General features: G+C 39.8%; 4 protein-coding genes across 4 annotated transcripts; 2 read left to right on the top strand and 2 right to left on the bottom strand.

Moving 5' to 3' along the window:
• Positions 1-427: 427 nt before the first annotated feature.
• LOC139724283 (U3 small nucleolar RNA-associated protein 14 homolog A-like) lies at positions 428-15,927 on the bottom strand. Its single transcript, XM_071635430.1, has 13 exons — positions 15,806-15,927; positions 12,946-13,030; positions 11,534-11,604; positions 10,018-10,085; positions 9,292-9,434; positions 8,273-8,428; positions 7,226-7,348; positions 6,621-6,715; positions 5,702-5,825; positions 4,907-4,984; positions 3,253-4,334; positions 2,266-2,365; positions 428-757 (listed from the first exon to the last, which is right to left on the bottom strand). Exons 1-13 carry the CDS (start codon positions 15,829-15,831, stop codon positions 428-430), a joined length of 2,481 nt encoding a protein of 826 aa, XP_071491531.1. The 5' UTR covers positions 15,832-15,927.
• Positions 15,928-16,451: 524 nt separating this feature from the next.
• LOC139724274 (uncharacterized) lies at positions 16,452-64,280 on the top strand. The gene is made up of 22 exons (XM_071635419.1): positions 16,452-16,622; positions 29,216-29,327; positions 32,352-32,430; positions 33,076-33,230; positions 34,413-34,616; positions 35,778-35,855; positions 37,274-37,512; positions 38,240-38,316; positions 40,550-41,222; positions 44,006-44,095; positions 45,374-45,438; positions 46,325-46,541; positions 47,778-47,960; positions 48,455-48,574; positions 49,588-49,700; positions 51,839-51,984; positions 52,270-52,491; positions 53,796-54,348; positions 60,426-60,604; positions 61,484-61,552; positions 62,362-62,512; positions 64,146-64,280. Exons 1-22 carry the CDS (start codon positions 16,592-16,594, stop codon positions 64,278-64,280), a joined length of 3,891 nt encoding a protein of 1,296 aa, XP_071491520.1. The 5' UTR covers positions 16,452-16,591.
• A 15,033-nt stretch (positions 64,281-79,313) lies between these two features.
• On the bottom strand, positions 79,314-81,602 carry LOC139724264 (uncharacterized). The gene has a single exon (XM_071635409.1). It carries the CDS (start codon positions 81,600-81,602, stop codon positions 79,314-79,316), a length of 2,289 nt encoding a protein of 762 aa, XP_071491510.1.
• Positions 81,603-88,653: 7,051 nt separating this feature from the next.
• Positions 88,654-101,750, top strand: LOC139724254 (SET domain-containing protein 4-like). The gene is made up of 9 exons (XM_071635399.1): positions 88,654-88,657; positions 89,240-89,341; positions 91,160-91,197; positions 92,346-92,434; positions 93,423-93,858; positions 98,457-98,631; positions 99,849-100,047; positions 100,556-100,679; positions 101,495-101,750. Exons 1-9 carry the CDS (start codon positions 88,654-88,656, stop codon positions 101,603-101,605), a joined length of 1,278 nt encoding a protein of 425 aa, XP_071491500.1. The 3' UTR covers positions 101,606-101,750.
• The last annotated feature ends 20,146 nt before the right edge of the window (positions 101,751-121,896 follow it).

Here is a 121,896-nt window from a genome sequence, read left to right as displayed (position 1 = left end):
ATGCAGCTATTAAAAATTGCATGCAATAGATACTACTGTGTCCCCATATATTGTAATTGATGTAATTGAGTATAAAACATCGCATGATGGGGTATGCTCTGAGATTACATTACTAGTACTTCTTGCGTACCATTTTGGGTAATATTTCACATTTTCGTTATTCTTGGATTTTGTATATCGAACCTCCTTATAACAAAGTTCCACTGTACATTTAATACATGGCACTCTCTGTTCCTGACAGTCGGGGATGATATGTGAGTTACTCCAGTCTTTGTTCCAGTCTTCACACTGGTGGGTAAAAATGCAACCCTCACTGATGTTGTCATGAATGGTCATCCAAATGAGATCATAAATATATCAGCACTGGTAATCAGTTGTTAAAACTTGTGTACAATGATCTCGTTCACTGTCAAAAGAGTTCTCAGGTTCATTTTCCTTTCCTCTTTCTCCTTCGTCCATGTCCCTTGCTGTGACCCGCACCCCTACTGCCATCTCTACCACTGTCATCGTTAAATACGATGTCAGGGGTGGGTCCCGTCCTCTTGGGCTTCTCCTCCCCTTGTCTCTGCTTCGCGCCCCGCCCCTTGAACGCCTCCTCGGCCTCTATGGGGTCAATGACGGTGCCCAGCCTGGTGGAGATGCGGGGTTTCGTCAGAGCCTTCACAGCCGAGGGGGTGTTCCAGGTACCCCCGATGGGGGCGCGGATGCTTCTCTCAAACTGCTCCGTGCTGGAGAATGGGAAAGGCAGGTTGTTCACCTGTGGGGGAGGAGGGAGCAGACACCAAAGGAACCTTGGATTAGAAAATATCTGTTTCCTAGCCTTTGATGGTTTGGTTCCACAATGTTCCATTAACTGATCTTGCAAAGAAAAGACAAATATCCATTCACCATTTGCTTTGATGATGAATATTGAAAAAGTGACAAGAAAAGCCGAAGTTCTGGGGTCAATGTCATACAAGATTTGGCCTGACCTTCCTTTCAAATTACAGCAAAGATCAATTGGCTTACAGTATTTCTGTTCATTGCTGTAGTAGATTCGATAAATGTATGTTACTTCATGGCAGATCTCTAGTATAACAGTGCCTACTAAACTCTTGCAGGATGAGGTGGCAATATGATATACAAGGCATCCTCCTTAATCCATTGAGGACGAGCTGATTTTGTTATAACACGTTTCCCACAGACATCTGCCTCAGCATACTCAGGACTAGTCTTTGACTGTTTAGAGAAAAAAAAAACCCTTCATCTATGTATTAAATAAAACATTGTAGCCCTTTATGATTGTGCCCTTTTTTTCTGCATACCTTCATGTACTGATAATATACAGCCGTAAAACTGCATATACAACTACCCAATCCAAGCTGCCTGGCAGTTGGCATTCACAAGCAAAAAGATACTTCTGTCCCTTTGTATTTCATACTATTTTGTCACTGACTGCTGACTCTTAGATTATAAAAATGTACAGCACATACGTCAAATCATGAATGGCATGATTATGAAATAAATTTTATGATGAGATTGCACAGCAAAGAAGGCCCTTGAAATAAATCATATTCAACGTATGTGATCCACTGATGGTGTGGAAACGAAGTACAGTTGAACCTCTCGTATCCGGACAAGTCGGGACCGGGGCTCATCCGGATAAGGGATTTGGCTGGATACGGGAGACTCAATGCTTTATACATGTACATATACATACACATGTACTGATGTAGCCCATTGTAGTACCACATGTAGTAATGTGTATACTGCAACCTTTTCATTGTCACACTCAGTAACAGACCCCAAAATAGAGGTTCATGTTTGCAAGAATGAAATCATTTTCTTTTATAAATTCTTGGGATGATTTACCTAAATAATACATTAAGAAATGTATCAAGTATATGTAATTCATGTGTGTTTGTGTAGGAGATCTCAAGGAGTTGGGAATCCCCCTTTCCTCCCGTAATTATTTTTAAAAAATCACGGCGAGATTGCGTCCGTATAATAGAGAGATCCGGATAAAGGGAGGCCGGATAAGAGAGGTTCAACTGTATAAAAACTTTCGGGCAGGAATCACAGCAAGGTGTCCCACTGTAGTGAATTGACACGATCTACTCACACTGCATGAACGGATAATGTAATTTTCTGCCCAGACCCATTTCGCATGACGACAAACTGTATTCCTTCTATACACTATCTACCAAAGAAGCAGAAAAGGAAAAAATGACTTTAGAGCAGAATTTGGATGAAAGACGCATCCTCGGAGCAGAGCTTTCCCCTCACCTGATGCAGGGCAAACTTCTTGTCCCGATTCTCGTTGATGATAACGTGAGGAAGATTGGCGTCCCTTCGTGGTGCTTGGGGCGGAGCTTTCCTGATGAACCTGTCAGGAGGGAACATGGAAAGTTACAACTTTTTCAGCCATATCTTTATAAATATTCATTCATGTACTCATAGTATGAGTAGATTTCTCTTTTGGGGTTGACCATAATAAGGGAAATCTTACCTATTGTATTCAAATTTGTCTTTTGAGTGTTCACGACAACGGGTGAAGTGTTTTTCAACTGTTTTCTCTTTGATGAGTTTGAACATAAGAAGAGTTACCTTTTCCATCTTTTCTTTGAGTGTTCATATGATGGCAATGTCACATCTTCTGTTTTCTGTGTTTTCCTTCAGACTACCAACAAACCTCGTTAAAAAGAGGATGGGCATACCTAGTTACCTGATATAACGAGACGAGTTTTGCATGTCCCATTCCTTTTATATTCTTCTGTTTTTATCCACTATATAATGAGATACACCATAAAACGAGGAAATTTTAGTGGTACTGCACAGCTCATTAAAACAAGGTTTCCCTGAACGCAAAAAGTTGAATACATTTTTTCGTTTCCTCTTCATGGCCCGAATTCAAGAAGGTGGTACAATCTTTGTCCATGGTTTAAACCATGGACAAAGACCGTAGTTTTGTATGGGGCGCCAAGTGTCGGATGGCCTATTTCGTAAGGAAATCAGTCATTCGTTATGAAATGTTAAAATTTCGTCGACATAGTGTTCACTTCGTTACGAAATGTTAACATTTATCGACGAAATGATCATTTCGTTGACGAATGACTGATTTCGTAACGAAATAGGCCATGGGGCACCAAGTGTCGCATGGCCTATTTCGTGAATTAGGGCCCATGGGTTCACAGTATGGCAAATGTCATCTCCTCTGTTTGCTGTTGCTTGTTTGTTTATTTGTTTGAGATTTTATCAGACAAGAAAAATTACCTCTTCCGTTTCCTCTTTGAGGGTAGCACCCCACTTCCTCCCCAGTCGCCCCATCCCGGCAACGTCAGGTCAATGTCCTTTGGTTTGTCCTTCTCCACTCGCTCTGCCTTCTCCTCCCTGAACTCCCCGACCACGTCGTCATCGGCAAACGCCTGCTGGATGTTCATGTGGTGCTCCCTGCGCCCCTTCTCCCCATCCAAGTCGTCCCCTTCCTCCACCAGCTGGGGCGCCAAGGACTTCATTTCGGTGGTCTTCAGGGTGAAGATCTTCTTCGGGTCAACGTTGCCGGATGCCGCTGCCCCCTCCCTCCGGCCCTGGCTGCCAACGGAGTCCGCCGACACAGAAGCGGACAGTGAGGGCGCTGCTCTTTTTGTGCTCTGCCCTTCCTCCCCATGCAACCAGCTCTGCTCCTCCAGCAACTCCTCCGTCTGCCGCCTCTCCAGACCTTCGTCCAAGAGTCCACCCTCTTCCGCTCCCTCCCTGTCATCCTCCCCATCGCTCCCAACCTCTATTACTCTTACTTGCTTCTTCTTTTTCTTTCTACTCACTTTCTTCGCTTCTGCCTTTCCGGCTTTCTCTTTGTTCTTTCCCTTCATCTTCTCTTTCGTCGGATGGACCTTTTTCACCTTAGCGCTTGGCTCATCATCCTCATCTGCGTCTGCTTCACTGTCATCGCTACCATTGGCATCCCCCTGAGCCCACTTCCGCCTCTCTTCCTGGATGGTTTTCAACATCTTGTGATCTTTAGCCAACTCTGCATCCTCTGCATCCTCCTCTTCCTCCTCCTCATCATCATCCTTGGAATTGTCTTTGGATCTGTCTACCCGCACTTCTTCCAGGGCGATGTACCCTTCCTCTTGCCTCTTCTCCTCCTCCTCTTCGCCCTCCTCATCACCTTTACCAACCTTTCCACCAGTGAACCAAGGATTATTGATGTCACTGAGTGAAGGTTGGATGCTTTCTGCTTCATCCTCCTCCTCCTCTTCATTCTTTCTCCCAGCTTCCTCACTTTCATTCACATCTGCGACCTTCTCAGTGAGTTCACGGCTCTTTTGAAGCTGCTGTGCAAGCTCCTGCCTTGCCTGTAGGCAAATGAATGAATTACTATTAACTGCAATACAGCATAACAAATGAAAGGAAAGCAAAATGATGCCATTTTCTTGTCGATACAATGTGAGGTATAATAATCTCTCTTCTCTTTATTGTGTCATAAGTGCATTCTCGATTTTTGCCTGCCTGTACGGGTAGAACCACATTCAGGCTAATCAATGGGAAGAGAAAACTTACAAAGAACGATACAGGAAAAATGTTGTAGTTGCACGAAAATAAAAGAACGAATATAAAAAAATCCCGCAGACAATGTAAACCCTGCTCAAGATCCTTTGATGAGACGTTTTGCACTCTGTCACATTTTGTTCATTTAAATGCATCGGTTCCAATGGGGTTTTCATTCTTTCTCACAGCATATTATGTGGTTAAAAGTACAAAATATGAATATGTTGGTAACAATATCTAAAATCTTCATGCATTCTACACACGTGTGCACAAAAAACCCTAATAACAACAGTGAATTGCACATATCTGCTCAAAAATACCTCATCATGATGAAAATAAGATAAAATTTAAAGACAAAAACAGAACATTTGGCACTTACCGAAATATTATGACGACCATATCTTATCATTGTTTTTGCCCATTTACCAGTGTTCCTGTGTTTCAGACTCATTCTTTCCTGTAGACAAGGAAAGGAGGAAGAAAGAATTGGGAGCAATGCATCCCTTGTGAAACACATATGCTATACCAGGAGAAGAGAAATACATGACCATGACTTATGGTCTCATGTATAAACTTTGCTTCTAGAAAGTTCCAAGCACTTGACATACATTGTCTAAAAACGAACAAACACACACACAAACACAGGCACACAAAACACTATATCGTACTGTATATGCCCACTGCATGGTTAACTCAACGTGTGCTGCAGACAGATGAGACAAAGTACTGTATATACCATATATTTCAAGATGGTTTAAGTTTTGTAAATTTTGAAAGTAAACCGACATTTGCAAAATTATTGATTCACAAAATATTGCCTCCCATAACAAAACTGCCATGTATACAGTTTAAAAGGAGGGGAAATTACTTACTTTTCTCTTGGATAGGAACATTAATTTTTCAATCTGTTGCTGTGGTTCTTAGTTACAAATTCTTACACACTGATGTTGTCAAGTAATGTTGTCTTGAAGTCATGATTTGGAAATATTGTATTGGCCCATGAACCCATGATGGCATACAGCATACTACATTTCGTGAATTGGGGAAAAACAAATTTATCCATTCACTACATGATTCCATCTTGGTCATAACACAATTATGAAATTATGTAAAGTAGAATAATTACAACATCAATGAAGTTTCGGCAATGTGCACTGAAGTAAGAGACTATTACCTGTGCTCTTGACTTCTCCAGCTTGTTCAGCGTCTCCTGGGCAACCTCTGGATCGGTCTTCATCAAGTCTTCAATCTTCTTGCCCTCTTCCTTGGCCTTACTTTTCCTCTGGATACGATGGAACCTGACAAAAGGCAAACACCATGTTCAGATACCAACTCCCCATTCCTTACAGGTCATAGAGGAAGACACACTCCCCTTAAATGCAGATGCAATGTACCTGATATAATCGTATGCTATTCAAAGTTTTATTTCAATGTATCATACAATCATTCATCATTCATAATTTTTTGGTACCAGCATTTCATTAGGAAGCATGAACTAACACATTGAAATCAGCTCCAAAATGGATACCTGTAAATCATTCATGCGTACAAGCATTTCATTAGGAAGCATGAACCAACACGTTGGAATCAGCTCCAAAATGGATACCTGTGAGTCATTTATAACAAACTAACCAACAGAGAAGAACAATCTTTTGTTTATCACAAACAGATCAGATTGTTAATGAATCAAAGATTCTATCACCTTCCATCTTTAGAAAACCTTTTCTTACTAAATACTGCAATAAAATATGACTGGGAAAATATGCAGATGACCTTTGCATCACCATAGAACGTATCAGGGTAATTACCCCCAAGGACAATCAGCCCTGGCTAAATACTGGTTTATAGTGATGAGGTTAGAATAAAGATTAGGGTTAGGGTTAGGATTAGGTTCAGGATTAGGATTAGGGTTATGGTCAGGGGGAAGGGTCTGGGGTGATTGTCCAGGGGGTAATTGCCCTAGAACCACATGGAAACACATATTTCTATTTCATTTATTTATCTTTTTTTTTTTTGGGGGGGGGGGGGTAATCAACAATTTGCAAGAAAATAATGATAAGCTTGTTACAAAGACAATTGAGATGAATACTCACTTTTTGCTTTTGATCTTCTTCTGCCTCCGACATTTTGCTTCATAGTACGACATCAGAGCTCTGTGTTTCTGCAGCTCAGCTCTCCGCTCTCTTGCCTGTGAGCACGGGGGAGGGGAGAAAAATAGCAGCAAACATTGTGGACAGCCTCCTATGCATTTTCTAGGGCAAGACAGCTAGAGGACTGACAAGTTAACATTTTAACAAGTGGTGGAAAGACACATTTGGTTCTCATTTACTGTCAGTATATAATACGGTATGTCATATAAGACACAGTGTTGTTTTTTTTTCCCCAAAAAAACCACTGAAAACATTTCACAAGTACTAATTGATGAAATACATGCCACATGTACCATTTCAGCAAGTAGGGCCTACAGCTGCATTGCTCTGAATGATAATTTACAGCAACCGTGAGATGACAAAACAAAATATCTACATGTAACCTCTTTTCCAGTAAATTGAGTTTAAAGTTTTGCAAATGTTCAGCTCTTTTTGTTTTTGTTACTTCATATCTTACCCAAAAAGGACCATGAGTATCAATAACATATTGACAGCAAATTGATTTGTATTCATTTGCATTGAGGAGGGGGAGAGGGGGCGGGGCTTACCTCTGACAGGCTCATGGCTTTGATAGCCTCCTCTTCAGCCTTTGTTAGTTCCTGGTCCGGCCTCTCAGCAAACTTGCTGCCATGCAGGACCTTATACACTTCCTGCTCGAGGGGTGTACTTGGCTGTTGGAAGAAAGGGTGACAAGCAAACACCACAGAGCACACAATCAACATGATTATTAACACCAAGCTCAGGACACTAACAGTTCATCTCACAGTAGACTATTTTCAGAGTGTCATTTTGTTAATTGTCATGAGGGGATCTTCTCGAATGCATTATGACCACTGCATATTGAATCTAGCTTGAGGGGCATCATGCTTCATTTTTCATACAGTTCTGTGTCTTATCATGTGCAGCCTTCCTTGAAAGGAAGACTTCCATTATGAAAACACACACTCACACACACACACACACACACAGACACACAGACACACAGACACATGCAAATATTAAACCACTAATGTATGATCAGCATTACTCATTTGTGTAAGTTGAAATCACTCTATGGCTCCAACACTGAAACCAGCACTCTCTTAAGCCAAACATTATGCATACACTGTGACCATGTCATCATGAGCACTATAGTTGTACATCTGAGTACACTGAAAAAATATTCATTATGGAAATGATTAATCCTTCAAAGATTAAGAAAATGTTGAACTGTTTTAAACATCTGCTAGCACCAGGACCGCAATGTGCTGCATATGAACAAACCTACATTTTCTTTCCAATCTGTTCAGTAACAATATATCTAAATGTAATATCACTTTTTTTCTCTATAAAAAGTTCATGGCTTGCATTCTCTTTCATGGCTATACAAATGCAATATGGCAGATAAAGGAAAGGGCTTGTGATAGGAATATTAGCCACATGGGTAATTATCCTCTTGTCACCTCCTCTTAGTTTAATTTTTCCCAATATATTAACTTATCATCCTCTCTGTGCATTTGCTCAGAATATCGGTCAAAAATTATTTTCTTGCTTACAACTTACCAAAAAGAATGTCATTCAGAGGGAAGTTCTGCAAAAAAAAAAAATCTTCTCACCTTAAACTTCTTGACAAATTGATCCGTAGTGGGAAGCCCTAGTCCATCTTGACTGAGGGGGAAGGAGAGATGCTCCGCCTTCCTGTTGGTGGTCACTACCTGGTCCCATTTCGACACCTCTTTGCTGACCACCTCATATGCCTTCTTCCTTTGGATCTGCAGAAATGCAAGCAGAGAGTGAGTTAATAAACAACTACCTCTTGAGAAACTCACTTACAGATGAACTACAGTTTTTGTAATAATAATGCATTTTTTCAATCTTTTTTTTTGAGAAAACAATTTCCAGGCTAATTTTTTATTTTTTTTGATTTATTGGAGGGAAGATAAACATCCCACAGCTGTATACAGCATAATGGAACAGGGACTAGTCGAGAAGAGAATCAAAATAAAATAAACAGAAAGAATACAAAATACGTTACTGCAGTTCATATATCTTATGAGACAAAGTATGAACACAGTTTAGCCTACGAAGGGAAATGTCTATTACTTTTTCCAATCTACAAATGGGCCTATTTCAGTTATTTGACTCCTATTAGTCTCTTGATAATTTTGCACAAAACATTTCTCATTTCATGTATGACTGAATTCAAGATACAATTACAGGAGCAATTTTCAAATATTTGCTTTAGTGGTTTTCAAAGTCGAAACAGGCTTCAAAGAGCAGATGGAATTTCTATCTTGCTGTAAGGAACTAAGAGCATGTAACACTGGAATGAGGTGAAAATGGTCGAAAGAAAATATGCCTTGGTTTTGTGTCAACATGAGACATTTCAAATGGTTACTTTTCCAATTTGTCAGTTACACTGAGGCTATTACAAACACTACTGTCATCTCTGAGTAGTCACCTTGTGATGAAAGTCTTGTCAGTGAAAACTTTTCCAAAGCTTAGACAGATGTGTATCTTGAGGGGTACGCATCAACATCTAGCAAAATATTTCTATGCCAAGAAGATGACGAGGCCGAATTTGCTGTTGCAACAACTAAACCTCCCTCCACAAAGGTTTCAATGGCAAGCATACCTTGTCTGCCTCGTGTTGATGGAGTGGAGTGGGCAAAACTTTTCGCTTGTTGATGATGTTCATCTGCTTCTTGAGCGCTGCGTGGGATGGTGTGTTCCGCAGCGAGCCCATTAAGTCATGGATCCACACTCCCTTGCCCTGAGCTGTGAAAGAGAGAGAGGGGAAAAAAAAAAATAAGACTACACACATATTATCTGCAACTAAAAACAAATTGCTCTACATCAACGTAAACACAGACCCAATAGAAACAACTCAAAGGAAGAATTTCATGAATTTAAGCACACATTATCTTCCAAACAGAGTAGGGGTCACTGATCTCTATATAGCAGAATATCTGGATATCGCATTGGCCCATTCAACCCGTACAAACAATTGAAGCCGCTAAGCCGCCAAGCTACTATGTACCACGTACACCCTTATGCCGACATGCACGCATTTTCCAGCAGAGATATTGTCACTGAGAAAAACAAGATGCTGTGGGCTCTCTACACAAGTGTATGACAATGTGCGTGGTAAGATGGCGGTGTGGAGGCTTCAAAGCGATCTGCCAATGAGATATCCAGATACATGTATTTCCTTTGGAGGTCATTGTTTTCATAATTAGTAACATTACATCACCCCCTCAGCTGGAATTGTCATGTGAGTTGCAATGAGTGCAACATCAAAAGAAGTGGAATTAATTGACAAATTTTGACTATTTGTTGGAACAATAGGCAGGGTACTCACCGTCTTTAGTATTCAGTTGAAATTCTGAAACCTCCATGCTTGGCTCTGACCTCTGTTTCACCTTTGACCTGTGATAAAATATCAACAATCCATCCACTCATAATTTGTCTTCGATGCGTTAGATGAGATTATAAAATGGGTTCAAGAATGTAGCCAATTGGAAGCACTGAAATGAGTCACGTGTGCGTGCATTAATTTCTTAGTAAATGCACGGCCGGGGCCTGACGTACGTCACAATGTTTACACTAGCAGTGTGCACTCAATCAGTTGTTACAAGTGCGTCACACGCTACTATATGCGCTGTCAATCCTGTAAACAACTTCTAGTTCGGGCTGCCACAACGGCTGGCGGCCTTTCTTGTGCATAACACGTGGCGTACATATACTCTTATACGTACGTACAGTACTTATGTGCGGGATTTCCGAGTGCGACGTGCGTAAATGTTTGGGACGAACATCTTCGGACATCTTGACTTTTGAGCGAGTGTTACATGTAGCTGACTGGTATTGACCCACAAAGGTACGTGAATAATGCTGTTAGTTTTCGACCCATTTTATAAAACAAATGATGCACAGGAATATTTCGTGGCACACTCTATCCTGTGCATCATTTGTATAACACTGAATCAACCATTCTGGTAAGTTGTACAATCATGAGTTCATGAGAGGGCTTTGTGTGTCTGTGTGTTTGCTGTATGTGCTTGCATGTTTTAGTTTTTGTTTTATAACTAAGGACACCAATAAAAAGAAACAGATTATGACACTATGCTGCTACATATATGAGCTGCTGTTTATCATATTTCAGAGTTTACTCCTGAGTGAGATTTGTACCTGGCAAAATCAATATCATACATTAGTATTTCATCTATCATGCAAAATCGCACAGTTCTATACAACTCAAAGTCTATAACAACACCTTAGCTCATCAGGAGATTAATGAAATTTACAAATCATCATACAAATTAGTAAGCTTCTTCAGAGGATTCTGTTGTTTGTTGATATGCCACTAATCCCATATGCTGGTGGCTGAAATGCAGATCCACTTTGAAGTCCCCAGCTAATCCCTGCTTTATTTCAAAGGGATAGTACAGTACTGGTGGAGATGAGAATTGGGCTTTTAACTTTTTTGCGAGATACCAAGAAAACACTTATGATATAGTACAGAGCATACCATTTTAAGAGGAATTCAAAGTTTATTTGATGAAAATCGGGTTTGGAATGACAGAAACAACCAAAAACAAAGTAAAACAAAGCGATCGTGATAAAGTGTGGGTCCCACACTTTATTACAATCGCTCTTTTTGGATATCTCAGCCATTTCAAAACAAATTTTCATCAAATAAACGTTGAATTCCTCATAGAATTACATGCTCTTTCATATTTCATAAGAGGTTTCTCATTATCTCACCAAAAAATGTTAGAAACCTGAAATTAGGTCTCAACCAAAACTGTACCATCCCTTTAAGCCACTCAACGAGAAGCCAGATGACAGACAGAAAATTCTTTTAACAAACTCACTTCTTTTTTGCATCCATTGAGCTGATGGCATCCAACAAACGAGAATGTCTTGAGTCATCCTCCAGATCATCCTAGGACAAAGTCAAATCAGTTGTGGGATAGGCAACTTTACCTGCAAATCCTTAATACTTATAAATAAACTATATATATTCATTTCATGGGTTGCTCTTAAAAAAAGGCCTAAGCGAAAAAACAAACAAAGAAATACAAAAACACTTTAAGCCCATAATTTACCTAACACAGTAAATTCAAATACAGCCAAGCTGGATTCTACATATTGCAATGTATCTGATTATAACAAGTGGAATGCATTGGTTTTTATTTGGCCCCAAGAGGAAACTACCAAGAAAATTTTATAACATTAACACACTTGTCTACTATACAAGAAGCACCCATGAAACGAGATGGAACACAAATGTTGTGTACACCTTGACGAAGAAGTCACATCAAGCATGGTATGGCAGCTCTGATAAAGATTGTAATCATATTGTGCTTTTAAGCAAATTATAATACTATCACATAATAATGAAATGTCCAAAACAGAAGTTTCAAAGACCGTTTACATTACCGCATTAAATGGCACACTCATGTATCAACTGTACTAGTAGTGACTTTCTTCTAACAGAGTGATTCCTTTTTTAGTTTGTTTGCTTTTGTTTGCTTAAATTTTTACTGGCTTGCTGCTCAAACCTAACTGCCTCTAAAAAGCTTTCATCTAAGAGAAAAATGTCTTTTTCACAATCAGCATTAAAAGCTTGAACATGAACAAGCAATGCTATATTTTCATCTCACAAACTCAGAGTTCTCCTTTTACCATCAGCTACGTCACAATAAGAGATCAAACAGGGAATCAGCAAATGAAAGTATGAATAAGAAAGAAGAAGCCATCTACAACAGAATGCAAAATGCTAAATCATGTGTCTTTATTACCCCATTGAAGACCTATTCCCAGTTTACTCAGGCAGGGGGCTATGTGGGAAATGCGTGTTGTAACAAAATCAGCCCGTCCTCAATGGGTTTTAAAGGTCCCGTTTACTTTTGGGAGCAGTGATCTACAAAATTCTCACGATATCACTTTTTATGCATATTTGTAGATCAGTTATATCACAAAACATCTTAGTATATAAAAATTTTGCAATAAGGCCTAAAAAATAGGGAGATATCACTGCTTTTCTCAATAAACCATAACTGTAGACGGTTTAGTCTGGAAACAGTTTTATTATAACTATTGTTCGCATTTTGCATATATTCAACAATACTGTACAATATCGATTATATCGATTCAAATTTTTACATTGGTTGTTTCTATCCCTATCTCACATTTTAGAATTATTTTGAAGCACTAATGCTGGGTTTTTGTTTCATCTGCAAATGGTAAATTACGACTTTAAACAGGCAGGAGGGAACTTTACCTCTTCCTCACTAGCACTGACAGTTTGCTGAACATCGTTGTCTGGGTCTCCATCATCACTCTCCGAGCCATGGTCGGCTTTGAGGCTGTATGAGTCAATCAACAGTTACCGATAGGTTTATCAAAGTGTATCAATCATACAACATTCCAAGATACTCCCACATAAGAGAAGTAAAGATCATTCAATAATATGTGTGTGTCAGTATGATACTGAGTGATAGTATATATATATGTCAAACCATGGGCATAGGCGGTCAAATCATGGGCGCCAATTTCTTCTGCAATTGAGACTCTTTAAATACCTCGATCTTAATTTCACAAATATTGTAGGTTGGTAATTGGTCAGTATATGAACATACTTTATCTGCATCCATGCATTTCTTATCAGCATAATAGTAACAAATTTATTGCTGTTAAATTTTAGTGTAGTAATACGGCACGGCCAGTCGAATCATGGTCAACACGTTCTAGTTTAAATGAAATGTTTTTTTTTCCTGATTACTTAGTAAATAGTATATGTATCTTAGCTCAAATTAGAATAAAAGTATAGAATTCCTGCTGACAAAAGTCCTCCATCTCAAATATTGCAAATAGATTACAGTATTGTGTGGCTACCTAAAACGAAATCAGAAACGATGATTAATGCTAGATTTCATTGTCACATTAACATTGGACATTGCTCAGTAGATTCTACATGAACAACATGGACCGAAGTCTCCATTTGTTTCTTGATTGATTTAATTGATTGACCGAGAGCATAGAACTCTCCTTTATTTCTTTCCAGATTTACAATATATACAGTTAAAAAAGACAAAATATTTAATTCACTCATAATGCACAAAGGGATGACATAGGTCATCATATAACAAAGTGGTAACAAGTCAGACTTCTAAAGAAGTCAGACTTTAAAAAAAAAGAAGAGAGAAGTGAAGTAAAGTGAAAGAAAAAGGTGTCCCGTAAAAGTCTCAAGGGCTTGCAGTGATGGGTTCACCTGACTATAAGGAGTTGGAAAACACGAAAATAAAAGAAAGAAAATGCAACGCAGGTTTGGGTAAATTATACAAGTGGTGGATCAAGTGTGAAGCAACGTGAAACTAGTATTTGGCGAGGAGAAATATTTTGGGCTGTTTTTTGAACGACCTGTTAAATTGTGAATTTCGAATACTGGGTGGTAGTGAATTCCAAATGACCGGACCAAGGTGGCGAACTGATTTTGAATGGATGTTTGTTTCCATTTTTCAGCCGTGGAATTTGGATGACTGACGGGTGGTTAACTATGTACTTTATCATTCAAACAAAACATTTCAGTGAGGTATGGGGGGAAGACTTTTAGGAAATACCTATACATCAAAGAGGCAACTTGCAAGACATATTGCAATCATGGACATTCAATGTCTGAAAGCGGTGGAACAATGGATTTGATATATCGTTATTAACATCCACTACACTTCTAGTAAGCTTTACTATAAAAAGATTAAATAATATCAGTGTGTGACTTGTGTGCCTGCATGAATATCATTAGGGTCTATCAATTTAAACAATTAATGTGTTAGATTCTACATGTTCAAATATATCGTGGTTAGTTCATTTAGGCTTAATTATACACAGCCCAGTCGTAAAGACATGGCAGGGCTGTATGGTACCAGGAAGGTCCAAAACACAAAGTGAACACGTCGCAATATCGATCGCGTTGAGTTTTGATTCTTGACATCATTTTTGTCACCTCAGACTCATTAGGAACAATCTTCATGAATCAGACTTCATGTTTTTGTTATCGATATTGACGTACATGTACACAATTCACAACTTACTGAAAACAAAGACTTTATGCAGCGTGTGCAAGCGGAAAATCAGTTTTTTGCACGGCCATATTTAGATAATCAAGAACACAATTGGAACTACACTTTCAAAGGTCATGATGTCAACCGTGCTGCGACACTCAAGTGGCGCATGCCACAGATTTTGGTCACACATTTGCGCAGAACTAGTCTGGTTTCCAGACCCTTTGCCAACTGGACTCCTTTTACAAAATGCGCCCTCTGCAGAGACGAAGGCAATGGCAAAGGCAATATCCTGTGTACAGCAAAATAGTACGAGTGGAGGGTCTGGAAGCCAGACTAGCACACAACTTGCATTATTTGTAATTGGCGTAAATACTCAATCTTGAGTGACGTGATACATGCCATTAAAACCAAAAACAATTATTCAACTCTGGTAAATTTTATGAAATTATGTATCTTTTTTATTAGGTTTAATTCTGCAACGGTACTCCGACGGTCAAAGTTGCGCAAGATTGTGCCACTTTTGTTCCATGGAGTTTGTGTGAGTATAATGTACAATTCTTGGTGGAACGTATAAAGGTATTTTCATTAGTTTTGTAGTTGTGTTGCGGTTTTCACTGTGACGCTGATGATGGCGAGGCCTCGTTTGTCTGATTTGACACTGATGCTGTGCTCTGCTGCATAGCGTCTGTAACGTCTGGTCGGGCTAATCTAATTTTAGGCATGAACATTCCTTTCAAATTTAATCTGCATTTGGTAGCTGGCAAGAAGTGTTTTGAGTAGGACAATTTAGGGATTTTGTTCTCATAAATATAACGCATAATGAAAGATTGTACGAAGTGAAGAGCAGCAATTTCTTGACCGACCCTGACATACATTCCAGCACGTGGGACTGTAGTCAGTCCGAACATGGTAAATTGTCATTAGCTTACAAGTATATCAATACACGGGACTGTGTGCAGGCCACGCACTACATACGACGCCCGAGGACCGCGGCGGTAGTACGTGGCTAATTTCTAAATCACGGTACAGATTGATGATAGAGTGAACTAAATTTTAAAAGTTGTTAATCCCACTAACCTCAGTAATTTGTGTACAGATGCCATTTTCTGGTAGCATATGTTAATCTTCAGTCAGCACTTCACTTCACCACTTTAACGTTAGAGGTTGCAGCCGTAAAATTGCCGCGTGGTGGTTCGCATACATACACACTAGACACACACACACACACACACTCCACGTACACACACTTACCACTGACACACACAATCAAACCGGCAGCAGGATGAACCACCCCATAGTCAATAGATAGGCACCTTATTATGAAATTTTATTTACATTACACATTATTGAATAAACTAGTGAAGAGTGAATATTAATCGCATATACATCTCAGAATCTGACGAAATCAATTCCATTTACAATCTATTTTTTTAAATATCATTCCCCGCACTCCCCCTCCCCAAATCTGACGAATTTCCATCGAGTCGTTGACCTCTCTTTGACCTTTGGATGATCGATTCAGCGAGTTTCTCTTCTTTCTCGTTTATCTCGTTCACTCGCGCCTGCCTAGCGCCTAGCGCCTGCATGCGATCGCGACGCCGCGCGCGCCTGAGCTAGCCCCCTATTTGCCTGCATACAAAGCCAATGCACTAGTGTACTGTGTGGTAGCGCGGTGTTCCGTCTGTTCTCTTTGGTTGATGTCCTTTCATCGTCTTATACCATGATGGCTTTCGTCGTCGTCCATCACCTCGATGTAGCTCTCGCAGGTCGAAAACTGTGCCAGAAACGAAACTAACGGCTCGTGAATTCTTGGGCTTGGTTTCAGCGTATCTTGATTATGACAATCTCAAGAGAAAGTGAACTATGAGTTCCAAAGCGAAAGATTTACTGGATGGTAAGGTTCCGATCCTTGTGTTTTTATTCCTGCTATTATTTCATGATTTGTATTAACCAACATTCATTGACTCTGTCCCTCTAACATTCTAGTAACAGTTCACAAGTAACAGTAACTGTGGTAGGCCTAACAGTCAGTAACACTGTTAACCTCTGAAGTTAGCTAGATCTAACAGTCAGTTAGATCCTGAGTGTGAGTCCTATTTTTCATCCTTTCTTCTTTTTCAGAAGATAACAGAGAAATTCGTCTTGTCTGGGATTCTGAAAAATTGTTCTTAATCTTACTTAAACTTAGCATCTTGATACTAAAACTGAAACTAAAAGTTGTGAGAATGCATGTGTCAATGTCATGTGTGAGATGAAGGAATCTACTACGTACTAGACACTCTAACAAGTTACTAGTTCCTTGACGAGTTGTCTGACTGAGATCTGTGACTTACTCGATCTGTGTTATTTGAGGACATGGCCTAACCGCACCAGTGACCCCAACCCGTGCCGAGTCGGGGTCGCATGGCAGCCCTATGGCTATCGAAGAAATGCCTGATATGGCTCAGCATTTTGGTGACCAGAGACCAAAATACAGGGTTTTACACTGAAAATCATAGCCGTACTGTTAGATAAGATACCGGTACTTACAATCAGAGCTGCCGAAATCAATTTACAATACGACCTGTAGAGGACTTTTAAGAGCCCAGTGACAGATTTTATCCGAGGTTTTACTTTTAGTCTTTCCGCACTTCGTATCATAGTACAACTTTCACACTACAGCGGTAATTCCGTGAAGTTGGGGCACAAAGTGTGACATTTTAGCATAATCTCAATACTAATTATGCTATGTAGTATTAGGGTGTCTGGTAGATTTTTGCAACTGGAGAAATACAACTCATTTCACACTAAAACATACATATCCATAATGTCCATAGTTAACATAATACATGTGCAAAATTTCTCACCATAATCATGAATAATGGTGAAGTTATGAGCAAATAAAAACAGGGTATTTTTCATCCTCACGCTGTTAAAACCTTGGCGAAAAAGTGGGTCGCGAGCGTAATGAAATTCACTGTCGAGCGCACTCCAGTGGGCGGTGCTATTCACTGCGTTTATCACATTCAAAGCGCGCGTGTTTCTAAGGCTAAGCGCGCATCCTTGTCAGCTAGCACACACCTACCCAGCCAGCTGTGCGAGGCCCGCTTCGATCCCTCGGCACGCACTTGTACTTGCACTCGTGATCGCACGCACTGGTTGTGATATGTCAGCAATGTGGCAATACATGCATGGTACCGGTGCCGCGCTAATCGCGCTACCTACCGTACTGTACTTAATACAGTTAGCTGGGAAAATACAACATGGAAAGTGAGCACACGAGGTCGTAACAGAGAAATATCTTGGTCCGGAGGAATTTTTATTCATATATTTTTTTACATTCACAGTTCTCTTCCATGAGAAAGGATTCCGTGAAGCTTGTCATACAGTGTAGTCTCCGCGGAACATAACGCCGGCCACAGACCGATTTGTACACGGGTTTACGAGCGAGACCGAACGTATCAAACGTACAAGGTACAGCGCGGCGGAGTAAAAGCGCACACAGTAGTGGTGCATGTGCGATTACTAGTACTTGTACATGGAGACGCGCACATGTACCGGTACTCACATTACGTATCGGCGGTGCGCTATGCTGTCAGTGCGGCGGCTGAACATCGTACCTATGCATGCAAAATCGACTCGATACTGGAGCTTCGCGTAAGTGCGCGCCGTAACCACGAGTCATGGCGTGTAACTACGTGTCTAGACTTGTAGGCCCCGCCTCGCCTAGTTCGCTGATGCTGTTACTATGCTGACAAGGGTATCTTAATCGCTATTTCGCGGGTTTATCCTGGGGAATAAGCGAAAAACCAATGCTATTTTTGGATTCAGCACCATTGAATCCCCCTACACCGGCATGGCCAGTTTCACAGTCGGTCGGAACAGCCGAGTTATAGCGATGTTTAGGCTTTAATCTGAATTTAGGTAGCAATACGTCTTGATATCTGAACTCGGCGTAGGACGAGAAGAATGAGACCACCACAAGCTTTCATATGATACCAAATTTATGGAGATTTGTTCCCAGGATAAACCCGCGAAAATGCCTGAAAGGTGATTTTAAGCCAAAATTGTGGGTCCACTTTTTGACCGAACGCGCGCCCTACGTTTGCCCATTGCCCAACATGCACTGAACGCATCTGGTAGTCGTAAGTTTATTTGAAAATGCTAGCGCTTTTGCATTCAAAATGTGACTTCCGTGATATCATTTAGTATCGAAGATAATATGATAGATTTCTCTTACTGTTAAAAATTGTTTTTAAGTAGTTTTATGTTCTGTAAATGCATAAAAGAGCGTCTAGACCTAGGTCAAAGATGACTTGTGAACTCGCGACTTTTGCGTGAATTTCGAAGGGGATGAAAAAGCGCATCGCGCTACCGATGCCCTAGTAGTATACATATATATATTGTTTATAGGCTTTAAATTTACATAATATTGTATTGAGACCATACATTTTCCTGGAAATTTTGTGCCATTCAGACTCAATTTTGATGAAGTTATTAAAACAATATGTAACAGTGTCCTGTAGCATCGTGACGTGTCCATGTAGCATCGTGACGTGTCCATGTAGCATCGTGATAGTTAAAATCTGGTCCTAAAAGACAAATTAATGCAATTAGCTTGACCAAAATTTGATATGAATAGGGTAACATCCCCAGTATTCGGTCACTTATGCTTTTTTGCAATATTTTTCAAACTAAAATAATACATACATCATATCTACAGCAATGTATGTGAAATATATCAAATTTCGTTAATCTCAACTTTCATTTTGTTAAATATCTCACAGAATTGTACAAAATCCCGAAATATTTCACCTTGAAAATTCCCCAGTATACGGTCATCGGCTCCAGTATTTGGTCACGCGATGTGCGTGTTCAAAGTCAATGCGTGTTCAAGGCAGCTGAAAAATGCGTGTGTGCGCTACCTTGTTGGCGCAAAATTGCATCGGGGACGTTTCGGCGACCGTTGGTGACCGAATACTGGGGTCTCGGCACTTGCATTCAACCCTTGTACATTAGGACACTGTATCGGCACATACGGACATTTTGTTTTTCTTTTGCGTTTTTGAGGATACCATTGCACTCCAAGCTTGCGATAAGCGAAAAATCCCGCGAGAGAACGGCGTATTTCTCGATTTTTAGCGCTTTTTCAGCGACCCGTACTCTTAAAACTGGGCCTTATCCGTGCGCGCTTTTGGAAAGTAGCGCCGATTCTGCACTTTTGATGGTAAAATTTGGGATTTTGGATGGATTTTTGGAGGGGGCTAAGGGAGTTTCCTGTTGTGAATGAGTGTGCAAGTATGTGAATTAGTGTGATTTGCCTGTGTTGTGACAGTTGAACTTACTGGCTGGTGACTAGTGATAAGTGACCGAATACCAGTGGCTGACCGAATACTGGTGCCCTTACCCTTTGCATTACTAGATTAGTCAGATAGCTAAATATCTTAACTCTCCTTTCCACAGTTTTACTTTTACAAGAAAATTACACAATGTGTCACTATGCTACGTGGTGTCCACCAAATGTCACAAAAAAAGGACACTGCATAGCATCGTGATACATTTTGTAATTTTCCTTTAAAATTAAAACTGTGTACAGGAAATTTGAGATATTTAGCTCTCTCATTCATATCTTGTAAATATGCATATTGCATCAAATTTTGGTCAAGCTAATTGCCATAATTTGTCTCTTAGGACCAAATTTTGAAATATCACGATGCTACATCCTGACACGTCACGATGCTACAGGACACTGTTACATATTGTTTAATAACTTCATCAAAATTGAGTCTGAATGGCACAAAATTTCCAGGAAAATGTGTGGCCTCAATGCAAATGTAAAGCCTACAAACAATAAATGTATAGCATAATCAATATTGAGTTATGCTGAAATGTATTTTTAAAATATCACGATGCTACATGGACACTGCCCCAACTTCATGGAATTACCCACAGACTCAGCTCATACGCCAACATCCTTGCTGTCAATCGGGTATGGATAAAACGTAGCACATATTATAATACACAATGTATGCGTGTGGAAAAAAAACCAGGATGGCTTGTTGAGAACTGAAATGAATATTCATTCGGGCATGCGCATATCATTTTGTTTACGTGATATGTTCAAAATGGCAATTCGCATCTCGCGGAGATGGTCTCAAAGATGATGACGATTAATCTTGTGTTCGGTGGTAATGAAGAGTGATACATAGTTGCCTTTATATACCTCATTTCTAGAATCCTCTCATCTGATTGGTTAAAAGGGGAGTCATGAAAATAACTGTGCCCTATTTTTGAGTTACTGTGACCGGGGCCCGGGCACAGCTAGTAAATAGGTTTTAGAGACAGTCGCGACCCCGTACACGTAGATCGCTCATATGTACGCACCAATGATACGACCGCTGGCATTCAATCAGCGTGCTGTAAAAGAGACTAGCGGACTGGTTTGGAGACAATCGCAACCCCGTAGTACACGTAACGTACACTGTACACATCACTGTACGCACCAATGATACGACCGCCGCGCTGTCAATCAGCATTGATTACGAGTGCTGTAAAAGAGACTAGAATCTATATTTTCGGTATCTATATTTCGGAATCTATATTTTCGGTATATAAAACAAATAATGACTGCTTGATATTCTGGGTACAGTTAAAATTATGTAGGCCCTCGGTGATGTGAAAACCGTGACCATGCCCTTGAACAGCTTTGCTTCGGGCATAGTTACGGTTTTCACATCACCTTGGGCCCATAATTTTAACTGTGCCCCTCATAACAGTCATTATTTGTATAATAATATGGTGTTACAACATGTGGCTTTTCGTTGCGAATCCAAGTGTCGTTTTGAACGATGAGTTGTTTAGTGAATTGCAAGCATCGGAGTGCACTTGATTACTTCACTAAATTGCATACAAGTCTTCGAGGCGCTGTTACTGGTTACAGCGCCCTGCGCCGGGGTTAGACATGGCCCAGACATAGGGTGCACTGGCACTGCCACTGGTACTGACTACTGTATGATAGCCCTACTACAATTGTACATATTGACCACCCTCTTTTAAACCGACCACGTATTAATTGGCGCACTGAACACTTAGTACGCACTACACTGTGTGCAAAGCACATAAAAATGGATTGGCTTTGACTGTTGATGAGGATGGTGTGGGAAAACGCGAAAATTCACTGTTCATTAATCGTTTTAATCAAGGACAAAATTTTGAATGAATATTTTCACCGAATTGTAATGTAATGTCTATGGAAGTTTCTAAAAAGCTTCGTACAACACGGTGTTCAATACAACTCGGTTTGCGTGCATAGTCAATGCAAAAACAGCGGTCGATCTCAGTAAGGAGCGTTACCGCGGGGAGCTGAAACGAGGCCACACAAGTTCGACGGCGATATTTTTGCACTGAAACTTTGAATCGAAAAGGGAACAACGGCATTTGATAGAGCTGGATTTTCTCAATCACGTAGGTCAAGTTTTTAACGTGAATTTCAGTGTTAAATATTCTTATCAAGCAACTAAACATTAGGTGGTCAATGAGTAGTAGGTCCAACCATACTGACCGCAGCTCGCAGCCACAGTGCTTGACCGAAAGATTGGTCAGCATCTTGCCGGGGATATGTTCACCGTCTTGATAAAGGCAAGCGGTTTGCAGGTTTCCTAGCTCTACCCACAAGAGTGTGTATGTTCTCTGGTCTTAGCAGCACATGGCAAGACATTGATACTATATGTCAACCATACAGAGGCCCAAAGATAATGACTCTGTGACTGATAATTTTAGATAGTGACTCTGTAGTGATGCAACACACTTTGATTTCATTTCAGCAACTTTCTAACACTTTCATGAAGAAGCTCCAGTGTACATGTAGTACAGTGCCAACACTTCATCGAACCAAGTTTGTTACTCCAATGTGTTTAAGCATGCAAATCAACATGTTTGTACTGTTTAATTCAAATGGTTGTGTTTTATCAAGCCCTTGACTTACAAATGTACGTGTGAATTTCTATATCATTTTCTTATATTTTTGGACTTCTTTTTAAGTAAGTAAAATTTATGTTTGGGCAAGTGTTGTGCAACAATTTGAAAATCTGCTTCCCTGACTGAGGAAGTGGTAAAAAAAAAAAAGGTTATACAGCACCCAACTATAGATTCCTTGTTTAACCCATAATTAGTCAATGAAACACCAAAAATCGCCAATCTTATTACTCCCTAAAATGCCCGAAACCACCTATTCATTTTATGCTTTACCATTTTTTTGGTTTTCTCTATGATTATATAGTTTGAAAAGGGTCAAAGGTCTACAAATGTACATGTACAAGCCTGTATGCCAGAATTGCCTCCGTGACACACCATTCTCTTGGTAAAGCCTTGGGCTTTCAAATAAAGGTAACTTAAATGCAATATAAACATGCAGTGAGCGATTTAACATCATTTAGAATGTTGTCAAAATGAGAGTACCCACAATATTGCTATGCTTTCCATTAAACCATAGGCCATTATGTACGTATACGTACAGAATCTTCAGTTGCGAAAAGGGTATTAAATGATCTCCTGTAGAATTACTCGCTATTAAAAATTCTCCTTGGAGACATACAGAAATGTACATATCACTCAGTGCATGGAATTTCATATGTTTGAATTGAAAAAAAAAATGGTTGATGTGTATCACATTGACACATTTGTTTAATTTTGTTAACTGTCAGAGCTTATATTCTTTTTGTCATATTGATGGGGCATGGTTGATCTGTGGGATTTTACTAGTTGACGGCCTCACAGTTAGCATTTACATATCCCAAGGATCTGTTCCATGGCTGTTGCGAACTAGAGGTGGTACTTTCCACCGTGAACCAGCCCGATGTTTGTACATGCACCTACAGGTGTACATGTATCCTTGTGCTTTGTGAACACTTAAAGTGCATACCGTTTGCATCATGTTCAATTCATGAATAGGGACTTCTAGAAGGCTTATTCAAATATTTTGATGGAAAAGAGTGGCAAAGGTACATGTGTAGTAACCATGTCCAGAAATATCTTAGCATGGAGACATATTTCACTATACAATGACAACCGCTGCTGTATGTTGCAGTACTCTTGTTTCTTTCAGTGTGTCATAACTGGACTATGATATGAGATAAACAAACATCATAGGAAAGCTGAAGTGTTATTGACTCACTATTTGTACCTTCTGTGTATTCTCTGAATTGATAACATGTACAGTACACATCATGGGGAAGTTGTTTGATGCACAGATTGACAAGGTCATCATTGTGATTGGCATATTCTTCATGATATCATACACAATCAAATAAGATGTGCATGTTGGTCCATCTGTCCTTGCGGGACTGCTGTGTCATTGGAATATTTAGCAATCACACAGCTGTATAAATTTACAGTACATTTTATTTATTGTCATATTCTCTTTTAATTCAGTGATATCCTTATTTTAAAGAGCTTTACCTCATGAAGGAAACATCTCCCCCAAATAAGTGAGCATTCAGTGAATAATGAAAGATGAGGCAAACATTCTGGGGAAAGTTTGGGGAAGTTAGACAATTTGTTCAATTTTTTTGTTTTGAAAGTGTTGTTGAATTCCATCTGCAGCCCTCTCCAATTTGGAACTATACACCAATTCATAGAACTGTCAAGATAAAACATTACATACAATACATGTATATCACCCCCCCCCCCCAAAAAAAAAAGAAAGAAAGAAAGAAAAAAGAAAAGTCATTTCTAGGATATCAGCAGAGCCCTTGACCTAAACTCTTGAGAAGTCATTGAGAATAATGATAATACATGCTTGCCAAAACTTATCTCAGTAACAGATGTACTCTCTACAGCATTGTGCGATGTACATATGAAGGTATTATATGTCAAATATATATATTAAGGACTATATAAAACTCTCGGACCCCAGTTTTATGCTCAAAATGAGATGTTTCTGGTCATGTCTGTGCCTGGGTTATTCCAGTGTAAACTACAATTTTGTTTATTATAGGCCCTACTTTATTCAGTGTTTTGCATGTTTGAGCAACAAGAAGGGGATATTACACTGTGGGAAGAAACAGTGTGTGACATCTACAATGTTGCATTTCAAACATGTGCTACCATTGCCTGGTACTGCCAGTAGCATTATTACAACATTTGGGGATGATTTTTTTCTTTACACTTGTAATTGCACATTGCAACACATGGTGATAAAGTCATGTGATAGGGGGACTTGAGCAAATTCTGGCAATCAGTATTTGCAGACTGTTGTACATTACACTGTACCAGCACATGAAATATCAACCATAGCAGGGCATCTTGTACAAAAAAAGAATTCTCACACATATCCAAGTGGCCTAGACAGGCACATGCCTGTCCATTTTACCTGCCAAGAATTGAGTTTTTGCACCACCAGGCAAGTGGGTTACAAGTGTATTAATACCCTGGACAATACACACCTTGGCTGTGTTTATGTTTGAAAGATAGAGCCATGTTCAAAAAGCATTTCGAAAGGTGTGTATGAATAGTGGTTGGACATGCATTTCTCGGGATGCCTTGTTTGAGTCCTACAAGTGAATGTATAAATAATAACGATTTTGGAGTTGTCACTGCCCAGCTGCTTTGTCCTGTTTGACCCATGAATTAGATTTCATGTACAAGGCTCGCGATAATTGTATGTATGTTTCAAAGTGGCTTTGCTTGAAATTCTGATATCTACTTCACAAAAGGCATTTGTGGCTCAAAAGCATTCAAAATTGCTCTTTCTTTTTCATTTTAAATCAACATTTCTAATCATGATTGAAAGCACCATTGCATTTCTCTGTTTGCCGGAATATGCCTCAAATATTGGTGATTAATACAGTATGTTGTATGGTGTACCTCAAAAGAAGTTGAATAAACACACCCCTTGGATTTCACAAAGGTTGTCTTGACACTGATGTTTATTTCCCTTGTCAGATTCAGTGAACATGGCAGTAGCTCTGTTGATGACACAACATTTTGCTCCTGTGACAGCTGCTCCGGTCTTTTTTTCTCCAAGGACTTACATGTAGGGTTAGGGTTGTGATAGGGTTTTAGGTTTAGTTTGATGTGAGGATTAGGATTAGGGTTAGGGTTATGTTTCTTTGTGGTTAATAGAATTTATGTTTGGCTTTAGCGTGCAGATATTTCATGGGAGCAAATGTCGCAGGAGCAAATGTCATGTAACCAGTTCCGTCATCTTGTAGAAAATATTTCTTGACCTGTTTCATGCTTCATCTCATCATGCAATATGCAAATTCATTAAGAGAATGTCAGCTATATTCATTTGATAAATGTTGCTGAAGATGTTGTACGTGGCAAGCATTTCATTGAAACAAGGCTCCCCGGAATATGGGATAACACCGATAGAGATTACATTGCAAAGTGAGGGTGTGTATGAAGATGAAGAAAAATCAGAGGTACACGTAGATAGGATATCCACATTCTGTACATGTATAATTTGTACATTGTTAAAAGCCTGAGTGTAATCTCAGTAATGAAAACATTCTTAAACAGATTGCATGTTCAGTTTGTAATAGTTTTGATTGTACAACGTATTCAAGTTTCCATGTTGTATCACATAATACATACATGTACATTGTGTCTATAATTGTATACATTTAATACTAATGTAGTACAACTAGCTACATGTACAAGAGGCCTTTACAGGTCCCTTGATCTAATCTACATCTATTAAAGTACAAATGTGTGTTCACTTCTGCTGATGGAAACACAACTGTAGAGTACGACTGTACACTGTACAATCTCATGTACCATTGTACCAGTGTACAATGTAGGTGTACTGTCACAAGTTCTGTAATTGTTTGATCAAAGTACATTTTTATGTATCACATACACTTTTGTATATTCTTTCTTAAATGTTCTTATATTTTCTTAATGATATGATTTTTTTTTGTGCACCCACTTTACCTCCTCCCCCAATCAACTTTATTGCCTCTCATAAACAACAAAGTGAGGAGACATCAACATTATGATGCCTCATACTCTCCACTGATACTTTGACTGTTTTACAAACTCACCCCCACCCCCTCCCCCCCCCCCAAAAAAAAAAACACCCGACAAAAACCACCACCACCAACAACAACAACAAAAAAAAAAAAAAACCAAAACAAAACAAAAACAGGTCTCATAGAATGACATTGTGGAACTTTTATTGCTAGAAAATGTTACAGAATTGTGTATGGCAAGAAAAGGTATGGAATATTGTAATGTACAGTATTTTAGATTTGTCTTGCTCATCTGAACTGATGCACCTGGCTTTGGCAAGATGTACAATGTATACTGTTAGGTATTGTTACACAGAGCATGCTTTTATATCAGCTGATTTCCCCATGGGTGACATCACTATAGGCAAGAAGAATGATTTTGAAAGGGGGATAGTAAGTGGATGCAAGAAAACAATAATAAGAAAAGCATGATTAAAAACATGTGATAGATGGAATGATCAAACAACTTAATTTGTGAAGTGAAGACCCATTCACATTGGCAGAAATGATTAAACACTTTGAACACAAGAGTATCTTTTCATATTAACTGATGTCATAGTGCACAGGTTTTGCCCTCTTGGTTCAAATGTAGCTTATGTTGTATAAGAATGCTTACAGTATACCATGTCTTCAGTATGGCTGAAAGAGCTACCTGTGATGTAGAATGAAGTCAGAGGTGGCAAGGTTTCCACTCAACAGAAAAAGGACATTAAAAAAAAAAACTAGGTAAAGAATCGCCAATATTTGGGTTAACTGTTGTTACTTGTTTGAAGACATTTGTGCAGGTAATGTTTAGCCATGAAGTGCATCGTATGCTGCTGTATAGACCAAAGTTTTGACAATCAATTTATACCCACCGAAATATTATGACAAGGAAAAAAAGAGTCATACTCTTAATTTTCCCTACAAAATTCCAGTCTGTGTTGGCAGTTATTTGTGTACTTGGCCTTCTGAAATTTGTTTTTAAATTTCATGTAATAGTTGCCAATCTTGACAGTTAGTGTTAGGCGGAACTTGGCATTATCAACTACTCAGAACCAAATTTAGGCACTTTTCTCTTAAATATTTGCCTTTGCCAGAATTTGTTGGCTCAGATAATGCTTTGGAGGTGTGTGCCAATACTAATGTACAATTGTATGCAATATTCTAACCTACCTTCAGTAATAATGGCCTGAGGTAGTAACTGAATCTGCTAGTGTGGCATTCACCCAAGTGTGCATTTCACCTTGCATGTACATTCATGCCTAGTTCCGTTTCTTGGGAACAGTCTCATGAGATCTTGTCTTTTTCACAACTGACCAACCACATGACTAGTATTGACCGTCCCCAAGCTGCATGGGCAATCGTGGTATGGGCTGTGCATGGGGCGGAAGAGGCACGCCCTGCCATTTGGCAAGAGGTCGCACATTCGCTCATTTGATTAACACAACTGGGCGCTATCATAAACAAGCCCAGGGTCACTCTTCCCTTCAGATTTTATCCCCTAACCTAAAAAGATTTGCGTGGACAACGGAAGAACTCCCCTCGAGCGTTCATGCTATGGTTTTGTTGGGTAAGTCCTGCAGCACTGGTCTTGCCCCTAGACATTACCGTAAAACATGATAAATTCGCTGCATAAAATTTTCGCGAATTAGAGCCGACAGCCTTTTTTGTGGCAAGAAATTTTCGCGAATTGCCACTGGCATTCAATGCATATAGTGTAGACAAGAACTTTTGCACGCATTTTAACTTCGCGAATCTTGGCGCTCGCGAAATTAAAGTGCATGCGAACATTCCTCGTTTTACAGTAATTGCCCTCACTGAAATTTTATTGCCAAAGTTGAAGACTCCAGTTAGGTTCACACGCTGTTCCTAAACTTTAAGTTTTATAGGTCGAAAACTTAACTCTCGATGGTTAGCTTGTAGTTTAGCACCGTATGGACGCACTCGAAAGTTAGCAATCTTAAAGTTTAGTCTATGATTAGAACCACGAGACATCTTAGGGTTTACGCTCTCTTCATGAGCCATGGGGGGGGGGGGGTCCCCACTCGTAGTTTCGCTCCGTGTGGACACAATAATCAACGAGCTTGTGAGTTAGCGTGAACCTCGCTTCTCGTTCACATCTGGGGTCAACCTCCAGCTGTGCTGTTGTATGGGCATAGGGTCATCTAGCAAAGACTCTGCACTTCCGGCGTAATCATCGAGTGGGATTCTCTTGTGAGTTGTAACTTGAAGTTTAGGTGCCCGTGTGAACCCGCATCTTGAATTCACGAGTGGAGGTAATCATCGACAGTTACAATGTAAGTTTTCGGCCTACAGCTGTAAACTTCAAGTTTGGCAACTGCGTGTGAATGTAATTTAAGGCAGTATGATTCTTTTTCAGGCAATAAATGTTGCATTCCCCTCAAGGCCAGCAATATCTGTCATTGTGTGTACATGTATAGCAAATTTGCCCAATACAGTCTAAATGGAATTAATTTATTCACTCAAATCCTTTTCCCCTTTGTCTCCTTCTTAGCTTTGGACGCAGTGGATAAAGATCCGACCCATGGTTTTCAGCAGAGCATTTTAACACGTACAGTGCAGACACCAAACAAAAGAACTTCTGGACAAGAGACCTCATCTACCCAGTAAGTTTAGTTTTGTACCTGGTTCAGGTAATGATGCACAGGACAATATATTCATAAATATACTTTTTTTTCTTTCTTATATCCATCTGTGTAGAACTTCTAAATAATGTATGCCATGTATTTCAGTTTTTAAAGGTTTTGATTTTTGTGAATTTCGTTAGTTGGGCACTATTCAAGAATTAAAGAACATACAAAAATATCAACTCTGATGCCAACATAAATGTGACACGCACTCATTAAGTCATACATGTACAGTGCTGGTGTGCAGTAAACAGTACATGAACAAGGTGCGTAATAATACGGTATTGTTTGATTACGAATTTAGCCACTTGCAAAATTGTTGGGAAGTCCTGATTTGCAATAAATTAGACTTGCTGAATGGCTTTAATATATTTTGAACACTGTTACAAAGGTGACCTTGACATGGTTATACTCTGGCATATACAGGATACAGCTAGTAAGTATCATAGTTTGAAGGTATCATAGCTGAAGTACATTGTATCATAGTTTGAAGTACCATTGTGATGCAGCTCTGAACATGATATATCTTGTAGATCATAGGTCATTAGGTCATATTTCCTGGGTCTGGAGTCTGAGTCCAAAGCATAACATTTTTAGCATTTTCTTAAGCACCAGATGAAAGTCACTCAAACATGAGACTGGAAGAAGTATTTTTTAGAGCTGGTGAAGGTGAGAGGAGAGATCTAATAACGGAAATTTATCGATTTGCCATTAATCAAACATTGAATTCAATCGAACTTAGATTAGGTCAGAAGCAGTGTAGAAATCTTTGAAGGCTTCCATGGTGGTAGAACATTGGGTGGTGGAAGGCTTAATGGTGCACCACATATTCTTTCAGGGTATGTACATGTATTTGGCCCTGAAAAGGGCCTACCCAGTCCTGACGTTTCGGCGAGAACATGCTTGCCGAAACGTCGGGACTAGGTAGGCCCTTTTCAGGGCCAAATACATACCCTAGAAAGAATACGTGGTGCACCATTAAGCCTTCTACCACCCAAGAAGCAGTGCACATTGAAGAACTATCAAAATATTTTCATCCCCCCCCCCCCATACAATATAGATCTTGAATGGGTCACAGGGTTTACAATCACTTTCTGAAACTTTCCTGTTCATGCAAAAATTCAAAATGTACAATGTATGTTATACAGTATTTTGCAGTTGTACCTGGTATCAAAGAAGATATTACAACACGTTGATCACTGATTCAGTAAATTTGTTGAAATTTAGTGATGGTGTATGTGAATGTACATTGTAATATATCATACACCTCTTGTGGCAAGTTAGGTAACACTGAGGCATGCCAATCAACATTATCTTATGGCATGTACAATGTATTGTTGCTTCATCTGTATTTAAAGTCTTTGTTGTATCCCCCTCAAGTTGTAATGGACAAATATTCTGTATACATACAGTAGCAATATGGATGTACATTGCATGTGAACAGAAAACTGAAATGGGATGTAGAGTTCTTGTTATATTTTATTATCAATATTGAATATCTTTTGGATATTTGCATTCATGTTTGATGCATATTGACATGTTATTGGATATCATCAAAAAATACAAGGGAACCTACTGTATATTATAAAGTACCTAGACGCACAAAACTGCAGTAGTCATATCAGTCACTTCTCAAGATCATGTTATAGTGAGGAGAATATTACATTATACATGGTGCAGGTCAAATGAATTGATGTACATCTGATGTATAAAGTACTTACTAGAATGCATCTCAATGGTGGATGGCATCACCTGGAATTCCATATAGTGTAACCAAATGCAGTTCCAAGTTTGGTTCTTTTTGCACATGAAGTACAGGGTAGACTAATGTACACTGTATGTTTGTCTGTAAATCATACCATATGTACAAAATTGTATGCACTTGATCACACAGTACATTGTAGGTGCATGGATTTAGAGATCTACGAGTGTAGCGTGGGATATAGATGTACAGTACAGTGTACATTACATTATGTTGCTGATTTTATTGGAGTGTCTATTGTTAGCACTTTAAATTTACACTTGTCATGGTAACAAAATTGCAGTGAGGAGAATGCATCCTGGGTATAAAAACAAGTAAGACGCAAGTGAATATCAAATCCGTAAACCTTATCGAAACAGCATTTGCTCTGCCTGGCTCTGCCCTGTATTCATTCTCAAATGAGCTCAGTATTTCATTAAGTAGAATTAAATATTAATTATGGAGTATGGAAAATCATGTTTTTCTGTCAAAGATGTTTGACCAAAATGCTCATGTCAAGCAAGTGAAGTATAATGGCATGTCTGTACAAGTGTACATGAATGCCACTATGTGTGTGTTGAACTTGCAAGAGTTTTTTTTTATTTTTTAAGTCTTTTACTGTTAGTCATTTTCAGTTGTATATTCTACACCCTCTGTAAAATTACAATGTATTTTGAAGGAGCATTTTGTGCAGAACACAAGGTATTTGTCAAATACAATGCCAGTTTAAATAATAACAGTTTTCACATCTTGCCAATACATTTTACTGTTTGCATACATGTAAGCAGAAACCTGAAGCATTGGTACAAATGCCACCATGTCGTGCATGACATATTTTAATAGTGATAAATGTGACAGAGAAGAGATACAGTGTAGGGTTGTTTATCAGAAAGGACATTCCTGATGAACAAACAAGAGAAAGAGAGAGAGAGAGAGAGAGAGAGAAAGAAACAAAATCTTGATGGGGAATCAATGGTTGCAAATGTCAGTACATTGTATGTGTACTCTTCTTGGTGTAGTACATGAGGTAACATCATTTGTGGTATCTACATGTGTTATACACATATGTACTGTACTTGTATGTGTTTTGGCTATTTTGCATTATACAGTGTAGATTATTTTAGCAATATCCTTAGGTCAGTAATGTACATAACCCAGCCAAGTGATGTTTTATAAATTTGTGCCTAATTTACAAGTAGACAATATTCCAGTAAAGTGTAGTACATATTGTACATCAAGCTATCTATGTCTTTTAATTTCAGAGATCCAGAAGTGATTGTTATCGGTCCGAACTCATCGGCATCCTCTGCTACGAGTGCAAGCCAGCACCTTAGTCCACAGGTAAACACACTCTCTTTGGTTTGGCCATGTGTAACTGTGATGTGAAATATTGTACCATGAAATGCACATAATTGTATTTTTTTTTTTTAAATTCCTTTCAGCTTCATTGTGAAATTCCTGTGATCATTAGTGAGACCTTTTTTTTTTCTTACCTGTGGCTTTCTGACAGCCCATTATACACTAGAGTATTTCCTCATGTTCGTAAAGTGCTTGATTGTGTGGATCCATCACTAGTCATTTATGAAGGTCAGTCATTGCAGCATACAGTGGTGTACATCCTCAAAAAATCTGTACCTTCCCTATGGTACATTTGTATGACATAAGTACTTGGCAGATACATTATAGCAGACATATTGTATTGTTCCTCATTTACCATTATGGATATCACTGCCCTGGAAATGTAGGATCTGCTCATTCATAAGCTTTTTTGTTCAAACAGATATTCCTTACAGTAATACAAGGCTTGAAGTATTTTGTATTGAGTATAGCTCCATGTCCCTACATCACTTTACTTTGTAGTGTATTAGTACATTAATTCTCAAAGTGTTTCTATACCTTTTGCAAAGCCAGTAATAAGTAGGATTTATTAGTAGGTGCTTACACAAGTTGTGGGTACACTTCTGTTCTATTTTTATGAATATGCAGACATACAGTCGGAAGAACACCAAAACGATTCCGAAGAAGATTTCCGGCCAGGATTGCGTGCATTCTGTAGAGCCGGAAGGGGATCGTGTTAGAGATGGGCATGGTGGAGGGAAGCATGGCATTGGACTGAGAATCCTCTCCGCTGGTGGAGACAAGTGAGTGGACAGCAATATGTACAGTGCACTCCTCTTACTGTAAAAGTGGATATTTTCGCGCAACTACTTTTTCACGCTCGGCCGGGTAAGAAGAGTTGTCACTGGTTTTTAATTCTCCGGGATCAAGACATCAAGTACTGGAACATATGACAAGAAAAAATATTTGTGTGCCTTTATTTTTGCGTTAGTTTCTGGTTTTGCAAAATGTGCGAAAATTTCAACACTGCGAAAATTTCAACTTTTACAATATAACATAGCTACAACAAAATTCTTGAGGCAACTGAGTATATTCAAGCCCGTCAAATTATCATCTACATCATATACTGTATTTCATAAGCTGTTATTTTTTTTTCACGAGGGTTTAATTTTTTGTGAATTTCATGAATCACAGTTTGACCTTGAATTTGACAACACGCAGTGCGCTTATTGTTGTCTTTGTGTCAATTTGCGAAAACAGCATCTTGAGAAAATGTCTGTGACCTCCTCATTCACGAAAATATCTGCACGCAAAAATAACCGTGTCTGCAGTATAACTGGATGCTCATTGCTATTCCGTTATTGCAAAATTTTGATATAAATGAAAGAAAACGGGCAGTCCTTAGAACTTTGTTGCAATGGGAGTCACCTGTTTTCTGTTTCTCTCTCAGATTGGGGGTGGCTATTGTGTCCTTGAAACAACATTTACCTCTGGCAGGTTTGTCTGATCCATGAACTGCAACAATATGGGAAGCATGGTATTGAAATGGCAGATTTGGGTGAAAATGACATGTGGGAATTAGTATACAGTTTTATGTTTTGTTTATATACTTATCTGACCAAGAAGGATAGCACTGTATCTTTGACAATATTTGCAGTATCTTTTAACAACTTTTCTGCAATCAATTCTAAATTTCTTAGTCTTGTTTTTATCTTAGAGCCCTGAAACAATGATTGTTCTGCGTGTATTTGTTCCTTTTATGATATATGCCTTTTAATATGCATGGAAGGATGTCAGTGTAGATTCGCTGATATCTCGTCTAGTGGTAACGTCGCATGTATTAGAAAATTCCCAGTCCACTTCATTATGCATGCAAAATAAAAAAAAAAGCAACAACACAGTCTGCCTTTTCAATATTATGGGCTTTAACTTTATGGTACATTTTACTATGTGGTCTTTATTTGTTTGTTTTTCCTCTTCTGTAGTTCATCTCAGTCTCTGCATCAAACGGGTCCAGAAAGGTGTGCCCAGATGGACAAAACTCCTGAGCGATGGGAAAGGGGGCGGGGCAGAGGGAGGGGCAGGGGGCGTGGCAGAGGTGGTAGAGGAAGAGGCGTCAACAGTGAATGCCGCAGTAGGGGGCGAGGGGGCGGTTTGAGAGGAAACGCCACCGGCCTTAATATGAGTGGGTGAGTACAGACTATGCTTTGAAATATATACTTCAGTTAATTAAGGTTTCATTTACTACACCAAGGGGCTTGGTTGTAGAGTTCCTTTTAAATGTTCACCTGTCAATTTACCTCAGTGTTCTTTTCTTTTTTTTTGTGGTTATACACTGGAAATTTTATGCAATTTTATGCAATCCAACCCTACCAACTACAACTCTACAAAGGAGAACACATTTGTCTCAAGCCTTTGGCTTTCTTTGAGAACTCCCCAGCACATTTTACAATGCATACATTTCTGTTTTTTATAATTATCAATAAAGTGAATTTGATTTAATTTGATTTAAACTGGTTTACATTCTATGCATAGACAAAATGATCAGACAAATAGTTCATGCATTGGATAAACCTGTAATATGTAAGCATACCATTCACTTAATATTTTGCACTACAAATGTTTGTTTTATAGTAATGTAAACTAACTTTGAGAGAGGACGTACTGTAATCTTGCACAAACTGCTGTGGGACATACATGCATGTCTGTCCGTGGGCGTTTCGGTGAATGCGTGTGTTGTGTTATGTTTCAGATGACAATTAAATTGTCAAGCACTTCCTTTGTAAACTGCAACGTACTCGCAGTGGTGAAGAAGTGAGAGTCTCTCCAAGGTTTCTCTTAAATGAGGATGTGGTCTGAAGCCTCATACACTCTCATACACACTCTGTGAGGGATTAGATATGACAAAGCATGTCATAGTCCCACCGACTCGAATACATGTTAGGTTGGTGTTGCCCTCTGATAACACTCTGGCCTTGCTGGTGATATGTTAGTATTTATCTCTGTTAGCATCAGCTCAAAGCAGGTCTAGGGCAATTACCCCCTGGGTAATTACCCTGGACCCTTCCCCTGGCCCTAATCCTAATCCTAATCCTGAACCTAATCCTAACCCTAACCCAAACTCCTAACCCAAACTCCAAACCCAAACTCCAAACTCTGAACCTAACCCTAATCTTTACTTTAACCTTACAACTAACCAGTATTTGGGGGGGGGGGGGGGGTTGGGAACTGCCCTCTGGGGGTAATTGCCTGGATACGGCTCAAAGCAACTATGTCATCATTGCATAGGGGATTGTAATCTCCTTGCACTAATTGTGCCCTTTCTATTGTGTTTTTACATCCCATATAAGGAGACAGCAACAGACAACTCCCTCCGTCGTACAGGGAACTCCATCCACGAAATCAAGGAGCTGGAACTTTGCCAAAACGTAAGGCTCATGCGGTCATATGCCTCAAACCTCTTCTCAGATTTCACCCTGTGGGTCCACCGCTGAAATGGATAAGATTGGCTGAAACACAGTATTGTTGAACTCTTCTGCACATGGCGATTGTTACTGTTGTCGTATTTTTGTCTGCATACAGATAATAACTTCTATTTTATGGCTTGCTATCCTCTAGTGTGTTAACATTGTGAGTTCAGATTTTTCACAGGCAGCCGCACCATTTGGGTGTTACAAGATGTTGCCATGTCTTGAAGAGTGACATTCCTGCTTGTAATAAGCAATAAAGCATGAGAAAAGTACTGTATACGGCATATATTTCGCGAGTCTAAATTTTCGTGAATCGGGAATTCCCGACGATTTCGCGTGTGGTTAAATTCGCGATTATGGAGTCCTGTACTGAACGGAGAAATGTATGTGTACACGTACGTCACATCCACATCAGGATCAGAGTCAATATTTTTGCGTGTCTTTAATTTTGCGAATGGCACCTGACTCACGAAATTTGCAAAAATCAAAACGTCACGAAATATTTGGCGTATACAGTAACCAGGAACTTATGCATGTATGGGACTGAGTATGTTGTGAGTCTTTTCTAATAGAAATTTTAGGTGTTGAAACAGTGAAAGATAGTGAAGAAAAATGGAACTGAAGAGTATGGAAGCAACATGAAACATTGCTAGAGATGTAATATATGTGACATATGCTATATTTAGCAAGCAACAAATCAATTTATGCTAAAGGTCGAGAAGGCTTTTTTTTTGTGTGCAACTGCCATGAATGCAATGGTTACAACCATAGCTGCTGCTGTATATGGCACAAATGAGCATTTTGTGGGATTTGTTCACCAGAAAATGAAACTTTACTGGCAAAGTGAAAAAAAAACAACAACTTTGCATACATCTTGACTTTTTTCCATTTATATTTGAATTCCAAGGCCATTTAACATCCCATTTTGGAAATCTCTTTCTTGTTTGTTTGTTTGTTTGTTTGTTTTTTATGCTAAAATTTTCAGGATGTACAATGTATGCATTGATATTGATTTAAACATTATGTGTAGTGTGTTTGTCAGTGTTAATATCTGTCTAGAAATCTTGTTCTTTCTTTTAAATTCTGAGAGACAGTTGTTTATCTTGGTGTTCAAAGCAATCAGGTAGTTTTTGAATACTTACTATAAACACTTTACACAGAGTGTTGTCATATCTCTCTGACATCATGCAGATTTATTGCTTTTATTAGCACCGGCCTGAGATTTGTGTATTGCTGTCCTTGATCGGCCAATCTCACTGCAACAAAAGCAGTTGGACCATGCTTGATTTCAATGAATATGGAAATGATGACTTTGAATGTGACGTATGCCATTAGTTTGTGTTTTTCACTCAATCTTGGTGTGTGTTCAATCTCAGAGTAACTGAGCCAGTGACTACACCACCAGAGCAGAAAGATGGGGTTCAAAACCCCCGGACCATCTCCATGGTAGTGACGGGGCACCGACAAACACCGCATGCTTCGGTGAACACCACCACTGCTAGCACAAGCAGCAGCCCCTCATTCGTCCCTAGCAGTAGCCAAGAAAGTGACAGCAAAGTCAGTGACACCATGACAGCTCGGGCCTCCAGCCCCAGTTCTGGAGCTGGTGATGCAGGTATGGCTCCGCCAAAATTGGATAAGTTAAGGACAGATGTGACTGTGCATACAAAACCAACAAAAAGTCACACACTTTTATTTTATGTGAGGATTCAAAATAGGTGAAATGGGTCCACCTATTCAATCATCATTTTTTTTTTTTTTTCTAAAAGAGCAAGTCTTTTTCTGGATGATTCTAAAATCAGGGATCATAAAATGAAGGGGGAATTGTGTTTTTTGCAGTTTTTCTCGACACATCTTTGTAGAATATTGTGATAGGCATGTCTCGGAGGCCCCTTTTCATTTCTGAAATACCCTTTACACACTCCTCACTTTCAATGCTGGTACCTTTTGAAAGGATGATGCTACTGCATTTTAAGTTGGTATCAGTTATAGTTAGAATAGGTTCAGTAAGGGAGCAAAATTTCAGCTTAATCTGATGATCCCTTCGTTGTGGTTGTTACAGAGTTTAACCTGTTTTTTGTCCTATTCATTGCAAAGAGCGCATCGCGGTGAGATTAAGTACTTAAATAGACTGAATGTAAAACTGAATGTCAGACTCCTTCAAAAGTTTTCTATGTAGTTCAGGTTGAAAGATATGCACCAGATAACAAGCTTGTGGATATCCTCTTTTTCAATGATGATGAGCTATTGGAAGAATTTCATTATATGAACCTCTCTTAACATTATTCATTTATTGCGATTATGATATTTAGAGGTATGACACTCTTAATGCTTGTTTACAGACAAATCATCATCAAGCCAGTCAGAACAAAGTGATTCCTCCCAGTCAAGTGATACCAAGGAGTCCGGAAAGCATCAGGTATGTCGTCTCATCTATCTCTCTCATCTATTCCATCCAGACTGATCTCATCTACCCTTCATTCCATCTTAGCTCATTCCATCTATCATACCATCTGGACTAATCTCATCTATCCATCATTCCATGCAAACTCATCTCATCTGCCATTTCTTTCATCCAATTTCATCTCATTTATCCATCCAGACTGATCTCATCACCCTTCATTCCATCTAAACTCATTTCATCTATTCATAATTCCAATTAAATACATCTCGTCTATCCATCATTAGATCCAAACTCGTCTCATCTACCCTTTCTGTCACCCAATCTCGTCTCATTTATCCATCATTCCATCCATACTAATCTTATCTACCCGTCATTCCATCAAAACTCAGTTCATCTATCCATCATTCCAATCAAACACAGCTCATCTATCCCTTATTCATCCAAACTTCTCATCCACCCTTCATTTCATCCAGACTCCTCTCATCCATCCTTTATTTCATCCAGTCTCATCTCATCTTTCCATTATTCCATTCAAACTCATCTCATCTACCCTTCATTCTATCCAAACTGATCTCATCTACCCATCATGAGGTGACGATGCCCCCATACACTTAGGCCCGAATTCACGAAGGTGGTACAAATGAAACCATGGTTTAAACCATGGACAAAAACCATGGAGTGCCAAGTGTCGCATGGAATATTTCGTTATAAAATCAGTCATTTCGTCGGTGAAATGATTATTTTGTAACGAAATTACATTATGTAAGTAAATGAACATTTCGTTAACGAAACAGTCATTTCGTCGATGAAATGACCAATTTCGTAACGAAATATTCCATGTGACACTTGGCGCTCCATGGTTTTTGTCCATGGTTTAAACCACGATTTCATTTGTACCACCTTCGTGAATTCGGGCCATTATGTTTATGGTTTCTTCCAATTAATGCTGTATACAAACTCACACAGAAATCAGTCGAAAGAGATACACCTGGTAGTCAATAATTACCACTTATACCTACCCATATAGCTAATTGGCCATTTCATTTTGCCTGAAATGATCATGTTACACTCTTTTGCTCTCGACGATGAACATAATACTCTCCACTTGGATAATTTTTTTTCATTCCTCCCCCTTCCAAGAGGTGATGCTCATTATTCTGCTTATATCTTTTCTCAGAGTGAAGTTGGTCTATGTCACTTTTTGCTCAAAGTCATGCCCTTATTTTTGGCCATTAAAGCCAAAACATCTTCCACCATTTGGCATTTGCTTGCAATACATCAAAAGGGTCTGCCAAAAAACTCTTCTGGCTGATGCAATTTGCCACTATAATGAGTTGTTTAGGAGTATTTTGAGATCAAAAGTATGAAATAATTTTGAGTGTTTGCACGCAACTGCTATTTGTGAAGCGCCATCCCCATTCAGTAGTGAGTATCAGAAATAGAATATTATGTGATTAGCAATTATACAAAATTGCATAACTACAATTACCGTGATCGGGTAAGCTGTGAGACTGTAGTACTTCTGATAGACCTTTTGGGCTAAAATTTTGCATATGAAAACTAGTATGTTTTCCCTTATAAGTTTATCCAACTGATTGCCCATTCGTGGAATACACACTACCCCTTGTTGTAGAACAAAGGAATACAGACAGCTTTGTGTTCATTTCATCCACTGGAATAAAGAATAGTACCTGTCCTATTGATGACTCAGTACAAAAGAGAAACACATGAAAGGATACTAGACTAATCTTGTGATATCGTCAAGTATGCGTACTTTAGTTTACAGTTTGTTTATGTGCAGATCAGTTGTGACAATTCATTGTCCATATTGTCCATACTAAATGTAGAGTTCTTTCAGGGCTGGCAATCCTACAGCCATCCTCCAGTACATGCCTGACTTGCTGTAGTTTAATGATATGCAGAAAGAATGTTGATACGTTCTGAAAGTTGTATATGGCAGAGACTGTTTATGCCTTATATTTCAAGAATTTGGGCATGCAAGTTAGTTTCACTTTTCAAGAGAAGAGTTATCAATTTCCTTTCTCAGAGATGTAAAAAAAAGAAAAGAAAGTGCAATGTATATTATGTTATGGGGGGCAATAATTTTGTGAGTTGTTACTTTGCGAATATTGGTTGACTTTTAAAATTCGTGAAAAATTAAACATGTGCAAAAATGACCATGTATGCAGTGTGTTCAATGTGAAATCTTGCAATTAATGGCGTGGTATCTTCTGTTTACACTTTGCAGGAGGCTCTTTGTGCAAACTGTGGTGTGTGGTCAACAAATGTCTCATACTGCTGCTCCTGCAACAAGGACTTCAACATGGTGAAGCCGAAACGATATCGCTGGAGTATGAGCCCCGCAGCCCCTCTGGTTACTTCGAGACCCACGTATAGGACAGTGCCAAAGCCACAAGCGACACCTACGCGGGTGGTTACATACGAAACACCCAGTGTGGACAAGTCGAAAACAGCACCTACCAATAGGACCAATGCGCCTACACGGGTGATTACATACGAAACACCCAGTGCGGACAGGTCGAAAACGACACCTACCAATAATACCAATGCGTCTGTCGCAGTGCCCATGACAAACATTCAGCAGCAGAGCCCAGAGAAGCAAACACGACTTCTCAGCGTGAAGTCCATGTCTGCGCCCAAAGCTGTGGTCAGTAACAATAACAATAGGCAGGTACTCTCGACAGGCCAAGGGCCAAAGATCCAGACCATCTACGTCACCAGACAAAACATCGCTATCGTACCCAGCACCACATTCCACAATCCCGTGCAGACTGCCATGATAACAGTTATTAACCCAGACAAGCCTGTGATAGACGGTTTCAGCAGAAAGAGAACGTTGAGAACATATAGCACGGCGGCTACCACAAGGAAACGTGCCCCACCCAAACCCAAAGAACCAGGTATGCATACATTCCGCAAATACGCAAGTAACCCGTTGAGGACGAGTCCGGAGTAAACTCGGGCAGGTTTCTATGGGAAATGCATGTCGTAGCAAAATCAGTCCGTCCTCAACTGGTTAAGCAAATTATTTGGAGGTTTTTGTAGGAAGTAAATTCTTATTGTAAAATGGCATGATAATGGTAAACACATGCAGACAAACAGACGGAAGTGATTTGCAACTATAATTGTCCCCACCGAACGAGTTCGAGCAGGGGACTATGAAACGGGCTCCGTACGTGTGTGTGTCTGTGTGTCCGTGTGTCCGTGTGTCCGTCTGTCTGTGTGTCCGCGTGTGATCAAAATGTTCAAAATGCTACTCCTTCGCCATTTCTGACCCGATTTTGATTCTGTTTGCTTTATATGATAGCACTACATGGGAGCTTTGAAACTTCTATACAGAATTTCAGTTGTGACCTTTGACCTTGACCTTTGACCTATATTGTACATTTTGCTTCAAAATGCTACTCCTTCGCCATTTCTAACCCGATTTTGATTCCGTTTGCTTTATATGATGGCACTAGGTGAGGGCTTCAAAACTTCTACACAGAATTTTGACCTTTGACTTCTTTGACCTTTGACCTTGATTTTTGACCTATATTGTACATTGCCTACAAAATGCTACTCCTTCGCCATTTCTAACCCGATTTCGATTCCGTTTGCTTTATGTGATGGCACTAGGTGAGGGCTTCAAAACTTCTACACAGAATTTTGACCTTTGACTTCTTTGACCTTTGACCTTGATTTTTTACCTATATTTTACATTTTGCTACAAAATGCTACTCCTTCGCCATTTGTTACCCGATTTCAATTCCGTTTGCTTTAAGTGATGGCACTAAGTGAGGGCTTCAAAATTTCTACACAGAATTTTGACCTTTGACTTCTTTGACCTTTGACCTTGATTTTTGACCTGTATTGTACATTTTGCTACCAAATGCTACTCCTTCGCCATTTCTAACCCGATTTCGATTCCGTTTGCTTTATGTGATGGCACTAGGTGAGGGCTTCAAAACTTCTACACAGAATTTTGACCTTTGACTTCTTTGACCTTTGACCTTGATTTTTTTTACCTATATTGTACATTGGCTACAAAATGCTACTCCTTCGCCATTTCTAACCCGATTTCGATTCCGTTTGCTTTATGTGATGGCACTAGGTGAGGGCTTCAAAACTTCTACATAGAATTTTGACCCTTGACTTCTTTCACCTTTGACCTTGATCTTTTTACCTATATTGTACATTTTGCTACTAAATGCTACTTCCGGCGGGGACATATATTACGCACCGCGTAATTTCTACTTTTCCTTGTTCTTAATTGTAGAATTCCTTGTTAGCATGATTTTCTCGCCTTCTTTGTAGGATCTTGCTACTTAAATTTCAAGAAGACATTTTTATCTCCCCATTTGTTTCTCTCTCTCTCTCTCTCCACTCCCTCCTCTCTGTCTACATTCTTAACCCGTTGAGGACGAGTCCCGAGTATACTCGGGCAGTTGTCAGTGGGAAATGCGTGTTATAGCAAAATCAGTCCGTCCTCAATGGGTTAAGGAACAAGTCCACCGTTATAGACATGTGGATTGAGAGAAAGCAGGAATATTAGTAGAACACATTAGTGACAGATTGAGGAAAATCAGACAAACCATTCAGAAGTTATGAATTTTTGAAGTTTTAGGTCCACAATCTCTGGATGTGAAGACTACTACAGCTTGTGATGTCATATGTGTAGAATGATATGAAGAAAATATAAACAATATATTTTCACTTTTCTCGCTTTATGAAAAACCCTACGACTTGCCTCTTTCAGAAGGCAGGGGGAGTAACATTACCCTTTCTATGTCAGATACAAAATGAGGGAATGTGCACTTATTAAAAGAATGGAATATTGTCGAATTCTCTTTATATTTTCCTTATATTGTTGTATGCATGTGACATCATACACCGTAGCAGTCTTCTCCCCCAGCAGTAACTGCACAGAATTAGTTTACAAATTCATGAGTTTTAAACTGATTGTCCAATTTTCCTCAAACTTTCATGGATGTGTTCTACTTATATTGCTGTATTATCTCAATCCACATGTATGTGAAGGTGAACTTGACCTTTAAACTTGAAGGCTGTGGGAGGAGAGGTTGTGACACACAACATGAATAGGGCACCAAAGTGTGATATCATAGCCATTCATCCCCATGGAAACTGATTTTTAGTAACCTCAGCCGGCCTGAATATCTCCAAACACTGTTGTTGTTAATCGTGCTGGCATCTGGGGCCTGTTGCATGAAATAATTAATTTGAGAAAAAACTCTGGTAAGAACTGAAAACTCGGGTTGGTGTAATGCTCCCATTGGCTTTAACACAGCAAAAACTTTAAAAAATGTACCCAAGTTTTTCTCAGGTAAAAAGTGTTATGCGGCAAGCACCTGGCTACAACCCAAGCTATAACAAACGACAGACATCATTGCTTCGATACTCTATAAAAGTTGTGTTACAACCAAAATACTTCTGTCAGCACTAATATAATTCCATCTTCTTCAAAGACCTTGATGCAGGTTTCATTGAAGGTTGTAAGACATGGATCTCTCTGCATAAGTGACCAAGTTTTCATCTTTCATGTTTGTTTATTTTTCTACGACATTCGAGCCTCGTACAAATTAAATTTGAACTGATGAGAAGCTTCTAATACTTCTGATAGATAGATCTGTAGTCATTGTCATGCATGTTGTGTTTATACATTTTCCTTTCTTTTTCTTTTTAGAAATTGTCCTCATTTCTGACAGTGATGATGAGGAGGACAGTGCAAGAGAACCAGCAAAGATGCAAAAAACCATAGAGGGCTCACAGGAAGGTACATTACCAATATTCATTTCATTTCGTCAGATATTTTAATGGCAAAAAAAAAAAATGATATGAGTCAGTTTCGAGGAGTGAAAGTGTCGACTTGGGACTTGAAATGGTGATATAGTAACCAGAGAGGAAACTCAATGAGAGAGTTACTGAATATGCCATATATTTCGCAAGTCTAAATTTTCGTGAATCGGGAATTCCCGATGATTTCGCAAGTGGTTAAATTCGCGATCATGGAGTCTTGTACTGAACGGAGAAATGTACATGCGTAAGTCACATCCACATCGGGATCAGAGTCAATATTTTCGTGTATCTTTAATTTTGCGAACAGCACCTGACTCGCAAAATTCGCAAAAATAAAAACCTCACAAAATATTTGACGTATACAGTAAGACAGAAACAGGCAGTTTGCATGTACTGACTTAGATATCAATGCCAGAGTGCTAAGTGTAGCATGTACAAAACTAGAAAAGTACTCAGAGAGTGCAGACGGGTCTCCACTAAGCAGCTCATTTCCACCTGTACCATGCGTGCTGAAAATTGCCCTTGCACGTACATGCTAATAATAGAGAAGATACATGTATTTTTGTTGTGTCTTCCTCATCAGCAGCTTACTATATGTTGTGCCTGGAGTGCGTGCTCAGTGCGCGTATACACACTTCAAATACATGCAGGTTGAACTCCCTCATTTGTTGGCCCTATTTGCCAGTGATAATCTTAAACAAAAAGGTATCTTAGATCATGACGGTTATCCAGATCACTACCAAAATGTAATCATATGTTCCTTCTGTCATTATAAACTTTTCCTGTAAGTTTCATTTTAATTGGAGCACAAATTTTTGAGTTATTCTGCAAACGGACTGACAGACAAACCAACGCCGACAAAAATGTAACCTCCTTGGCGAAAGAGAGTGATAGCGCCCAATCACTATTACCAGTCATAGTATTAGACGTCTTGGTGAGTTTTAGGTTTGATTTACTGACCGGAAGGTAAATGCATGTTTTTAGCTTTGAATCCTTCTCTTAACTGTTCTAGACAATTCTAGTATCTCATTCAAAATTGTGCAATTAGTAATTGAGTGAAATGTGGACCTTTTCTTTGTCTCGAAATTTTGCTGTGGAGATCTAGAGAGAAGCCCTGCACGGCTTCAGGGTGTACAGGAATATTAAATATCCAGTTGTAATTCTTTAAAACCCAGACATGTGTCTGCATTGAGTTGCCACTCCATCTACAAACTGTATTTATATGTCCCCGGTCATAATTTAAACCACTTTGCAGCCGCAGAGTCTGAAGAGGAAGCGACATCATCACACGCCAGCAAGAAGGCCATGATGAGGGACCAGGTGAGAATCTTTGTCCTCTGTCTAATGACCTCCTGACCCCTGTCTAATGACCTCTGACCTCTGTCTAATGACCTTCTGACCTCTGTCTAATGACCTTCAATAAACATGCTCAGAATTGGTTGTAACTGTAAATCACTATAATCTCTGCTTTGAAAGCAGTGTTGTTTTATGTTGATTTCCATTGGTCTATTTTTTCCTGTTTGTTTTGAGTGAGATTTGGCACTGAAAATATATTAAAACACAGAAAAAAAACCCCAAATTGTCAGCCAGTCCTCGTCTGGATAATGAAGAATCTGGTTAATTGATGGCTGTATAAGTGAAGTCGGGCAGTATTGTAAGTTGCAGTTAATTATAAGGCTGATGGGAAATTGTTTTGAGGAGGGCTGACTTTTTACAGAATAAACCAGCAATCATCTGCACAAGATTACATAACACAACCTCAGGTCCATTCAATCCATCAAATCCCAAAGACCACATCTTTGTTGTTTTACTGTGTATTTTTTATTATTCAGATACTTTTCCTTGTTAGTGTTTTGCAAGGTAGAGTACAAAATTATTGAGTTAGAAATTGTCTTTACTCTGAGCTCTCTGTTATATGAGTGTTTGATTGCTAATTTGAGTGCTTGATTGATGAATTTATAACGTGTTCTTCAATTTCTAACACATTGAAAAGAGTTCCTGTTTCATGTTCCAGTTGGCAGTTTCTTGAATACAATTTTTTTTCTGATATTGTGTAGATTTATTGATTAAATCTGCAGCTAATCCCCTTCAAAACTGAGTTAGGTATCTGGATGCCAAAAGCTATATCTGAAGTCATCTCAAAATTAAGCAACAGTAAAAAGTATCATCACATTTGCTGTTTGTTCTTGCTCGTCATTAAATCTAGAAGGGAAACTTTGTTGGCTCTGCACATGAGCAGCCGGCTGATGGGGCGGCAGGATCGCCATCCGTGGGCAGTCCGAAGTCAGGCGAGCGGGAATTGGAATTCGGGGTTTTAGTGCTGCAGTTTGGGTCATGGCCCCGCCCAGCGGTGGAGGGTAGTGGGCAGCCCCCATTGCCTTCGGTGACTATGAGTGCAGAGGGGTTCAAATTCAACTTCCAATGTGAGTAGTGTCTTTTTTTAATTCAAATTATTTGCACCAATTATTTGTTGATTGATACAATGTAACAATTATAAACAGTGACAAATGCAAACAGAAGGAAATGAATATAATTCATTAGTGGAAATGTGAGCCAAGAAAATGGGATTCCATCAGGATTTCCACTAATAAATTATGAACGTTAACAGTTTGATGCAATAATTGACTTGTAATTCATGCATGTGTACATAACAACAAGTTATTGATGGCTGTGGCCCCATAAGAGCACAGCTTTTAATTGGGGCCCTTTAGCATAATAATAAACAAATTATGAAAATTTATGTGTTCAGGGTGCATTCGTGCTTGGATCAAGCTTATCATTTTCGTGTGTTCCTAAATTTGTAGCCAAATTTGCTAGCAGCACCCGACTCGTAGAATTTACAAAAATAAAAACTCTTCGAAATATATGGCATATATTTATTCAGTGATGTTTGCACCATATGATAGTCGTCCCTGTCATGTGACTCAAAAGTTGTTTGTGCAGAAATCCTTTGTGGTTATGAAGCCAAAAGAAATTGTAACATGCGTTTGTGAATTTGCTTGTGTGAGGAATCATCTTAGTCTGTATTTTAGGGTAGATATTTTGCAGTTCTACCTTGGACAGAGTCTTGAGGGAAAGTGTAATATTTGTATGACAAAGTTATGATTCATTGCGAGGTATGTGAGGGCATTGTGCCAGAGATTGTGTTTTCAAATGCCAGTAAAATGCCAATTTGGGCTGCATACTGACATTCCATAGATGCAGCAACTTGAAGGGTTTGTGTAATTGAATTGCTGAAAATTTTAATATTGGATGACGATGTTTTGCTGTGTATTCACAGTATAAATTCATGATGACTTTGTTTATAGGGAAAAGTCTCTTCTAGTGTCTTCCTTTCAAACCCCTCTGATTAGTATAAAAAAACACAAAACAAAACACCAACAAAAGCACACGTCAAAATGTGAAAGGTTTGATACCTTTGCACAGGATATGAGGTTCACATTCATGGAGAATCCCCCTCCCCCCCCCCCAAAAAAAAAAAAAAAAGAAGAAAAAAAAAGCAATACTGGAGCAATATTATCTTGATAATGAATGCAGCTTAGCATAGAATGCGTTTTTTCTTTGTGTGAAAGTAGGAAAAATTCAATGGACATAATTTATTTGAAAGATATTTTTTTGTGTGTTTTCTTTGCTTTTTTCTCCTCGTCTTTCTCACGCAGCTAATATACACAAATGCGGTCAGTTTTCAATGGCTCTCAAGGATATAGTGAATTGTAAGCACTACATCAGCAACTCCGGAATGTCCAGTATATTCATCAGAACCACACCTGGCTTTGCTCAGGTGGTGCGCTCCCGCCTGTACATTAATCGGTCAGAAGCCCACTTTGACCCGGGGAGCAAAGGTCAGTATTGAGAGGAACTTTTCTTTTTGGCAGAGCACCCAGGAAATCAGCAGTGATCATTCCTGAATGTGTGATGCAAGCTTTTGAAACAAGTTTACTACATTGATTTCTGCTGTTTCCAAACCTATAATCTATTTTAACCTGTTGAGGAGGGGCTGATTTTGCAACAACACACATTTCCCATGTGGGGGGGGGGGGGGGGGGGGGGGGCGCTCTTCAGGAATTAAAGTTGTATGCATACAATCAAAATGATTTTACTCTTTTGATCTCAAATACTCCAAAGCAGCTCATTATCCGGGCAATTGCATCAGCCAAGCAAGTTTCTTTGTAGACCCTGTCGATGTATCATAAGCAAATTCCAAAGGTTGGGAGATGAATTTTGAACCCCTATTAAAGAGAACTATGTTTTGGCTCTAAACTACTGAAGGCATAGTGCACACTATCTGTCACCTGTGTGTAAAAAATTGATTCGTATGTTTGTTTTGTCCACCCAGAGGAGCATGAGCGGATAGTAGTGATCCGTCCGTTGCCGTCTGAATTCACTCCGAAGATGCAACAGGAGATGGAGAGAGTCCTGACAACCATGTCATCCAAGGTTGCCGAGACAACCAACAGTAGGTGTTTCGTTTTTATTGCAACCGGTTGACAAATTGCTCCACATCGATGTCAATAAGCACTGAATTGATCAGTGATTTGGATAAGACGCCTGACCGCATATCAGAAGATTGTAGGTGTGAATTCTGCTCGAGTATGTATGCCCATGATTTCTTTTGTCATGGCCACTATTAAAACATTGATCAATTCAATGCTTATTTACTTCGATATAGGGCAATACATGTGTGTCAATCAGTTGCAATATACATGTCGACAACTTGATGGAAGAATTTCATGAATTTGAGTCTTTCATTTTGTTCATTGTTGTATCCCTTCAATGACAGAGATTGCTGAGGACGTTTTAGATGGAGCCACTTCAACCCACTGCAGCACATTCCAATAGCATGCTCTATCGCATGCTGTGTCATATTTCGTGTGTGTGCTATTCTCTCGCCTGATTTTATTTTAAGTTTTCTTTGAAGGTTCACCTGGGGAGTATCAGGCTGCCTCAGTGTTCTCACATATAGCATCCTGACAAATGATACCCCTGGTGTTCCATATATAGGGAATATAGATATAAAGGGAATTCCACAAAAATTCATTTTTCATGAAAATTGCGCATTCCATCAACTTGATACTGACATATGTTAAAGGTAGCAATTATTCCCCCTGCTTTCTGAAAGCGATTTAGTAGTCAAGTGCTTTTTCTTTGTGCTAGAAAAGTGAAATTTTGTGGAATTTTCTTTGTATTTTCTTTATATTGTTGTCCACTCATACGTCATAACCTCTAGTAGCCTCCTCATCCGGCGGTTCCAGCATCAAAAGTTTAAAAATTCATAACTTTTGCATTGATTGTCCGATTTTCCTCAAACTTTCATTGATGTGTTCTACTAATGTTGCTGCTTGCACTCGATCCACATTGCTCATTGGGTTTGGGTTTCCTTTAAGTATTTTATTCAATGGATTTGGCACAATACATGTACAAATTTGATTATTATTATGAGAAATTCTTAATCTTACTGCCACCCTCCAGCTGCCATGTTTGAGTCCATCACCAGAGAGGACGTAGAGAAGCTACTGATGGCCAGCCTACGGCCAGAAATGAAGAAGGTGGGCATCCTGGTGGCCACATCAGGCACCACCCAAGTCCTGTCCAGTACTGGAATGATCACCCTGGCAGGGTCCGTGCTGAACAACCTCAGCAGGCTACAGAGTGGGGTTCATATAGGCCGGCCAGAGACCAAAGAGAGATCGAAGGGCAATACAGAAGACCAGCTGGACAAGTGAGAACATTAAGTCTTCATTATTTTATCAATTCAGTTGTTCATTTGATATACACTGTAAAAGCTACTGTATACGCCATATATTTCGCAAGTCTAAAATTTCGCGAATCGGGAACTCCGGACAGTTTCGCGAGTGGTTAAATTCGCAATCGTGGAGTCCTGTGCTGGAACGGAGAAATGATACACGCATACGTTACATTCACATCAGGACCAGAGTCAATATTTTCGCCTGTCGTTAATTTCGCGAATAGCACCTGACTTGCGAAATTCGCAAAAATAAAAACCTCACGAAATATTCGGCGTTTACAGTATATTACCTAATTATAAAGGAATTCTTTGTTCATTACTGTCATTAACATGTTCATGCACTTTATCATTCTTTGATATAGTTCGAAAGAAAAAAAAAGTTTTTTGTTTACTGTTTATTTAGTTACTCATTTGAAATTACATATATCTTGTAATTTCGTACGTTTCAAAGTTTCTGTGTTGATATCTTTGTTTCTGTCATTATTTGATACATCACAGTGCATGAGTTATAAATGTTGGAGGATGAATGATATGAGTTTTACCTGCATGAGATATGCACAAAAAAAACTGTTGGTTTCTTTTTTTCATACTGTAAAACACAATTTATTCGTGGCATAAAATTTTGGCGAATTGGAGCTGACGGCCATTTTGGCGGCATTGAATTTTTGCGACCTGCCACTGGCATTCAGTGCATATAGTGCAGTTAGGAACTTCCACGTGCATTTTAATTTCGCGTATGTTGGCTTTCGCAAAATTCACGAAATTAGAATGCACGCGAACATTCCTTGTTTTACAGTACCTTTGTAATCTCTGTGTGTTTTTATCTTCCTTGCAGTCGATTGTTTGTATTTCCTCCTCCCCCAACCATTGGTGGCATCACCGTGACAACGGAAGACAGAGCTTGTCTACAAGATGGAGAATTTCTCAACGATGTCATCATTGATTTCTACCTCAAGTACGTACTACAGTATGTCCCCCCAAAAAATGACAATCAGATTTTCGCATTTATAACTCCCAATTTGATTAAACTGTCTAAATGCTACTTCAGGGTCTTAGAATACAACATTTCAGCTCTATTTTGCAGAAAACCCCATTCAATTTGGTCAAGAGGTCACAGAGAAATGTGGATTATTGTAAAGCATGTCATGAGTCTGATTCTTCCAAGTTTAGCACTTGGATGCTCTTGGAACTGCATATTATTGTGTGAACCAATAGACTGAACTTGGAGGGAAGAGATTCCTGACATGCTCTACAAAATTCCTCATTTCTCTTTGACCACTGAAGCAAATCGAATGGAGTTTTCTGTAAGATGTAGGCAATGAGTTATAGTTTCATACCCTGAAATTGTATTTGGATTGATTCACTGTTTTTAAAGTTATAGTTGCAGAGGGTCCCGTTGTAATTTTTTTTGGGGGACATACAGCTGTATGGCATTGTCGGTGATAACAGTTGTGGAGACTGTACCAGGTGTAAAATGCATGAATGCATGCTGCCTGTTATACTAATACTCTTACCAGGGTTGAATACATCCTTTCATCTCATGGCATGGCAGTGAGATGGTATTACTAAATGATAGAATGATTATATCGTGGCTGGGGCGACAAGACCTCGTATCTACAAAATGTCAAATGTTCAGGAGAGACAACAAACATGGCGGCCAAAGCACTATGGCGAATGGGAAAGCCTTTCCTTGGACATGCCGTGGTGGCTTCATTTTTGGAGTAAGACAGTTAGGATTTGGACAGGACATCACTTAACCCATTATTTGACCATTAATTAAAAAAAAAACTCATTTTCACCAAAATTACAGATACAAGGTCTTATCACCCCAGCGACGATATGTTCAGTGCATTTTAAAGAGTAGATTGTTTCAGATGTCGAATTATTTTGCGACACAAATAGAAATGTAATTTCAGGAAGTCGCACAATAAGATTGCAAGTCTTTGGAGGGCCTGCTGGTGATTTCTACTGTAGGCTCAGAAGAGTTTATCTGACAAGCTGTCGCTGTGTGTGACAAACCCGGGTAATACCATAAGTATTCCAAATGTGGGCACTTGGTGTAGGGCATGCTCTCACCTCATGGTTGAAGATGCTACCACTTTGAGGTTACAAGTCCTGCAGTAAAGCAGGGCCTAGTATTATCTGGTATTAGTATTACAAGAGTTGACGAGTATAATTTAACTTCCTTCCTATATAGTCTGCCATAGACTTACAAACAAAATCAGTATTACAATCAATTTGAACTCTTGATAAAGCAGGCCCCTGATTGAACATTCTGTATGACCCTCCCCCTTCCACGATATTTGTTGTCGTATTTTGCCCAATAAGCTGTTGAAGCAAGCTGTTGAATCACGGTTCAATTTGGGTACTAGCTGCATGCTATGCTTAACCTTTTGTCTGTGCAGGTATGTGGTTATGGAAAAGCTCAGCGCCAGTGACCGCAAACGAACCCACCTCTTCAGCTGCTTCTTCTACAAGCGCCTGATGCAGCGGGACACACCCGGCAATATTTCCCCCCAGCTCAACGGCATGACGCCCAAGGAGAAGCGGCACGAGAAGGTCAAGAAGTGGACGCGTCATACCGACATCTTTGAGAAGGACTTTATCATCATTCCCATCAATGATTGGTGAGTTTTCATGCATCAGGTTTCAAGTTTATACAATCAAACCTGTCTATAGCAGCCTCGAAGGGAGACGATAAAAGTGGCTGTTATAGACAGGTGGCCACTATTGACAGGTTATCCAACTGTGTGCATTTCCTACATGTACATGTATCATCGTTGTATACATGTTCAAGTATGTGTGTACTTATGCGCATGTATGTTTCATGCGCCTTTGAATGTTTCTGTGACAGATATATGGCGCCATACAAATGCTGTGGATCATCATCATCATCATCATTGAACAATATGAAATAATTGCACAGTAGCATGTGCTTAGTTGTGAAGAAAGCTTAAAACTATGATTGAATGAGTGATGAATGCAGCGGTGGTGATCACTGAACGTTGCCCATGAATGACTGGCATGGCTATAAAGCAAAAAAAACACGGCTTGGCTACAGCTCCATCGGGTCTGTGGCTGCTATAGACAGGTTAAATTCTACCGTGGGAAACAAAATTTGGGGCCACTGGCCGTGTTAAACAGGTGGTCGCTATACACAGTGTCTCTAACAGGGCTTTTCTCTCGGGGGGGGGGGGGGGGAGGGGATTTCTCAGTGGCTGCTATAGACAGGTGGCCGCTAAGGCAGGTTTGACTGAACTATCTTCCAGTACTTCAAAAAAAATAAAAATTGTGCAGAGAATGAAGAGTTCCACAAGCACTGTACTGCAGGCTGCAGGGAACAGCGAAAGGCCTCTGAGCTTTTGAGTCCTGTATTGTAAAAAAGTGATAATGAATGTAATAAACACAAAACATGTTATAACACAAAACTATGTACTATACTGACATAGACAGGTTAGGAAGTACACAATGCAAGACAAAACAAAACTCACAGTAATAGCTAATTTATGTAACAGTCACAAAGTATGAATGATAGGATACTGAAAAATGAGGAATATTCGTGTGCATTTTAATTTTATTTTCACGAAAATTTCATGCTGAGAAAATATCCCGTTTTACAGTATGACGTTTTGTACACATGTTTCTCTGGCAGTTGTCATGCAGCTTTAGTTGGACCAAGCCAATATTGTGATAATACATCAATGGGTAGTCAAGTCCTACACCTACAGTACTTGGGTCGGATGACTTGAAGTGTAAAAACCCACTGCAAAGTCTACCATAGTTTGTAGTCAGTCTTTGATAGTTTTATGCCCATTTCAGTCCTTTCTAGGGCAACATTTAGCTAATCAGCAATGAGTGATGCACCAGCAACTTTCTGTTATGACATCTGGAATCGTTTCATAGATTTCACTGTTTTTTTCTCCATTTCCAGCGCTCACTGGTTTGTAGCAATTATTTGCTTTGCTGGTCGAGTCCAGCACCTGCAAAAGGGCAGCAAACCGCAGCAGCAGCAGCAGCAGTCCCCTGCTCCCTCTCCATCTCCATCTAACAAATCGTCAGCGAGTGCGCAAAGCTTATCAGCGGCCAAAGAAGTGACCAATCACGGCACGGACGGACTGCAGGCTGTAGGGCCGGATTATAAAGTGAGTGCACCGACAGTGCTTGACCGTGTCATGTTGCACAATGGAAACAGGGGGCACTGTGCCGTCCACCCCCAACAGACCGGTCAGAGCAGGCATTGCCCCAAGGCCGGCGGGGAGGAAGAGGAGGAAGACGCGGAGGAGCCAATGGACACTTCTGAAAGCCCCGAGCAGAAATTTGAGGGTGGGGACAGTGAAAATGACACAAAAACTGATGGACCTGAAAGTAAAAGTGGACACAATCACAGCCAGAACTCATCAGGGAAGCCATCAGTTACCACGTCCACAGCTGCCTCCACGCCCACAGCTTCATCCACGCCAACAGCTTCATCCACACCGTTAATGGTATGTGTGTAAAACAGTGTGCATATTAATGTTTTGCTATCGGTAGGTTAAACGTGTCACATGCGATTCCATTCCTCACACCTATTCACGATACAGCAGAGCTTGCAAATTTCTCTGCAACTTTGCTGCACTGCATCCGTAATATAATTATATGATTTTTAAAAAGTTGCATGACTTCGGAAAACATGAGCTCACGCATTGCTGTCTCAGAAAAATGTGGCACACAAGGTGAACACGATGGCACATTAAGAGTTAATAGGCACCAACAGATCACATTCAAGATTATCCTAAAATGACCAGTAGGCAGTGCATAATGTATCTCTGGTATTAAAGAAAAATATTCAATGTGTGTTTCTGCAAGTAGGCATGATAGACAAGAACATCCCAGTGGCAAGTGGCCTGGCCGGTGTCTATTGGTTGTTTTCTTGACTTTATTTGCATACAGATGAATTGATACTGTCCAGTCTAGCTGGCTTGATCGGGGATGGTATCAATTATATCAGATCATGTATCTAGGCCAGAGGATGTGTATAATGCTGTCAGATCATGCTACAAATTAAGAAGATGTTTTAATGCTGTCTGGCCCATGGTATTCAAGATTTTAATGATCAGCTCATAATAGCAGTTTTCTCTTTTAATAATACCTTATATTATCTTTTTAAAAAACATTTCAAACAGAATTTTGATGAACATTTTAACCCATTGAGGATGGGCTGATTTTGATGTAACACACATTTCCCATAGACACTTGCCAGGGTATACTAGGGACTCATCCTCAATGGGTTAAGCCAACCAAACAGGAAACTTCTGTGCAGACGACAATCCAGCTAGTGACTATGTATAGGCCTTGACGATTTCTTTAGTGATTTCATCTGATTTTCTTCATGTCAATGTGTGTTTGCTTCCTATATGCAGAATACCCAAGGCATGTTTCTATGAAGTGTCTAAAAAGTTGAAATGTGGTGTCAAGTTGAATTTGACTAGATTGATCTGTTTTACCGCTATGGAAGCATTGAGTGCTTATTAGCAAACAACCCCAGAACTGGCAGCTTTTAGTCCCCTCCGAAAGCTTACACAATGAACATAAAATGTCTTGCCCAACGACACGACCAGTGCAGCCAAGAAACCTGAATCAGGGACGTAGAGATTGATAGTTCATTGTCTAATCCTCTGAGCAACAACAGCTCCTCTGAATAAGCTGATAAGTTACCATGCAAGAATGGTGACAGTTTCATTGAAATTGGACTTAAGATATGTGGAAGTTCTTATGGAAGATAAGTGTAATTTTCTTATGTTTTCATGCAACTTCTGCTTGGATCGAAAGCCCCAGGCCCCTTTTGACTCCATTTTGTTGTGTTTGCTTGCCGCTGTTGGATAAGCAGTTTTCAGCATCTTTTTTTTTTTTTTTTGGCTAAACTTATAAAAATGAGACATGATGATGACAGTCAGACTTCAAATTTTCCTGCATTGACCTTGACAGACCAATTCTTCACTTCTATTTGTATGTCATTTTTTGTCCCCGCCGAACGAGTTCGAGCAGAGGACTATGAAACGGGCTCCGTACGTGTGTGTGTCTGTGTGTCTTGTCTGTCCGTCCGTCCGTCTGTCCGTCCGTCCGTCCGTCCGTCCGTCCGTCTGTGCGTCCGTGTGTGATCAAAATGTTCAATTTGCTACTTCTCTGTCATTTATGAGCCAATTTTGATTCTGTTTGCTTTATATGATAGCACTACATGGAAGCTTTGAAACTTCTACACAGAATTTCAGTTGTGACCTTTGACCTTGACCTTTGACCTATATTGTACATTTTGCTACAAAATGCTACTCCTTCGCCATTTCTAACCCGATTTTGATTCTGTTTGCTTTATATGATAGCACTACATGGGAGCTTTGAAACCTCTACACAGAATTTCAGTTGTGACCTTTGACCTTGACCTTTGACCTATATTGTACATTTTGCTACAAAATGCTACTCCTTCGCCATTTCTAACCTGATTTCGATTCCGTTTGCTTTATGTGATGGCACTAGGTGAGGGCTTCAAAACTTCTACACAGAATTTTGACCTTTGACTTCTTTGACCTTTGACCTTGATTTTTGACCTATATTGTACATTTTGCTACAAAATGCTACTCCTTCGCCATTTGTAACCCAATTTCAATTCCGTTTGCTTTAAGTGATGGCACTAGATGAGGGCTTCAAAGCTTCTACACAGAATTTTGACCTTTGACTTCTTTGACCTCTGACCTTGATTTTTGACCTGTATTGTACATTTTGCTACCAAATGCTACTCCTTCGCCATTTCTAACCCGATTTCGATTCCATTTGCTTTATGTGATGGCACTAGGTGAGGGCTTCAAAACTTCTACACAGAATTTTGACCTTTGACTTCTTTGACCTTTGACCTCGATCTTTTTACCTATATTGTACATTTTGCTACTAAATGCTACTTCCGGCGGGGACATATATTACGCACCGCGTAATTTCTACTTTTCCTTGTTTTTTTACTCTTAGATTTTGTATCAAAAGCATGCTCAATTTGAACATTGGTTTTAAAGCATAGTATCATGATGAAGACTGTTTTGTATAGGATATTTCCCCCAAAACTGGGAAGAAGAAGAATTTCTTATTCCCTGGTACACTTTTGAAAAAAAAAAATTTATGTTTACCCCCATAACCCCATTTTCTGAACTTCAGCAGTAACCTCTTGTTGATTGTGTACTAAGACCAGGCGTCCACTAGGGCGCGGACAAGACGCGGACAAGACCCGGAATGCAAATTTTGTGTTCCGCACTCCTTCGGCAACCTGTCCGCACGTTCCTGAACGTGTCCGCTCACTGTCCTAAACATGTCCGGGCGTTTCCGCACCTTCGGGAGAGAGAAAAATTTCCGCGTCCACATTTTGATCGAGACCAAAATTTGGACGCGGAAATGAACTTCCTGACACCTTCGGCGACTTGTCCTGACGATGTCCTGAGGATGTCCCGCTTGTCCGGAACCCTTCCGCTCCTTCCGCACACGCTCCGGAAAGAATCCCGCGGTGTGGGGAAGCTTCGCGAATGAAAGCGGAAGACACCAGGAATGTTTTAGGACAGCGCGGAGCCGATGCGGATCTATATATGCAAGTGTCCGGAACCGATGCGGAAATTTTGTAATCCAGACACGAAAATGTCGACACTTTCCGCGAGCGTAATGCCAATGAAGCGCAAAATGAGTAAGAAGGGAGGCGAGGCCCCCATGCAAATATCCCTATCACAGGCACACCTTTCGTCTAGTGATGAAGAACAGGTAAATCTAAGGAATTTCCGGTCCCAGAAGGCAAAGAAGAAGGTAGTAGAGACTGCGCAAAAAGCAACCAGAAAGAAGTGAAATCAGCCCCCTAACTTCCTAGTACTCAGTAAGTTTATGTTGATTTGATCTTTTCAGAAATTATTTTTCATCTGAGTGACTTTCCTGGTTCCTATTACTTACTATGGTACATTTTCCTTTATGTTGTTTTCGTATTTTATTTGCAAACAAACTAGGTTGTGCCATGTGACAGCCCAGCTGAAAAATCACAAAAGTAGGTGGAAGTACACTCAGAAAAAAAAAACATAGAATTTTTGGCTAAATGTTAATGTATTATATAAACATGACCAAGTTGTTATTCATACGTAAATGCTTTCTAATGATACAACATATCAGAACAAAAGACAAATTCATTGCACTAAAATGCATGAATTCAATTGCAAAGATATACCTGTGGTCTCATTACAATGTAATATCTTTGAAGCCCAAAATAACAATGAAAGCTAAAGATAATACCAATTCAAAATTCAAGTGATATGAGAGAAAAAGCAATAAATCATGAACTCGAAAAAATGTTACATTTCTTCTTTTTTTTTTGCTGAGTGTATATATTTAAGTACACATTAAGCATCACAAAGCATTTCAGAAATATTCTTTACCTGAATGATTTTCGTATTTGTTATTAATTAATAATTTTATCTTCTCTTTTTGTTTTAGTTGCAAATAAACTCGATTGTCCAATTTGACAGCCCCGCTGAACCCCCCCCCCCCAAAAAAAAAAGTAAATTAAAGAGTTATAGGTTAAAATATTTCCCCATTTTTACACTTCATTGACAATAGGCTACTAAGCTGTAAGCATGAAAAAAAAAACATCTCGGACTTGAATCATTGCAAATTGTTTAAAAGTGATCAAAATAAGAGAGAGTTAGAGATGAACAAGGGTAAAAATGAGAGAAAGAAAAAAAATTTAATGATTAGGATCATTTTGGCATGCTCTGCGGATGTATCAGACAAAACATGTATATACTTCACGATGGATAAAGCACAGGTCTAAAAAAAAGGGAATAAAGAATATATAAGTTACAAAACTGCAACAAATTTCATGCTGTATTCACCAACGGTTTATTTCTTGTGAAGAAATAAACCGTTGGTGAATACAGCATGGACTTTGTTGCAGTTTTGTTACTTATCTTTTTATCTTGCCAACATATATATATATATATATATATATATATATATATATGTACATACATCTACATCTTATGTATATTATTATGTATATGGGCATTTTCAAGGTAATGGGACCCCCCAACGTTACATTTGGTGTTTCGGACATATCCACAGTGCTTTACATTCTAAATGAAATACAATGGCTTGAAGTGATTCCTGAATAATATTTTTTTCTTTAAATGAGTCACTTATATATTTTCTTATTTCTGCAAATTGAAGATGAAAATTTCATGTGAACGTATGTAACAGGTGGACAGACATTGGTGTACTAATGTATGACGGTCAAATTAAGTATCTTCCATGGAAAATGATCCTTTCTTTACTAAATGAACTGATATGGATGATAAGAGATAACATCATCCAAAGAAATCAAATTACCTGTGCATTAAGGTACATTTCTAGAGTTTAGGCTGAACGTATGTAACACGGACGGACAAAAATGTAACGTCCACGTCTGTCCACATGTTACATACGTTCGTTTTTTCTACAAGTGTACTATAGTGCACAGTTAATTTAAATTTTGGGGGTGATATTGTATCTTCTTATCCATATCAGTTGTTTTAGTAAAGAAAAGCTCATTTACCATAGAAGGTATTTAATTTGACTGTCATGCATTAGTACACAAATGTCTGTCCACCTGTTACATACGTTCACTATTTTTATGTTTTTTAAAATAAATTTTTATAGATAGCCTGCTTGGAGCAAAATCTGGACAAAGTTATCTCTCCTAGGTGAGCTTTATACAGTGCTAAAGTGTTTGGTGGGTTATTCACATTGGAAACATAAGATTACCTAGTGTCTTTGAAATGGACCCCATTACTGTGAAAATGCCCATATATACATATGGTTCAAAAAGTTTGCAAATATCATCCATGTGACTGTAGGCAGAGAAAAGATTGTTCTCCCAGATGAGACAAATAAAAAAAAAAAAAGAGTCTTCAGCCGACATGCAGACAATCCTATTCTTCGACTTTCGGTGGTCACATTTACAAAATAATGTTGACCAATCATATCAATATAATATCAGCAGCTACTGCGGAAACACAACAAGGAGCATCAATGACGGCTAGCAGTCAAATGAGGAAAAGTCAAAGTCAGCGCCAAATTTATACCTTTCCATTTTCCTGTATTGTCCGCAGTTTGTCCGCATGCCTAACTTGTGTTGTCCGGAAGGCATCCTGATTGTCCGCGTTCATTCCTGGTGTAATCCTAGATGTTTCCGCTCTGCCCGGCTACGATTAGCATATTCCGCGCTCTTCCGGAGTGATTCCTAGGAATGTCCGCAGTCAGTCCGCGGACAGTCCGCGGACAGTCCGCGGACAGTCCGCGGACAGTCCTAGGAATGTCCCAGGACAAGCCGATTCACAAAGTTATTCTGCGTCTGTCGCGGACAGGATGCCGAAATGACAAAATTTGCTTCCGCAACCCTTCCGGGGCTTGTCCGCGCCCAAGTGGACGTCCGCCCTAAAAGGCTGAGTGTCTTTTGAGTCTCCTTGTCCAATGCAGACTTACTGAGCATATGACAGACCAATGTACCCCTCTTCTGTTTTCAAACCGTTTACAGGCTGCCCAAAATTGTGCAATATCGTCAACCAGTCAGCTTGATACGTCAAGCAAAGCGCCCTCTGTGTCCACACGAAGCGCAGCCTGGCCAGCCAAGCCTAATGGGCTGCTGACGACGCAGAGAACATCAGAAGATTTGGAATACCAGCAGTACCATTGCCCCCAGAAACACTTTGAACAGTGAGTTGTGTTGGTATAATAATGCACTAACCTTGTCAGAACAACAACCTTCAATAGCTCTGTGTTATGCAAGTATTAGCAGCAGCTAAGTTTTTGTAGTATCAAATCTGTAGATCTCTGCAAATGCCTTTCTTGTTTTTCCCAAAGCTGAACAATTGAGACATGATGTGGATATGAATAACGAGTCTAAAGTTTCATGAACCGGGACTTCCCGACAATTTCGTGAGTGGGTAAATTCGCAGTTGTGGAGTACTGTACTGAATGGAGAAATGTATACCTGTGCATCACATTCATATCAGGATCAGAGTCATTATTTTCGCGTGTCTTGAATTTCGCGAATAGCACCTGATTCGCGAAATTCGCAAAATATTTGCCGCATACATTAAGTGAATCAGTACTGCCCAACGAGAATTCCTTGACGAGTTGGTTGGATTCTGTAATCACTATAGCAGTACTTTTGCTTGAGCCTGGCAAATTTGGTCTGACTGGTATTAGCTTGTAGTGAATGATTTCAACACTTTTGCATTCAGTAGCAGCTACATAGTAGTAATCATACTCGTTATAATATTCTACTGTGCAATGCTCTCCTTGGGCCAGTTGTATGGAACTTTCCTCCCGAAGAACCCTTGTAAGATCAGAAAACTCGGGTTAGTGGGACTCCTTAAAAAGTATAGTTTTCTCACGTGAAAAGTTTATGCAATGGGCCCCTGGTGAGTTTACATTCACACGTGCATTGGCAAGATAATTTAACTTGCCTCACAGCTACGCAGAGCAGGAACAATACCAGGCATATACTAGGTTTCCTGTGAGTTATCTCTGCCAGTCTGTAAGGATGTGCCTCGTCAGATTTACCTCATTTCATCCTGTATCCCTGTCTAGACCTGCCATTCTCATATTCGACTCTCTAATGGGACCGCCAAGGAGAAACGTCATTGCCAAGCTACGAGAGTGAGTATAGACAAAGCATTTGTTTCATTTTACATTCTCTGTGACTTTAATCAGTGCCACATGGGTGTTGCGTAAAGAAGGGCTTTTCATAATCTACATTAATTAGGTCATTATCCATTGATAATTGCTTGCTGTAGCAACTGATTTTTCATGCCTCTATATCTTCTCCAAAGGATGTCAGGCAGTATAAAATATGCACTATATTCCTTAATTATCCCATATATGCTATGCAAGATGAGATATATTTAGACCAGGGCTTGACATTAACTTTCTGATGACCCAAAAAACAAATGTACTGCCCCCCAAAAAAAAGAAAAAGAAAAAAGAAGAAAGAAACATTACAATCCAAGTTGTATCTTAGTTTGCTAGATTGGGCCATCAAAATATAACCTTGTTGGAAATTTGGTGGCCTGACATCAGTATTTGCATGAAAAAGAAATGGCTGTAAACTATTGTGGCACAGTCGTACATGAAAGAAATTGGTAGAAATTGGTTGAAATTGCCGGCAGTAAAGGAGCGATGGAGTATGTGCTGCAAAAGTGTATATATTGTGACATTAGAGGCGTGCAATGGTGCAAAACTAAAGTTGAGTATGAGCTTATCATAGGAGTAAATGGAACTGGGTCACGTCAGCATGCAATATCCGAAATTGATTGACGAAAATTGCACGCTCAACAGCAACAGCATGAAGTGGTACTTTTAGCTGCATGTCATGTGGTGGGCAGTCGACCAATCAGATAGCTAGAAACATTTTTGGGGTTGTGTGAAAGCCTAATGTTTGTGTCCTGTCATCCGCGTTTTCCGTGCAGCTACCTGACAGTGGAGTGGGAGACTAGGAAGGGAAGCAAGTGTGAGTTCAACCCCAACAACACGAAGGGGATCAGCCCAAAGGTGCCCCAGCAGAACAACTTCAGTGACTGCGGCCTCTACGTCTGCCAGTATGTGGAAGCCTTCTTTGAGGTGAGGTCTGGTGCTGGCCCCAGCCCTGGTAGTTTTGTGGGAGAGACGTGAATATTTGATTGCATATTCAGGAGATAGGAAAGAGTGCTCCAACCCCCCCCCCCCCCCCCCCTTGTGTATGTAAATCTTGTGTAGTTTTTTCCACGACACATGCTTGCAAACTGAGAGACTTTGTGTATTTTAACCCTAACTAGGCCGGGGGGGGGGCCCCCCCCTTGACGTTCCGCGCGATGTATCGCAATCGCAAAAAGCTATCGCCGCGACGTTTCATGACTTTTTTCTTTCGAGTCTCCCGCATCTTTTGACACCAAATTTGCGACGCCCGGGCGCGCGGTTCCGAAGTTACGCATAAATTTGTACATGCATGTCAGACCAAAAATTGTTCAAAAACGTGAATTCGTGTACAATTTCAATGCAAACTGTGCTTGCAGGCAAATTTCATAAAAGCATGATTATTTTGGTGTTTTATTGATTAAAATCAATGAATAACATATTTTCTTGTTCGGAGCGATGTCGCGAACAAATTCCATCGAAAAAACAATGAAAAACATAATCGAAAAAACAATGAAAAAACATAATCGAAAAAACAAAGAAATACATAAGAAATTCAAAAAACAATAAAATGCTTAAGAATTTTTTCTGATATCACAATTTTTTTTTATTACATTTGCTAAGGACACTAAAAAGAATATTTACACAAAAAATGTGCCTGTTTTGAGCTTTATTTTGTGATTTATACCAAATAGTCTGATTTCATGCATCATTATGCATAAATTAGCATAATTTAGCATAAATTATAATTTTTTGAAAAATTAACTTCATGATATTTTAGATTACATCATAGGCAATGTGTGTGCCAATTTTCGTCGCGATCGCGCGGTCGATGGCCGAGATCTGGAGGGGGGGCCTGGGAGGCCCCCCCCCCCTATTGACATTACTCATAATATCTTATCATTACCACTCAGAACAATGTTTTCTATGGAGAAGAAAAACACTATTATCTGTTTGATACAAGTGTGTGTATGTCTGTGTATATAAACTGAAATGAAATGATTGAAGACAGCACTTTAGCCTTTCTTTATTGTTCATGGACAAAGGAAACTGCTATGATCAAAGTATGATCAAAGCAGTGGATTACTCCGAACAGCCTGAAAACCTAGCATTTTTTTGATATTTTCTCTCTCAGATATCAAAGCTCTCCTCCCACTTTTATTTTCTGTGAATATTGTCTAGTTTCTAGTATGTGGTATAGTCCATGTGTTTTATTTTTTGTTAGTAATACGAAATATAGGCCCTTTCTGATGAAATATGTTTTAAAATGTTTTCACATCACTTCCCAAAAGTGCATATTTATTTATTTCTTTATTTTTTTATTTTTTTAGCTGAATTGATGTGTGCAATATCAAACATATATTTTTTTTTCTATGTTAGGCTTCAAAGGAAATTTGCAATCTATAATAGAAAGGAAGTGTTAAGAAATATTATGCATGACATTTTCATACAACGACATGCCGTAATGGTTAATGCACCATCAACAATTGCCTATACACCCTCGCCCCCTTCCTGATGTTTGTAGAATGAACCCAGAGATATTTAAAGATGTTTGATGGCATTGCTTTGTTTTATGTAACAGAAACCCATCAGGAACTATCACATCCCCATGAAAGGTCTGATGAACTGGTTCCCTGAGGAGGTCGTGTCCCAGAAGCGGCAGGAGATTCGAACGTTGATTGAAAAATTGGCGGAAGAATACAAAGCGCGGAGATGACAGCGCCGTAACTCTTCACCTGTGCACGAAGTCTGAGGACGGAGATGAATTGGTCAATGACTGGTCCACCCAACTTTACTGAAGCCCCCTGGATGTGTTGCAAAGGGGACCGTAATGTGTGCTGAATGATGATCGTGACTTGTGATGTCAGATCTATTCTCAACTGGCTCCACTCAGAGGGAGGTGTACTTGTGTCTGGTCCTGCAATGGAATCTCGAGTGCCATTGGACGCATGGAGCCAAACAATATTAATAACATGGCGTACAACAATCACAAAAAGAAAAAAAAAATGAAAATCAGAAAGAAGTCATGTTGGACCGTGAAAATGAAGAATCTTCCATTTTTGTAAACCATGTGTGGATGAGCGGAATGGCTGATCATATATCATTTTGGGGGTTGGGGGAATTATGAAAAAAAAATGAATGCTCAAATATAGTGATGTCCCGTCTTGGTCACAATTGGTCTTTTTTTAAAAATGCAAAGCCATTTTATGCACTTATTTAGAGAAGTTTCATTTAAAAACTTCCCTTTGTGTTGCTGATTTCTCCCTGATGGATAGTGTTACCTTGTCTTTTGGGTTCCTTGAGGTGGAAGAGGTAGCTAGAAACAGGGCAATAATTGACTTCATGTCTCCAAAGACTAAATGCCCCTTGGGAAAGCTTCATCATGAAAGATTTAAGGCTTTAAGCAAAGGACATGACACATTAAATTTTCCTTGTGTGTGTGTGTGTGTGTGTGTGTGTGTGTGTGTGTGTGTGTGTGTGTGTGATTATTCATATGAAAATTATTTGTGACAAATTAATTTACCATTGACTGTTACAAATTTAAGTTAGTTTGGTGCTGCAATGAACTAGGGTATGCTTATTAGTACATGTAGCTTATGTACGTAATAGGTTATGAAACGAAAGATAGCCTTTTTGGAAATTTGGTAGCCCATTACAATTTTTAGTGGCCCCTGACCACTGGCCACCACCGCTGTTGAGCCCTGCTATACTGAAAACAGTAATATTTGTACAATGTATTAGTTATCAAGTTGAGTGATACCTTGTTAAGGGTGTTTAATAGGACTTCACTTTGACTCAATACCACCATCAACTGTTTGGTCTCTAAAAGTAATTTTGTCAAAAAGTAATTTTGTCTTGCAGTAATAACATTTCTCCCTTAAACTGAGCACCACTTTTTCTGTGCAAAGCCCAGTTGCTGTGTAACCCTATCCCTTGTTGCATTGCAGAGCAATGTTGGCCCCATAGTAGCATGGTACCTACGAATGCACATGTAATAACAGTACCCATCTTCGTAATGGTTGACAGTCATTGTTGTAGATCTTTCGTAGTCTCATACTAAAAAAGTTGCAGACCTTACTCTTTGGTCAAACGTGATGAACTCCTCAGTTAAGAGTATAATTAATAAAATCAACAAAAATATTGTTAGCTTTTGCAAGAAGTAGTGAAAATATATCTCCCAAAAAAGGTCATACCCATTGTAGGAGTGAATATATCCTATAGTTTCCCCATTAAGCTAGAGAAGGAATTCAATAAGGTGTAAGAATACAAATTTGTATATGATTTCATTCAGTGTTTTGCTCCTGTGGGCCAGTGAACACATTTGATACCACCCAGGCATGTAGACATTCGTTGTGAGTGCAAAACCTCGTAGAAACCTGTCAAAAAAATGCTTGGTATGAATTTAATCATCCACACCAGAAAAGTGACCTCTAATAGATAAGATGAATTCCTGATTATCAACTCCTCATCAGGCCAATAAATGTGTTGTAATGCCATGACGAATTAGCTTATCATCAGTGCTGTGCATATATTGCGAGGAAAGAGATGATAATGATCAAAATCTCCAATCAGCATTCGAGCAGGGGCTACTTTGGGCAGGCAAATGTCTTTTGACATGCCCGACCATTGTTGCGGGCAAGTGGGCAAATGACCGGAGCAGAGTATGGTGCACACATAATGCTGTCACCACTTTCATTTTGCAGCTGCTCTCGTATGATCCAAAATTATCTAGAGGCATTTGATGTGTTTTGGGACCAGTATTCAAAAGAAAGATGCCCTATTAGGAGTCCCTACTGGCACAGACCTGCAGGTCATCTACCACATCCTACTTGAGTAGCAGCACTAAAGAGATGTTTAATTCTCCATTTTTCTCCCACAACGTAACTGCACAAGCTGCAGTAATATATGCGAATAGTATGTCACTGTGGCATCCAGCACTAAAACACTAGCACATATTTTGCACAGACCAACACTTTTCTCCAGTTTTGAAGACTATCCATCAAATTATATTATCCCTTTATATTTTTAGCTCACCTGAGCCAAAGGCTCAAGTGAGCTATTGCAATCGTTCTTTGTCCGGCGTGTGTTGTCCGTCGTGCATCGTGCGTAAACTTTTTAAATTTTCATCTTCTTCTTGAAAACCCCGAGACCGATTTTCACCTAACTTGGCAGGTAGCATCCCTAGGGGGTTAGGATCTCAATTTTTTTAAAATGGGCACCATGCCCCACCCAGGGGGCCCCAGGGGGTCCAAACCCCCCCCCCCCCCCAATAAAGGAATCTTCAAAAGTCTTCTTCTCTAGAACCAGAAGTGATAGAGCTAAGTTAATACTATGAGTTAGTACATTAATGACTGTAGTTCCAAGTTTGTTCATGGCAGATCCAGGGGTGCCCCCCTTGGGGTGGGGGGGGGGGGGGGGGTGTGGGGAGGTCCAAATGGGGCCTAAATTGTACATTTTCATCTTCTTCTTGAAAACCTCATGATGGATTTTCACCAAACTTGGTAGGTAGCATCCCTAGGGGGTTAGGATCTCAATTTTTTTTTTTTAAATGGGCACCATGCCCCACCCAGGTGGCCCCCAGGGGGCCCCAAACCCAAAATTAAGGTATCTTTAAAAATCTTCTTCTCTAGAACCAGAAATAATAGAGCTAATTGATACTATGAGTTAGTACATCGATGACTGTAGTTTCAAGTTTGTTCATGGCCGAATCAGGGGTGCCCCCCTTGGAACCCAGGGGAGGGGTCCTAATGGGGCCTAAATTGTACATTTTCATCTTCTTGAGAACCCCATGACCCATTTTCACCAAACTTGGCAGGTAGCATCCCTAGGGGCATAGGATCTCAATTTGTTCAAATGGGCACCGTGTCCCACCTGGAGGTGAGGCTAACCCTAGCCCCAAGGGACCCAAACCTCCCAAACTTAAGGAATCTTTAAAAATCTTCTCTAGAATCAGAAGTGATAGAGCTAAGTTAATATATACTATGAGTTAGTACATTAATGACTGTAGTTTCAAGTTTGTTCGTAGCAGATCCAGGGGTGCACCCCTTTTTTTTTGCGGGCAGGGGGAGGGGTGGGGAGGTCCAAATTGGGGCCTAAATTGTACATTTTCATCTTCTTCTTGAAAACCTCATGATGGATGTTCACCAAACTTGGCAGGTAGCATCCCTAGGGGGTTATGATCTCAATTTGTTAAAATGGGCACCATGCTCCACACAAATCCCCCAAAATTAAAAGGAATCATTAAAAAAGTGCTCTTCTCTAGAACCAGAAGTGATAGAGCTAAAATTGATACTATGAGTTGGGGGGGGGGGGGGGGGGTCCGAATTTGGGCCCTAATTGTATATTTTCATCTTCTACTTGAGAATGCCGGGTCAAATTTTGGTAGAGCTGTGTGTAACTTAGATTAGTGACTGTGTGAAAGGTGAACTTGCGATACTCAGGTGAGCGCTAGACCCGCGGGTCTCTTGTTTTCTGAGAGTATCCCCCCGATATTGTACTGCACAAAAGTAGCAGGAAATGATTTGTTTATGCCATTGTTCATACACTGTAGACTCACATGTATCTGCTACAAACTGGGTGAAACCCCACACTTGCAGCAATGCAGCAATGCTTTCATGTGTGTCTTTTACCATACATTCTTTGGTTATTTTGGAATTACCAGCATTTCAAGGCTACACTTCAACATGAAATATAATTCTGAAAAATGAAGTCGATATTCAACATATGATTATTTATTACAGTGATGATATTGGTTGACCATATTCAGGGGGCATAAAGATTGTAAGCCCTCCTTGGGACCATAGTGCGCTAGTCTTCAAACCATGCATTGTGGTCCTAGCTATGGCCGTTGCATTCCAGTGTCCTTTTCAGGCAAGCTGATATCATGAAATGATTTGACTCTGATGCAGAATTATTTATGGGTGATATTGAAGAAAGTGGGAGTGTTTATGTTGTATAGGGGAAGATAACAGTGTGTGTTGTATTTTGAGGTTTTGTTCCATTTGCTTAGGTGCTACATTTGTCTTGTAGATTCACAAGAGACCCCTGTGGCTTCCATGCTGCTGCCAAGAGAGAATGAATGGCCCGGTAGCTTGGGGAAACGTGGGTGGTCTTAATTCGCTGCCCACCGGGTAAACAGAAAGCCATTTATAGTACCCGTACAACCGCGTGTCAGCGAACGTGTGTGTCAAAGCATACAGCTGTACACTTGTTGGTAATGGTCAACTCCAGTCGAGATTCTTCAGCTGTGTGTGTACTAACATAGAGATCAGGGGGGTGTTTCATCAACGCTTGTCAGCACCGACAACTGTCAGCGCTGACCAATTTCAGCAAAATCCTTGGTTTTGATGGGCTGAGATGCTCTGGTCACTGACTGTTACTATGGTGATTCAAGTTGTCGACGCCGACAAACGTTGATGAAACACCCCCAGTGATAAAGCTATGTGCACACAATTTGAAATGGGGATTCTTGAATATATCCGAAGCTGGCCAGCTTTCCCACTCCTTGAATTCCCACGCTACCGGGTCTTGAAGCGATGGCGTTCATTGTGCCAAAGTATCATTAGTGTATGTCTTTAGTCTTAGAGAGAAATTCCAGTGCAAGTGAAACTTAATCTGAAAAGAAGGAGTGACAATTTCTGAGCACAACAATGAAAATTTGATCAAAATTGTGTGAAAAATAATGAAGTTATGTCATTTTGAAGTTTTGCTAATTTTTCAAGAAACAGTTCTTGAACAGTCAATATAAGTATGCGAATAATGAAGTGATGTCATCCCCTCACAACTTGCCATATAGTTTGTACGTAAGATATTATATTTCCAGTTTGTCATTCAAACACAATTACGTCCCATTCTCAAATCCTGATATATCTAAGTGATTGTTTTCTTAAGTTACAAGTAAGTATTCAACCAGAATAAAATCATGTTTTACACTTCAATAACAGAAACAGTGAATTTTTGTCACTTTTTTTTGTACATGATCAGTGGAAAAATTATGAGGTGATGACATCAGCTCACTCATTTGCATATTTCATTTCAACTGTACTAGAACTGTTTTGCAGAAATTAGCGAATCTTTACAATTTCATAATTTCCCTAATTTTTAAGTGATTTTGATCAAGTTTTCGCTCTTGTACTCATAAGATTTTACTCTTTCATATCAGACTAATTTATGATTGGACTGGAATTCCTCTTTAACTCTGACCATTGTTTGCAAATGACCATCTTGTATTAAAGCAATCAGTGTTCTACAACGTCTCCACCAAGCTTCTGAAAAATTTCCACGCCATGTTGACATTCAGCACAACACGTTGACATTCAGCACAACACGTTGCTCAGATGCAAAACGTCACTTTTTTTACGGGTTCTTCATCGTCATACTGATCTTCAGTTTAGCCAAGATCTTCGTTTATGAATGTCTTAATTTACTCTTTGTTGTTGTTTTATTTAACAAGTAGTGGCCCTCATTTGCAAGGCATTGTGGGAATCTAGAGCCAAGGGAGGACTGAAAAAGAAGAGTTTGTCGAACGCACATACATTCATTTGTTCAGTCTGTCAGTAGGTCTGTCATATTCATACATTGTGTTCACATGTATTTCTCTAAGTAGGAGTCAAATGCCTTTAGCGCTCAAAGAAATGTTTTCATCGCTATTTTACCAGCTGAAAAAGCAGGATTTTCTAGATGTTCTCACACGATTTTTGAAAAATCGATTGGAGTGCCACCTTCTATCGAAGTCGGTAAGAAATTTGTGAGCGCTTGTAAAAGAGGGCTTCTGGATCTGTACTTATCGTCTTGAGATTGTTTTTTGCCAAAACTGTAGTTAGATGGGTAGAATTGGTGCCATCATACTACTGTCTTGGCTGCTTTATTTATGATGTGTATTTATTATCGTTATCGAAGCAGGAAAATATTTCACTGCTGGAAGTTGGACACGACTGTAGAGTAATGTGTCATACAAGCTGTACGTTCAGGGGGGCATTTTGATCAAGGGTTTGGTCAGATATTTTTACTGGCAAATTTGCTCTCAGCCAGTCAGATGCAGGGATTTCAGTAGCTTATAACAAATTGTCGAAAAAAATATCTGAAAAAACACTTGATGAAATTCCCCCAGTTTTCTCTTTTTCTGATGTGGAACAATCTTCATGTACTCTACACGGCATGTACTGAAACCTCTTATTCTTTGGATTTGTACTGCTGAAGTAGACATTATGAAAAACATGGGTGGATATCTGTGACTTCTGTTTGAATACAGGTGAATCTTGTAACAAGGACCCACAAACCATGGCGTTACCTTCAAATGCGAAGATGCTCACTATATTACGGTATGAAAACAAAAATAAAGGGATGGGAACTGCGAAATCACCTTGATATGAGAGGGTTTTGTTGTATCCAATTTCTTCATAACGAGGTTCCTCTGTATTGATTAAGGACATAAAGTCAAGTGGAAAAGATGTTACATTTTAGATGGTAAGTAGGGGTGCACGTCAGGAGACCGACACATAGGAGTCATACAGCCCATGAGTTATACAGCTCACGAGTCATACAGCCCATGAGTTAAACAGCTCACGAGTCATACAGCCCATTAGTTTGACACTAACCTAACAAGGCACATGAGACCGACACATTAAGCCCCGTGTTGTGTCTGTCGAACTCGTGGGCTGTTTTTACCTAGTGTCGAACTCATGGGCTTTATTTGCCTAGTGTCGAACTCATGGGCTGTATGACTCGTGAGCTGTATGACTCATGGACCTGTTTTCAGTGTCGAACTCGTGGGCTGTACGACTGGTGGGTATCGGTCTAGTGGGACGACCCCGGTAAGTAGACCCCCTGTAGCTGGTGTATTGCACCTGGCAAGTACCTTAAACATAGGTGGAAACAAAAAGGAAGATCTGAGAGCACATTCAGTTCTGAAGAAATTCAACAGTAAGTTACCATTTTCACACCATCATGCCACCATTTGATGCCATCCCGTGTGTTTTAGGGTAGATTTGCAATAAAGGGAACTGGTCCCTGTAAATCTGTCCTTGCGGCTTTGTAGATTGGTATGAGTCTCCTGTTGGGACTATGTTCATAAAACCATGAGGTAAAATAACATTGCCCAGCTTTGAATACAGGTACCAGTACATGAACATGTACATTGGTGGTATTCTGAAAACTATTTTCTTGCCAAATATTTCTTTTTTTCTGTTATGTAGTTTCACAATGTAAATGGAAACAATTAATATGCACAATAATTCTGCCAATATGTTTCGTTCTGTGTTCATTTTGTCTGTCAAAAATGTTTGCTATATAAGATCTAGCAGCTACCAGCTGCAGTGAGTATGTAAGCAGCAAGTATACAGGCTGACACCATTGTATTGTGAAAGATAGAGTACCAAGTAAATACATTAATTGAGGGTCTATGCCTCTTTCCATATTTTTTTAATTGCACTAAGGTTGCACCAAAGATCCTACACACTACGTAAGGTCAACTCTCAGTCGAAAAGTGAAATGGTGCCACTTGGAATTGTGGGATTTTTAAGGAGTGCGCCAACTAGGGTTGAACGGGGAAGGTTTCCAGGTGAGCTGTACTTTCCCGATATGTTTGTGTAAGACAAAGACAGGCTAAGACAAGAAAGAAGGAATTTTCCCAAAGAATCATGAGTAAACCTAAGAATTAGTGCAGTGCATTAAACTGCATCAATAGCTACACCAAACTATTGGCAGGTATACCATTATTACGATTTCCAAAAGACTGCACAGCGAGTTTTCGTCTCAGCTCCACTCGTAGGTCACTACACTCGCTGTGACTGTGCATGTCCACAAATTATTGCGAGCTGCCTTTGCAAAAGGCTAACACTTGTTCGATCTATACGTGCTCAATGTTAGCAGGTGGCAGCCACTTCCATTTCACCAGCGTCCTGTAAAATCGGGAGAGTTGATCATCTTATGGGGTGTAGGATCTTTGGTTGCACTGGTTTCATCCAACTGATATCTCTTATTTTTGCAAAGACACAAACTTCTGTGTTTGTTGAGTCTCCTTTGCAACTCTGCGGATAACAATAATGGGGGAACCATGCGAGAGACTGGAATTTTGTGCTTTAGCATGGCACACATGAAAATTGTCATTGCTTGTCGGAAAAAGATATTTCTACCCTTATTTTACACTCTGCCTTCTACATGGTTCACAGGCACATGTATTGACAAAAAAAAAAGGGACAACAGCAGAAGGACAACTAAAGTTTATTCTTTCTTGTGCTGGTGCTTGATTTTTGAACTACCAAGTCTATTTGATTTCTTGGGTTAGCTTATGAGACCTCAAATGGAATATACATGTAGATTCAAAGAATTTTTTTTTTTTTTTTTTTTGATAGGAGATGTACAAGATGTACCACCCTTTTAATTTGCTGAAATGGAGAATTTATTTGCAAGTATTTGAATGTAACCAGAATAGTGGAGATTATGGTCAATGATACTTCAGATTATTATTTTAGATGAACCAATTCGTAGCTAAGATGTGGATGATATTCACTTTTGACTGTTGAGCAACCCCATGGCAAATACAAGAGAGCCTATTTTTAGGTGCAAGACAAATGTGTGTGAAAATCCACTGTTCTGTTCCGTTGTTCTCTAGTCTAGATGCATATGTGTAATGTGTGTGTGCAATGACCCGACAGAAATGCTCAGTGCAGCAAATGAAGCAATCCTTGTCGTGACAATCTGTAGATTCAGCCTACCGAAAATCTAAGCTGGCAAGACCTCTCATGGATTGTGGTATCACTGTAGCGTGCATGCATTAGCAGTATGTCACTGTGTTTAAATGGTACAGGCATGATATATTCTGTAAATTAAAATCTGATTTCAGATTTTTTTTCCCCTCAAGTCTATACACATTTTGCTTTACCTGAAAATTTCATGCCGCGAAAGAGGCCGCCGGCTCCAATTTGCAGAAATTTCATGCCGCGAAAATATTGTGTTTTACAGTATTAATGACAGGGCCTTCAGGGAGATCAGTGCTTGAACCAAAGAGGCTGATTACCCAGATGAAATATGAATACATTTTAGTAATATCATGATTGGATGCTACTGCGGCATTTAAGCCCCTTGCTAACATTTGTAGATGAAAAAACCCAGCTTTAATGCATGCATCAAAATAGTTCTAAAAATGTGAGTTACGGAGAAAAATAAACAACATGAAAATGTTAATCAATAAAATCAATGTAAAGTTCAATTGTTAGATACGATGTATACCAAATGTGAACAATATTAAAGATGATTCTAGAATAAACTGGACTGTGATAGTTTATTAAGAAAATTAGTGATATATCCTTATATTTTTGGCTTTATTAGGATTTTCTTTTTAAATGTTTGGGTGTTTTGTCATACAACTGAGCTATGCATAGGCATCAAATGTGACAATTCAAATATTTTTACATCACTGTTCCCAGTGTTAAAAGGTGGCTTTAAGAGATCTGCACCATTGTAAGATTAGGAGACTTGATCGCCACTTTTTATAGGTATAAATAATGATTGAAAGGTCTCGACCATCAAGCCAGTGATTAGGTACACAGGTGAATAGCAAGTTGCGTACTTTTACCAGTAACCATAGTATTCTGTTCCAATGACCTACAATTTGTACGTCAAATCTGTGTAGTGGTTTGTCCTACTAATAGCATTGATTTGACTGAGTAGCGTGCATGAGAAACTCAATTTCAAAGTGGACCTTTTAAAAACAAACCCGCAAACTTGTTTGTTATATTAATTCAGATTTGTTGGAAAAAAAAGAGAATTACATAAAGAGAGAACAATATATATTGCATTTGGACCATAAGAAAGGCCTTGTAGTTGCCTAATTTTATTGTATTGTGTGTTTGTCAAGTGGAGAGTGTATTGTGGAGACCCAGTGGCTGCAACAACCAAAACTGATGTGTGAATTTGAGTGAGAGTGAGAAACTTGTGAAAGCATTGCCAAAACAAACTAAGAGCAACTTGTACATGATATATTTTAGAATAAATTTGATAGATACAGAATTATGTTCGTGTTCAAATGATTTGCTTGCCACATCAAACTTCAGCAAGAAATTGCAACTGGAAAGTAATTCCTTTTGTGCTTATTTTGATGATGTGAATAAACTGTCAAAAACTAGTATTTACAGAAATAAGATATTTGTTGATTTAATGTACCTTCATCTTGTAACATTGCTGGAGGTATTACATATACATGTATATTTAGGAGGGCTGGGGATGGGTAGTTGTCTATCTACCTGTTACTATGTGTTAATTGTTGCCATGGTAACTTGAGACTGGCTTGAGACTAGGATCATATAGAATAAATTATGATTTATGACTCATTGACCCTAGGTGATTCGTGTCGTCACTTTGTTCGAAATATGAAGAAAGCAATTTATTCATGTCTATGAAGATTTGAATGTTGAGTAAAAAAACAGTATTTTCATATTATTATTATTATTATTATTACTATTATTATTATTATTATTATTATTATTATTAATATCATTATTGTCATATCAATTTGATTTGTTAACCCATTTACAAAGAGCAAAATAACACCTTATACTCTTTCTGGTAAAGTTGTTTATTTTCCCCCATGGATCAAAGTTTTATTGCATTTTATTATTTTTTTTAAACCTTGACATTAAAAAAAAAAATGAAAAAAAAAAAGAAAACAGAAGAGATTTCGCTGGGCCTAAGGATTTTTGCAGGACCCTCCAGGTGAAAATTAAGCCCCATTGATTGGCCCCGCCATGTTTGATGTCGAGGTTTATAAGTATCACAAGGATTCCGCTCATTCACTACAATCGATTTATTGACAATTAAGTTTTTTGTGCTAGAGATGTATGACATGTAGTTTTTCTTTTGCAAACATACAATGAAACTGCGGCAGTGAACATTTTACATGGTTTCAGCACCATTACCTCTGGTGATGTTACTGAGGAATTCCATTTAATGTGCATCTTTTCTTGGCAATGCTAATGCCTTTCTGTACTTCTCTTTTTTTTTTTTGTTGAAGTTTTCTCTACAAACTTTCACAACACTAGTGTATGCAAGTAAAAGAGGCTGTCCTTACTGACATTAACAGTAGGGTGTAGTTGTGTATTTATTTTATAGGAGAAAAGATTTTGAAGCACGATGTGTTCAGGGTCAATAACAAATGTCCCATTTTTTTTTAAATGCAAGGTAAAAGTGTGGTAAAATTCCCTTGCCCACTGTTTATGTGTTCATTCCTCATTATATTGATGAATTAGTTACAATGTAACTGAATAATGGATTCATTTATGTCATTATGAAATCATCTATTTGTGTTTTTTTTTTCCATGTGTTATTTATTTATTATTATTATTATCATTATTTTTGACGAGACATAATTCAGTCTCGGGTAAAAGGAAAAGTGTTGGCATTCTTGAATACATGTATATGTATTTCAACAGTTGTACATAACAGGAAAAAATGCAATAAAAACAGGTTTTGTGAAAAAGGAAAATCTACTTTGCACTATTGCATGATATGATTCTGCCCAATGAAACGAGGCTTTGTAATGATTATTATTCTGTGACTACCATCTTGTTTGCACAAACAACTTGCCAAGTCTGCAGGGAAACCTATTATCTTAGTAAATTTCATCATGGTCTCCATGGTCTCCAAAAATTCTTGAAACAGTCCAAAATACAGTTGTAATCTTTCAGCCATCTTTCAAGAAAATGGCCTGTCAGTGGTCTTTCAGCAATCTCTCAATGAGCGCTCAAGGGTCTTACTAGTTGTTCAATTATCTTTCAAAAGTCTCTCAGCACACACATTTAGGGGAATCTGTAGTCTCTAAGAGGTCTTGGTTGATCTCTCAAAGATCTCAGGGAGTACAGTATTTCAAATGATCTTTCAGTGATCTCTCAGTGGTCCTATTGGTCTTCTCAGTGAACATTTTAATAGCGAACTTCAAGGTCCCACAGAGATCTCTGAGAAATTTGTTGGAAGATTACTTTTTGGTCTTTCAATGATCTTTCAAGGATATTTTTAGAGCCATTCCATATAGACACTGTTTTTATGTAGTCTCGGAGACTGCGGAGGGATCTAACCAACTTTGGGTCTCTCTGTTATCTCTCAGGAGTCTATGTCATGTGGAATTTGGGCCTTAATGGAGAGCATAACCAAGCACAACTACATTTTAACACTTGTAGAAATCACTCATGGATGCAAGATCTTCAGTTTTATTCAATCAAGTGGTTTTATTAAAACCAAAAAACTACACAATATTAATGTGTACTGAAAAAAATAATAAGAAAAACCCTCCACCCAAAGAAGTGGTGTTAACACGGCAAGCGCATGCAATAAAAACAGAAAACACAAATAACAATTAGAGAGCTGTCAACTTGTTAGATTTTTACGATATCTAGTATGTAATTTCTCACCAAATATGAGGAAATGTTTTTGTGAATGAACACTTTTTTTTTTCCTGAAACTTGATTTAGCATGCTCAAGATGTGCAATTTTTTAATTTTTAAACCAAAATACATCATTGAAACTTTCGTTCTTCTCTTTTAATTGGGCACTGGTGTGTGCTTTATCTATTATTTCAATGTGCAGAGATTAGCTGCTCTGCATATAAACAATATACAGTGTACAAACAACATGCAACAACAAGAAAGATCAGGGTGACTTTACTAAAATTAGAAAATTAGGAAATTAGAAAATAGAAAATTATGGGTTGTCCTAGTAGAAATTGTTTGCAGTTATCTTACATCTCTGAGTAAAACAAAAAGAAATGTATGCACAGGTGAAACTTGTCATTGCAGACTAATGTTGCACACTCATTCTTGAAAATAATGAATTGACTAAACCCCAAATCTGCATCATTTACTTGAGCTGTTGTGGCTCAGTGGGTAAGATCACATCTGATCAATCAAGAGGTCTCTAGTTCAAGTCCCTTGACTGCAGCAGTTGTACATGCCCCTAGGCAATTAAGGCACTTTATCCTCATAGTCCTAGTCCTCTGGAGGGGGCCTAAAGCTGTTGGTCTTCTGGTAGATTGCATACAAGCATTCAATGCTTCCAAAGCAGCCACACAAAACGAATCATAATTCAAAGCCAAATTCAAAAAAGAGTTTCACAAATGTTCAAACCAATGTGGCATTCACAAAATGCATCTTTATGGAGGAAGGTTAACATAATATTGATCATGTAACCATGCAAACTCCATGCTTAAATTCATGTGTCATTAGTCTAGAAGAAACAGTAATGATTTCACTCTCTGTTCGTATACATCCTAAAAACCTAAGTATGATATATCAATTGCAATATAAAACAGTCACAAATGCACGCATGCACACACACGCACACACACACACTCATGCACTCACGTCATTCAGAAGGAGAGTTCTCAAGTTGTTCTTGAATTACTGATTATTGGTGGGAAGTATAATTGCATAGGTGTGCTGATAAATGCAACACATTTCTGTGCAAGAAGCAGTTAATAGTGATTCACGTAACAGATTTCAGTCAGTGAGCTGTCTGATAATTCTGAATTGAAGTAGTGCATTCAAGCACTCTCCTAAAGTGTACTATACCATACTATCTGCGCCAGAGGAGGGCTCAAATGCTCCTGAAGTGCACTGTACCACACAAATGTACCAAGCCAAAAGTGGACCACTTTCTAAGCTCCCAGAGCGAACCATAACCTTACCAGAAGTTGGCATGCAAAGAATGTGTGCAAAATGCACACACATCATAATGAAAAGAGTAAACTATATTCCTTTGTTCTGGACACCAAAAGCGTGCCCAGTGATTGACCTCGTTGCTACAAAATGTATGACCCCCTCTAAAAAAAAACTTGTGGGGTACGCTTTCTCCACAGAGCGCTCAAATGCTCCAAATCTGGCATAGCATGATATGGTACTTGTAGGATCAGTTCGCTTTCGAGTGCTCGAAGGCGGCCTTAGCAATGCAACTAACTCAATCAATCCAACTTCGAGTCCATAATACATGTACAAATTGTATGCTTAATTGGACACAGCATAACCAGTCCATCAGAATACACCGTATACACATGCACAAACAGAAACTTTCATGAGTTATACACATACATGCACATGATCATTTAAATGTATATTGAATACTTGGAAAAGTTGAAAAGGCACTTGCACTCAACCTCTGTGGCAATTCACTATGGATATAAAAAGGTTCAGTATGCATATTATTGCTTTGTGATGAAAAACAACAACAACAGGCAAACTTTGAAGCAATATGAAGCCGACTAGTGGAAAATACAAATATCTATTGTGCATAGAAGCATGTACAAGTAATTGTCTGGAATATTCTGTGCTAGTGCACAGAGCAATTGCACATATTGAATTCAATGTATATCATTAGAATTATATAATCTGACATACTTTGTAGTATATAATTCATGTGGATTTGACTCAATCAAAAATATCAAATTCTTGCCTAAAACTGCTGTATTGCTTTGGTTAACCATATAAAATGTTTTACTAATCCTAAGCAGTGTTAGGAATAATATGCTTTCTGAGTGATGAGGACTGCACAGGTCTTGTGTACACTGCATAAAATTCCATGCAGAATAAGACCTACTTCACCAGAATGTGCCCCCTCCCATTCATTACCACTCTCACAGGAGCGACAGAGGCACATAAAAAACTTCATACCCTGCCTCTGCTGGGATTTATATGTCTCTTTTAGTGTCCATCTATGAAATGACCACCTATGTCAACATCGTCAGAGACTTACATAGGCAGATCATTCATCAACACTGTCCACTTAACAAATGGTGGGATTTTAGCGGCGCCCATTGCACAGTTACTTCTTCTAGCTGCGGCTTTGAGACTCCACCCGGTGCTCGCTGTGTGGAAACCAAGGATGTCGCTTGCAGCAGTTGCTTTGGGGTGCGTCCTTTCAGCATTGCCCTGCGGAGTTGTTTTTGTGTTTCCCGAATGACTTGCCTGAGGTCCAGGGATGGGAAGCTTGCACGACGAGTGGTCTCATTGAAAGGGAAAGTGAGCACAAAGTCACCCACCTGTTGAGGAGGTTTGAGCTTAGCCACTGCAGGAAACGACAGGTCCGTCTTGCTGGTTCTGTTGTTTGATGCACCCTTCTGGTTCATAATGGACAGGGGTCTCTCCTTAGTTCGAAGCTTCAAGCCAGTCCGGGTCACCACTGGTTGTGTCACTGATGGAGATCTCTTGGGTGATGCATCCTTTCCTCTAGGGGCTGCACGTGAGTTGTTTTGCACAGGTTCTTGCTTCCTCTTTGATGAATCTGCAGGATTGGGGTACTGATGCATTCCCCTCACACCACTCTTGGGATGACTCTGTGCAGAAGATAGACTAGAGGTTGTCCCTGATTTGCTGGTGCGAAGACTTGTCGGTGAATGCCCTTGTGAGTTAAGATTGGGCTTACGTGTTGGCGATTCAGGACTTGCTTGTTTCTGACCCTGTCTGCTGCGTATCAACTCTCTCCTGCTGTCCAGCTGCTTTCGGGATTCCTCCAAGCTCGGCAGTACCAGAGCATTTAGTGTCTTGTTCGGTTTTCCCGGTGAGCATCCCCCATGAACACTCCCTGATTGGTGACTCAGAGAGCTTGGACAATCTCTCTTCAGGTCAGCCTCGCTTGATGAGCATTTACATGCTGCTGCTATCTCCTCATCATAGTCATCTTCTTTATCATTTGGAATGGTTTTGAGTGAAGCCTTGCCCACTGTGGAGTCCCCGCGAGGTGAAGGCTTATTGGTCACAGCCAGCCTGTCGTTACTGGGTTGCCTATTCCTGGTTAGCACCCTGTTCAAGGAGTCTCTGGAGCCAGGGGCAGAAGGTCTCGATGGAGAACTTCCTGTGCTGGCATTCAGTGGTTTTCTCTTGGGTCCAGATTTGGTGGAGAAACTTCTCTTGGTACCTACCAGACTTCCCTTTCTGTTTGGGCTGTATACCTGTCTCATCTTAAGTTTGGCAAATGACTCTCCTCCACGAAGTTCATCACCAACCTGAAAGTGCATGAGGTCCACAATGTCCCCTATGAGGTCTCTCTTGATGTTGTGGTCGATGGAGCAGTCGAGGCCAAGAGCTGGGCTGAAGTTGACCTCCAGCAGCCATGGCTTGAGGTTGCTGTCGATCAGGATGTCAAAACCAAAGAGCTCCACGCATCCACTCGTCTTGGGAACAGTTGGGGCCTGGGCAAGCATGGTGAGAGTCACAATATTGCAGATTTTTTGCCAGATGATCTCATCGTCAATACCCTGCTGATGGAAGTAGTTCCTCAGCATGGTGAGGCTCCACTTGCATCCAGGACCAACGCCTTCCTTGAACGTGGTATATGAGGGGCCAAGTTTATTGATGCTGGTATTTGTCAAATGACAGAACATGTTGTCTAAGGTGGTCAGATCAAATTTCTCTGTGCTAAACCTCACAATTCCTTCTTGGTACATGTAGATGTGAAGGGGATGGAAACTGGTGACAAGGACATAGATGCGCAAATCAAACTTGTAGCCACCAATTAGGAGGGGGTTCATAAGGTACTTCTGCGCCACAGCACTGCAATCATAGGTCAATTCAGATAGGTCATGGAAGATGAAGATGCCGCGTCCTCTTGACAAATCCGCAGGCTTGCAGATCCAAAGGGTCTTCTTACCCTCTTCCCCATCCTCCTGCTGTGATTTAGAGTACTCTGCAACAAACCTTGTGTAGTCATTGGGAAGGTTGAACCCAACTGGAGTGAAGTTGTACACTGATGGGCCATACACCCCTCTCATCCGACGCATATTTCTCACCAGCGTGTCCTTCTTTGTGATTGCAACGGTGTTGGGGAAATGATTCAGACGCTGCCATGGCATTAAGTCACTGTAGTCACAGAGCCGGAACCGATTTGTGCGCCACCACAGATTCCACTCGTGGTCCTTGCTCTCCCCTTCCACGAACTCGTCCCACCCGCGATCCAGGAGGACGTCTCGCACAACCTCCGGGCCGACGCCATTCTCATTGAGTCTGAAGACCAGGGGCTTTGCATAGCTGGGGGAAGTGTGGCCATGGTTCTCTGGTAACATCACTCAGCCATGTGGCACCTGATCATGATGATTGGGTAATCCTTGCTGCGGAACAGATGCTGGCCTACCTGATCATCTGGTTGAACAGCTTATGCGTAGCCCCTGGTGCTGGTCTGCTCTGTATAGCTTGTGGCTGTCAGAAGCATTACAGTAGTCCCCTGCCAAGGAAAAAAATGAAGACAAACAAACAAAAGAGTAAGTATTAAAAAGTAAAAAGTATAATTCATTTAGATGATGATTGCAATTACTAACATTTTCACAAGCGTATAAACAATACGCTGGGGGGGGGGGGGGTGTCAACACCCAGCGTAAGGTACGCTTTCCAATTTCGAAAAATGTTGACAAAATCTGAAAAAAGGTAGACCAAGCAGGAACTGAACACAGTGAAAATAATGGGGAAAAAATATCAAAATGTTTCTTCTTACAATTTAATGGGGGGGGGGGGGGGGGTCTTGAAAAGTGTATAGTTTGTACACTTGTGATAATGTTGATAATTGTGAACAACCCCTATGATGATAGAATTATAGACATGTGAAGATAAGACAGCATCAAGTTGATTCTTGTAGCTTTTCATGATATCCCTTGTAAAGGGTGGTAGAAGGCTTAACAGCGCACCACATCATACTTTTGTGGGTGTGTAGGTGGCTCTGATGTAGGAATATGACAAAGATTGCATTTGTTTACATTGGTTCATGGGATATGCACTCATCCAGCATGAGAACAAAGGAAACACATTTTCACATTCATATGTTTATATAAGTCTTTAAAGGTGAATTATCTATCAAATTAAAGGAAATTCAATTGTCCTCAAACATGAAAGCTAAACACAAATTGAAAGTCTACACACAAATGAACACATTTCTTTAACTGCTCCAATGTGCAAAGGAAAAGAAATGCAAAATTGCACAAAATACAATTTCAAACAAAACAAAGCAGATTGAAATTAAATTATTACACAGAAAAATGAAAAGTAGTAGCAAGGGCATTAGGAGCCTGAGATCTAGTTTTCTTCCTGTGTACACAAATGTTCTGTACACCTTGTGTAACAACCAGCTCTCAGTCAACAAGATCAGTTTGCTGGAGGGCTTACACTGAAGTGATTGTGATCAATATGTTTGCACAGCCTTTTAGTGGAGACATGACAGATGAGGTAGTGTCTGTTCTGGATGGAGTGCCTATTGTTATGGTTCTTTTCGCAGCTAACAGGGGCTCCCCTTTTCTCCTCTTCAAACAGGTTCTGAGTTACTTTGTATCTGTATCCAAAACACACAGCCTTGGCTGACTACTTATCCTTCTTTACTATGAGTATTGCAAGTTACTGTCTGAAGTGATAGGTAAAGATAAGCTGTGCATTGGGGGGGGGGGGGGGGGGGGATGGGTTACTTCTCAGGGGGTACTATGTGCAAGGTTGGCTGATTTATACTCCTATGGATACAATTTTTTCAGATGACGTCCCTTTGTGACTAATGAAAACACAAAGGTTTCTTGTGCGTTCCAATGAAGTTCATGTTTTTTTTTCATTACCTCTGCCAAGGGAGGAGGTTATGTTTTCATTACCATTGGTTTGTTTGTTAGTTAGTTAGTTTGTTTACAGTTTGTCCGCGTGCAAAATAACTCAAAAAGTTGTAAACGGATTTGGATGAAACTTGCGGGGAAGATGAGAATGACACAAGGAACAGATAATTAAATTTTGGTAGTGATCCAGAAATGTTTAAATGGAATTTATGAAGGATTTTAGATATTTTGGCAGGTAGGGTCAATAAACTTGGGAGTTCAAGCTGCGCATTTTTGAGGTTTTCATACGCGCACTAAATTGCGTGCTCTAGTTTCTGCTAGGGCGAGGCGCGTCGTGCAGCTGAGGGTTTATGACGTTTATAACAAAGGCTTTTATATTGGGAAATCGGGTGATTTTTCAGCATGCATGCGTATGGGTGGAAATCACTGATCTCTATGGAAGATCAAGATCATCTGGATGGAAAGTAGCTGCTTGGCGGAGGTCCGCGCTCTCAGAGTGCTTTTCTAGTTTAAGAATAGCCCCACCTGTTGCACAATATCTTCTGAGGTCTTAATCAAGTGTGTAATTAACTTCATAATTAAGTCTGGAAGTTAATAGCCCTTTAATCATGAGCAAAATTGGTATTCTGAGAACATAATTAAGGTATGATAAAGTCCCTATAATTATCTTAGGTTCCTCCCATCTAATTGTTATGCCATCCAATCAGATGCGTTGCTAGAAGCAAAAATGATGATTACGCGCGCAAATATGCCCTTAATGCGCCCACCTACGCACATGAAGATCTCATCCTCTTTGCTGACATACAATGACAAATTTCCTCGAAGTTCACCTACATTTTTTTTTCCTGAATTCTACAGGGTCTATAACAAATTCAACCGCTCCTTAGATACCGAAGACGGGTAAGCATCGTTATTGGCGAAAAAAAAAAAAAAAAAACCAAAATAAAACGCTGTAATGCTTGATACCGCGGGTAGTTAATGACACTCTTGGTCAAGTTTTCCATGGACTTTCACTCTTAATTACACGCTTAGAATACCGCTTTGCAATTAAATCTGTGATTAAGTCCTCCTAGAGTTGCACGCACATTGATACACACTAAGCGCATAAGACTTTCCTGCCAAAACGCTTGTTGTCATGGTAGTTGATAAACCCCCTACTAAATTAAGCTCTCAGAATACCAATTTGATGGATGAATGTACTGTATATTACCTCCTTGTTTTGGCTAGCTAGGATGTTCAAAATGGAAGCTCTTGTATTGCAGACACTTCCTCACACTTTGTGACATGATCCTGGCAATTTTCTGCGCTGCAACACTGTAAGTGTAAAGCTCGATAATCCTGCAGTGGAGAGCAAAGACAAGCGATATCGCGCAGTATTCGATGTGTCAAAATCAGAGGGTGAGGAGGGCTCTAGTGACGTCATGACTTTATCAAACAGGGTTCCATACAACAGGAGAAGCTCGCCAGCTGCTCAGCACATGGTGGTTCATGGGATAGATCACCATGGCACACAGGGAATGAGGTACGGTACAGATACAGTACTATAGGGCCGTAAGGTGCATGATTGCCTCCATTGCTCCAAATGATCTGGATTCAATTCCTAACACAATTCTAGCTCAAATTCAGCTGAGCAATGTTGTTTGCAAGTTACCCGTTACTGTACTCATGCATATTGTTTCAGAGCTCTAGGTTTCTTTCACTTCCTGCCAGTTGTATTTGATAAGGCACCCGAGGCTGTCGAACTAGTAAACATGGTTAAACTCTTTCAGACAGTGAGCAGTAACGTTAGTAGCAAATACAATTTGTACTTGGAAGAGCCTCTGTGCAGAAGCTGCCAACAAGGCAACATCAGTTTCAGCTTCAAGTCTATAACTACAATTGTAGATCATGAGATAAGTTCAATGATCACTGGAAACAGACACATAAGATTGAAATTGAATCCAGATTGCATTGAAGCTGACCATCCCATGGAAACATCACATGGAACTCCTCAGGCTCAGAATTGAATCCTTTGATTAATGGCCCTCTGTAACTGGTTTACAAGTCTTTAACTTACTGGGCGTCATCGCAGGTAAGTCAGCTGAGCCTGAGGTACATGTACCACTGGCACTGGTAATGCCAGTTCAAGTTGAGAGATTCCACAGGGACCTTTTATTGCATTCCTTCTTAATCTTATAAATTGAGATCTCTTAACAGTTAATCGTCTTATGGTCCGACGGTTTTCTACAGCCTACAACAAGGCCAAGGGTACAAAAACGTGTAGGCCTACACTGTGTGTACAGACTCTAACTTTACTTAACCTTTAGCTAACGTATATGATCCTCTTTGTTATCTACAATGTCAATTGTATGTTTATTAACGTAGGCCCTATAGTTAATTTAGACTTTTTTAAACTCCAAGAGCCAAGTTGGCTAGAGTACGAAGAGGAGGTTTAGGGCTCTGGAAAGTTTCAAAATTTATACCACCACTGCCCGTGTGACCACCAGTTTGGATACGTAACGTGAAACTGAAAGTTATCACATTGCATTAACGTTAGTACATTTGTACTGTATTGCTCGCTCGCATTATCTATGAGTAGAATTAGACTCTATGCGAGAGTGACTGAGACTGTTGTGTCGTGTGATGTGGGTGGTGGGTCTCAGTGTTTTGCAAACTCAGAGTGAGTCTATCTAACGAGTTAACTGTTAGATTCTAGGCTCGGAAACCGGAAGCTCACCTGTGACAATGTCAAAAGCTGTCTAGAATTCCTTTCATTTAGTCGAGTCAGATGGAGATCAACTTCCTCCCAATGTTTCCTTCACTGACGTCTGCATTCCCCGCCATGAACCTCCGACATGTTCGATGGTCTACTCTCTGGGCCCGGCTACGAAACGTGCATCATCACTTCGGTCTCCAGCTAGCTAGCTCAGCGGTTCACAATAGACCAATAAATGCAAACATCATCATCATCAGCGCAGCAGCGGCAGCATCAGCCAGCAGCTCGCATAGGGAAACGTAACGCATAGTGCATGCAAGCAACTCTAGCTAGCTCTACCGTACAGCCGCCGGTGAATGAACGTAGCGTTGGTAAGGTAACTTGGTTACGAAGATTTCAATACCGACAGAGGGCGTTTTTCATTACGGCACTGCGACGATGTGGCGGAGACGTCTGAAAAAGAAGAGAGAGCGAGTTACACGGAACTCAAGAATTGGTACTTTTTTCTTCTCATTCCTTTCTATTCATGTTGGTTGCTCACATTGTATTTTTGTAAAGATTGTTGGCCAGATTGTGCCTTGCAGTACTCATATGGCGGCTTTGATCGGAGTACTGTACCAGAAAATAAGTGATCAGAATACTGTGGTCGCGTGACCTTTAATAATGGTCCCACGTGTGTATTTTTACGTTAGTATATATCGTATTTAAAAGCCTACATTCACTATCAAACTCAAAGGCTAATGAAGTGTCTAAAGGCCAAAGCAGTAAAAAAAAGGTGCCAAAACTAATCACATCCCAGATCCTCGTAAGTCATAGTCATACGATAGCCAAGGCAATTGTTTATGAGCATTACATACATGTGATGTCAAGTCACTGAATTTATTTAAAGAGAGCATGCATGATCAATGACATGACAGTGACACTTGACAGGATCAGGACTCGGGAGAAGAAAACAAAATGGTTTGATTTTGATTGTTTAAACTTACTTTAATTTACTGTGTTGGTTGGTAATTCCACAGCGGAATCTACCCAACTATTTAATATATGGCTATGGCTATTACGCTACGTACTGTATACAAACAATTTTGTACGCTGTTTCCTGAATTTCGCGAATCACAGTTGGACTAGCTGCAAATTTAACAACATGCAAAAATGTTGCTATTGTATGCGCTAGGGTAATACTATAGAATAATGCGTGCCATTTACAATAATCTCGGTGGTGTCAGTTCATGAAAACAGCATCTTGCGAAAATGACTGTGACCTCCTCATTCTGGAAACTATTTGTATGCGAAAATAACAGCTTATCATACAGTATTCTATATTGTTGCTATTGCATTGGTTGGTCATTGCATCGGACATTGTATTCTTGTAATTCATTTTTTAATAGAATAGATTAAATCATCTAATTGATTTTTATTCGATTTACATGTAGGGTAAGGGTGGGACCCTACCAGTATTCGGTCAGCTACCGGTATTCGGTCACTTATCACTTGTCACCAGCCAGTAAGTTCAACTGTTACAACACACGCAAATCACATCAATTCACATACTTGCACACTCATTCACAACAGGAAACTCCCATGTCCCCCTCCAAAAATCCATCCGAAATCCCAAATTTTACTGTCAAAAGTGCAGAATCGGCGCTACTTTCCAAGCAGCAAGCCCAGTTTTAAGAGTACGGGTCGCCGAAAAAGCGCTAAAAATCGAGAAATACGTTGTTTTCTAGCGGGCTTTTTTGCTTATTGCAAGCTTTGAGTGTGATGGTATCATCAAAAGTGCAAAAGAAAAACAAAATTTCCGTATGTGCCGATACAGTGCCTCAATGTACAAGGGTTGAATGCAAGTGCTGATTCCCCAGTATTCGGTCACCAACGGGTGCCGCAACATCGCCGATGCAATTTTGCGACAACAAGGTAGCGCGCGGCGCATTTTTCAGCTGCCTTGAACACGCATTGACTTCGAACGCACATATCGCGTGACCAAATACTGGTTGCGGTGACCGTATTCTGGAGAATTTTCAAGGTGATATATACTGGGATTTTGTGAAATTCTGTGTGATATTTAACAAAATGAAAATTGAGATATAAGAAATTTGACATTTCACATGCATTGCTGTAGATATGATGTATGTATGTATTATTTTAGTTTGAAAAATATTGCAAAAAAGCTTAAGTGACCGAATACTGAGGGTGGTGACCCTGCACCACAAAACGAACAAAAAGTCACCAGACATGGATTTTTAGTTAGGGACAGATGCTGAAAGAGCAGACTGTAAGCTTTAAAATGATGTATAACTCAATTCAAATGGCCTCCCCTAACCTAAATACTGGAAAGAACGCACACACTCTGGAAAAGTGGGAACTGAGAAAAGAGTCTCTGAAGTACACGGTCTATTTAAGCGCTTAATCCTTACCAAGCTGCGTTAGCTGTGGGGTGAAAGGGACAAAACACAGGATGTAAAACCACTGGAGCAACAACAATGAAGGGATTATCAGATTAAGCTGAAATTGAGCATGTTCTATTGACACATTATGTTCATGATTAATGCCAACTTTCTAAGCAGTAGCTCTATCCTTCCACAAGTTGTTAGACTTGAAAGTAAAGATTGTGCAAAGGAATTTAAGAATTGAAAAGGGGCCTCTATAAGACATACCTGATCATTCTACTCTCTCTCAAAAAAGGGTTGTATAAAAACTGCTGAAAACACACATTCCCATTCATGTTATGATCCCAAACTAAAGAATAGTGTACAAGAAGGATAACTCTTTCAGAAAATATGAAAAACTCAAGAATGACTTGGTTGACCCATTTGACTTTTTTAGAGTTCTCACGTAAAATCGATGGGTGTGACTTTTTGTTCGTTTTTAAGATACATGGTCACATATTATATAAATTATTTACTTTTGTATTTCAGGCTAAGCCTTGTACAATGTGATTTGTTGAGAGATGACATTTTTTTTTTTAGGGGGGTGGGTTGTACACAATATAGGTCTGTAGAAGTGATCTATTCTGATTAATTATCTTCTTTTTTTTGTAATCATGATACTATCTTCAAGAGAAGAGCTATCCAGCCTACAATCTATCGCAAAGACGTACATTAATATAATACAGTGCACTCCTTAAAGTTATAACAAGCACTGCAAGGTTATGAACAAAATTCTTGTTATAATCACAGAAGTATAGATTCATATCCCCAAATTATCATGTCTAATGAATCTTTATAGAATACTTTACTCGTAGGCTGTAACAAAGTTTCACCTAGTGTACACCTTTTATTCCTCAATTTTTCCTTCCTCTCATCAAAGTTACTTTAATATAGCCTTTTATATCCCCACACTCGGTGGTCTTCTGTCTCCCCTTGCAACAATGACATTTGAAAGAACAATTTGGATTGTGACTGCTCTCAACATGTTCTTGTGATTGCAGTTTGTCTCGACCACGAGGAAGACTTCATTCTGCTCATGAAGTGGCTGAAGCAGAATGGTTTCCGATCTAGAGACTGCCACCTGAAACCAGCTTGTCTCCCAGGTAAAGTGACATGTGATGGTGTAGATTAAATAATTGATCAGACCTTGCTTAGTTAGGATATCTGTACTGTACAGTGTACGTGGTTTTGCTTTAAGAAAGTGTCTGTTATTTAACGTAGTGTGGGGAAAAAACAAAAAAAAAGAATAAAAATGATAAGATCATATTAGCTACCGATGTATTGATTGGAGATGAACTGTTACTGTAAAACGGGGAATGTTCACATGCATTTTAATTTCGCGAATTTCGCGAGCGGCAACATTCACGAAATTGAAATGCACGCCAAAGTTCTTGCCTACACAATATGCATTGGATGCCAGTGGCAAGTCGCGAAAATTTCGTGCTGCGAGAAAGGCCGTCGGCTCTAATTCACGAAATTTTCATGCCGCGAATATATCATGTTTTACCATATTTTCTGCCTGCACTTCAGTCGACATGTGGTCAAATGTAGGTAATTTGAAAATGAAATACAAATTGTATGTGTCCATCAAATCCCTGCTAAAATTCAGAATGACAGCTGGTTATATTCAGTGCAATGGCTACCCCTTCAGTCTCTTTTGCCTGTTTCATTTTCTTTTTCTTCTTTGGGAATACTGTCCAACACCTCAATGCAGGGGCCAACCAGACAGGGGTGCGCCAATGTTTATGGCGCAGAGAGAGAACTTAGAAGTTAATCGCTTTGCTCTTTTATGCTGTGGAGAGCTGCGATTTTAAAGGACAAATCCACCTTCATAGACATGTGGGTTGAGTGAAAGCAGCAATATTAGTAGAACACATTAGTGAGAGTTTGAGGAAAATCGGACAATCAATGCAAAAGTTATGAATTTTTAATTTTCTGCTCAGTCACAGCTGGATGAGAAGACTACTATGGCCTGTGATGTCACATGTGTACAACAATATAAAAAAAGAATAAAGAAAATTCAACATATTTTCACTTTTCTCGCATAACAAAAGAACGCTCAACTTCTCTCTTTCAGAAGGCAGGGGGAATAATATTTCCCGTAAGAACCATCAGTAACAAGTCGAAGAAATGTGCACTTTATTCGAAAAATAAAGTTTAGTGAAATTCTCTTTTATTTTCGTTATATCGTACGCATGTGACATCATACATAGTACACTGTAGTAGCTTATCCAGCAGTGACTGCGCAGATACTTTAAAAATTCATAACTTTGGAACAGATTGTCAAATTTCCCCCAAACTTTCACTGATGTGTTCTATTAATATTGTTGCATTCACTCAATCCACATGTATATGAAGGTGGACTTGTCCTTTAAAAGTATCTAATTGTCAAATTTCCCCCAAACTTTCACTGATGTGTTCTATTAATATTGTTGCATTCACTCAATCCACATGTATATGAAGGTGGACTTGTCCTTTAAAAGTATCTTTGTTTTAATGTCAGTGACTGTCAATGGCAATACATGCTACTCTGTTGTGGTCCTTGGTACGGAGGAATACTTGTAACAGTTTTTAATTACAGCGATTGGCATGTCCTTGAAAAAGGCGATTTCTGTAGAACCCTTTGGACAGATGCAGGGCTTTACATGGTTTCTTCTGGCAGGATACGGTACATTGAATGCTTTAATTAAACCTCAGAAATCCTCCACATTCACCAAGAAAGATGCAATGTGTATGAACTGTGCATATCAATATTGTCATTGGTTAGTCTGGAAGTATTCTGTAATGTGTTGCTCTTTGTGTAAAGACTTTAGTGTAATGATTTTAACTCTGTGATCTCATTGCATTCTAATGCTCCATAGGGATTCCAAACCTTGTTATAGTTGTGGACTTCATTTTGTCATGCTCTCTTTTCTTAACAGAAACAGGCAGGGGTTTGGTAACTACTAGAAAGTTAAAGGTATGTATACAAACAGAGAGTTGTAAGCAGCTCACACTATCCCCCATGTTTACCGTAAGATCACAAACATAATCAGATTTCTGTAAACACGCATACTTTAGTCTAGTTGACCTCTTCTTAAAAGGATCATGTGCCCACCCATCATCAGTAGACAGCAAGGCTGATAAGGTCCAGTAGTGATCATATCAGCATAAATATGATATAAAGCATACATCATGCAGTATTGTAAATACAATTTGTTCAAATGTGCCAAGAAATCTGTATACGCTCTCGTGGTCATCTTCCATGAGTGAATTTTTGCAGAGCTATGTGGTGGACTGTAAACACTAATACACAATAGGCTGTAGTGCAAATTCATGTACAAGTAATTTAGGTCATTTCTTTCTGTCTTCTTTTACTTTTTGTTGCCGGAAAGTTGTTCTTTTTAAACACATTCAAAATTCCAGGTTTTATTCCAGTTAAGTTGGAAGTGATTTTAATGTTTGTGGTGTCATTTAGTAATCTCCACCCTTTCAAATAGTTGAATTTTCACAGGATTAATGCATTAACATTTTGATTTTTATTGCAAGTTTTAACTCTATGTGCCACGTTCGCACATCTGACTCAGTTGACGACCTGACAACTTCGCATATTCTACTCAAACGCACAAACCCGCCTAAAACAATCGATAAATTGCCAAATGCCGCAGTACAATAAAAGTGTTTCCCGTGCTTCCGTTCCTCTTACATAAAGCTTGCATTTTATGTTGTGAAAGAGTAACAAGTGGTGTTCCCTACTGGATTTACGTGTAAATTCTAACTTTCTGTCACTGTTTTGTGTGCAAAAGTCATGCCTTTACAATTTGGCTATAAACTAGTCATTTGAAAGAAAAACAATCATAGATTTGTCATATAATTTACATCAAAGCAAAGCTTGGCATTTTCTCTACAACTTTACTCTCTATAATGTCCAATGTTCAACTTAAAAGAAATCTACAGAAGTGACATTGATTTGAAAAACAGAATGTTTTCTCAAAGCATGACAACGTTGGTGTCCCAGAATAATGTGGCACACAGGGGGTTTCCACCATGGCACATAAAGAGTTAAGAAAAACTCTTTACTACCAATTTAAGATTTACTAGGGTTTTCCCTTTTCTCTTTGTTTTCAGGCTGGTGATACCCTTCTTGAGATTCCTCGCCACCTTCTGATAACAGCCCAAAGCGTCCTGGAAACAGAGTTGGGATCTGTTATCAAAAGGTATGTCTTCATGTCATCAATCCATGGTGCTTTTTAGGCCATACAGTCATACGGTTTTAGGCACCCCTTGTCTTGACATTTGGTAGATGGTATATCATCTCAACCAACAATGACATTAAGATTTTTTTTTTTTCATCCGTATTGCAGAAACTTTTGAAGGAACTTGTATTAAAAGATGTTAAAGGACAAGTTCACCTTCATAAAGATAAGGATTGAGAAAATGCAACAATATTAGTAGAACACATCAGTGAAAGTTTGAGGAAAATTGGACAATCGATGCAGAAGTTATGAATTTTTAAAATTTTTGTGTTGGAACCGCTGGATGAGGAGACTACTACAGCTTGTGAGTCATATGCGTACAACAGTATAAAGAAAATATAAAAGAAAATTCAACATATTTTCACTTTTTTCGCATAATAAAAGAGCACTTGACTTGCCTCTTTCTAAAGGCAGGGGGAATAATATTACCCATAACATTTGTCGGTAACAAGTCAGGGGAATGTGTACTTTTTTCAAAAGATGGAATTTTGTGAAATTCTCTTTATGTTTTCCTTATATTGTTGTACACATGTTACATCTAAGTTATTCATACACTGTAGTAGTCTTCTCATCCAGCGGGTACTGCACAAAAACTTCAAAAATTCATAACTTTTGAACGGATTGTCTGATTTTCCTCAAACTTTCAATGATGTGTTCTACTAATATTGCTACATTCTCTCAATCCTTATGTTTATGAAGGTGAACTTGTCCTTTAATGAATGATGCAGAAGACATGTTCATTGCCTTCAGCATTTGACTTCAGCTTGAACGTGTTTAAAAGTTGTCAGCGTTACTTCCCCAAATTGTTTTGGACGCTGTAATTATTTTTGTGAAGTCAGCATCCATGTGAGCCAGAAGGCTCTCCTAAATCAAGAACAGTTGCTATGAATTAGAGGTACATGTTGACATTATGTGTAAACTTGGCTGTGATTTCTGTCTTGACCAAAAGGCAAACCAGGAACCCGACACCTCAGCAGGTGATGTGCGCCTTCCTTCTCACAGAAAGGTCAAAGGGTAACGCTTCGTTTTGGTACCCGTACATCAACATCCTTCCCACGCACTTCACAACGCCGGCGTGCTGCTTCCGTGACCGGTCAGTCTCAAGCTACCTCCCGGAGCCAGCGAAGACACAGTTTCTCCATCAGTACCAACGCATCCAGTCAGAATTCTCAGATGCTACCCAGCTGTTTGAAGATGTAGAGAGAACTTTCCCACAATACCACGGCCTCTTTGACTTTTCATCATTTCTGTGGGCCTGGTTTGTCATCAACTCGAGATCTGTGTACATTGAGCCAGGGGATTGTGAATATCTAGATCCCAGCGTGAAGGATCAATGTGCGTTAGCTCCTTTCCTGGACTTGCTGAACCACTCTCCTACAGCAGATGTGAGTGCCAAGAGTTTATGATAGCAGGAGTGTAAGGTATTGACAGCTGCTGACCACAGGAACGTGAAATTGGAAAACAAAACCTGAAGTAAAAATTGATACAGTTTGGTCAAAGTGTTAGCTGCATAGTACTAGAGACTCTGAACTGGTTTCTGTGGCTAGGTTATTGAAAAACGGAACAAAACAAAACAAACAAACAAACAAATGAGGTCTAAATCTGCTAGCACACTGTGGTTCTAAATGACAGAACTTGTTCTTCTCCTCTTCTTAATATTTTGTATTTCTAGGCAGGGGCATAAGAAAATTAAATGTCGATGCTGAACGTGAGAGATATTAAAACACTGTGTCACTTTTCCACACTTTAAAACCACACCTTCAGATTTGAAAAAAAATTTTCATATCAGGTCAGAACTGATTGCTGAAACAAAAATTTACCATGATTTAAAAAAAAAAAGCCAAACAATATTTTGTTGAAAAAAGCGTATCCTTGTCAATACATTGTAAAGCTACAATTTGTTGAAAGATGAAATTGAAGAAGACCGTGTGCAATTTAAGTTTGTAGTAGTTGGATAAATGAATTTGACTGAAGCACATGTCAAGTTTCAACATAGAGCTCAGATGGAGCAGTTGCAATTTATAGACTTTTGCATTGCATGTTAATAATATAATATTGTGAATTATTGTCCCCGCCGAACGAGTTCGAGCAGGGGACTATGAAACGGGCTCCGTACGTGTGTGTGTCCGTGTGTCCGTCCGTCCGTGTGTCCGTCCGTCCGTGTGTCCGTCCGTCCGTGTGTCCGTCCGTCCGTGTGTCCGTGTGTGCGTCCGTGTGTGATCAAAATCTTCAATTTGCTACTTCTCTGTCATTTATGAGCCAATTTTGATTCTGTTTGCTTTATATGATAGCACTACATGGGAGCTTTGAAACTTCTACACAGAATTTCAGTCGTGACCTTTGACCTTGACCTTTGACCTATATTGTACATTTTGCTACAAAATGCTACTCCTTCGCCATTTCTAACCCGATTTCGATTCCTATTGCTTTATGTGATGGCACTAGGTGAGGGCTTCAAAACTTCTACACAGAATTTTGACCTTTGACTTCTTTGACCTTTGACCTTGATCTTTGACCTGTATTGTACATTTTGCTACAAAATGCTACTCCTTCGCCATTTCTAACCCGATTTCGATTCCGTTTGCTTTATGTGATGGCACTAGGTGAGGGCTTCAAAACTTGTACACAGAATTTTGACCTTTGACTTCTTTGACCTTTGACCTTGATTTTTGACCTGTATTGTACATTTTGCTACGAAATGCTACTCCTTCGCCATTTTTAACCCGATTTCGATTCCGTTTGCTTTATATGATGGCACTAGTTGAGGACTTCAAAACTTCTACACAGAATTTTGACCTTTGACTTCTTTGACCTTTGACCTTGATTTTTGACCTATATTGTGCATTTTGCTACAGAATGCTACTCCTTCGCCATTTCTAACCCGATTTCAATTCCGTTTGCTTTATGTGATAGCACTAGGTGAGGGCTTCAAAACTTCTACACAGAATTTTGACCTTTGTCTTCTTTGACCTTTGACCTTGATTTTTGACCTATATTGTACATTGGCTACAAAATGCTACCCCTTCGCCATTTCTAACCCGATTTCGATTCCGTTTGCTTTATGTGATGGCACTAGGTGAGGGCTTCAAAACTTCTACACAGAATTTTGACCTTTGACTTCTTTGACCTTTGACCTTGATTTTTGACCTGTATTGTACATTTTGCTACGAAATGCTACTCCTTCGCCATTTTTAACCCGATTTCGATTCCGTTTGCTTTATATGATGGCACTAGTTGAGGGCTTCAAAACTTCTACACAGAATTTTGACCTTTGACTTCTTTGACCTTTGACCTTGATTTTTGACCTATATTGTGCATTTTGCTACAGAATGCTACTCCTTCGCCATTTCTAACCCGATTTCGATTCCGTTTGCTTTATGTGATAGCACTAGGTGAGGGCTTCAAAACTTCTACACAGAATTTTGACCTTTGTCTTCTTTGACCTTTGACCTTGATCTTTGACCTGTATTGTACATTTTGCTACAAAATGCTACTCCTTCGCCATTTCTAACCCGATTTCGATTCCGTTTGCTTTATGTGATGGCACTAGGTGAGGGCTTCAAAACTTGTACACAGAATTTTGACCTTTGACTTCTTTGACCTTTGACCTTGATTTTTGACCTGTATTGTACATTTTGCTACGAAATGCTACTCCTTCGCCATTTTTAACCCGATTTCGATTCCGTTTGCTTTATATGATGGCACTAGTTGAGGACTTCAAAACTTCTACACAGAATTTTGACCTTTGACTTCTTTGACCTTTGACCTTGATTTTTGACCTATATTGTGCATTTTGCTACAGAATGCTACTCCTTCGCCATTTCTAACCCGATTTCAATTCCGTTTGCTTTATGTGATAGCACTAGGTGAGGGCTTCAAAACTTCTACACAGAATTTTGACCTTTGTCTTCTTTGACCTTTGACCTTGATTTTTGACCTATATTGTACATTGGCTACAAAATGCTACCCCTTCGCCATTTCTAACCCGATTTCGATTCCGTTTGCTTTATGTGATGGCACTAGGTGAGGGCTTCAAAACTTCTACACAGAATTTTGACCTTTGACTTCTTTGACCTTTGACCTTGATTTTTGACCTGTATTGTACATTTTGCTACGAAATGCTACTCCTTCGCCATTTTTAACCCGATTTCGATTCCGTTTGCTTTATGTGATGGCACTAGTTGAGGGCTTCAAAACTTCTACACAGAATTTTGACCTTTGACTTCTTTGACCTTTGACCTTGATTTTTGACCTATATTGTGCATTTTGCTACAGAATGCTACTCCTTCGCCATTTCTAACCCGATTTCGATTCCGTTTGCTTTATGTGATAGCACTAGGTGAGGGCTTCAAAACTTCTACACAGAATTTTGACCTTTGTCTTCTTTGACCTTTGACCTTGATTTTTGACCTATATTGTACATTGGCTACAAAATGCTACTCCTTCGCCATTTCTAACCCGATTTCGATTCCGTTTGCTTTATGTGATGGCACTAGGTGAGGGCTTCAAAACTTCTACACAGAATTTTGACCTTTGACTTCTTTGACCTTTGACCTTGATCTTTGACCTGTATTGTACATTTTGCTACAAAATGCTACTCCTTCGCCATTTCTAACCCGATTTCGATTCCGTTTGCTTTATGTGATGGCACTAGGTGAGGGCTTCAAAACTTGTACACAGAATTTTGACCTTTGACTTCTTTGACCTTTGACCTTGATTTTTGACCTGTATTGTACATTTTGCTACGAAATGCTACTCCTTCGCCATTTTTAACCCGATTTCGATTCCGTTTGCTTTATATGATGGCACTAGTTGAGGACTTCAAAACTTCTACACAGAATTTTGACCTTTGACTTCTTTGACCTTTGACCTTGATTTTTGACCTATATTGTGCATTTTGCTACAGAATGCTACTCCTTCGCCATTTCTAACCCGATTTCAATTCCGTTTGCTTTATGTGATAGCACTAGGTGAGGGCTTCAAAACTTGTACACAGAATTTTGACCTTTGTCTTCTTTGACCTTTGACCTTGATTTTTGACCTATATTGTACATTGGCTACAAAATGCTACTCCTTCGCCATTTCTAACCCGATTTCGATTCCGTTTGCTTTATGTGATGGCACTAGGTGAGGGCTTCAAAACTTCTACACAGAATTTTGACCTTTGACTTCTTTGACCTTTGACCTTGATTTTTGACCTGTATTGTACATTTTGCTACGAAATGCTACTCCTTCGCCATTTTTAACCCGATTTCGATTCCGTTTGCTTTATATGATGGCACTAGTTGAGGGCTTCAAAACTTCTACACAGAATTTTGACCTTTGACTTCTTTGACCTTTGACCTTGATTTTTGACCTATATTGTGCATTTTGCTACAGAATGCTACTCCTTCGCCATTTCTAACCCGATTTCGATTCCGTTTGCTTTATGTGATAGCACTAGGTGAGGGCTTCAAAACTTCTACACAGAATTTTGACCTTTGTCTTCTTTGACCTTTGACCTTGATTTTTGACCTATATTGTACATTGGCTACAAAATGCTACTCCTTCGCCATTTCTAACCCAATTTCGATTCCATTTGCTTTATGTGATAGCACTAGGTGAGGGCTTCAAAACTTCTACACAGAATTTTGACCTTTGACTTCTTTGACCTTTGACCTTGATTTTTTACCTATATTGCACATTTTGTTACAAAATGCTACTTCCGGCGGGGACATATGTTACGCACCGCGTAATTTCTACTTTTCCTTGTTTTTGTTATTTTTCCACTGGTCCTACCCTGTTATGCTTTTGAACCAGTATGGAGTTGAATGAGAAAACAACATATACCAGTGCATGGGAGCAGGCTCATGTAGACTCTGTTAATTTTGTGAAATGATGGATAAAGTGCTTGAATGTTTATGAGAAAACAACAATATTGCGACTAAGTTAGGCACTTATAGTTGATGGTAGTCATTTAGAGTCTCTTCTTGATTGAATATAGATATGTGCAGGACTGGATGCGGATGCCGACTGTTACCGGATTGCGACCCAAGACCGCTATGATGCCTTTAGCCAAGTCTTCATCCACTACGGTCCCCATGACAACGCTGCCCTTCTTCTGGAGTATGGATTTGTCATTCCAGAGAATCCTCATGATGTTGTTTTCTTTAGTCTCGGTGAGCTTTGATATTTCAATTTTTTGTATTCATTACTACAGTGCACTCCCATTATAATGAACACAGTTTTAACAAAATTCCGGTTACAACAAAGTAAAAATTCAGGCAGAAAAATTATCTGCTCTTTGTTCTTTATTGTTTATTTGTTTGGTTATAATGAAATTTCGATATAACGAAGGAGAACTGCCAGTCCCAAGGACTTTGTTGTATGGGAGTCCACTGTATTTATTTTTATGTTGTGTGTTTTGCTGTATATTTTACAGAAGAGGTACTTAAGCTCATGTGTGAAGCCCAACAATACATGAAAGTCTCTCAACCTCTAATACAAAGATATCAAAGATCTGATGCGCAAGTTTGTGACATTTCGAACAATGCTTTATAGAATGCTGTATTTTTTACTGCAACAGGAAATCTTGGCCAGGTCCATCATTTATTACTGTACCGTAACACCAGAAATTTTCTATCACACGAAACTTCTGTGAATTTCAGGAGGAGCCAAGATACGCTGAAATCAAATGTACATGAAAGGTTTTTTATCTGTACAGTGCATTGAATGCCCATGACAGTTCGCGAAAGTTTCATGTCGCAAAAAAGGCTGGCGGCTCAAATTCGCGAAAAGTTTCATGCCGTAATTGTTTCTGGTTTTACAGTTCTTCGAAAGTGACTATATTCACATTGTTTCAATATTAACTGATTTGAGACCGCAGGTTTACATTGTGTTGTATATAATGCAGGTCATGAACTGTCATTTACAGAAACACTTTCAGAGACTCCAACCCTAAGCACCTTCTGATCTGGAGATTCTCCCGCCTGAAACCCCTAGCAAACGGGAGACTCCAACTTGATGTGCGCGAAGCGCATATCACAAGCGCAAAGTTCCTTGCGGCCAGGGTCCAGGGCCTGCTTGGGCCCTAGAAGCTCTAATACAGTATAGGGTTCTTGATGCTCTCTCGTGCTATCTAAGGCTTATTTTCAACATACGAAGACAAAAAGTAAGAAATCATTTCAAACGGGAGACACAGAGCCAGGGCGGGAGAAATTCAATCTCAAACGGGAGAACGGGAGATTTTGCAAAAGTGGGCTTTCAGCGGGAGATCTCCCGTCGAAAGCGGGAGAGGTGGAGTCTCTGCACTTTAAATGACTAAATCTCACCTGCTTTGAATTAGAGGAAATGTACAGATTTATACAATATTGAGTTGTATTCTCTACCTCATTAGATGCTGCCATTGATGCTGTGAAGTGGGCACAAGGCAAACATGGTCAGATAGCCCAGAATGCTGGCATCAACATGTGGGAGAGAAAGGCGGCCATCTTGGAGTTTGAGTCCATGCACAAAGACTTGTCATGCAGCCTGGAGGGCCCCTCATGGGCACTTTGGACGGCCCTCCGTGTCCTCTGCATGGACTATCATGAACTGTGAGTGTGAATACATTGAAAGCATGGAACATCTAGAGGCTGGTTTGGGCTATGTTTGGTATGGTAGCTTCAGGCCTCAAAACCCCATGGCAGACAAACTGGGGGGGGGGGGGGGGACACTTTCTATTGGTCCCACCTTGGCGAATACTGTAAAACACAATGTACTTGCGGCATGAAAATTTCGCGAATTGGAGCCGATGGCCTTTCTTGCATGAAATTTTTGTGACTTGCCACTGGCATCCAATGCATATTGTGTAGGCAAGAACTTTTATGTGCATTTTAATTTCGCAAATGTTGCCGCTTGCGAAGTTCGCAGAATTAAAATGCACACGAACATTCCTCATTTTACAGTATGTACACAGTCATTGCATTTGCATGATAGGAGAAAATTTTTTGGCATTAAAAAAAAAAAAAATTGCAGACATTTGTTTACTTACAGATTTGTGAAAACCAAATCATAGTGAAATACTATGCCCCCATTCATTATTCTCTCCTTGTTACATGGCAGACAAAGCTGGAAGAGGATGATTGGAGGCGAGGGCGCCATCACGTCATCTTCACGTCGCCTCATCTCGTCGGCACTTCAGAAATTAACAGATGATGCCATTGAAGAGGTCCTCTCCAAGCTCAAGGTAGGATTCGTCACTTGAAGCAGGCTAACCCTTGTCTTCTATGAATGACAAAGTGCTGAGCAATAGAGAATGCTATAGTGTATAAGCCGTTATTTTTGCGTACAGATATTTTTGCGAATTGGGAGGTCACAGACATTTAAATCGTGAAATGTTGTTTTCACGAATTGACACTGATGCTATCTTAAATGCATTGTTACTCTGGCCTATGGCAACATTTTCGTGTGTTGTTCAATTTGCAATCCAACTGTGATTTGTGAGATTCGCGAAAATTAAATCCTCGCGAAAATAACAGCTTATACAGTAGGTGCATTTTGAACAAATTTTACAGCATTGATTGATCGGAAAATAGATGTCAATTTTCTGTGCTTATTGACTTGTTGGAGTATAATAAACTTTTCTGAGTACTTATGTGCTGCTAATTGTGTAATTTTCACAACAATCAGATCCATCTATCAACCCACACAACTGTACAGATTGTTACTGCCTTAAACTTTGGACTGTATGGCAAAATGGCTTTGATATTTATGGCCAAATGTTAAAGAAAAGGTTGCATGCATTTGCAGTTGTAGCCACCTCTGAAGAACCTGTGTCCATCTCTTGCATACATGTGGTATCAAATTTTCCTCAACACCACAAAATAGCTGGTGAGAATTGGCCATTTGTAGCTTCTTTCTGTCTGTCTTTCTGTAGGTTTGATTGGTTTTGAAGAATAGGAGTATGAGAGAGAGAGGTGAAGATATAGCATGCGTAACAGCCATTGTCTACAAGTACATTAACAGTGGTCTGCGTTTGATTTCTCATTGTTTTCGTTTCAGACTTTCCATCATCCTAGTGAAGTGAGTGAGGAATATCTTCAACCCATCAAACTCCTTTGGGAAGAGAGGCTAAAAATTCTTCATGCCACAGAAGCAGTCATACAGACATGATGCTAAGCAGTTTAGCAAGGGACTTTTCTTTATCGAGATAAGTCTCTTCAGTGTTACCACTGCTCTACCAGAGCGTCCGGTCATTATTATTACCAGGTGTAATAATATATGACAGAGTGGAATAATATATGACAGAGCTTACAATATTGCCAGGTACCTACAGTGTATTTATACTCCTGGGTTGAGAGGGACGTAGTGGGTATAAAAATCTTGTACAAGGACGTAGTATAGGCACTTGATGGGATTCAATCTCAGGACTTCCAACTGAGAGTCAAACATCTTTTTCACTATGCCACAGTACTCCCAGTGCTGTTCTAGATTATTGATCTGCTCTTATACGGCATTCAGTGTGCATGTGAAGATCATCTCTGATTCCATGTTTAGTGTTGTTGAGACCTACTGTGTTACTACTCTCTGTGGCAATTACCTTCCTTTTTTTTTTTTAAATTGTCATTCAGTTGTGTATCGGTATTCCCCCTCCCACCCAAGATAATCATGCCAGTGGTCAGGTATTGTTTTCCTGGAGGGCCTCAATGATTAAAGACAATCCACAATAACACATTACAAGCCACATAATCACATAGTAAACACGATTGTTACACTGATGTTGACATGCTTTTGAACATTATCTTGTCTTTTGCAAAGTCAGTTGTGATAGTGTTCAATATAAATGGTTATCATCTTGATATAGGACGTTTTATCGGCGCATCAAAAACGCGTATTGTAGTCCGCTCAATTTTTACTGTTCAATATCAGAGCATATTGAACGAAACGCATAGGCCAATGTATCAATTTCCCATAGCCCATAGGCTACCGTTGTTACTTGCCATTCAAGATCACACCATATTCAATTCTGTCTCGTCTATTGTGCGAGTGCTTACTGAATGCGCAACCGCTTGCTACTAGTGGGCATCACTTTGTTACAATTCACAAGCGCTCAAACATCTTGCTAGTTGTTTGTTTCATATGCAGTTTTAGGGGCTTCCCCTTTTCAGCGCTGGGATGTGACTGCCGGGTCAACTTCAAAGACGAGTAGAAGCCGTGTAATTTTGTGCAGTTTATGCTTGCTCTACTTGATTGTAGATGATAATAATTATATTGGATGGCCTTGATTCATGGGATACCAGGGAATATTGCACTCATCTTCGATTCGTGCAATATTGGCCCTAACTTGTGCAATATTCTGTGGTATCCCATTCATAGCCATTCAATATAATATAAATACTGACCTTGACTCAGGGACATATTTAACATTTATATATTGCAGCAAAGTTGAGCCGTAGCTGTGAAATCCCCCTCCTGACACCATGTGTAGCAAAGTTTGGGGGTTTGAAATGTCCTCCTCACCTTTGTGTTTAAGTGTGGGTGTGCGTGTCCGTTGGTTACATGTCTACCACTCCAGACACCATGTGTAACCCGATGTGTGATGATTGATTGGTGTTTGATGAGGACCTACAACAAACTTTGTTCAGGCTGATGGAGCTTAGGCGTGGAATCGTTTGGTCAAACTTCAAAGTATATGACCGAGGATACCAGTTCTTGTCTCGGTCGGCATCCTTCTGTCTTCGTGAGACGATGGAGTAGTTCCGTAGAGATGGGAGGTCAGCGGCAATGACGGGAGTGGCTGATCATTTCCACCCTCGAGTGGCAGTCCCTCTTGCCTTTTTCGCAGACGAATGTTGATTGTTGTTGTGGCTGGCGCTCTCTCTGCTTCCTCCTTCTTCTCTTCTCAGCCAAAGCTGCATTTCTCGCATCCTCAGCCACCTTTACGCCAGATTTCACAGTTAAGCACCAGGAAGAACGGTCCTCAGCAAGGCTCTCCCAGGAGGAGACGTCGATGTTGCACTGCTTCATGTCTCTTTTGCAGACGTCTTTGAAGCGGAGGCGGGGGCGCCCAGTTGGTCGTGTGCCCTTAGGGAGTTCTCCATACAGGATGTCCTTTGGAATTCGACCTGCATCCATCCTGCGCACTAGGCCGAGCCAGCGCAAACGTCTCTCCCTCAAGATGGCCACCATGCTCTTCATGCCTGCTCGCTGTAGTATCTCCATGTTTGGGATTTTGTCCTGCCAACGGACATGGAGAATGCATCGTAGGCATCTGAGGTGGAAGCTGTTGAGTACAATTGTATCTTCTCATGCCTGCGTAGAGGGTCCATGCTTCGCTGCTGTAGAGGAGGGTGCTAAGCTCACAAGCTTGGTAGACACGCATTTTAGTCTTTTCTGTGAGACTGGAGTTATTCCAGACTCTGTGGTGCAGTTTCGACATAACTGCTGCGGCCTTGGCGATTCTGCTGCTCACTTCTGTTTCCAGTGTGTGCAAGCTTGAGATAGAGGACCCAAGGTAGGTGAAGTTTCCCACAGTCTCCAGCACACGCTCATCAATGGCGATGGTTGGGAGATGGTCTGTGCCCTGAGCCATGACGTTCGTCTTCTTCAGGCTGATATGGTGAGCCCAAACTCCTTGCAGGCAGTGGAGAAACTACTGACAAGCTGCTGCAGTCCGTGTTCCGTGTGTGAAGCTAGGGCTGCATCATCCGCAAAGAGCATCTCGCGGATGAGCACCTCTCTCACTTTGGTCTGGGCACGGAGGCGGGCAATGTTGAAGAGCTTGCCATCGGCTCTGGTGTGAATGTACACCCCTTAGCTGCAGTCCTTAAAGGCGTACTGAAGGAGCATGGAGAAGAAAATGCCGAAGAGCATTGGTGCAAGCACACAGCCCTGCTTTACACCACTGCAGACAGGAAAAGCCCCGGACGTGGCACAGTTGAAGCACACTTGTCAACCTCTGGAGGGAGGTTGACTATCCTCTTGTCTTGACCAGCGCGGCAAAGCTTGTAGCCACCAGTTATCTGAAATTCCGTCCAGAGTGTTTCATTGAACTCTTGGGCCGTCATTGCCAGCTCAACAACGAGTTTTTTCGTGTGAATTCCACCTGATCTTGTAGCCTGACTTAGGGAAATAACTCTGCTATTAGGCAGCAGACCAACATGGATTGTTGTGTTCTGGCTCCGACCTGCCCTCCTCCTTCTCTGCCTTTCCGGCCTTGGAGATGAGCGACGAAACAGTCTGTCCACGAGGGGTTGTCTCGTTGACTGCTGAACTTGGCCAGGTTGACTAGATGAGGCAATCTGGCACCAACATTATCACTGGTAGCTGGTGCCGCTGGTGCAGAGCCCACGCGAGATCAAGGACCTGCGCTGTCACCTGCTGTTCATGCTGTTGTTGTCTCTCAATGCTCCTTTGTCTTTTGATGCCATCTTTCAGTCGAGAGAGCAGTCTTTCTAAGTTGTCCGTCATGGTTGGCAAGAGGAGGCCGTACTACTTAGTTCTTGTCTACCAGTTCCGAAAACTACCACCAAAAACGGGAACCTTTGAAAATGTCACCATTCTTATGGTTTTTATAATACCAATCACTCTTTATGGGACCATCAAACGCTATATACATCTTGTTAACACCACCTGATGCTACCTTGGGAAAATCGTCTAGAACACGTGCATCCAGCATCAATACAACCAACTCAAAGTATGAGAAGAAGTGGGGTAGGGCTAAACTACCAAAGACCAGCCCTCTCGGAGTGATAGTACCAGGCGCAATGTTTATACCAATCATATTTCTACTGAATATTTCTAATTAATATCTGCTCTTTCAACACCTAGTATCGCTTTAATTACAAACTTCTCCACTTCTTGGAACCAGCTATTCCATCTGCAAATTGTGACCCTTAAATTCAACAAACTAGCAGATGTATCCTACGTGATATCACCGCTTCTTTGTAGGTATACTCTCATACATGTTTCCTTTGTCCAAACTCAACATTATATCACCAATATCCTTGATAACAGTCAAAGTGGTAATGCTCATCGCGTTCTGTCCTCGGGAAATGTCCAGTTATGATAAATCAATGTCCTTGTTTAATTGGAGAAATTCATAATTAATGTCCATATTTGCCCATCTCTACCAATTGTCGCTCCGCTATTTCTCCTCGAAGGTGTCTGTTACCACTTCCAGGAATTCGTACTGGTAGTTATGTACCTCTTAGTCCTCGGGGGCCACGTTCCCCCTGCCCGCAATACCAGCGTCTCGGTAGCACTGATGTTATCGGTGAAACTGGTCCCTTCTCTGCGATGTCGCTGGCCCAGCCTCTCTTGGAGGATCTCCCCCTTTATGTCAGTCGGTGAGACCTGGACCCCGACATCACTGGTTTCCGGGGCTTTTACTGTAGGTGCCACGTCCTCGATCACCACCCGTCTCCTCCGGCATGACAGGTCGAGGAGCCCGCTGCCATAGTTGACCTCATTGTCTATCACTGGGGTGCTGCTCCTCTCTGGGGTGATGCACCTCTCCGGGGTGCACCGAGAAGAGGTTGAAACAAGGGGATCATGGGGGGGATGGGCTTCTACTTTTCGTCGACGGTGCCTTCCCAGACTTTACAGGGGCATAGACTTGGGTCTTAAGGTGTAACCGACCTGGAGCTATGTCAGAAGCATGCGTTCCATAGTGTTGTTCCAGTTCTCGTTTGTGCAGGGTACGGAACGAACACCGATAACATCTGAATTTCCGAGTGTGTGCATCAAACTCGTGTCACTTCATCGAGGTCCTACTAGAAAATGATCGACGGCACACCTTGCAGTGGTAAACTTCCTCCTTATCTGAACGGGACCTTGATTTGCTTGTGGTAGCTATCGTTCTGTTTAACAATAAATGTTAATGAAACGTTGATTGTATCTTTAACAAAAACCCTCACATTCGTACGTATGCATCTTATAGCTGGTTTGTTCGAAACTGGTATATGTCATAGTTCACAGTCTCGGCGTCTTCTCCCCTTTTCGGTGTCAGCTGCCAAACACTGGCGATGCTGCTACCTTGTACTACAGTTGATTAATGATACTCGGAGTGGAAGTCTTCCTTCGCCATCATCGCGGTCTTAAGGCTACGTTTACATGTTGCAGTGGACGATGTTCACCTGTCTGAGATGAAGTGAAATTGGCGGGTTAGGCGTTCTAGATTTGGGTAGTGAACATGTCGACATACTGTTGAGAGTGAGGCACATGCGCAGTAGCCCTTTCGTTGCAGGCAGACATGATCTCGACATCATCCACTGGTGCACGTTCTCTGAAATCTTAAACACCCTATTGGCAAACCACCTACAAGTAGACATGCTATCTACAATAGGTTGTGGATGTTGATTTCTGTTCCAGCCTTTTTGAAAAATTGTTTATTTCACACTGACGTAATGATTTCCAATAGGTGCTTTCTTGGAGACAAGATACAGTATAGGGTGCTGAGTAAAGCTAGGTTGTTACTTGCAAATTTTGTTACGGGGCTTGCTCTGGATCCTGAAATGCCCAGTCATGTTGGGATGCCACAGCTGCTTGCTGGACTTGAAGTGCTGGGAAATGAAGGGGATGTGAAATGAAGATTTGAAATACTGGTTGAAACTTCTGTTTGCTACTATAAGTTACATCTTAGCTGTATATATCAACACAAGAGTTTGGGGTCAATTTAACATGTGTCACAAAATCAATGCCCATTTAAGTTTAACATATGTGACCCGCGACAACGGTTTCAGGCAAAAGTCGCAAGAGCAAATTCCCTTCTAGGCGGAGTACAAAGATTTTAACTATTATTTTTGTCGATTTAGGTTTTTTGCAGAAATCGAATCTTTGATATGTTTTCTACATCTACACTAAATTTCATAGCATAAGACTAAGTTTTTCCTATCGAAAATGGAATTTTAAGCACCCTATGTTGGATCGCACTCGTCAGTTTCGAGCTTCTTTCGAACGCCGCGCCAATATCCCCAGTGTTGCTACGGCGCATGGTCTCGCATGCGATTGGCTGGTGCGTCGCATACATTTACATAATTCGGCTTTTGGAGACACCAGTTGCAGCGTGTGGGGAATGCTTTGTCCACGCGTGCATGATTACATGCTCCATTGTTCTTGCTATAGTGGTTTATACGCTCGCTCTGTAGTGCGTGCTCTTCGTTTGGCTTTCTGTCCAAACTATTCTAACGCAATGTTCGACAACGGAAGTGAAGCAAAAATCGTGTAGCATGACATAATCGTGTGAAAAGAAAACTAAATATTCTCAAATTTGTCTACTTGTACATGTAGTAAAGATTATGACAGCAGACTGACTCAATGGAAGGCAGATAAGAGGAAAGGAGCGGTCACATGTGACCAATTATATTCAAATACTACACATCAAAATCGCACCAAACTTACGAGTCGTGTTTGGTTTTTTTTTGTTTTGTTTTGTTTTAATTTAAGCAAAAGGGTCGCCAATGATAAAGACAAATCAACCACAATGAAAACGCGATTTGTAAATGTGTGGATTCGCCACCGCTTCTGTTACATATGCACACAGTCATGGCGTGTGGATGCCATTGCATAATACGTGCACCATCCACGTCATGTACATGTACACCGTACGTGCAATTATCGTATTCGCCATCTTGAAAGACGTACTGTTAAACAAAACCAAGCGAAACGCATTCATTGTTTTTCGGCTCCATACGCTGAGCTCCGAGGAAGGTGCCCGGGAAATTTGACTCTCTCAGTGAGCCAATCAGAAGGCGATGTGGTTGCTAGAGGCGGGGCTTAACATCGATTGGCACCATCGTACGGATGGGTGATTCTCCCCTCGCATCGCCGCTCGGACATTGTCTTTGAGAAAGAGGTGAATCTTCAAAGCCTGTTTTCTCGCAATTTTGTCAGGCTAACAACTTAAAAAGTGCGTTTTATTTCTCTTTGTATGCCCACTTATGGTGCCAAAGAATACAAGTGTTTTATATCAATGCAAAGCTTAGGAAATGGGCAATGTGATTCAGTGAAAAAATGAATTTTCAAAATTCCCGACTTTTGCCTGAAACCGTTGTCGCCGGTCACATATGAATTACCCTTCTTTATGCGCATGCACATGACGTTCGTTAGAAATATTCATCATGTAGAATGCAGCCTCTGTCTGCTTATCCTGATCCATCGATTTGACATGGTGTTCCAGTTCTAAATTCACTTCATTAGTAAATACAGCAGGTGAAGCTTTCTTTGCACCACTGAACCTGACAATATTCTTATCTGGTTCTGACATGGAATGCTTTTTTGTCTTCCTCTTCATAGGCTTTGGGACTGTAGGCTCTAGTTGTGCGTCATTTTTAATGTGCTGTACAGCAATGCCGTTGATGTTGTGGGTGGTGCCCTTGCCCGACAGCATTTGCTTCTGGAAGTCGTTATTATCCCAGATGAGTGTGGTAAATGTAGACTTCTTATTAAAGAATTGGTAGGAGAGCATCACCCCTCTTTGCATTTCAAGCTGGGCAAGTGCATTGTCATGTTCTAAGACAGAAGTGTGTGATACACTGTAGCCAAAGCCATTGAGGAGCCCTGTCAGCTTTGCAGACCCACTGAGGTGTCTTACCTTTAACTGCCATAGCCAGAGATGTGTGTTTAGGCATTGCTTTCTTCCCCTTTGATGCAAGGTAGACGATGTCTTGTGCTATTGCAAGTACACGCCAAGTTTCTGCATCATTGAAATTTGAGAATTTCAGTTCAGTCTAACACAAACTGAACGATATACACGTAGCTTCTTGACAAGTTCAGATGGTTCACTGGCTTTGAGTGCTGTTCGGAAAGAACTGGCTATAGCATCGAGAGGGTGAAGGTGGCAGTTGAGTTTATTGAGATGTTTATTCCAGTTTAATTCGACACAGATTGTTCCATGATTGACAGCTGCATGGTCTGTCGTGGTATTAGAAATGTGATTAATCATTGTTTAGAGAGTGTCTTCAAAATTTGTGGCACAGAACTTGCTGTGCTAAGGTTTCAATTATCTCATTGATATGTAGCTCGTAGTCTTCAGCAGTACCACCTGGCAGTTGGTCTAATGCCAGGACATAGCAGTCAGTCTTGCTGGTGACATTAATGCCTTTGACATGCAGACCTTCCTGTGTGTTGGCATCAAAACCCAACGTCAACTCATCTTCTCCCAAAATGGTTTCTGCAGTCTGAAAATCAGCCGTAACCCTGAGTTCCTGTGTCATTTGCTCAACTGTTCTTCTGTGGAACTGTCTCAAGTGTAACACCAGAATGCAGAGCAAACTGACTGAGCTTACATATGTAATTGGTACATTCTTCATTGGCACATGGTTCACTACACAATCATAAACTACTGTAAAAGTGGATATTTTCGCGCGACTGATTTTTCGCGCTTGGCCGGGTAAGAAGAGTTTCGCGTGTTTTTAATTCCGCTGAATCAAGACATCACACACAGGAACATACGGAAGCTTAAAAGTGCCAACCAGATGATGAGATAAAAAGACGAGAAGACAAGCTAAATGCCGAGAAGCCGAGTTATTGGAACTCGGCAAGTCGACTTGTTATGGGTCAAGAAGACACAAAGCCGAGTTATTGAAACTCAGCACGTTGATTTGTTTTGGACGAGAAGACAAGGTGATGAGTTGTCGAAACTCAGCAAGTCGATTTGTTGGGGACAATAAGACAATATGACGGGTTGTTGGATCTCGGAAAGTCGACTTGCTTTCGACATGAAGACAAGATGACGAGTTCTTAGAACTTGGCTCGTCTACTTGTTTGGGACAAGAAGACAAGATGATGATTTGCCGAAACTTGGCAAGTCGACTTATTTTGGACAAGAATACAAGATGACAAGTTGTTGAAACTCGGCTAGTCTACTTGTTTGGGACAAGAAGACAAGATGACGAGTTGTTGAAACTCGGGTAGTCTACTTGTATTGGACAAAAAGACAAGATAATGAGTTGTTTGAACTCGGCAAGTACATGTAGACTTATTTGAGACAAAAAGACAAGATGACAAATTGTCGGAACTTGGCAAGTCGTTTTGTTAAGGACAAGAAGACAAGAAAATGAGTTGTAGGACCGGAGCAAGGCGACTTGTTTTGGATAAGAAGTAAAAAGGTCCTTTTTTATTTATCTTATTTATTTCAACATATTTTGAGAGGATAACAAGATCAGCAGGTGAGTGCTGTTTTACATCAAGGTCCTGTACAATCCAACTATATAATATTAAATCATATTACATAGATATAAGCATAAAAACCACGACAAACAAGCAATCATTGTTGTAAAGAGCAAAAAGTTTCGTTAAAATCAGTGGTAACCAGATCAATGTATGATAATTTATGACAAAACAATATGATAGAAAACTAAGGATATATTAAAAAAAAAGAAAACAAAAAAAAAATGATGCAAGATTATATACACAATCGTACCATTAGGTGTACAAAAGGAGTTTTAAAAAAAGTACAACGTCGTTGTACTTTCACGATGAATTAAAAAATTACTCCGTTCTGGTGGTTCTTTAGCGCTTAATTGTGTGTAATTCTAAGCTTTTCTTGTAACCATTGCCTTCTTTTGTGCAAGGAAGGAATAATGGGATTATTATGGAATGGAGCAAAGTGATATGTTTTGTCGGTTATTGATGTTTTGGCCTTTTCTGCGCAAAGTTGTGTCAAAATTGTCCTGTTTTAGTTGTGTTTTAATGCTAGATTAGTTTTACTACTCTATTATTCTAAGCATTGCTTTGTAAACATTGCTATAATTCTCATTTTGAATGGAATTACTGGGGGCCGGGGACAATATTTTCCACCAATATTTTCATTGCCAACTGCCCAATCCCTCCCCCCCCCCCCCTCCACCCTTCACGAGGTAAAATCAGGCGATTTATCATGAACACATATATTTTCATATTTCTGAAACCTCCGGGGGATGATTGTACATACCCCCCCCCCCCCCCCCCCCCCGATATATACGCCCCTGCTTGGTGGGGAGGGGTGCTCTGGGAGATGGGAACAATAATCATGTTTGCGAGATATGATATTGCTGTAGAAGTAAAGGAACGACCATAATACACATAAGTGACAGGCTTATGAACTGAGCTGCCTTCTCCTCTCCACCTCCGTAACTCAATCTATAAGCTTGACTCTGTTATCTTTTCTTTTTCTAGTTCTTGCAGCTTGTCAAAAAAGTTAGTGCTATTGGCCGTACATAAATATGCCCTCTCCCAAGTCCGCCTTTGGTGAATCAATGCTATGTGTTGATATCACATTTTGTTGAGAAATGCTTATGATATTACTTTTGCCAATTGTTGTTTGTAGATTGAATAATTCACAAACCCTTATTTTATGATTCTACACACAAAAACAAAATCGTGTAACTTTACTCATAAACAGGAGTTAAATTTTGACACTATAATGACACACCAAATGAGTAAAGTTTACTCATCAAATTGAGTTTCTTCTGTAGTACTCATCTTGTGAGTTCCCGATGTAATGCAGATAGGTGAGTTTTTGCGATTGACACCATAATGACACACTGGTGAGTATTATTAATGAGTATTCTTCAAAATACTCATGATTGTGAATATTATTTACACACGATTACAAGTGAATATACAAATTTAGTTTGGTGAGTATAATGATGAGAATGCACCTATGAGTTGAATGAATATTACTCATTTAGGTGCATTCTCATCATTACGCTCGCCAAACAGAATTATTTCATTCACTTGTAATGGTGTGTAAATAATATTCACAATCATGAGTATTTTGAAGAATACTCAAGAAAATGAACAAAATCAACAAGCATTTTAATATCACCATTAGTGATAAAACTGCTCCAACGGCTGAGCCTTTTTATTGTTTACTTAAAACTTACAAAACTTACAAAGGTAACAACAACAACAATAACAACAACTGGCAAGTGTGCAGCAAATATATGTTTGAAAACAACAATCAAAACAACTATAACGACTTGACAAAGGTTTCAACAAAGCTAAATACAGGGATGTCAGGAAAGGAATTGTATACCGACAAGAAAACATTCATTGCTTTAGATTGATATATCTACGTTTTAGTATAGACAATGCATGCATGCATTAGCCATTCATGATGCCCTGTCTCCTTATCTCTAATTTAACAATTGACCTTTAGAAAGAAACAAAACAAACTTTTGAGTACTCCAATGTCTTCTCTTTTTAACCAATCATGATACTCTATTCTGAAAAATGCATACCACCTCCTTTCTTTCAAACCCACATGATTTTTCAAGACATAAACACTGGCATCGTGCCTAACATGGGAATCATCAACTTGAAGTTTGTTAATAAATCATTAATCAGATTCAAAATCTACTCAAATCAGCATATAATTTGAAGAATCAAAAGAGATGGAAAAATATTCTGAAAACAGCATACAATGATGAAAAAGATGAAATGGGAACATTGATGGCCACATAGTTCTCATATAGTTGGTCTAGAAAGATTAATATTCTTTTTGAATCCAGGGGGATCCAGAGGGGGTCATGGGGGGTCGTACACCCCAACCCCTCTTTCAGTCCGAAGAGATATAAAAAACAATTAGCAGAAATTGATTTAAAAAATATACACCAAATTGCAGGAAACTAAATCTTACCAATTCAAAATTGTCTTATAGAAGATGCCCCCTCCCGTCTGTAGCGGCACTTGCAGTGCTCGCAGTATTTCATACCCCCACCTCGGTTTTCAAAACGATGCCCCCTTCCTGTTTTCAAAATCACTCCCCTCCTTTGTAAAATCCTGGATCCGCCCCTGATATCAACATCATGAACTAAAAATAGAAATTGCAACTCTTTAAGATATATAACAATACACAAATTAATATAAAAATGAGAAGGCATCATGTATGCCTTTCAAAAATTTTTTTTTTTTTTTTTTTTTTTTTTTTTTTACACATGAAGAAATGCCTACTTGAGTTGATTGATAAGCCTCATAGTCGGTCTTGAAACTTTCAACTTTCTTTTTAAGTCAAACATCATAACCTCCAATAAAGACAGTGTGTTTTGCAACTCTTTACAAAATATGCCACAATGAGTAGGCACCATGCCTCAGGAACATCTGTTGGCACAGCGACTTGAATTTGTTCATACACGACGGAATGTCCTTCATCCCTTAGTTCAATGTATGGATACACCAATGGGCATTTGTACTTCTTAGAAGCTATCAACAATATATCAATTTACAACTCTATACGATATTTCATATCATATACAAATTATTACACAATGCGAAGGCATCATGTCGTAGCAACTTGATTTGTTTACACACAATGACATATCCTTCCTCATGAATTTTGGTAAATATGCCAATCATGGTCAGCATCTATAATTGAAGTATGGTAAACTACTTATGCTCCATTCATTAATTCCCCAGGGACCAATTCCGTGGGCCCTGCCCATTCTCTCACCACCATCTCCAAGAGAGCCTCCAGGCCACCACGTCCGACAGCGCACTCCGCCAGGTACCGAAGGGCGTTATACCGCATCGGATACAGAACATCGGCATCCCAACTTGTACATCCAGGGTGACGGAAACAGTCCGTCAGGTGTTTGAACCAATGTCTCTTCCTTTGGGTAACTTGTTTTCCGCACCCTGGGACGGAACATGGGTTCCGATTCTTCTGCCCTGGCGCAGACTCTTTCGGTGGCGCAGATGACCCCACCCCTTGGGGATGGGACCTTCCCAGTGCACCTCGGACGCTCTGGGTCTGCAGCCCAGACCGCAGGAGGCTGTTGCCCCACCGGGGAAGAGCCTGCCTTGCGCTCTTTCTTTTGCGCCTTACCCTTGGTCTGGGAGCGGCTTTTCCCCACCTGAACAGGACTTGGGACAGCCCTGGGGGGCATCGCAAGACGAGGGGGGTGGGCTGCCTGGGCCTCTTGAGGCGCCACGGCCGGGCGCATGTTTTTTATTTACACCACTGCTCCGCCACTATATTAAAAAAAACCACAGAAACGGTTCGCACAAGAGTCTAACATGTTGACCACATGTTTCGTCGTGCACATCTCCTTGATTTCTGTTCACAGGGTCTTTTGATTCAGACGAATGTTATTCAGTTTCTGATTTTCCATGATGACAATTCCCATACACAAAAACTCTTTGAACAACCTTCCAGCATGTAGCAAGTATTGTGTATCTTGACGTTTGTTTATGTGGAATGCCATGTACTCCCTAGCTGTCATTCATTTGTGTCCATCAACGTGTTTGCTTTGGCTATCGCATCCTTTGGTTCCATGTGGATAGAGGAGGGTGAAGTGCAGTGGTAGAGCTGCAGGATTCAGATCGGACACTTGCTGTAGACCACCACCACGTTTGTGAAGTACCAAATCATGAGGTTGAGAATCCATGAGTATGCTGACTTCATTTAGATTGTGTTGTTGATTGTAGCGTCTTTCATGTTCGCTTGGTGGACGATGTTTGGCTGATATGACCAATTTGCCTCGTAAAAGGTCCTCATTTGGAATTTCAGCAATCATCATGAAATCTTTGACGAAGGGATTCACACTTTTGAGGAGTGATTGCAACTCTTCCAAGAGGTTTTTAAGAGTATGCTTTTCTCTGTCTGTGATTGAGTTAGGTAGGTTCATGTTGGCAAAGCGTTGTGTTAGTTCCAAAGCAGGATCACAAATGTAGAGCTGACTGTAGCTGTGGACGAGAGAAACAATATAGGAATATAACTATTAATTTGTGTATTGAGAGTACATTTTATAAAATTCAGAGAGTGAAACGTTGTACTAAATTTAATACATGTCTAGAATCAGTTAGTATTGAGCTATAAATTTATCGTTTAAATACTTTTTGTTATAATGATATTACGGATGCATAACAAAATTTTAATAAAAGATGCTTTTAAATGTAATTTTGGAAAAACACTTAGATTTAATAGGAGCTATTCTATTGAAGTGCATTCGATAATTGATTCCACCCTTCTATGCAATCACTAAATATAGCCCAAACAAATTGGCTTGAGTTATAATTTGGTAACATGTAATTCTTCATTTTAAACTTTGACTTTGTTAGAGGAAATATGTGGCTAATTTTATCTTCATTTCAAGAAAATCACATATTCGTTCTGATAGCTGCACTTAACACTTGTAACTGGCACTGTTGCCAAAGTACAATGACCAATAATCTATTACAGTCATATGGAAATATTTTTCTGTATCATGACAGTTATTTCTACTAGATTTCATAGATATTGAACACTTGTGCCATAATATAGCTAGAAAGTAAAATCTACGTCTATATCGGTGACCTCTGATTTTGAACTTTGGGGTACATGTACTATTGTCTAAAACTTGATATTAAAAATAACCTCATATGATTTATTACATAGCACTGCATTGGATAGCTTTAACTAGTCAACACGTTTGTGCATATTGCCATAATAACCGGCAGGAATTGAAGTCAATATTCTTTTGCCATTGGGACACCAAAAACAAATTATCAGGCCCTCAATTAGGTCTTTTTTGAAAGGGCCACTTTGAATTCATGCACCTGTTAGAAAATGGCACATGGCCTTGGATTCTTTTATTTTTTCAGAAGACATCAAGAGCAATAAATAGGCATCAAAGCCAATTTTAAAGCATGCAATCACTAGCTGCTGAATGGGTTAGCAATTGTATGATGTAAGATAGTGTGTTACCTAGGTGAGTGGGTGCCATCAGGAAGAAGTGGACCAATGAATTGATGAAGTTTGCCTTTAAAGATAACTGATGGTGCAAAGCCTCCAGCAAAGGTTCTTTGTTGTACTTTGATGGAACTAAGGCATAGAGCATTGTTCAGTGACCAGCAGAGCAATAAAATTACAATAAAATGATTGTGACTGGGTAAGAAACAGTTTATCCAAATTTAATTATTTTATTGCAATGTTAGAGTTTTGGCGTGAATATTCCTCTTTTTGTTTTCCTATTCCCTTATTTTTATGTAGATTGGGAACCAATTATGCTTTTACAAAGAGTCTGATTGAAACAACTACATCATTACAAAATATATCAGGTTTTTTTTTTCAGTTGTGTGCAAACTTATGCATGAAACATTAGTTTAAACTCTGAAAAAATGCATGGAATGTTATAGTTTAAACTCTGAAAAAATACATATATAGTCTCTTGTGAGGGTTTATTTCTATCATTATGATTTAATTTCATTTATTTAAATGTGAGACACATTTAAAAGAAATTATAAAAGAGAACTATTTGACACTGTATTTATATTAAACTAACAAACAAACAGACAAGAGACCCGGGGGTCACGCGCTCACCTGAGTATTGCAATTTCACCTTCGATGCATTCTAGCACACTCTTACCTGAGAACATTTGAAACGTAGGTCTGCGTATGGATTCCCCCCCCCCCCCCCCAATGCCAGGGGGGGGGGGGGGGCAGGCAGCCCTGGATCTGCAATGAACAAACTTCATCAATGTACAAACTCATGGTATTAACTTTGCTTAATCATTTCGGGTTCTAGAGTAGAAGATTTTAAATATTTCTTAGTGTGGGGGGGGGGGGGGGTGGGCGGGCCCCCTAGGGGCCCCCCAAGAGGGACATGGTGCCCATTTGAAGGAATTGAGATTCTATCCCAATACAATACTTTCAACAACTGATTTATAGAAAAGATTGAGAATAGTTCTATCAATGTGTAGTGATCTCAGTTTTCTCAGAAAGTACATACGAGTCCGAGCTTTTGAGATAACAGATCTGCACTCTTCGGTCCAAGAAAGTTTACTGTCTACTGTTGCCCTAGGTATTTGTAACTCATGACTATCTGTTATTTCTCATTTATCTAATCAAAATATCAATTATTTAAAAAAAAAATCTGGCATTTCATGAACACAAGACATATATTACATTCATTTCTGTCATAAATATATGGCTATTATTGCTGCCTAAAACTCTGAAGTCGGCCTCGAAGTTTTTGTGATTAAACCACTAGACATAACAGAAAATTACTCATATTGACTGGCCATGGGAATTGAGATTATCGGGAGAAAATTGAATAAAATGCATTGAAAATATATAATTTTCATTTTCAGAGGTAAATATTTATGACAGACATGATGATCATGCCCAAATAAGTATTTTTATACTCACAACATCTACGCAAAGTCACAAATTAATTCACAAATTAGGCAGCCTGTCAGGTGAAAAATGCTTGTTTTACTCAAGTCCATTGACACAGCACTGCATTTTCAGTACACGCACGTACACATTATTCATATGCAGTAGCCTTTGCCTGCGCAATGTTTCTCTGCCAAGTGTGCATTAAATGAGTGGGTATGATCAGCCTTGATCAGATATTCAAAAAATCGGGACAAACCACAAAAAAGCGTACAAGCGTATTTTTATCAGAAAAGTCAGAAAAATATGGCTAAATCGGAACAGTTGGCATCCCTGTGGGACACTTAGAACCCTGGACAACCACAAGCCAGAAAATACAATAGGCCTATACGGCTAGTACAGCTGGGTAAGAGCTGATCCATCCTTGATCTGAATTTTCAAACTTCATGGGACTTTCCATTTGAAATCTGAAATAGTGTTTCACCTGGGTTTTTCGCGGTAATCCATGCATCTGGATGGGGCAGAACCTTTAAGTTGGCATTACAGTCTCTTTAGTTCACAAAACCATACCCTGAAAAAAAGTTTCAGGGAATGTCATAGTCCAATTCAGGTTAACAAGGGCCCAGTTGTAGTAGCCATATTGAATTTTGTTAAAGATCAAACACTCAAATTGGCAAAATACATGCAGAAATAGATTCCTCACCCCTAAAACCCATGGGATAGACACCAAAATCATGGTCATAAACCTTTCAGAACAGAAGTTATGACATTTATTAATTTCGGGAGCCGCGTCTGGTGGCCATCTTGGATTTTTGCAATAAAAACAACTGATTTTAATTTTAATCCACTGAATCTTATTTCTCTTTCCATTTATCATCAAATACAGTAAAAAAAACCCATCCTCAGACAAATCTTAACCACAGAAGGCACTTTTTAGGTCCTCTGGTGGCCATTTTGGATTTTTGGCGGCCATCTTGGATTCGGGACAGATTTCAAGATGGCGCAGAAGCTTATTTTGTTAAGTATGGTCTAAAGTACCAGAATCAAGTGAGAAAACCTAAGCATTTTTTTACCTGGCTCTGCCCTGTCTATTAAAGGCTTGTGCCTTTTTCAGAACCAGCATTCTTTGGATTGCTCGACTGATTTTTGTCTCTCATGTTTCCAAGGAAATTCCTGAAAGGTGGTCTGTTCTCAATTCTGTGGGTCAGCTCATACCCATCAGCCATCAAGGCTGCTTTACTCAAACTTGTCACTTTGTGATCTTCCGAATGCGACCTCACACTGAAAGCAATACTTTTCTTGAATTCCTCCAAGAAAACAACTTCACTTAGGATAAATGAAAGAAAGATATTATTCAGAGGGGTGAAGGCTCAGGTTTTTGTAGAGGGAGACAAACTGAAGAAACTCAAACCTGAACTTCACTTAGGTTATCAAAAACCTTAGTTTGGCTTGAGCCAATCCTTGGATTGGCAGACTCTGCCTGTGAAATGAGATTCTCTGCCGCTTTCATCATTTTGCCAACCACTCCCTGTATCTCTGTGGTATCTTCTCCCTTCTGTTTTGTCCTGTTGTCTGTCAGAGCTCTGCTGTACCATGGTGCCCTTCCTTTGCATCTCTCTCACTCCGTTTTTCAAAATGCTTCTTTGCTTAACGCTGCCTCTTTTGCTTCTTCCAATGTGGGAGGTTGTGCACGGAACATTCCCTCTCGGATCTTGGGTTGCACAACCGCATCCATGAAATGCCTTCTTGCCAACCAGTCCTGTCCAGCCTCCTCGAATTCCTGGTATGCAAGAGCCGATAGCTCTCTGATGCTTTGCCCCAATTCTTGTAGCACTCCTTAGGCTTGCAACATCTTGATTGCAGCTCTGCCAAAAACATCTCTGCATGTCGGACCAAACCTGTGTTTCAGTCGACTCACCAACTCCTGGTAAGTTAGCTTCCTTCCGGTCTACTGTACCAGCAACTTGACTGCTGGTCTCCTCATACTAGCTGCCAAGTACTGAAAAGCCTTCTCTTCCGACCACCTATTGACACCAGCACAAGCCTCAAAGTGGGTCAGGTCGTCCAGAGTTGGCCCTCTGCTGGCGTAGCGATCTGACGTCATTCTTACTATGGTACGTTGTATCTCTACCTCTTTCACAATTTTTAAACTGCCTTTCATTCCAAAGCTCCGAACGGTACCATGGGGTACTACAACTGTAATTCTTGGAACCTCTCTTTCCGGTACTGTGTTGAATGCTGCTGCCTCCATTGCCAAGTATGGTTCAGTTTGCCACTGCTGTCCTTTTAATTGTCTAGTCTCTGCCCCTCTGCCAGCTGGAGGTGGGTAGTCTGGATTCCATTGAGTTGGCAACTCAATGCTTCCGCTGTTCCTCCTTTCCAGTTGGTTTGGTGTTACTCTCCTTCCGTTGGTCTTCTGTCATATCCGCCTTGGTATTGTCAGCCCAGCTCTCCGCTACAGCGCCAGTCATCCTCCAACTGCTATTTGTACTAGTTGGAGACCCTTGAACACCGTATTGCGGCCTCGTTTGTTAGCTCCACTCTGCCAGTCTTTTCTGTTGCTGGTATTGGTGGCCGCCTCGTATCCATTTTGGCTCGTAGTTCACTCATTATCCGTTCTACCTCCGCGATCCCAGTCTGCAATTTTTGCCATAACTGCACTGGTGACAGGTGATAGGCCATGACTGTTTCCTTATCCCCTTCTGGTCCTTATCCCACTCCTGACACCACGTGTAGCAAAAATGAGCTGGAGTTGTGAAATCCCACTCCTGACACCATGTGTAGCAAAGTTTTAAAGAGCCGAACATCCGTGTCGCCTTTGTGTTGTTGTTTTTTCCAAACTTTTTAGCCCTCCATGGACTATTTTATTATCTCCATGTCAACATTTGAAATACAAACTCAAAACATTCAACCATAATCTCTTTTTTTTTTCTTAACATTTCTCTACAACTCGTAAACATTTACACAAACAAATGTAGGAGTGACTGCCACTTTAAACTGAACTTGATGAGAGTGTCCAAAACAGAATAATTAAATATCTCTCATCTGCATAATATTCAATAACTTTTTTTCTTCAAAGAGTTAAATCTAGGGAATTTGTTTTTTTTAACTTTTGTACAAGCAGTCGTTGCAAAATCAAAATCACAACACAATTTAGAGCGTCATTTCTCTTTTCTTTAAAATAAAAAATAATGTTTTCCAGACCAAATTTTATCTGTGCTCTAGAACCTTCATTTACTCATTTTTTAGTTTCATTGCAGATTGACTTACTAGTTTCAAATTCATGTATAAAAGAAGTTTACAATATCTTCCAACTCTTCTTTACAAAACAAACATTTATCACTACCAACTTTTTTTCATTTTATATAGTTGCTTATTCCAAAACAAAATCCTATTTACTATCTTACACTGAAAATATCTCAACCCAATGTCCATAGTAAAATGAAATGTAATGTGATACTTTTCCGTTTTGACAGTTTCAGGGGGACTATCCAAATGTCGTTCCCATTTAGAACATATCAAAGATAAACATTTTGTTTTTCCAAGAAGAGCTTTATAAATGCACTTACATGTACATCCTTTTAATTCTTGAAGTAGTATTTGTTTGTGTTGTGTGGGTGTGTGTGTGATTGTCGGCTACATGTCTACCATGACCAGATGTGTGGTGGTGTGTCCCCCCTCCTGATACCAGGATGTATGATGATTGATTGGTGTTTGGTGAGGACGTACGGCAGACTTTGTTCAGGATGACCGAGCTTAGGCATGGAATCGTTTAGTCAAAGTATACAACCAAGGATACCAGTTCTTGTCTACGAGTTCTGAAAACTCTGGATCATTTGGTGAAATATTGTAATTACAACTCATCCTCGATACAAAATTGCAGCATGTGGTACATTCTTTGTTCACCTTCCTGCAGAGCTTAAGATATCTCATGTCATGTCAAGCCATGTTATTAACCCTCCCCATGTTTAAGATTCATGTTGTATTGGTTGTTATTTTCTTCTGTTTCAGTTAATTATTGAATTTTATTCTTTATTTTTACAATCAGGTCATCAAACATGGTATATATCTATATGTACTGGCAATTTGGAACGAGTTTGTAATTCTAATAAGTGAAAAAAAAGAAACATATGTACTCATTTGTTTTTGTGTCTTTTATCTTTAGAAACAATAAAATGTTGAACTCATTTGTTAAGTAATCTTATGCTCTTCCATAGATCCTTACACAGTGTACAGTCTGTATGTATACCCTCAAACTGTTGAGTGTCAGCTTCTGACAAAGTACAATGTGTAGTCAATCTCGCCCAAGCCAACCCCTCACAAAAAGTTGAGGAAAAATTCTCACCTGGATTGACATAAACATACATCTACATATGTATGTCAGTTC

The sequence above is a fragment of the Diadema antillarum genome, unplaced genomic scaffold (assembly GCF_040938485.1).
Source record: "Diadema antillarum isolate AM-2024a unplaced genomic scaffold, OU_Dant_1.0 scf00000015, whole genome shotgun sequence".
Lineage (NCBI taxonomy): Eukaryota > Metazoa > Echinodermata > Echinoidea > Diadematoida > Diadematidae > Diadema > Diadema antillarum.
The sequence above is the reverse complement of the archived record's forward strand: the minus strand, read 5'-3'. Positions and strand labels throughout refer to the sequence as shown.

What these genes read in the sequence shown, in the direction of transcription:
- LOC139724283 (XM_071635430.1), bottom strand. Translation starts at nt 15,831, where the DNA reads ATGGCATCTGTACACAAATTACTGAG. An exon ending in ATCAACACGAGGCAGACAAG is followed by an intron (nt 8,429 to 9,291) that starts GTATGCTTGCCA and finishes GCATTTCTGCAG; the next exon opens with ATCCAAAGGAAGAAGGCATA. An exon ending in TGGAGAAGTCAAGAGCACAG is followed by an intron (nt 4,985 to 5,701) that starts GTAATAGTCTCT and finishes CCTTGTCTACAG; the next exon opens with GAAAGAATGAGTCTGAAACA.
- LOC139724274 (XM_071635419.1), top strand. Translation starts at nt 16,592, where the DNA reads ATGAGTTCCAAAGCGAAAGATTTACTGGATG. An exon ending in TTCTGGAGCTGGTGATGCAG is followed by an intron (nt 37,513 to 38,239) that starts GTATGGCTCCGC and finishes GCTTGTTTACAG; the next exon opens with ACAAATCATCATCAAGCCAG. An exon ending in GTTCAAATTCAACTTCCAAT is followed by an intron (nt 46,542 to 47,777) that starts GTGAGTAGTGTC and finishes TTTCTCACGCAG; the next exon opens with CTAATATACACAAATGCGGT.
- LOC139724264 (XM_071635409.1), bottom strand. Translation starts at nt 81,602, where the DNA reads ATGTTACCAGAGAACCATGGCCACACTTCCCCCAGCTATGCAAAGCCC.
- LOC139724254 (XM_071635399.1), top strand. An exon ending in TAACTACTAGAAAGTTAAAG is followed by an intron (nt 91,198 to 92,345) that starts GTATGTATACAA and finishes CTTTGTTTTCAG; the next exon opens with GCTGGTGATACCCTTCTTGA. An exon ending in AGGTCCTCTCCAAGCTCAAG is followed by an intron (nt 100,680 to 101,494) that starts GTAGGATTCGTC and finishes TTTTCGTTTCAG; the next exon opens with ACTTTCCATCATCCTAGTGA.